We start from the raw sequence: 125464 nt of genomic DNA, 5'->3' as shown, positions 1-125464 counted from the left end.
GTGGTCTGGAGCTCGGACTGGGTTTCTTTGAGGGAGATGAGGACGGATCAGAAGAAGCCGTAGGCGTCGGCGAAGCGAAGAAAGTCGTCGAGGAGGCGGTCGGTCCAGGGGGTGGAGGAGCGGCGGCGGAGGGTGTCCTGGGCCTGGGGGAGCTGGTGGAGGTCGTCGAGGGAGGTGTGGAGGAGCTCAATCCGGGAGAGGCCGGCGCAGATCCAGTCCGGGGAGCCGGACTCCGGCTCCGGGCGGGACTGCCAAGACCGGAGGGCGCGGATCTCGTCCTCGAGCGAGGCGATAAGGCTTCGACGATCTACTTCACGGTCAGCGGGACGGCGCCCTGAGCCCCGCGAATCTGAGATTGAGAGCATGATCGAGAACAAGGATTCAGAGGTCGAGACATCGATATCGCGATCTCTACAGAGAGAGAGAGAGAGGCGATGTGTACCTTGGCGGGGGAGAAGGAGGAGGGATCGGGGGCCTAGGTGGCTCGAGAAGGCATGAAGCCGACGCCGTAGAAGAGGGAAGAAGCTCCATCGAACTGTCTATGAAGCATGGCCGCTCTCTCTCTTTCTCTCTCTCGCTTCTTGGAAGGGATCTGATCGAGAATTAGGAGGGGGTTAGAGATTTGTAAGGGAGGGGGTTTGAGGGATCGGGAGGGGGAGGGGATTTGTAGAGAGGAGGGGGGAGGGGGCGAGCGGCGGAGAGAGAAGGGGAGGGGGGCAGCTGGATGGGTTAGGGATCGGGAGAAATTTGAAGCGAGGAGGGGGGATAATAGCCTCTGATGACGCTTTAGAAAGCATCGTTGGGAGGAGAAAAAAAAAAAGGAAGATGGCTTCGGTTGGGGGAGTTGGCTTCCGCGTCGACCCAAGCTACACCTTTATCCACAACGGCTTCCGACGACGCTTATAAGCGTCGGCGGAACCTTATAATTTTCGCGAACTTACTGACGCTTTTTAAAAACATCGGCAAATTTTGGCGCTCAGCAAAAATTACCGACGCTTCTACTTAGCGTCGGCAGACAAAAGTCGGAAAAAGTAGTTTTTCCTGTAGTGAAGAAGTTGTCCTACGTGGGTTTAGGTTGCATTATTCGTAAGAAAAAAAAAAGAGAGTAGAACTACCTTCACGATATCAACTATTAGATCGCATCACGCATAGTTTTCAAAGCACTCTAAATTTTTGTTGCAGCTTCCTGATCTCGAAATAGCTATCGTGCGATCCGATAATTCAGGTCGCGAAGAAGGGGAAAAAAAAGAGGTGAATCATTATTTCGCGCGGAAGATACAACTCGAACGTCTCTCCCTCTCATTCCTTCTCTCTTCACTCCTTTTCTCGTGTTCCTTTCTCTTCCCCTGTTGATGAAATCCATTCAGCGCCTGCTAGTCTTTACTTCCCTTCTCTCTCTCGCCCCGCCCCCATCCCCCGTGTCATGTGCAAGACTTCCTAACTTCTCTTTCTCTCTTCCCTCTTTCATGTCGTGAAACCTTGAAGTCCTCTTTGATGGTAAGCTCCCCCACAATTCTCCCAACCTTTGGTTACATGAGGGAGATAAGTCTTTAGAACAGTCAAAGATATTCAATAGACTCTTCAAGGTTCAGCAGTGCATTATCTGTGGTCTTACCCAGCCACGTACAAATTACTGAGCAAGAAATTAGATGATCATAAATGTATATGCTTCAGGAAGCCAAGGTCATCTAGCTATTGCAGGGAGACACTACCTAGATCTTCTAATTTCCACTGAAAGGTGTATGCCCATTTGATCCATCTAAGGCACTACCATGGATTGAATGACAATATAGATCTGCATTTGGTTCAAGTTTCATTTATAAAGCTCATCCATAGTATTCCCATCACACACACACACAGACCACCTAGATCTTTAATTTCCACCGAAGGGTGTATGCCCATTTGATCCATGTAAGGCACTACCATGGATTTAATAACAATATAGATCTGTATTTGGTTGAAGTTTTAATTTATAAAGCTCATCCATAGTTTTCCCATCACACACACACACACACACACACACACACACACATATTTGTTTTAATTTCTAAGTTGCAAAAGCTGACCTTATGGAAGGTCCAAATGTTGTACTCTAGATGTTCTTTCTATTTGTGGTTTTTCTGTTATCAAGCATCGGCTAGTCACCACATTTTTGTTCAAAGTCCTTAAAGTTGGCTTTGTCTATTAAGCCTGCAACTTTTGGTTATCTTAGTTATGTTTCTGATCAGCTTGTATACCTTCTCATCCAGATTTATATTTTTTTTTTTTTTGGTATAAATGTAATCTATCTTATTGATCATTATCTACAAATATGCGGCTCTTATGGTAATGGATGGGGTTCTTAATGCTCCAAGAATTGTAGATATTCTTGGCTTGAAACTTAAATTCTTCTTCTTTGAGTATACGTGTATAATGTACTTTTTTCACATAAAAGGAATTTATACATTTTAAGTTCATTATTTTCACCGAAGATAACAAGTTTCATCTAGATAGTGAAAAGAGATTTGGGGTCAACATCTCTACTAAGAAATTCAAAGATCCTACTTGATCACAGTTACTTGAGAAAGCACTAAAAGTATGGTGAATGGACTCATCCTGAAAAATAGAAGACATGATACATCTTTCTGTGTCCAAAACCATCCGTTTGATTGATATACTGTTGTCTTCATTTATTCTTCACTTTCTATGTACAATGTTGACACATATTTAGTTTTACAAGTGTCATTTTGTTGATTTTTCTAATTGTGTTATCCAAGTGAGAACAGTGATGCCAACTAATTTTGTGATATATATGCAGACTTGATCTTGATTTGCAAGAGAAAATAATGGAAGTGAATTGGAACAAAAGCACCCAATGGATCCCGAAAGAGAAGTTGCCTAGTGATGTATTCGTATTCGTGTAGCCTGCCTCGCTCGTCTTAGAAAGAAAGAAAGAAAGAAAGGAAGAAAGAAAAGAAAAAAAAAAAACATAGACCTGAATATATGATCACGTAAGATTTAATAGTACACTTAAGGTTTTTTAAAAAATTACTTATCCCTTTTCACCTTCGGCTAAAACTCACATCTGATTATTTTATCTTCTTCTGTCTGTATTATGTTTCCTTTCGTAATAAACTTCAAATAGGTAGATTTGTTGGTATATGGTGCTTAAATGGCCACTTGGTTACACTCCCCACAACACCAAAAAAAAAAAAAAAAAAAACAAAGGAGGGAGGGACCGGGAGAGAACGAGTGCGAGAAATGGCCAATTTAACCCAATGATCACCCACATAAAGATAATTCAAACCAATGAATCCCTTGTGAAGACCATATAAGATGAGATTATTGGCATCATGTATATAGATGGTAATTTATGACTCGATTTGCCAATCTGACGTGCAAACAGTCCACCTTAAATAACTTTAGATTTGACGTAAATAGAATTAGATCGTAAATGGATCAATCCGTTTAAACCTATTTATTAAATGAATTGAGTTCAGATTTAAGTCTTTAATCCATTTAATCTATTCAAAAATTAAATATACTTGTAACTCTATTTAATCTATTCAAAATATGTTTAATTTATTTAAAACCTATTTAAGATATTTAATCGAACCTACTTAACCTATTTCATTTGTTTAAAATTCTTTAATCTACTAAAAATTTGTTTAACCTAATTTGATCGGTATAATAAATAGATTTTGTGGGCCAGAATGGTTTTATTTGTTTAATAAACACGTTGAATCAAGATCTAAAATCTCGATCTGTTTAATAAATAGAACAGATTTGGCTCGAAGAATTTTTAATCCGATCTCATGCAATTGCCGCCCCTGATCGTTGGTTGGTGGGGGCAATCACTTACTTATCCTTCTCTTCATATTTTTCGATCTTGCCGAAAATCAAATAGCAGCCTTACGTAAGGGAGCTGCTGCTACTCTGATCATTTGTGGTTTTGAAGTACAATCATGTGAAATGCTGAGATCCATGAAGTGGATGTTTGCTGCCCCCCTGAGGACCCACTCGATGCGTTTTGATGACTTTTAGTGCGTGCCAGGTGGATACTGTTTCATTTCTCCTAACGAGATAGTAGAGCCATTATTTAACCCAAAACAAGACCGTCATGGCTTGGACAAACTCCTAAAATTTATCTCTTTCATCTCAAGGTGGGACTAATAATAAAACTCGAGGAAATTCAAAATTTTGGTAGAAGGGAAAGGATAGAGATTGCTTCGATATTGACATTTTCATGACAAAATTGAATAAAAAAGATTTGCTAATCTCAACATATAGTTTTTTTTTTTCATTTTAAAATGCAAAGCATGAAGTGAGTCTTAATTGCACATTAATATAACAAGTGCATAAAATTCAATGGCATAAATCTAGGCTATGGAATTGTTAAGGCATTCTAAATAAAAATAAACTGGTAGTGATTAACATTCCTTTTACCGAAGAGTTGTTGATAGGCAATAAACATTTTAGTTTTTGGAGTAGATTTGAGCAGTATGAGGATAGAAAATTTAGTACTGAAATGATTGTCATAGTTTGGTGGATGGCCATTGAAAGTTATTTAACAATGTAAGGAAAATCATAAAATTATATCTGAAAAGCAAGTGATACATTAATTATCTCTCTCCTATTTTCCGGATATATGCTTCACAATTTTTGAAAATTTACGAGATTAAAAGGGAAATTTCTAAAAGAATTAAAGAAAATTAAACAATATATAATATGCACATTTTTTCTCTTTTTCTAAAAATAGTGGTGGGAGAACAACCAATCAAGTTCAAATCCAAATACTCTTTTTGGCTGGAGTAGTAAGGAGAAAGATGTCAAACTTTAGACTAAAATCTGACTATCTTAATACACCTACTTTTGATAACACCCAAAACCCTCTACGTAAGGTTGGACTTATATGTCGATGGGGGTGTGTGATCGGGTTAAATAAAAAGTGACTGCATTATATGTATTTCTGGAAAAATCTTACTTCGGGAACTCCGCTACCTCTTCTCTTATAAGCGATTTCATTTCTTTTTCATATCGCTCTTTTTGAAAATATCATTTTCTAATATTCCTCCACCTTTCTTTTCTTATGCCTTAAGTCTTTTCTATACCTTACCTTTTAATTTTTTCGATCTATTTTTTGTATAGTGTATTAAGTTACATCTCCAAAAATTAGAAAAGAAGAAGACAATATTTCCACAACAGAAGGTTTTGTCGCTACAAATTAGATCAAGAGTTATTCATGCAAAAGGTAGGTGGATGATCTCATCTTTCACTTTAATCAAAGCAATTCCATCTTGATCTCTAAAGAACATAGCGTAAATTGGGATCTTTTTGTACATTTTATCTTTCTTTTTTTTTTTGTTATCATGTAAAATTTTTTCCACTATAATTCAATCAACCGATGAGAATTTATGATTTTGAGGAATATAAATTAAACCTAATTCATTGATCAAAGAAGCATTTCGGGCTAGATACTTTATAAAATTATAGTTAATTTTAACAAGAGATTTACAAATAGGTTGTGCAAATTAAGAATCTGCCAAATATTTTTTCTTTTATCAAAACATTATCTATGATAATTAATATCATCCCCTCTAAATTTTAAAGCACATACAAGAAGGCAATTTTTTTCAACCTCCTTGGATCTACTTCTAAATATTATGTCCTACGATGCAAATTTTTTTATATATTTTTTAGATTACAGCATGATAATGAGAAATTAATCTTTATCCTTTTTTGCAAACAATACATTGTTTCTCTTTCTTCCCCTAAGAAGGAGAATTCTTTATTAAAAAGATGAACATTGATCGGTTGAAATATTAAAATGAGAATAAAAATTTAACCATTGACTAATTGACTAAGGTTTCCAAACAAAATATTGATGGAAACCTATTAAAGATTATATTTATTTTTCTTTTTTTTGGTCAACTTGTACAATTTCATTGTGCATATGTGTATGTATGTATGTGTATACAACTAAGATGTATAGATATTTACACAAAGGCAATAATATTATTTAAATACCTATTTCATTCATTTTAAAAGCAAATTCCATAATTTTTTAGTGTATTGGGTGCGTTAAAAAAATCATGCAGCATTGATAATAATGAAACATTTAATGCATTTTTAAAATTACGAAGACATCCCTCTTGAATTTAAATGCAAGAGATTCCAAATAGCTATATATAGCAATGCTTTAAAAACCAACAAAAGAAAGTCCCAAACAAACATCCCTATCTCTTGGAAATATGAAATCCAAAATAACTCAATATATAGATGCTCATTAATAAACCCCATGTGCAACCTTTCAATGCGCCATCTCGTACCATAATCCTATGCATGTCTATGTATGTTTCTATGTTATTTATTTTTATTCATATATATTTTATCACCTCTAGTTGCAAAAGCTTTGAGGCTAACCACATGTCACATGCTCGAATTGGACATTGCCTTCCACGATGGACCTACCTTGGTCCACTTAATAAATTTTCTTTCTTCGGGTTATCTTTTTAGTTTTTTTTTATCCTATGTAAAAAAATAGAAAAGCCCTCGCATACTTGAAAATGTGTATAGCTAGAACTAGTATGCACAATGTAACTTTTATGTGGTGATCTCCATGGAAAGCTTAATAAAGGGTAGAGGTCACATTTTTTTTTCTTTTTAAATAGACAGATCTGAACGGGACCAGCAACCTTGCCTAGATTCTTGTCATTGCCATCGTGTTATTATCTTAATCAGAGGATTATGATCTCAACAACTAGGATTAGGATAGCTGCAATTGGCCCGTATTTTGTCGCCCATAGGAGGGAATAGGGGCATATTGGGAATATGACCTCAAAAAGAAGGCGGGTTCGTTGGCCCGTAGGTTCCGTCAGGCCGCGCTCCCAGGTCCGGATGGGATGTCCGCACGCGCCGGAAAAGTAGTGGCCCTGGTCTGGCCCGAGAGAATATCTCGTCCTTTGTCTCCACGTGGCGCTAAACTATTGGCGGTAAATTTACGGGCGGGAGATCATGTCTTTTTTTCGTCTCATCCCCGAATGTATAGGGTGTTACCACTTTTACAAAATATCCCCGATCTTTGCATGTTATTACAATTACGCCATCATGACCGTCTATTTTGAGTGGACGCAAATCTTGATGCGGATTGTAGGAGGTGCTGTGGTGCGGGAGCCTCAACCTTGTACTAGGGGAACACCTACCTCGGCCTCTGGGATGCAAAGAGACATGGCCTGAATGTGTGAATTAAATCAATTGACTTTTAGCAAAAATAAATAAATAAATCAACTGACTCGCACCAAATCTAATTGAGCCCATTGGATTGGATGAGGAAGTGGAGTGCTTAAGATGGATGGCTGAATTAGCCCCGGTAGATGACTCAGCATGATTGTGGTCTTTAGACTTAGAAAAATTAAGTGGAAGATTTAGATGACTTAATAGCAAAAGCAAAAGCTATATAGGAGGCTTCAAATTAGGCTATCTTTATGAGAATGCAATCAAATAGTAAGAGGTTCACCGCACATCTTGCTGATAAATGCTTGTTGGCCACCTACTTTTTGTATCAGTCAACATCTAGAGGAAAGGATAAGGTGTGAACCTTACAATTCATATATGTTATCCAAGAAAAAGACCTACAATGATGCATAAACTTCCTATCAGAAGGTATATATCTATTAAATTTTGTTATAAAGAATTACAGATGGTTTCCTTTCTCAATCACATATCTCTTTCTTAATCACAGCCTATCTATATATCTCACAGGGGGAAAAAAAAGAAAGAGAGTTTCCTTAAAATTTCTGTTCATGAACAGGGAGAAAATATTGGGTGATGCATGACTTGCGAAGATGAAGACACCCTGGTATTAACCATAGAGAGACCCAATCTTGTGGGCTACGAATCAAGAAAAATAGAAGGGAGGATATTATTGAAGTTTTACAAGATATATAGCCTCAACCAAACAGTATTTAATTTAGACTCTCAATTATTGCTTGAAGCCTTGGAACACCATATAAATTAATCAATATCAATTAATCAATATCAATTATTACAGCAATACATTGTTATATAGCAAGGATTAATATATATAAGAATTCAGAAAAATCTAGACAGAGAGAGAGGTCCTAGTGTGACGGACAAATCTACTTATTCTCTCTCTCTCTCTCTCTCTCTCTCTCTCTCTCTTCATGTATATTTTTAGTTTCAGGAGGTCCTGTACCTTTCCTTCCGGATTCGATTAAATCGCCGATGCCCCTTCTCTCTCTCTCTCTCTTCCCCCCTCTCTCTCTGTTTGGCTTCTGAGAAATGTCCCAGACTTCCAAGGTAAGCCTAAGAGAAAGAAAACATTGTATAGATATATGGGTCTTATGTTTTTGTAAAAAATTATCTTGTTTTCCTGCTGAGATTTGTGGTGATGGAAAAGCCAACGTCCCAATCCGTTTTCTTTGATCCTTTTTTTTTAAATGAGCTTCAGTTATTTGCGGAGATTAGCAAAAATTTGGCATCAAAATTCGATCTTGCTTAGGATATACTTTGTTTTCTCTTCCTTTTTCCTTTGTCGGGGTCTTGCTTTATTCCCATTTCAGGAATTCTTTCTGCAAGATTTTTTTGTACGTTTGAGCATTTAGTCCGCACCAATTCTGTCCTCTTCTCCTCTTCCAAAAAGTCTCTTTTTTTCCCCCCGAAATTTTATTGTATTCTCTGTTCTTTTCTCCTTTCTTTTTCTCTTAAATTTGTCCTCCTCCATTGATTCGTTTTGATGGTACATTGGTTCTTTCTTTTTAGCTCCCTCGAGTTTTGATCTTGGTGGTGAATGGTGATATTCCCCTTTGGATGCGAGACTTCGGGTATGGGATTTTTCTAAAAGGCCAGGGGAAAACAGTTCTCTTTTATGGAGTTCGATCATCTTTTATATGCTTATTAAAAAGAAAAAGAAAACAATCTTTTTATCATCTGATTTCTTTGTGAAAAGAAGACACGGAAGCCATGATTTCCTCTCTGTCCGTGTCTCTCATGCCTCCTGGTGCCTTCTGATACAACTCCAATAGATTCCTCTCTCTCTCTCTCTCTCTCTCTCTCTCTCCCTCCCCTTCTTCTCTATCCTCCTTGGGTTCCTCACCGGGCTTTCTGTTTTGCTTCAAGAAGAGATGGGATGATGGGAAAACTTCCTTTTTACCTCAGTTGTATCAAACTTTGTCCCCTCCTTGATGTCTTCCTTCCTCACTTGGGTTTCTAGTTTTAAGAGCCTCTTTATGTGCTTTTTGAGGAGTTAAAGCTAGGTTCTACCCAGAGATCTCCTCTTTTTCTAACACCCTTCTCTTCATTGTGTTGTTTCTTTTTCTTTTTTTTTCCCTCTAATTGGCATGCAGGCCTGGTTTTGACTCCCAAGCGAGGAGGAGGAGGAGGAGGAGTGGATGGAGAGGGACACCTTCTCAGGCCTTGGCAATGGCACCCAGGTGGACAGCAAAGTTCTCCAGACTTTCCAGAAGAGCTTTGTCCAGGTCCAGAGCATCTTGGATCAGAATAGGCTGTTGATCAATGAGATCAACCAGAACCATGAGTCGAGGATCCCCGACAACCTCAGCCGGAACGTCGGCCTGATCCGAGAGCTCAACAACAACATCAGGAGGGTCGTCGAGCTCTACGCCGACCTCTCTAGCTCATTTGCCAAGTCCATGGAGTCCTCGGAGGGAGACTCAGCTGGCACTCTTAGGTCTTCTGATGGGAAGCCTGGCCAGAAGAGAATTAGGCCTGGGTAGACGCAAAGTCAGGCAGAGCCCCTTGTCTTCTTCCTTGGGAGGCACAGAGATAATGGTGGTAGGATTGGACCTTGATAGCTTCGCAGAGAAAGAGAGAGAGAGAGAGAGAGAGAGAGAGTAGAGTCCAATAATAGGTGATTTCTTGCATTGTTGTAATCCTATCTAACTCCGCTTCCTCTCTCTGCTCTCGTTGAAATGATTCTCTGCGCGCATTCTGAAGTAGTTTAATTTTCTTCTAGTGTTCTTGTATCCGTCCTATGGACATCCCATAATAATAGAGTGAGCATTGCAGCTTTTCTTATAGATTGTTGTCGATCCTTATTTGCTGGGTTTTTATTCTTGAAGCTAATTTTCTTTATTTAGATTGTTGTTGAATCTTATATGGGTTTTGTCCGAAGTTGTTTGCATGTATGATGGGCATGAATTGTTGTTTGTAGTCTAATAGAAAACATTTCCAGAAGCCTTATCAACCACAGTCGTTTGTTATTCTGATGTCTCAGCCTTTAGCCTTTTGCCCTCCACTTTCTCTTGTCTTGAAAAGTTCGAGAGCTGATCCGGGTTTTTATCGTTCTCTTGATTGATTGTTCTTCCGTGGTCACCACCATTAATCCCTGATGAAACCAATCCTAGCTCCTTTTTTAAGAGCCTTTGCCACAAACTATTTGTCCGTTTCTGCGATCTTTTGTAGAGGACTGTAGTGGTGGGTGCTGTTTCCCACTTCATAAACCTACAAAAGAGAGATGGAGAGGCCCCTGAAGCCCTTTCATCCCATGGAATCAAACCTTTTTCTGGTAGCTAAGAGACACTTTCCATCCTTTGTGTGGAAGGGGAACATGAATCTCCCTGTGAATGCCTGCAAAGTTAGTGGGCTTCTGAAGATGCTCTATAGGACATCAACAGGAAAGCAACTTTTAAACAATTTTTTTGGCTTCCAATCATATACCACAAGGCCAGAATCTCAGATAAGAGCAGATGAGCTTTTTGACCCTTGTCCTGTTCTAGCAAATGCCAATCTCATGCATGTTCTTTAGTTGGAGCTCTAAGAAAGCAAAATATTGGAGAATGGAAAGCAGCACAGATGGTCTCCAGCAAAGAACTAGAACACCACAGCAATCCACATAAGGTTTTACCCCAACAACAGGAAAAAGGTGCCCATAGGTTCCTTTTGAAGATTTCCATTGTCTGGATCTCCAGTACAATTTTATTTGTAAAGAGAATATTTTTCAAAATTTATTCAAAAAAAAACCCCATACTTGCTGTTGGAATGATTAATAAGAGATATGCTTGTTATTCCAATGATTAATATAGGTCGTATGAGATCTTAGGGATGATGGTTTCGAAACTTATGACCTCAAACAACCAAGACCAATCTTTTCATGGGGCATTTGCCATGACTAATTGAAGCTTGCTCCTTTTGCTCCAAAGGATTATAGGGAATCAAGTGGATCTGAAGTGTGGGTAGGTATCCAAACCATGGTTGAACTAACTTCTTCCTATATTTTGAAGCCACTTTTTTTTAAACTTGTCTATTTTCTTAGCTTAACACTACTAAGCTAAGAAAAGTCTCTAGATAGTTAAAAACTAGAAAGTATTATCTATTAACAATTCATAGTTCATACAAGTAATGGTAGATAGACCTGAGTGCTGACACTTAACCCCCTTCCTTCCCTTTTCAAACACATGAAAGTGCTTTTGGTTGAGTTTTTAACTAAGCTCTGCTTTGCATATGATATTTTTAATAGAAAGATGTCTTTGGGAAAGAATTGAGAGGTACCCAATTGATAGCTTTGCATGCCAGCTGACAATTCTTTAAATAACATAATCTGCAGTAATTTATAGTTTTTGAAACCTCAGGCTTCATGGTAGCAATCTTTGTTTTTAAATCTTGATTGTTGATTTAGAGTAGATATTTATCTGTTTTTCATGAGGAATGCTTGTATTAGCTTCATTAGCTTTATCTTCTTAACCAAGGTGCCTGGAGGTGCAAGAAAATAGCATGTACTCTGCAAAACTGGCAGTTGGGTGTATGCCTAAGCTCCTAGTTATCCCTCTAAGAGGTCATGGTTCATATTTGTTGCATGTAGTCTCATAGATGTACTAGAAAAAAATTTGGGACAATAACATGTAGAAAGATGAAAGATTCAAGATAAAGGTAGCTTCTCTCTGTTGTGTGGTAGATTCTTGTTAGACATTCATTATTGCTCATTTTATGTTGTCAAATTCTTTCATATATTTTTCACTCTTTGCGCCAAATGGACTAGGAATTGTCTGTTGGCACCCCTTGTTTTATGCACTGAGGAAGTAGTATTCCCATTATATTTTTTTTTTAAAAAAAAGGAAATTCGAATTCTTTGCCTTTTTTCTTGCCATTTTTATAGATGTGAGTTGCTGTTGGCCTTTCATTTAGGATATTCTCCAAAAAAAAACAAGAAAAAGGAAAAGGGGAAAAAAATAATCCAATGTATTTCTGCAATATTTTAGTTTTCCCACCAACCATGGTTAGAAAACTCGACTTTTCTAATTATTTTAGTTTCTAAGACTTTTTCCAAGAAACTAGTCCGAGGCTATATTTTATTGGTGTCCCATAATCCCGATTACATTCCAAATAATTTTCTCATGTTAAACTTGCTTAATGTTCATACTTTTTTTAAGAAAATTGAAAAAAAAAAATCCTAAGATCTTATTTGTTTATCTTTTACAATTGTTTTATCTCCTCATTCCCCTTTGTTAGTTGGTAGTTTGCACACCTATTTAAACTTTTTTAGGTATGTATTCATCTTCAAGGCAGAGAGAAAGAGAACTTTTTATTTTAATTGTATTATATGTTAACTCTTTTTTCTTTTTTTAAAACACCAAACAATTGTTTCCTAACCAATAATTCATATATTCAACTTAGTAAGATGAGCTTTCAAATATGAAACAACTTTTCTAGTTTTTTTTCCTCATATTCTATAATGTATTAGATAAGAGACTCGAACTTGGAATCTACCTTTACCAAGCAAAAGAAAATTCAGATATTTCAAAATCTTTAAATGTTCTTTCTTTTCTTCAGGAGTGAAAAAAAAAAATCCAATCCTCAAAATCCTAAATTCTAGGAAAATATATCTCTGCTCAGTGACTTTGAATTTCGCATCACTAGTCAATGTGCTATAATCAATTTTATATTAGCAGACATCTCAACTAACTGCATCAATATATCTACTTTTTTTACTTGTACAATTATGACATTAATCTAATAATCATTTGTCTTGATTCCTGTGACATAATTTGTTGTTAAATTCTCCTTGATTAATGTTATTATAAGCTAATAGATGGCCTAGTGCAGGAGTTCGATTTTATTTTGACAGAAGCACCCCTCTTACTTTTTCCATCAAGATTATCTCGAGAAAGATAAAGACAAGCTCCACAGCTGCTATCATAAAGGAGAAGTATATTTATCAATTTTCTAAAGGAAAGATCATTTGATAATGATGGACGCCAGCCAAAATGGTGGTCCGCATGTGTCATTTATGGGCCCATCCCGTGACGCAAGGAAAACAAAAAGGAGATCTACCAACATTAGCCGAAGTCCGAAGGCTAGCATTGGCCGAATGCCAACGCAATTCCCTCCTTGAAATAGGAGTTTCCTTTGAGCCACCACAACGTCATCTTATCAATAGCACATATTAATTGAAGTAGTTTAAGATATCATATATGCCCAAGTCATGGATTAGTATTACTAGACACAGCTTTACTCTCTTTCTTTTTTTCTTGGGGGGGGTCTGTGTCCCACCGCCATGTCTCCAAACAAATGACTTGTTTACCTTTGCTCATAGTTTAGGGATTGTGGGTTTGCAAATATAGGTTGGCTCCTCATTTGTTTATTTGTAAGTACTGGCGTTGTGAACGAGGTTTAGAGGAAGGGAGAAAAGATTCCAACCTATCTTCATGCTTATAAAAGCAACCTTAGATTAGTAGGACCTTTTTTTTAAAGATTCCAACCTATTGCTCGGAGATTTATAAAGTGGGATTCCGTTGAGCATGAGTTAGCACAACCGTTCCTAGAAGAAGAACAAGGCTTAATTTGGGATGGAGTGCGTTGAATTGTGCATATGGGTGCATGATTTGCCTTCCACGGTTCCCTATAAAAGATTATACAAAATAATACATGATGTATTAGATTCCTAGCTAATTTTTTTACACGGTATTTTAGAAACTAAGATTTCCATAGTTGATCGAGTGGAGCATGAGAATATTGTAACATGCTAATAGTTAGCTCATTGGTCGAAAATCTATTTATTTCTCATTTATTTGTCATCGGTCAACACTTATTGTAAAATATTTAATATCTTCGGATAAATTAGGTAAACCACTTGATTTAGGTAATTCCTTATGATGACTATTATAACTACACTCTATGCCTCTAGTGTGACCATTTTGTTATAGTTTTATTATGTGCTATTCCAATGCATTATTTTATTGGTTAAAATCCCAAAATATATGTGGTAATGTGTATATGTTTGTGTTTCTGTTTATATATCTATGTGTGCATCTGAAGTTCGGTCCAATGGTAATTAAGCTTAGAGGTGGAAAAAAGAAAAAATTTGACCATTAATGTAAACGACGGTTTTAGATATTATCGATGCTGATGTTCTACTATGATGGTGCTCCAATGATATATTTTGGACTATTATGGACTGGTTGGACATGTAGGAAAGTTCAGATTAGTTTTGGAGTAAAACCAGACTTACTTAACACTTAGCATGGAGTCTATTTTAAACATTCCAAGTGTTATCATCTAACTTTTTAATAGAACAACATTGTATATATTAGTTTCATCGTAATTTGAGCCTATTTTGTATTAATGATGCCCAACAAAACTCAAATTAAAAAAATATTTTACCTGGAAAATATGTGGTTGGAAGGTAATTCTACAACCATAGAATGATTAGCTTAGGTCTTTCAAGGCTACCCATACTCATCTAGAAGAAAACAATGCCGCTAGGTGGCGTGGTAACTAGGAGTTTAAAATTCATGCTAGAGATAAGTGGATTGGAGACTCCCCTATAAAGGCATACTTAGAGCTCAAGTCGATACAAATGGAACGCTGTACGAATGATTGTAAAAAAGAATATTTAGCAAGTTTGACATAGATATAATTATTAGTTGAGAAAAATTTAGAAATTCTCTAAGAGGAAAGAAAATGATATCATTAGCTAAATTTGGGCCAAATTAAGTTTTTGATTATATATTGTCATTCATCTTATTATCTTTTTTAACATCTGTGTTCTCTTTTGACTAAAAAGGGAAATTTGCCTTTAAGATAGAATGGTCAGACCTTACTAATTAAAAGAATAAAGGGAAACTATGGTCTCTAGAAGGCAAGGAAGAATTTTGCTTCAGGTTTCACCCCAAAAGTTTATTGACTTTCTATTAATTGTTGAAAGTGATAAAAATTGAAGAAAAACTTTCACTAAATCAAGAAGTTAGAATAGTAGGTTGGAAAAGATTTTGCACGATTTTAGCATTAAAATTCCAGCACTCAAAAAGATGAACAGTGACCACCTTTAATAAAGTTAGACTCCTTTATCTTTTTGTTTTTTCTCCTTAAACAAAGCTGATTGTTGCTTGAGAACATGTAAGGCTGCAAAAGAATGCTAATTTTTCCTATTGTGCTTGGTAGTGGCTAATTAATATTGTCGTTACCAAATGAATCTTATGCCATTTAACAAAAATGGCTTAACATGTCATTATAAAATGCTAAAGGGACAACCAAAAAATAATAAAATACAGAAAGGGATACATGGATAATGTATAACTTTCCCATTGGACCTTTTATAACACAGTTTATATTTGTTAAGAATGTGATTGGATAGGGAACAAGTGAGGAGATAACCTTATATTTTCTCTCTCATTCTACCAAACAACCTTTTGAGCTGATCAAATAGGACCACTCCATGCTTATGACACTGGAGGGAATATCCCTTTCACTTCCATCATAAGCCTATTCTATAAAAAGGGATGGAATGGGCTTCTCTCCCACAAATACCATATAGCCAATTACCACAAAACTCATCCACTTTTCTAAAAAAAACAGTGAAAGGGTGATTTTGCTGCTGTAAAAAATTTAGATCATATAGAATCTAATGCATGCTAATGCACTATATTCCATCCTAATATCCCTTCCCACTTATTTCTCCAGCCAAACACCAAGATATTCTTATCCTGCGGAATAAATCCGTGTCTTCTATATCACCCAGACCAACTTTTCCAGTTTTTTAGAATATGTCCTGTAATCAAATGCAGTCAAAGATATGTATAAAAAAGTTATACAACAACCATGTAACTTTTTTATACAAGATTTGTATGCTATCTTAATGTACTACTCTAAATCCTTGAATGCGTTTCTCAAACAAAATATTTGAACCCATGCCATAAAAAAAAAGACAAGAATGTCACGTTCACATGCCCTGTGGCAAATTACCATCCACAGGACAAGCCAAACTAGCCGTTGATTTTTGTGGGGGTAAAAGATTGCATGATCAAAAGAATACCAACGTGATTCACGAATGACACTTCCTCCAACCAGATTACATAACTACCCCTGACCTTCCTTATTTTTACGATGCCACCATGGTCCCAAACAACTAGTCCCCTTGTCGGTGAGAGGGATTGTCCCTGGGTGACAAATGGGTGTACAATCTTCTGCTTTTAGTTGTATTACTCTCGGGTACAAAATTAGTTAGTTTAAAGTGGCTATCGTGGACCATCATTGGCCGTACGCTCCGTGCGACCTTGGAGAGGAGTAGCGTCATCCGTCGCCACCCATCTCGAATTGGCGCGAATCTCCAGACAGATCCCGAATACGGTTCTTTTGATCGTTCGAAAATTTTGTACGGTGAGATATCGTCTATACAGAGTGTCAGGGTGTGCGAGCCAAACACCCAGCTTGGGTCGAACCTCCTCCGAAAAGAAATATGCGTCGGTTCTAAATTCTAATATAAAGTTTTCTTTTTTTTTAAAAAAAAAATGGGAGACTTAGAGCTCACATAGAAGTCGGTCAAGGCCCTGCCACGTTTACCTGAGGCCTAGTGTGGTGGCGGTGACACATGGTGCGTTTTGTGATTAATTCGCTGCCAGATGGATTATGCACAACGGACTACAGTGTGGTGGATGCTCACCGAAGAAAATGCGAGCCTAAAAGCGGGATGGAGGCACCTCCCGGGATCTCACCTCCCGAAGCTAGCATTAGCAAATTCTAAAGAGAGCAGCAGCAATGTCATGCACCAAGGATAAGAAAAAAAAATTATAACATTAAAATTATTAGATTGGTGCCGTATCATAATTGTAGATTAAAATAAAATATTGGCTAGAATCATGATCCATCAAATCCATATTCTATTTTGGATCCTTCACTGTTTATATCATGTACGTGCATCCAAAATAAGTATTAAAAATCTAGGCTCATGAAAGGTAGGGATGTCTTTCATCATATTTATTTAAAATAAATGTAAAATTGAATCAAAACTTTTGCATGATCCTTTGATTAAAATAGATAATCGAACGAGTTTCAAATTGATAAAACCAGCTTTATTATTTAAGTTTGCAATTCTTTTATGCATGAACATTATAAAAAAAATAAGCAGAAACATATCCCAAAGATTTACTATTTTTCACGGCTGCCCAATCATACATCATAGGTGCCCACTATAAATAAATAGGCGAGCTTTAATTTAAAACTCAAAATAAAATAAAATAAGCCAAGTTGCCAATGATTATTAATAATAGATTATCAGTTAAACTAAATATTAAAAAAATTTGTTCAAGAAATTGTCCAAATTTCTACTAATTACAATACTTCAGTCTCACGGAGAGATGCTTATTAACCTAGTTATAGCCATACTTTTCTTCTAGTTCACCTTCCAATAACTATAATATAAATATATAAATTAATATAATAGTTATAACTTGTTATAGCCATTGATGAAATATTTAATTATTATAGTATCCTAGATTTGATCCTGGACTTATACATATCTTGAATAGCTACAAATCATACGTACACGTCTAGTGTCCATTGAGGCAGTAGGAAGCGGTGAAAGACCGCCTAAGGTTAAGAGCGGTGAGTACACTCCCACTAACCATTAAAGAATGGAAAAGACCACTCCCCATCCGGCCCCATCATTTTTTTTTCTTTTTCCAGTTCGAGGACCCTCTATAGACTCCGGAGCCTTTCCTTCCGGATTCGTGCACATCGACGCTCATCTCGCGCTTTCTCACGCCTTCTCAGATTTCCTCTCCTTCTCCCCCCACCCCACCTTCCCCCTCTCTCTTATACGGCTCTGAATAAATGCTCCGGATTTTCAAGGTACGCCAACGAAGATTTATGTGCCGCCTTTCCTTTTCTTCTGGGATTTGTTGTTGATGGAGATTCCAATGTTTCCGACCCTGCTTTTGATCGTTTCTCGAAATAGATTTTTTTTTATTTTGCAGGATTGTCAACTATTTCGCATCAAAAGCCGAATCGTTATTGGTTTTTTCTTTTATTCTGGGTTTGTTATTGGTTGTCTTTTAGATACTCCCTTTCAGTTTTTCTCCGAATGGATTGTAGTTTTTCTCGAATATTATGAAGAATTCTGTATCAAAATCCGATCTTTACTGTTCCATCTTCTTCTTTTTTCTGTTCTCTTTTCTTCATGTTTATAATGTTTTAGACACCTCCTTTTTGTTTTTCTTCCGGATGGATTGTCGTTTTTCTTGAATATTATGAAGAATTTTGTATCGAAATTCGATCTTGGTTTCTCTCTCCTCTGTTTTCAGTTGTTGGTGTGGTAGTATTCTTTTTGTTTTTTTTTTTTATTCTCTGGTTTTTTGTTTATGTTCTTGTTTCAGGAATTCTTCTGCAAGATTTCTGTGTACGGTGAGCATTTGGACAACCAATTCTGTCCTCTTGATCCTGCTCCACACCAGAACGAAAAGGTCCTTTTCCTGTCTATTTTTCCCCCGTAAAATTAGACAATTTTTATCCTTTTGCTCCTCCTCCGTGAAATTTTTGCTCTGCCATCTCTTTTTCAGTACATTGGCTGTTTTCTTTTTTCTTTTAAAATCTCTCTTTATTTTGTGTGGTAGTTCTCACTTCTCAGTTGAATGTGAGGCCTCTGAAATGGTTTCTTTTTGTAAGGAAAAAAAAAAAGCAGCAGCTCTGGAAAGCTATGCTGCTTATGGAATTGGATCAGCTTTTCTATACTATAATATGGAAAACCCTGTTTGCCATCTGATCCCTTTGTGAAAAGTAGCCTCCAAGGCCATGATTTCTCTTCAGTCCTTGTCTCTCATGCCTCCTAAGGCCTGATTCCACTGCTCTAGATTCCTCTCTCTCCCTACCCCCCCCCTTCTGTTTTCCTATGCTCCAAATTTTTTTTTGTTTTTTTTTTCAAGCTTGCTTCTGAGGAGTTTAGGCTACTGGTACTCATTTATCTTTCCCATTTCCATCAAATTTGGTCTCTCCTTAGTGGCTTCCTCACTTGCTTTTCTTGCTTCCTCCTTAGTGATTCCTCTCTTTTTCTCCCCCTATCCTGATCTGATTTCTATCTGCAGGACTGGTTTTGAACCCACCTTAGAAGAGGAAAAGAAGTGGGGATGATGGAGGGGGACACCTTCTCAGGCCTTGACAATGGAACCCAAGCGGACAACAAGGTCCTCCAGGGCTTCAAGAAGAGCTTTGTCCAGGTCCAAAGCATCCTGGATCAGAACAGGCTGCTGATCAATGAGATCAACCAGAACCATGAGTCGAAGATCCCCGACAACCTCAGCCGGAATGTCGGCCTCATCCGTGAGCTCAACAACAACATCCGGCGAGTCGTCGACCTTTACGCCGATCTCTCCTTCTCCTTTACCAAATCCATGGAAGCGTCATCGGAGGGGGAGTCAGACGGGAAGCCCGGCCACAAGAGAACTAGGCCTGGCTAGAGAAGCATGACAAAAAGGCAACGCTTTTGCCCACGGCAGCATGGAACTTGATAGACTCGCGGAGACACAGAGAGAAGCCGTACTCTGCTCTTCTTCATAATAACAGGTGATTACTTGCCATGTTGTAATCCAGCGCAACTCTCATTGTCTTCTATCTCATTCATATGAAGCTCTCTGCCTACCTTGTAGACTATGTTGTTTAAGTGTACCTCTGTTTCTGGTTCTTATGAGCATAGCTTTGGTCATGGAATCAAGGTCTCTTTAGCTTAAAACTAGGAAAACCTTTTCATCATTTGTGTGAGATGGGTTGTCTGTAATAATGATTTAAGACAGCAGCAACAAAGCAACTATGGATAATTTTTTTTGTCTTCTAATCATATGCCACAATGAGAAAAATGTTTTATAATCTCAAATGGGGGGATGGGGCTTTGTATGATCTTTTTGGATCGGAGGTATAAATTTGGAGAATATGAGATAGGATTTATGAATGTGTGTTTAATTCTACATCAGTTGCTGAATTTTTTTTAATATTTATACAAAACTAAAAAAATTTAAAAGTATTTTTTGATTAAATTTTTTTGATGAGATACTGAGTCGTAGGACCGATATCTATAAACATTGATGCCCAAGATCATTTGGTTTTGGGGGAGCTCAATAATTGGGCGTGTGGGGGCTCTGCTCCTTCCTCGTATAATGGATTGTAGGAGCTTGAAAGGGAATTTGGCATGCAAGCTGAAACTACTGGAATAATATTTTATGGAGGAAAAAAACATTAGAATAATGCCTTGTGGAAGAAGACAGATATTCATATTTAGAGATGGAATATGACAAATATTGTCTATGGTTTCAAAGAATCTACTGGAAAGATACAACTTGATACATTTTCTAAAACACGACTTTTGGGCAACACGTACGTCATTAAATAGAGAACAAGATATCCAGGTTTGGACGTCTAACCTTCTTGAGTTCTTGTCCTTGTAACGTGTTTCTCGGTTTCTTACAAAAAAATAAAAACCTCTTTCATGCGAATAGGTGCAGGCAAATTGTACTTACAGGAGAAACCTCTTTCAAAGAGACATAATGAAGAAATTTTTATGCTGGTTAAAATTGTTTACACTTTACAGGAATAATTATTCCAAGAAAAAGCTCTCATAAGCTATTCTTTAGTAAAATTATACTAATTTTTTATTTTAAGATAAAAATCAGCATTTAGAATGTTAAAATAAAGGAACGAGATGAAATCTCTGTATCTTATATTCACCATTAATACAATATGTGCATCAATATATAGCCTGATGATATAGCTAGTAAAAAAAATGTATTAAAATTAATAAAAAATATTAATTATATTTAAACCAGAATAATAGCAAGATGGTAAATATGTTTAACGGAGAAGATATTTTAAGAGATTCTTTTAGCTATTTAATAGCAGAGCCAAATAATATTTAGCATAACTTTATTTTTTTTATATTCTCGAACCAAATGTAGCTACAAACTTTTGTGGAACCTTCCACCAGCTCCATGTTCCTCATTTTTCTTTTCTGCTCAACAAGTCCATTTCTTAGATAACATATGGATTGAGTAGTCAGTGGTCCAAATAGGTCCATTTCATCATTATGAGAATCATCAGAATGCTGTGCCATGTAAAAAACTATCCGGTCTGCAACGTTGTTCATCTCACGATATATACGAGTAGCTTAGAATTTAGTGCAGCTCAATGCTATCTTCTAAATATCTAGTAGTAAAAAGGGGTCCATTTACCTATTAAGCATGTCTTAAAATCTAACCTTTCACAATCATTGAATCACCCTCGAGATAAATATGATTAATTCTTAAGACAGATCTTACATAACTCATACCTTTTCATGTCGCGCTCAACTTTATTTCACGAATGAATATCATAAATTTGTCCATATAAATTTAGAGTTAGAGTCTCTAGCACCTTTTTTGTCATCTTCATCGACTATATTACCGTCGAAGTTTATCTTGATAAAGCTTTGCGTCGGGCTCCCAGCGAAAGAATCATCTAAGGTGTTGGCTGTTTCATATATAATAGCGATAATACATGGTCAAAGTGTTTCGAAGGTTCAGGCTGCCACGTGTTCTATTCCACAAAGTTTCATTGACTGAACAGCCGCGATATAATCTTTCTCGAACTTTGCTGCCGTATATTTTTATTATATTTTATTAATAATAATTTCAAATCACAATCATTATTCACTAAGGGGTTTCAAATTTCAATGGGGCTTTAGCGCTTACACGGAGGCGGAGAGGAAAGGAACGGAAAATCGGACGTAAAGGAGGAAAAAGAGAAAAAAATGTTGAGGAAGAAATACCTCACACAGATGAGATAGATAATTTGATAAAAAAATAATAAATAAAGAGATATGATTAGAAAAATAATACATATCAGTCTTTTTTCATAAACAATCTCTTTTAGTATGTGTAATTTCTTTTATAATTATAAAACTGAAACACTATGTTAATAAAAGAAGTTTCGCTCTTATTTAATTTTTGGATTTTTTCCGCCTCTTAATTTTTGCCTATTCTATCTTAAGCAGCAACCTGTTGATTCTCAAAGTGAATGCTTTGGATTTTCTGAATGCTCTTCTTTGCATGATTCAAAGTCTTGAAGGGACTTCTCCACTGATCTATACAAGTGTTGGACTTGTTCTTGAATCACCAAATATTGTCTAGCAAGATATTCTGGCTGTAAAGTAACCTCAGATACAGATATGAGCAAATCTTTTCCTAACAGTGTTAACAATATAAGATTGGACAATGTTTGCCTTGATCAAAATTGTGCCAGTTCTTTGCCAGGTTTCACACAGGTGCCACCATGCGAACTTGACTATAGACTTGGACCAACTTGACATATATGGTTTACCAAATTGTGAATTAGGTTTTCAAGCAAAAAAAAAAAAAAGGAGCCAATTGGAGCCTGGGGCAGCTACACTTTACCTCGAATCAAGCTCAGCCACATGCCTTCAAGTTTGGCTTATGAACAACGTGTATCTTTATAAGTAAGCTATGATTCCTCAAGCTTATCTGCAAGTTATAATTTATCTCAGGTTGTAATCCATTGGACCTTTAGCTATGGAATTTATCTTTTTAATTATATCATAGATACGAAGTGATTAAGTTTTATGACATGATAAAATAAACTTTCTAGTTCACCATAAAGATAGATTAAAAAAATATCCACCGCTATAGAATAACTGAGCCCTCTCATAATGATGACGATGGAAGCAAGCTATAAGTGTTTATCTTCAAGTGCCTTGCAACCTATCTTTCTATCAAAAGAGAAACAGCTTGCCAACTAATAAAAAATATCTTAAAATAAATAAAATAAGGTTAGGCATTTGGATAAGAAAACCAGGGAATCAATCCTAGGTCCTTAGGTGTGTATTAAGAACTAAGAAAAGTGGCGGGAAGATCATTAAGGCATTCCTCATTATTTTAATCCTTGATGCTTTGTTTTAAGGAAACAATCGAACCCAAGCTTGGTTGAATTAAATATCTAAGCAAGTCAAGCTTGGCTTACCCATAAGTCTTCCCCCTCATAGGAGAATCTGATGCTCCACAGCCTGCACTTCTTTTTTTTTTCTATATATGTGTGACAGTAAGATTGTCTCATTGTAACTTTGAATTGCTTGAAATTTAGAAACAGCATCTTGTATACGGGTGTAAGGCTGCATACATCTAATCTTTTTCAGAACTTCTAGTGATGGGAGGCGTGTGTACGGGGATGTCCTTTTTTCTTACCTCTTTATGAGGGCAAAGTTTTGATCTACTTTCCGATTATCCTATTTTCATCACCCCTGCTCCAAAAGGAACACTCAATTTTATCTAGTTTCCAACAAACTATTTCAACTTTTTACGCTACTATGATACTTATCTGAACTACCTAATATAAAGGCTTTGATTAATATTAATCACATGCAATCAATTCCAAGGGATTTGAAGTTGTACTCACCTAAAAATCAAGCTGATTAACAACTATGATCAGTATGAATTTTTTTTTTATTTTTTTCTACTCAAATAAAAATGAAAGTGTTCATGAATTCGATTGTTGGACATAGAATAAGACTCAACTTTGTTGACACTTAAAATTTAAACATATCAAAAGGGTTTTCCACAAATTGATTACTTCACAGCCTTCATCATTTGTTGTGGATCCCACTAAAAATCAAGTTGGTGAACAAAAAGGATAAGAAGAAAATGCCTAACATACTCCTTTCTTGTGTCAAGAGAAGTGGGTCTAAATGGATGCACACAAAAAGCGCTTATCCATCACAGATGGACCACTTGGTGTCATCCATGGCCCCAGCCCATAAAAGCAGCAGACAAGATGGAAAAAATCTATCAATCATCATATGTGGGCTTATATTATCACTGTACCATCTTATCAAAAGCCTGCTATTAAAGCTGTCTAATATGAGTTCAAGCCTTGTAATAGCATCATTAGGCTTTTATCACTTCAGGCAACTTGTGTGTGTCCCTCCACCAAACTTCCCAAACAATTAATAGGGTTGTCTACTTCAGAAGTTTTCTCCTCTTCAGCACCAGATATATCTTTTGTTTACATCAGCTCTCATTGTGACAGACTTTGATGTTATATTGAATTGGAGTGGGACCCCTTTAACCTGCCAGATTTAGATTTTTTTGGCAGGCAATCTCATGGCCTCTCTCACTTTGGTTGCAACAATGCTGGGGTCTTGGCCAGACTCAGACAATTTGGTCACTATCTGGCCCGTACTTGAAAACCTACCTGACAGATCGACAATCTGACTTGACCAAGATGCAGTCTAACCTGGAAATTTGTGCTTGCATCCAACCCTGAATTCTTAATTAACCCATTATGCATTCATTTTAGTTTAGGTAATACCAGGTGAAATTAGTCGGATTTGGGAAGACATAAGACTTTATTACTTTCTTAAAACGCATTAGACAAGTGTTCAAAATAACATTGATGTACTCCTATATGTATTGCCTAGGCCAACCACAGCCCATGCCTAACTAAAACCAATAGAGACCTATAATTTGAATTCATGGCAACAGTTTTCATTTTATTGATTTAATTATATTTTTATTTAATCCAATTACTATTATATATCAGAAAAATTGAAAAAAAATCATAATGTCTCCTAGAGATTTATTTTTATTTTTATTTTGATGGCAAAAGATTTATTTCCTAGCTAAGATGGTTCATACTTTTCGGAGGTATAGAAATAAGCGAAGCCATAGTCATTGGTCAAGGCTCCCTCAAATAGGAACAACCATACGAGTCAGGTCAAACTAGGTTAGGTCAGCTGGCTCTGTTGCTACAAGGTTTTGCCCTAGAACGTTCATACCTTCGTACGATGTCTCACCAACTGATGTAGAGATTGGCTGCCTTCTCGAGAGAGCAGGTTGTCTCCAATTCACGCAAGGAGTCTATGGTTTTCCATATGTAATACACCTAATAATGGCCACTTAAAATATGACAATTGATAATCAAATAAAAATTCCATCTTTTAAAAATAAAAATATTAATTTAAGCATGTATTTTCATTCAAAAAGCTTTTTGTGATTTGGTAGGAGATAATAACCATTATTAAGATACAAGCATCAAGACCATGATTTGAAATAATATGCATCAGTATTTTGGAGAATAGTGTAAATAAAAATTCAGTGAAAAATAATTAATGCTTAAATATAATTAATTTAAACTAGATGGTTGGAGATAAGGGCCAGTAAAAGGGATTAATTTGAGAAGTTATTCAGGGAATTAGAAAAAGGAATATTATATGATTTGAGTTTTTGAGTTAGGCTATTTTGGGTTTGGCTTGTTTTTTTTTCTTTACCATAATTAGACTTAGTGGTACATTATTTGGTTTGGGTTAGAAATTACAAAATTCAAACCGGACTCAACTTTTAAATCAGAAGTAGTTTTGGACTTGATTTGATTCATGGGTCTTTGCAAAAGGATCGGTCAAGTGTACTTAGATTGAGACCAAGTTGGGTCATGGGCCGAATTGAACCCTTTGCAGTCCTAGGTTGGGTAGAATATGTTGTTTGATTTTCTTTTCCTAAAAAATAAATAAAGAAAAAACTTATAAAATAGCTCGTTAGGAAAGGTAAGGTCAACATGGACGATAATGGGGTTAGGGCACGAAAATAACTTTCACTAGTCAAAGCCTCAAAGGATTAGATTAAGATATCTTTGGAAATAGAAATTGATCATGGGCTTGACAGCCGAAATTTAATGGGCTTGGATACTAAAAATAGGCTTATGGGACATACATTGGTGCAACAAAAAAAAGGTCCAATCTAAAAACTGAGCCAGGCGTAATCTGAATATTAGCATGATTCAACCCAAGATAATTATATGTATTTAATATATATTACATATTAATTTATATTTACAATTATATGTTATATGTTAATAAATAAATCAATATCAGGTTTGTTTGGTAGAGGTATTACCCTTTCAGGATCGAGCAAGGCCTAGACAAAAGTAAAGGTCCAATATCTAGGCCAGACCGAGCTTAGGTATAAATATTGGGCCTAATTTTGCTATAAAGCCTATCCAACCTGGCCCAACCCGACCAATCCAATATTTAGTTAGCACGATTCGAAATTAGTTATCATAAATTTTAGGGACCTTGTATTAATATTCCCGATACAGTTACGAGGTAATTCAAATATAATCCAAAAACTAGGGGCCTATGACAAATTATGTCCTGGAGCTGGGAAAAATTACAAATAGCCTGCATATATAACATATTTACATCCCGATCACTAGCAATTTGTCCACTATAAATATTGAGGGCCAACCAGTTCTTTTATCGCAAAGAGAATCGTTTCCTTGGTTTTCCACCGACCTTTCCCCGCTCCTTTTAGTTCCTCCTCTCGCTTTCGATCTCCTTCGGACGCCATCTCAGGTTCAACCGGTTCTTTTATCTCAAAGGGATCCCGTTTCCTAGGTTTTCCACCAGCCTTTCCTCGCCCTTCTTTTTAGTTCTTCCTTTCGCAGCTAGTTCTTCCTTTCGCAAAGGGAATCCCGTTTCCTAGGTTTCCCACCGACCTTTCCTCGCTCCCTTCTTTTTAGTTCTTCCCTTCGCTTTCGATCTCCTTCGAACGCCCTCTCGATTTCGATCTCCCGTCTCCGCCATGGCCGTGCGCTTCAGGTTTCGGAGCTCCGCCGCCTTCGAGTCGGTGGACCTCGGTGGCCGCCCCTCCATCTCCGTCAGCGACCTCCGTTCCAGGATCCTCCACCTCGCCAACCTCCCGATCTGCCGCGACTTCGACCTCCTCATCTCCGACGCCCTCTCGGGCCACCGTACCCCCATCCCCCTCTCTTTCTTTATTCTTTTGTCGTATTTTCTGCCTTTCTGGTGATTTTTGGTGTTATTTCTGGTAATCGCAGCGTTCGAGGACGAAGAGTTCCAAATCCCGGCGGGTTCAAGCGTTATCGTCAAGAGAGTACCAGCCGGCCGATTCGCGCCTTCGGATCCGTGAGTTCTCTGTCCGTTTCTTTAAGCTTCGTTACTTCTTTTGTTTTCTTGAATTGAATTCGGTAGTCAGTCGTGGATTTTTCCTTTTCTCGATAGGGTAGGGGGGAACTCTGCAATCAAGAACCGCGGGTTCGCAAATGCCCTTGTTTCTTCACCTTCGGAGGTGAGATTTGAGCTTTTGTTGTAATGGGTTTTAATGGATGGGTTTAACTGGGAGTTGTATTAACTTCTAAGCGTTGTGGTCTGCATATTGGTGTGAATGCATGTATTTGATTACTTTGATTTGACGCCATAAATATGATGCTCTGAAAGTTATTTTATATGACGAATGAATAGGAGTTGTATTTCTGTGTAATGCGGTCAAGGTGTAAAAATGGTGGGCTTAACAAGGAATTTATGTAAGAAAATGATTGAGAAAAAAGAAAAGAGGGGGAAAATAAGTGCTTTGATAACATTTCTTATCAAGAATTGGTATTTATCCTGAGAATGGAAATTCAATGTGTGATACAGGAAAAGTGACTGATGAAAAAAGTTCCTGGTGACTAGTATATGCTAGGAAGACATCTATTTCCGTGCCTACGTGGAATATTTCGAATCTATAATTGTCTGTAACTGCCATGATGATGTTTCTATTTTGGGTAATGTAGCACGCGACAAAAGTTTGAACCAATGCTGTGTCTAATAAGTTTAGTAGCTTCAAAACAGAAAATCCTAGACGATAACATAGTTGATGGACAGTTATTGGAAAATATGGGTGATGAGATAACTTCCTATACACAGAATGTGCACAACAAAAATTGTTATTCACCCTTTTAAGTGCATCAATTCAGATCGATGTACTTTTATGCAATAAACGTCTGGGTCGTGGCTGTGCATATTGTAGCGAACCAACAACTAGGAGAGAATAATATCAATAATCAATGTTACGTAGACACGTGACTGAGGCGTCAAGTCCATGTTTTCAAAAGAGACACAAGAATCCTAAAAGTTGGATATTGGCACATGTCCATATTATATATGTATTTTTCTAAAATATGTAGAAATGCATTAATAATGAATAACCTATTGGAATTTCTTAATCTGAGAGAATTCATAGAACCTTGCTTGAAAAGACGATCGGGAAACTTACTAGATATAACACATTGCCAAAATTGTTATTTACTCCTTTTGAGTGCCCGAGTTCAAAAGCAACTTATTTGAATGCAATAAACTAGTGGGCTCATCCCTTTCCATATCGTTGTGAATCAACAACAAAAAGACATCAAATCCAAGAATTTCTTTGCATATTTGGGAGGGAAGCAAAAAGAGCTTAAGGCTCATTTATAGAAACATGTGCTTAAGGCACCAGAGAACCTGAGGGTAAATTAAAGAATAGCATATCTTACACACAACTTACATGAAGGGAAGTATTTTTATTCACGCTTTTTATATGTTTTCCTCTTTGGTTCCAATCAAGGTACGCCGTCTCGATACGGGACCTCGTACTGGTGCCACACTATCACTGTGTTAGTAATGTTGATTCAGCGTACCGAGTGTTAGTGCGCCTCCCAACTCCCCACCGTGTACCGGCATCAAACTGGTACGGTAAGGCACGCCCCGTACTATCTACTTCGGTACGGTACAACAAACCTTGGTTCCAATATTATAAAACATGCAGAAGGAGCCATTTGCACTTTGTCATTTGATGCGATGAGGGTTGAAGATTGGTGAGGGCAGAAGGAGACATTTGCACTTTGTCACATGAGGGCAGAAAAGGGCAGTGCAAAACCCTTATATAAGATGGTGAACAGTTAGGAGAAAGGAAAAGGCAGCCTAGTTGGTGCTGTTTTGGGCTGCAGTTGAGCATTTTTGGACATCCCAAGTACAGATCTGACCTTTTGGGTCTGAACCTGGTCCATGTCACCATATTGCAGCTGAAAATCTGGCCAGGTTGATCTTGTAAACTGTTTTAGGTGTTATATCATTCTAGTCAGTCGAAGAATTTTAGGGGGCATTGTAGGAAGTTAGTTGGGATTTGGGGAGATTTGAGGGTGCAACTTCTGGTTGGCTCAAGTATGGGCTGGTTGCGCATATGAGTTGGAGTCAGCTGGCATAAGGATTTTTAACATGAAAAAGAAGAAAGAGGGCCAAGTGGGCCTACCTTTCTTCCCTTTTTTTGTCGATGTAACTTAATTCTCTTCTTTTTCAGTTATCTCCACTTTTTCTCTAGTACTCCTTGCAGACAATATCAGTTTAGATTTGATTTAGAACCAGGTTTAAACCATTAATGGTAATTTTATCAGCTAATTAGCTGATCTAGATCTCTAGTTTCATTTCAAAACTTCCTCCTGGATCCCTATAATATTTTAAATCTTCTTCCTCTTCCTTGTTTGTTCAAAAACCTCCGAAATCCTATGCTAGATCAGTTATCGGTCCATTATCCAGAAGATTTATTATATGGCTTCTGTCCCTTCAAACCCCTTCTAGGTCAATAGAACCTACACTTTACACCCTTATAGTAACTCTAACCTCTGTACAATTTGGGGAACCTCTGCGATCCAGTTTCTTTCCCTAAATATTTTGGATATCTTACTTAAAACACTACCAACTATCCTCTTAAGCTAGTGGGAAAAAGGATAATTCTGAAGCTCTTGGACGTTATTTTGGATAGCTGGCCTAAAACACTTCCAATTCACCTCTTTATGCTAGTGATCCTTTGAACTTGCAGGTAGCCTTTGCCACCTAGGTTTAGTTAACCTAGACCAGCGAAGTTTCATGCCATTAAACACAATCTACAATATTTAATATGTTTTAGTGATTTGCTGCTGCGGCCTCAAATGGTTACAGAATGGATATTTTTTTTGTCCTTTCTTTTTGATGCTACAATACACTTTGATGCTTGTAAACATGGATCATGAATTACTATGGCCTCCTGTGCGTTTAGCGAACTAGATCTATTGTTGTGTCCTCTTGGTATCCCATTTGAGGCAGAAGATGTTTCTGCCAGATTTTTTTTCTAATTTAAGGCTTATTTAATGTTAAAAGTATGTTCGTCACTCTGAACTTTTAGGTCTGGATGGTCCAACACGGATTTTGCACATAGGTGTTGGCTCAAATCCTATAGTTATGCTTTTATCTCAAAATGTGTAAGGGGGTATTCAAGTTGATTATTGGGTTCTATATGAGTATAATTCATGTGGGACAAAGTCAAGTGGTATGGATACTTTTTCATTGAAAAACAAGGAAAACATTTCCCTTTTTTTGAAAATGTTCGGTTACTGATCACTTGACACATAGGTAAAAAATCTCTAAAGCATTTGAAATTTATTTTTACACATGTTGAATGCTGTAGATAATCAAATTGATGCTAAGGATCAACAGATTAAAAAGTGGATGGTAGGCATGTAGCGGCCATAGGGTTTCATAGCGGAAAATAGATAGCGGGCATTGTGAACCCAAAGCAGCCTGTTGAAACATATCAATATTTTTTTGTACTAAGTATCAAAAATTAATACTTTATATCAACTTTAGTAAAAGAAAAATCAAGGACAAAGCTTTTAAACATCACCGACCAAACATTATAAGTTATGTACATAGTAAGTTATACCTTCATATGTTTAATTCAATGATTAAAACATGCATAATTTCTAAATAGACTATTCATATGGCATGACCTGAAGATATATCACTATCATTTAACGCATTAGTAAGCTTGGGCCATGACCTTTGTCTAACAGCCATCTCCCTTCCAAATGATCTAGTAGCTCTTGTATATAAGGGAATCTCCACTGAATTTCATCTTAAATTTTCCCGTTAGGATAAAATTTCAAAATGCACTCAATCAGCCATCCATAATTTGCGCATTGTTTTCAATTTTATTATTTTTGGCATAGAAGAAGTAGGAGTTCAAGAAGTAGCCCTTGTTTTGCGATGAGCCTTGTGGTTTTGCATCCCATCTTGAAGCAATAATTGTCCAAATTAAAGGTACTTATTCTCATCTTCTTTCAAATGTAAGGCTATTTCCTTCTTCATCTAGTCACCCAATATATTACTTGTGGCCATGCCTAAGCACTTGTTCGAAGGGCTCCCACAATTTCAAAGCAAATCCAAAATTTGGAGCTCAAAACTATGACTTGGATCTTCCTTCCTTGATCTTTGTTGTACCATTCAGAATTCTCTCAATTACTAACTCTGCCTTCTTACTTATCATACTTTGCAAGCTCAAACAATAAGTAAGAAACCAAGTCTTTCTTGGTCTCACCAAATTCTTTTTTGGTGAACTTTCTTATCACGCTAAGGTTAAGGTATGCCCATATAAACTTGTTTTGGCATATACCATTCACTATAACCAAAAGTGTAGTGGTCGTTTTAGTAGTTTTACATGCTATATCGGGCATTATGGGCCCAATGCTATAAAAGGCTGCTGTAGCACATATCATAGTGGTTTAGGTCCAAGCTGCTATAGCAGCTGCTATGGTCGATTTTTTAAAACAATGCTAAGGATACCCATAAAAGTCCATCTATTACTTGGCAAGATATTCACCTTTTCTATTTAAAGCTTACTAAATGTCCTCTAGAAATGTGAAGGCAACATTATGCCGGATTAGAAAGCTTTTTTGAGTTTCCAAGCTGTTTGCTTTAAAAGGATTGGCAAGAGTTGATCAGAACGAGAGCTGATCATGGGACGGGCCTTGGGTCTAAACTCTATTCATTTTTAATCGGGCTTCAGACCGGGCCTATGTAAAATTTTATATTTTGTATGCCCAAGCCTGGTCCATGATCAGCTTTAATCATAACATATCATGAAGTTTGAATGTATTCCCTTAAAAAGAACTAGATTGATAGCAGTTGCCAACATGGAAGTAAAGTTTTCTTGTGGGCTTCGTATTGCACCTTATGGTCCTTATCATTATAAATTCCATGTTAGCTTGTTTTAGAAACCTTTTCATAATTGTAGATTGCATTTGGGCCAATAATGCTGCCTTCACGTGTCTCTATGGAATTTAGTAAGCTTTAAATGATTGCAAGCAAGATACGCCGTCTCGGTGCTAGGCCTTGTACCGATGCTATGCTATCACCGTGTTGGTACGGTATGGTATAGGGTTCGTTCGACATACTAAGTGTCGGTACACTCCTTATACGATACCGAACCGGTACAGTATGGTACGTTCCATACCTTCTGTACCGCTCATTTGGTGCGGTACGGCATGACATACCATGGTTAAAAGTGACTACTTTGATGCATGCAGATGGATTTTTATGGACACCCTCAGCATTTTGATTCTAAATATTCTATAACAAAAATGAATTAGGATGCTGGGTTTGATAGCTATAGTATCAAACCCATATCTAAGATGAATGTGCTTCTGCATCTACCACTGTCTAGTTGCTTCTCTTAGGACTTATTTTTCTGTTGTCATTCCGTTTGGGTAAATATGTGGGAGGCATGTAAACTGCATACGGTTCAATAGAGCAATGATGGTTTTGCTTGCAATCTACTCTATTTTCCTCTCTAGCTTTGTCAGCTTTCTTCTACAACAAATACTTCTGTTGCATAATTTGTATTTGGTTGTTAAAATGATGTCTTGAAGGAATACTAAAGAGGGACTTGTATCATCTATTACCAAAAGCTTTTATGCTATATATAATTGTATGATATTTGCTTATCGTTAATGGGTTTTTAGCTTCATCCCTATTTGATGTCTTGTTTGAGTTCAACTATTCTTATGTCCTACTTGGTAACCCTCTTACATATGTGATCATGAATAGGATAAATCGTGCTTTTTTTCTTGGGATATATCATGTGCTTTCTCACTTGCATATTCCAGGAAAATTTATACATCATCACATTTTACAAATGTCTCTTTGTTTGCAGAATGTTGAAATGGATGGCTTTGATGACTTTGGTAATGATTTGTATCCTGCTCTTGAAGCACCTTTACCAGAGTCGGATGCCAATATTGCCAACATAAATATATTTGATAAACAAGATGATATTTCAAGGTGCAATATTTTGATGATTTCTTATTTTTTGATCTATGTATCTCATAGAATTTTATGTTGTGATTTTTATCATTTTTTGCTTACCCAATTGTGTTTTCCTTAGTTTGGATTGCATCTTTATCTTTTAGTTATATATTTGGTCATGTTACTTTTTTTCTGTAACTTCTTCATTTTTGTTCTTATAACTTCAGTTATTGACATGGTGGGCCAGATGGCTTTGCAAGTGGTTACTGTAGGTTAGTTCTTGGAAGATTTCTCTAGAGTCTATTTACTAAGGGTATGCATGGACATGGGTAAATGTATGGGTCATGAGAAGGATTTGGCTAGAAAGAAAAACTTATTACTTCAATTATCAAGTACATGTGGAGAATAATGTTAAATGGTCAGGATTCATAAGTTACAGGGTTAGTTGTTCATAGTTCGTTATAAATTCGCAATCTCGGTACTAGACCATATACTAGTACTATGTTGGTACAATGTTGGTATTGCTTGATATGGTGGTCAGTTCAACGTATTGACACTTGATATACTTGGTACAGGGTGGTAAGCACTGGTATTGTGAACCTTGATTTGGACTATTCTGCAATTATTTATTTAGTAGAATTAGTTATATGGTTTTACTTATTGCTTATTCTAGTCTTCTTAGGAATATTCAATGGAGTGGTAATTTGATATCTAAATAAAAACCAAAGTATGAGCAGGAGTTGAATAGTACGAGGCATAAGAAAGTCTTCAAGTAAGAAATTTTCCATTTTTTTTGCATCATTGCTCTGGCATAATCATGATGGGAAATGCTTCTGTGCATCAAATTTTCAATTAATAAGAAATATTCTGATCAAATTTGCCATCGGTTCGAATGGTGGATTTTGATGGCTGTCAACCTTTTTAAATGTGCTTTTGTATAGGAAAAAGGGGAAATAACTTGACTTGATATTCTTTGCTTGAAAAGAATAGCATGAACAACAAATTTCAAACCCCAACTCATGAACGATGAAGATAGAGGTTTACAATCGTGAAAAGCTGGATGGAGAAATCTAATGTAGAGTTGGCGAGTGGTATAACCTAATATATGAAATGTAGCTTTCTTGTGGGAATAAATATGCAATGGGGGCTGAAGTTGAATTGGTGGCCAGTAGTTACCTCATTATAGTGATTATTTAGTTTGATATTCATGCCAAATAATGGAAGGGTAGATGGAGGAATATAATAGAATTGGCTTTGCAGATTATGTTGAGGATTGCCCCAAAAGTTGTTGGTCACTTCTTTGTATATGCCTTGGATTTGCAAAGGAAAACTTTGTAAGAAAAATGAAATTCTTATGTTTCATGAATTATGATGTTGGGGATTATGAAGTGCCCATCTACATAAAATGTGCATCATAGAGATGGAGATGTTGAGTTAAATCATTGATGTTAAGTTGGCTATTAGGTGTATTGCATGAAATTATAAGTGCCGCCTTAGTCATGGTTTTCATTTCGAATGAGGTCTTGGTCAAGATATTGGTTTGTATTGATATGGAGCACCCATCGATATGATATAACTGATATCTTAGCCCTTATTATGTTGGCTGACATATCTTGATATATTCCAATATATTAGTTGATACAATATATTACACAGGCCAATTTTTTCTAATCATTGTGTTACATATTTGAATTAAGTTTTTAAGTATTAAATAATCAAATTAGGCCTTGTTTGTTTTTTCCTTTTTTAAATAGAAACATGGAATCCAATGCAGAAAAGTCTTGTTTTTGTTTTTGTTTCAAAACAACTTTCATTATTTCTGAAAAAAGTGGAAGTGAAAAATTCTCACTTTCACTTTTTTTAATAGTGTGTTTTCACCTCTCTCATCTCGATTTCTCTTCTTCTGCTCGATCTTGCCCTCAACCCTGTCGCCTTTGCCTAACCATGTCGGCTCCCCAGGCCTCGTTGGTCACCTCTTCACCCGATACCAAGCTACTCCTCGTCCTCGATTGCGTCGCTAGTCCCTTCCCCACTCCCACTCCCTCAGTTGCCTCTCCACCCGACGTCGAGCTCTCCCATGTCTCCAGCTGCATCGCCGGCCCCATCCCCCCTCTCCCTCGTCGCCTGCCACGTTGCGAGCCCTCATTGTCAACAAAAAGAGCGAACTAAACATGTTTTTAGTCTTCTAATGTGGTAATTAACTTTAGTTTACCATTATGGCTGAGACTTTAATATCTCAATTCCTATAATATAAGCTGAAAAATTGGGGAATCTAAGGATATGCCGGATCTTTCCAATTTTTCTAGGTTTCCTTCTAGGCCAAGATAACTGAGATTGCAGTCATCTTGGTATAAGCTGCCCACTGATGGCCAAGATTACTGGCTTTAAAAACCTTGACCTTAATTTGTCGAAGTGCCAGACACTTAACTGAGATGTTATTAGCTTGCATGGACATCAAAGATGTTTCAGTAAGGACAAGGATTAAAGTTGTGTCTACTGGTTAGAAAAGGGGAGAGCAAGAGCTAAGTTACTTTGACCGAAGTTGTGCAAAATGACATTGAAAAGCTTGCTTTGAAGAGGTCGTTCATGTGGAAAGGAAAGAGCATTCAGTCAATTTAGATGTTTGATCTTACTCTTCTGAGGGTCACAAGGTTTTCTTTTGATTTTTGGGCCAGGTTAGCCGTGGTCCATTGAACTCAATGAATTTATAGTCATTTTTGTTTAGTGGTTGTCTTTGTTCCTGTAGTGAGATTCTTCACAGGATGCTGTGGGTGGTGATATCTTTTTTTCCAGTCTATCTAGAAATTGTCAGCATGTAGTGTTTAGACACCTCACTTTCAGTGGGTTAGCAGGCAGGGTATTCATTGTGGTCTGGGTTGCCGGCAACTAAGTAATGTAAGAAATATTAGCCACCCTTCGCCGCTGGTCTGCAAGTTGAAGGTGGCATAAAATTTTCCCACCCTATCATAAAATGATCAAGTGGCTGATCTGCCCTACATTTCCTTTAAGCAGTTCGGGATAATCTGAGTGGGTTCTGATCAAGGGCATTGTATTCCAAAGCCAATAAATGTGTGCTCCAATACAAATCTCCAGTTCAAGTGTATCGTGTTCAAGTTTTTCCAGTGGCATTGCTTCAAGTTCTACTCAAAAGGTTGCTTGACCAAATTCTATTGTTCTCATTGTTGGTTCTGAATGCTTTTTCAGACATGCCTAGGGATAATGCAGAATTTCTCTCTCGATAGTAACTATATATGAATTTGGTTCATTGTTTCCTATGATGGGTTATAAATTTTTGGCATTACTGTAAGTTTTTAAGATACTATTTGCTTATTCCTAAGGTCTTAAACTTGATTACTTGTACCTTCTTTGGCTTCATATTGTTCTTGATGAACCAGATTGTAATTTGTGTCTGATGACCTAGATCCTTGGAGACTCCCATCTCAAGATGTCAGAACATTGAAGGAAGTGATCTTAGTGAAGCTATGTCAAAGGGTAAATATTTTTTCTGCTTTAATATTATTCTTTTGGAATGATCTAAAGATACTTGAGTCTCATTATTTTTAGTTCCTTCTTTCACATATGGGAAATAGCAGAAATCATCAGGGACAACTATAGTATTGAATGTGATATTGACAATAACAAGAAGCAAACAAAGCTGAAGTCTAAGAGACAAGAGCAAAATAAGTTTGATGAGTAAGACCTTTTCTTCTCATTCATTTCTTTTTCCATTTGTGCACAATATTATAATTATTCAAATGATTGCTTGGTTTCTTTTTTTTGTCATTGTATGCCCCCTTGATCATTCCAGAGGTGTTGGTTTGTGCTCCCCAACAATGTTGAATGCTGATCTGCCACCAGAATTGAGATGCTTTCTTTGTAACACAATCTTTAAAGAGGCTGTGATGATACCATGCTGCCAACATAGTTTTTGTGACAAGTGTAAGTTATATAAGAAGAGCCTTTAGGAATTTTTACTGTTTAATATAACAATTTTACACTTTGCAGTTAATATGATTCTTAAACTTTTAATTTGAAATTTGCTTTGGGTTTCAAAGCACTATCCTTTTCGTATGGTGTAAAAATTGCTCTGAGAATTGCTTAATCTTATGCTAACGGTGAAAGCTTGCTTGTTCCTTTGAAATCTATTGAACTATGTTGCTTGGCTGATTGCACACTTCTTAGCAGGCAAAATCTAGGGTGCGCCACTTGCTGCACTCTTTTGTTCTTACAGCTGCGTCTTGTGATTCATCTAACTGAATTTGGTCAACTGTCTCACTTTGCTTCCATGTAATGTTATCAACTGCTCTGTATTTCCCAAGATACAAACTCCAATTTAATGAATTCTTGCTTTGCATTATTCATAATTACCTTTTGATTAGATGTTTCCTAGGCACGTCTAGTTTTTAAACTTTTGTGGGACTTGCTTCCAATCGAGGCTACTTAGGATCAACTTGAACATCAGTATGCCAACTACTCTATGCCTTAACGTCCTTCTATTTTATGTACATATGTTTATGTATGTCTGTGTGTGTGGTTTTGAGGTAGCTATCTATCAGTTGGGTTTAACCTCAAATCTTGTGAATGCAAAATATATGATAGATCTTTTAGGTTAGAATTTATGCCATTAGTCATGATATGCAATATTAAAAATGCAAGGAACTTGAGTCAGATTTTTTTAAAGTTCTCTACTTATCCGTTGAGCGCTCAAAAAATGTACAGCTTGTAATGGCAAGATTTGTTGATTTGCTCTGTTTATAGTCTAAAAGCACTAAACCAGTGTCATTTGGTCCCCATAAGATGTATAGATCATAGCCTATGGAAGTGGTACTATCTCGAACTGCCCGGTTCGGGGCGTACCGAGCCAAACCAGAGGTGGATCAGCTGTCTGCCGACTTCATTTTAAAAAAAAAAATCAAAAAATGGGGCTAGAGACCTGCTTTGGTTTCGAAACATGGACTTTGGCCCTGTTACGCCACAGCCAAAGGAGAGGGGGCCCGAAAGGCCTCTCCCTCTCCCTCCTCTCTTCCGCTTTTTTCCCTCTCCCTCCTCTCTTCCGCCTTTTTCCCTCTCCCTTGCCCTCCCTTCCTCTCTCTCTTCCTCTCTTTCGTTATGTTGCGGTGTCAGAGGAGAGGGGGCTTGAAAGCCTTCTCCCTCTCCCTCTCTTGGCCTCTCTATCTCCCCCCTCCCTCTTTCCCTCCCTTCCTCACTCCCTCTCTCCCTCCCCCTGCTGCTGCTCTCTCTCTCTCTTTTCCTCTCTTTCCTTCTCTCTCTTCCCTTCTCTCGCCGCCCCCTTTGTTGGTGCGCTGCGAGTTGGTACGACATGATATCATACCATATCGTACTTTCGTAGGGCAATCGGTATGGGTCCCAATACTAGTCTCGTTGACCTTGTCATAGCCAATGGTATGAATTCTCATACAAAATGGTTTGCCCCTAGGTCTACTGTTCTCACCTATTCTTTGTCCGTAGGATGCATAAGTTGTAATGACTAAGAACCTCCCTCAGAAAGGACTAGTCAAAAGGTTCTATCTAGTGCATAGCTGATACGGAATTAAACAAACTCCTGCATGGGTCTTCACATTTAGTTCCACATTGGTTGTATGTTGGGTTGTTAAAATGGTATCAAAGCCAAGGATTCCAATTAATAACTTATGTCTAGCATTTTAGGTGAGATCCTGGGTTGTTAAAATGGTATTAGAGCAGAATCGGTCTATGCTCTGTTTGGATTAGGGAATACTGGAACACAATCCCATTTGTGGTTGATCATGAGCCGATCGTGGTGTTTTTTATTTTGATTGTACTTTTTTTATTTGGATGTCAGGGCTTAAATGGGGAGATTGTGCAAGGACCCATATTGGCTTGTGTTTAGTCCCACGCTAGTTGTGTGTTGGGAAGGTTTTGGATACACAAGCAAGGCCACGGACTCAAATAAAACGTTTTGGCTGGACCTTTTTAGGTGAGGTCTTGGGTCATTATGTAGCTCACGAACTTCCAAAACATTTGATTTTTGGTTTTAGGCAGTATAATGTTTTACATAGCAACCAATGAAGATACATCATACGTGATATGTCACCTCTTGATAATTTCTGATGATTGTCACTCATTTTAGAAAGGACTTATGTGCCCACAAGATTGAAAAGAAGACATGATTCTTTGTAGGAGTGAATGGATTGAACTGTGCTTCCTTAGAAAGGTTCTATCATTCCGCTCCCACCAAACTCCCCAACAAATAGCAGTCCTGCCCTTACTTCCAAAGATTTCCGATTTTTACTCTCAAATAATTTAACGGCAACTAGATGGCCACCTGGGAGTTTTTTAAAAACATACCCAAAGCCTCCTTTACCTAATTTTTCTTTAAAGTGGCATGTGATTGCAGTAACACCGGTGAGGCATACCTCGTTGGTGCTAGGGTTCTATGATTTCGAAGAAACTTGTCCAGAGTTTATTGGCATCCATATTCTCCAAAATATGACCAGTATTGCCAGCGCTGCAAATATAAGTTATCTAAAGATCTTTGATGTAAGTTGTTATTTATAAAGATAAGTAAGCAAAATAGTTTGAGCCGCGGGTCTCAAAATCATTTGGGATTTTACCTATATAGAACTGTACAATGACAATCCATATTGTCACGCCAAGTGTGATCCAGTAAACAAAAGTGTAACTTGCCTTGTAATTATAACATTTTACAAAACTAATCTCACTTAGTTTTATTAAGGAGACCAAAGATAGAATCTGTTTGCTCTTAAAATGATCGAAAAACTTACTGCATGTCATGTGAAGGAAACAAATGAGGAGATGAATACAATTATACATGTTTCTTAAAAAAAATGAAAGAGAAAAAAGAAAGCAAAGATGATCTGTGGGCTATTATCCAGCAGCTCAAGTTTAGACAATGCATTTGGAAAATAGATGCACATAAATGATGGCCGTGCACCTCCATACTTCTCTGAGACAGGAGTGGATGATATGAAGACTTGTGAATCTGCTAGGCTTTTTCCACAAAATAGTGCACCCCTTCAATGAGAGTTTGAAAATATTTTTGTTGAATTCATGACAGGAGCATCAGTGGCCATGAAGACTATAGCTAAAAGTCTGCAGTAGGTTTCACGATACCTCACTTCATATGCCCCTCTATCTTCTATAACATAGACTAATTTGTTATTCCGGTTCAGGCATGTAACAGGCCAATACATTTCAATTGTGTATTGCTCGAGTACAGTGTACAAAACTAGCCCATGCCCATACAAGATAGAAGTATAAATTATGGGAGGTCTCATTTGGTGACCAGGACTCAAGGGGAAGGTGACAACTACCATTTGCCAAGCATGTATTGACGATATTAATTGCCTTAAATTCATATGAGATTTTGGTGACCTAGTGCTTACCTAAGTGATAGTCAAAGGTAGTTTTGTTACTATCACAGATAAGTTGATATTTTGGATTCGCACATTCAATCTGATCCTCTTTTAAATTGTAAGCGTATCTGATATCTTGGAGCTGTTCACAAGATGATGGAGAACAGCTACTTGCTTCCAAAGGCCTCTAGCTAATCCAATAGTGGAGATGAGATATTAGAGTAGAGAATAGAGAGGAAGTTGCTGCATCACAATGCTGCTGGTTGATTCCAGAATGGAATGAAACATAAGCATGCCGAAACATGATTGAGCACGGAGGATTAGTTATATAAGACACCTCTGGAAATTTCCCATCTCAAACTTGTCTGAGAAAAATAGTCGACTCTGACCTAATTGGAGTCTATCTGGCATTTTGAACCAGAAATTTTGAATCAGTAGTCACACAATGATGGTCTCTTTTAATATGATTATGGAGCAGTTGGGACTAAAATTTTAAATCAGTATTAACACAAAGATGACCAAAAGGTCCGGTCCAATCTGGCTGTGCTTGATTTTTGCGTCAAACCTTGAAATGTTGGGGGGAAATGATTACTCCTTCAAAACTACCTAAGCCACAGTGATCACCTGTTATTCAATTATTTGGGATTTACTTCGTAAGTTCTTCTCAGATTTGTAGCTGAAGTTCTGGTAAAAATCAATTGAGCTAGCTCAAGCTCATATTGATTGAAAATTTGAAACATAAACCAAGCTTGAGCATAGCGTGTCTTGCTTGAGTTCAGCGCACTCTCCCAACAGTTGAAATAGATTTTTTTTAATGCAAAAAGGAGGAAGCGAAAAGCTTCCCCTCATATTATTGAGACGGTAGATGCCCTTTTCATCTAAAAGTTGATCTAGCTGAAGGTAGGGATTTAAAGTGTCAACTAGTTTGTGATAGCAACAAAACAGTCTTGGACTATCACTCAGGCAAGTATTATGTCATCGAAATCTCATTAGTATAAGATGATCAATATTGTAGGTAGAAGCTTGGCAAGTGGTAATTGTCACCTTCGCTCAAGTCCTGGTCAGCAAACAGGAGCTCTAATGATTTATACTTCCATCTTGTATAGGCATGATTTTTCTCAACTTGTCTGAGAAAAATAGTTGACTCTGATCTGAGTCTATAGGCAATTTTAACCAGAAATTTTGAATCAGCAGTCATGCAATGATGATCTGGTTTAGTATGTCCATAGGTCAACATAAAAATCCCCAAAAGGTCTGGTCGAATCTGGTTGTGCTTGACTTATGCATCAAGACTTGAAATGTTGGGGGGAAAATGATTACTCCTTCAAAGCTACCTAAGCTGCAATGATCACCTGTTATTCAACTGTTTGAGATTTTGCTTCGTAAATCCATCTCAGCATTTGTAGATGAAGTCAGGTAAAAATCAATTGAGCTGGCTCAAGCTAATATCGATTGTAATATTAGCCAAGCTACTTGCTCGAGTTCAGCTCTCTCGCGACAGAAGGATGTAAATGTGTAACATGGTCTCTCTTTGCTCAAATAAAAGGTAATCTGATCTCTCTGTTGTACGAATGATAACAATGATTATGGATGTTAGGAAACTCAATTTCGGAGAAAAATGTGAAAACATAATTGAACTTATTGTTTTTCCAATGAATTAAAATAGATTTTTTTATGCAAAGAGGAGGAAGCAAAGAGCTTTCTCTCATTTTATTGAGCTCAGAATAATTTACAAAGAGTGAACAGAAACAAAAAAAAAAAAAAAAATAGAGTGGGAAGGGGCTGGTGAGAAACAGGGGAAGGTGAGTTAAAAACAGAAGAGAAGACATAGCAAGTTGAGGAAGCATACATTGAACTATGCTTCCTTAGAAAGGTTCAATCATTCTGCTTCCTTCAAACTTCTCAACAAATAGCAGCCAACAGTTGATCTCCTGCTCTTCCTTCCAAAGATTTCGAATTCTTGTTCCCCAACAGAGACTCTTTCCAAAGACTTCCAAAGACTCTATTTATTAATTCAGGATTTTTCTTTAAATTAGACCAGTTGATTTTAGCATTAAAACCCCTTTAGGTGATTGATACGTACCTGACATTGGTATCTTAACCAAGAGAATCATGGGTAACATAGTGTATGGATGGCTTTCTACTATTATGGTGGGGACACCTGATAAGATCACAAAATGGAAGAAAGCGAAAACACTTCCACTTATTATTTATTACCTGTTATTCAAAATTTTGGTTAGGCTTGGCTAGTTCAAACAGATTCCATGGATTTCTGTGTCTTATGCATGATGTATTAAACTTGCTGTAGGTATTCGTTCAGCATTGGTTGAGAGGGCAAGATGTCCCATGTGTTCTTCCACCAGGTGCACTGTTAAAGACCTATTGCCTAATTTGTCACTTCGGCAGGCTATTGAACATTTCCTTGAGGCACAAGTGGCAGTTAATGACTTAGATAAGAACACTCCTAAATATGCTCCAGGTGAAATAAATTTATAATCCTGACTATAATAATTGCCTGATTATTTGTTTCAGATCTATATGTTATTGCATTCTTGAATTGTATGAATTCAGATGGGGAATCAGGAATTCAAGCAAAAGAATTGTCTTGTGCTGTGTCTGTTCGTCAACAAGAACCACAATTTCCAAACTCTCCTTCTGCAACAGGGAAGGGATCCAATCAGATTATGATTGAATCAGCATATGAGAATAAAAGAAGTGCTGGTATTAATATTCTTTTAGACACAGCTAAGTCTGTGAAATCAGCTCCATCATCGCATAAGGTCAACCAGATAAAAGGTGATGAAAATAGCTCTGCAGAAGCTTTGAAGCAGATGCATGAGTTGCAAGAATGTGGTAGTTCCTCAAAGTTGCCTCAGAGTCTTCCATTGAACAAAGAAGGTATGGTGCTTGCCGAATTTGCGTTGTCTATGATATGCTAGTGGTGCATCAAATTTCTAAAATTGGAAGCAACAAACATTTATCTTTAAAAATAGCAATTGGGGACCACCACAATACTGCATCCAAGTATCCAACTTGCATTAGCACTTTTTAGTAAATATTAGGCAGCTTAGATCTTTTGAAATAGTTTTTTGGCAGTATCTATATGTGCACCACTTAGAAATATCATTTTGAACTTTTGAACCTGAGAACAGCACTGCCACATATCATACAGAATAACAGAATAATCTTATGGTAGTATAATCTTTGAGGCTAATCATATAATGTAAGGTATATCTTGATTCTGACAGTATTACTTTAGAAAGAGACAAGCAACATGTCAGCACTCTAGTTTAGAATTGGTCTTGGCTGCAACTTTGGTTGGTTTCCAGCTTACATATGACTGTCAAATTTAACTTTGCATGAACTTGCATGAACTTGCTGGCTAGTTTGAATTTATTACCAACTTCTCTTATGTACGATGGTTCCCATTATTCCAGTTAATTTGACTATCCAGAGAAAGAAGGGGTCTGCCTTTAACACTCCAGGTAATATTAGTTGTTGCAAATGCTAATTCATTCCTTGGTTTGTAAAACGCCATTGCATATTTTCACTTTATTGTTGCACATGCTTCACATTTTGCAGATGGAAGCGGGGCTTTAATGCCACCGAGTAAGAACAGAAAGGTGATTTCATCTTAGTTTCTCTTTGTTGGTAGCATCTTGGTTTCCTTGAGCATGGACTTCATAGATATCCACGGAATTTATAATGCAAAGCTGGTCAACTTACGATAGAAGGTTGTATTGTTAACTACCTGCAACAAGTGGCTGCATGACCAGTAATTTTGGAATTTGGTGGAAACCTATTATTTGCTGGTCAAAAGGTGTGGCTTATCATAAGAGGGTGGTGGCATTATGCATTATCACATAATAAATTAGGATTGTTTCGTTTTAAGCTAATTGTGGAGGGAGACGGGGAATAGGCTGATACTATCACTGGTGTTTGCAACTTATATCTGGTTCTCTAGTTCGTGGTGATCCAAATGCTTCATAGTTGTCATCATTTAAATCTTTTGAATGCTATTATGCAAGGTTTTGCCAAGTGTTTTATTTTGGGAGTGCTTTTATGTTGGAATTCTGATCTAGTTTGTCAAAGTAACAGGGCACCCGAAATTGTTACATGTGTGGCTCCCCTAACCATTTGGTTCGTGATTGTCCAGCAGCTTCCAATCCATACCCAGGTAATTAGATTATTAAGGTGCACTTATCTCAGAAGTAAGTAAACATAAAAATGTTACGGTCCTTATGAGGTGTTCTTTTGCCATGAGTTTTCAGGAGATGCTGCATTCCCTGGGGGCATCTCAGCTTATGGACATCCTTTCTGGCATGGGGCTTCATTACCCCATTTTAGGCCTTATGCAAATATATATGGTGCCCCTGGTGTGATGCCCTTTGATCCAACTGTTCTCCAAGTTTCACCTTTCGGGATGCCTTCATATATGCCATCATTATATGCTGGCATGGCAGGACCCTAGTAAGCTACCCTTTATGTCTTCACACTTATCTTATTTCTACCCCCACCTTAAGGGCTTAAATTTTACTGAACTCACTTAATGATTTATAAACTGTTGTATTAGATGTCAGAATCATGTTTTTAATTAATTTTTCACCAGTTTGATGAGGATGGGAGGTGTACCACCTCCCTTGATGGCTGGAGCAGAACATCCTCTTTCTCATGCTGAATTTATGAATCTTCAGGATGGTGAACGGAAGCCCAAGCTTTTGAATGAATGTCGAGAGAGGTAATAATATTAAGTTCCATCTGAAACTTCAGCCTCATTCTCATCTGGTTTATACATTCAAAGGTTCTGCCTTATAAAATATTTGTAAGTGTTGCCTGCTGAATTATTGACTGTGTGATAGAGCGAACTTCTCATGGCCTTGAATGCATAGGTTGTACACCTTAGTCTGGACCATGTTACTAGTTTACCCTTTTTCAGATGCATTGTTGGTCAAAAGTTGCACCACTTTCATCTCAACTGCATATCCGATCTCTTATGTTTGATAGCTCTTTGTATTTCTTCTAATTGTCACTATTTGAAGGTCAAATGGTCAAGTCAGTGTTATAAATATTAGTAATGGGGCTTTTTGTCGCCCTTGCTTGAGTTTGACTATTAATTTCATTTTCCAATGTTTTGCTGCTGGCAGTGGTGGCTATCACAAATCTTTCAGGTTATGGTCAATAAATAAAGGCCTTCTGTTGGTCTGCTGTACAGGTGTCCTCTATATTCTTGTTGTGGATTTTCACCAAAACCTATAAATTTGGCTCATTCAAAAAGAAAAAGAAAAAGAGGAAGGACTAGACACAAAGTTATTGCTAATAATAACTAAGAGAAATGTACTTACATACTTTTGATCTTAGTTGGTTTGATATTTTAAAATCTCTGTTTATTTGCATATTTCGAGATCTATTTCTTTTAAAAAAAGAAAATTCTGCTTAGAATTTATATAATCTAATTCCTTTTGAGGCATCTAGCAACCTATATTTAGTTCTAAATAATTATATATGACTAGTGTCTGGAATGTGCTTTGCTTGTGACTTAAATGAAAGAAAAGAAGGTAGTGGCCTCATAGAAGAGGGGGAAGACTGTTACCCAGTTTTGGTCCTGGTAATCTGAGGTCCTAGTAGGGGCAGATTGGGGACTGACCTAACCTTTGCCATATTTTGTACGAAGTGGCTGGCCCATACTAGGCCATGTTAGTCCAACTGCTGGATGTGGTATTGGTAAATCAAGTGTATCTAAATTATATACAGAAGGAAGAAGAGACAAGATAAGAACTGCTTCTTAGTCACGTAGGTGTGGACTACATAACAACAAAGTTATGGTTAAGTAGTCACTGACTTTTTAGGTGTGGGCCCCTCTTTTGTCCAAAAGTTAGTTTGATAGGATTTTGGCAGAATGCAGGATTGTTATGAGGTTGAGAAGTTCATGGAACTTCCGCAGTTCCTTGAGCTTGAATCTGACATGTTAGATAAGCTTGTTGGTCAACATGATAGAAAATAAGGGAAACTGAAAAACCTAAATTTTTCTTTTTCTAAATAAATTTATTATATCAGAAGGGATAACAACATGGATAAACCTATACAAGGAGATAATGACTCTTTCAAAGATTTCTTGCAGTCATGTGCCTGAAGAGAATATGAATGATTAGTTTGCAGTCTGAATACCGTTTGTTTATTATAAGATGTGCCTTTTATTTTTCTGCATCCTCTTGAGGCCTGCACCTTGACATCACCTTTTCTTGTAGTACACCTTTTGAGGGCTCTCAGATAGTCGTTATTTGTTATGTTGGTTACTTCCCAAGTGTGTAACAAGTTTGTGTGATGTTAACCTTATGAAGATAAATGCATTAGTTTTCTATGAAAAAAGAAGTGCTTTTGGTTTTATGTAGGATGTAAGTGGGATAAGATTTCAGTGCTTATTTAGGGCACAGGAATACATTCCTCAAAGATGTTTATGTTTTCAGCAATATGAGTTGATGTACCTCGACATGGAGTCTGATGGTTGCTTCCTTCCTAGGGCTGCAATCCATATGATTAGCATTGACAGAATTTTTCTTTTTTCTTCCTGGTGTATATGCTGTTAATATTTGAATATAGAAGTTGGGCCAAACAGAATTGTGTATCTACAAATATTCTTGTCCGGCTGTGCTTCCACTTGAAAGTGCAACTTTTAGTCTTATTGCAAAGAATATAATGATTCACCTTTTCCTGAATTATGCTATTAACTTTTTTAATTATCTGGGCTTCTCAGAGAACTTGATTATGATGCTATATCTGAAGATAATCGCTATAATGAAGCAAGAAGAAGATCGCATGAACGGAAACATTACTTAGATAAGGAGCCCATTAGAAGCTGCTCTGACAGTGACAGCCAGAGGATACACAAGAAAGACCCACTTGAGAAACATCATAGCCCATCCCATCGAAGGCCAGGATTCAATTCAGATGAAGAAATTTACTCAGCTGATCTGAAACACAAGGAGTCATATGCATCAGTTTCTAGAAGAAATCAAAGGTCGCATTACTCTGAGAAATCAAAATCTGAAAGGCAGGATGCATCTAACAGCTCCAACTGGCATAGTAGAGACAGGAGAAAACATAAGCATAGAAGTTCTAAAAAACACAGTGAAAAAAGAGGTCAATGTAGCAGTGATTATGGCCGAAGAAGTCATCATCGGAATCAGAAAGAGGTACCTGATGATCTTGAGAAGGATTTGAAAGATCCTCACAGACACAGTTGCAAGCATCATAATCACTCAGAAAACGGTTTGGAACCAGATCTCTCGAGTGGCCGGAGACAACTCATCAAGGAGAAAGAATCCAGTCATAGTTCCAGGCACTCCAAGTCAAAGGTAAATTTGAGAGATGACCAGTTGGAGGTTGACAGATGGGAGATGGTTGATAGTTCAGATGAGGATTACAGAGGAGAGAATTATCACCATAAGCGGAAGAGAACCCACTAAATCTTGGGAATTTTCTGTTATTTTATGGGCACATCTTACTAACACCATCAAGGGAGTGGCTTGTATCATACAGCTGGAGATGTGCAGTATCACAGCCACAACAAACATATCATCGAAGGTAAATGTATATATTGGAACCTGATTTTTTTCTGTTTATTGTGACAATTGATCTAGTACCTACCATTTTCCTTTAATTTTAACTCGAGATATTTGTACAAAGTTATATGTTATTTTCTTTTGCTAAAATACAGGATATAGTTGATGTCCAATGATTTGGGAAGATCAAGATCTGATGTGATTTGAAATGTTGATTTTGTTGATACAGATTGGGAAAGACCTGATGGGCATTTGACAATAACATTTATTAATATCTGCGATTCTAACAATTTCTTTATGTTGATTTTAAGGGATCGTGGTCTTTTTAGAAAAATGTTTTACCCCTTGTAAAAGGTTGAAGCTTTCGATGAGTAGTGAGCATAGCCCAGTACTATCAGGGGATTGAAGTTGGCTAAGGTATGCACTCAATAACTTAGAGACCAGTTTGTATTCAGTTGCATCTTCTTTACCTAGATGGGGAAGACCCCAGCAATGCCAATCATGTGGTTTTATATCATGAGGAGGTTTTAAGAATATCAAGGTTTTTAAAAACATCTTCAAAAGTCATATAACCTGCATCTTTAAAACTACATAAAATAATCACGGTTCTCCTGTGCAATGCAAGAATTACTCAAACCAGCTCGGATCAGCCAAAATAACACCCAGAATTGTGGCAGATAAGACTGGCCTAAATCTATCAGGTTTCTTCCTGAATCAACTGACTTTTTAAAGGTTTAATCAATTGGTTGAGTTTTTAAAGATTGACCAACCCAATTATGTTGATTACAAAACCTACATCTTCTATGAATTAGGTATGTGCTTTTATGGCAGCTTTTCAATCAAAAATCCCATTTTTTAAAAAATGTAGATTTTTTATAGGCACTATTTGTAAATGTATACCCTAGGTCAGTTTCCTCTATAATTTTTTATATTTAAATGCTTTCCTGATGTTAGCATTTGCTTCTCGGCGGTCTCTTTTAACAAACAAATTATGTATATATTAAGGAAATTAAAAAACACTGTGGTTGTTTTCTTGAGACTAGTTTATATACCTTTATTTTTGTTGGTTTCATTTAGATAATAATATCCACAAACCAGTTCTGCTATTGAACTTAATGCTATACCAGAATCCACAGATCGTTATATCTTTTTTCTGGAATGATGATCTGCTGATGGAATCTTAATTTGTTGTTTATGGTCTGATTCGACTTTTATCCTAATGATTAATTTGTCCTAATTTGTTGTTTTGGTCCTGATTCTACATGTTATTTTTGTTCCAAGTTTTGAATCTTGAAAATAATATATGAATGATCTGTTTTTTTTTCTTTTCTTGTGGAAGCAGCTCTCGACAAGTAAATCCAGAGATAATTGCTATGCTACTTGTAAACCCATCTGCACATATAATTTGTTTAAGATAATAAAGGAGGAGATTGGAAGAACAAGTGATTTTTAAGAGCAAAACTTATGTATGCAAGCTTAATGAGTGTTGTTGGATTGAAAGTAAATATTGTTGTGTGAAGGTTCTGCGAAAACAAGTCTGAAAGATTGCCTTCCTGCTAGTTAAATTGCAGGAACCTCTAACTCGAAAACAGTTTTGTCCAAGGTTTTAAAATCAAGATACTAGCTAACACTCGTTGTGTGTGCGCAGGCATGTTGTGCGCGCGCGCTGTGCCGTGTGCGTGCGCGCGCGCGCTGTGCCGTGCCGTGTGCGTGTGCATGCGTGTGTTGTGTGTGCGCATGCCTGCGTCCGCATGCGTGTGCGTGTCCTTGCACACGCACATGCTTGTTGAAATCTTTTATGGTCATAACAAATGAAATTGATTTATTTCCATGAACGTGCATGTGCGTGTTGAAATCTTTTTATGGATGTAACAAATGAAATTGATTTATTTCCATGAATTTCATCAACTTATTGATTTGTTAAATGAATTTAATTGCTAAATAATGTTTTTTCTTTTTTATTTTAGCTGCTATTCTTAATCATCCTTGTCTCTCCCATGTTTGCTATTTCTGCCTAAATTTGCTTGCTCTTATTTTTATGACTTCTTTGCATTACATGGTAATTATAGTTTCTGTTTCACAAAATCATTCCTGAATACCAAATCTATCATTTTTATCCTTGTTTTTCTCTACTTTTAGTAGTAGAGTGTCGTTAAAGACATTGTTCAATTCTCTTTGGACTCCCATAATGATAGGATGAGAACCATCAGCAAAGTGAATTGCCCGGGTATTGCAGGGATTTTTGCTAGGGTAAGCCAGGGAATAGATGTAGGAGAGAGGGGAGAGGACATGTGAGGTTTTTGTTATCTTGCTGAGCACTCAATGGTGACATTCTCAACAATTTCTGGCCTCAAAAGGTGTATGCTATTTGGTGACTTGGTCTTGACACTACACCTTTAGGGCATGTTTGATTGGGGGAAGTTGGACTCTAAAATGGAAATAGAAATGAGTCTCTCATTCTAGCTGTTAATTAGAGGAGTCTAATTCCTATTCCGATTTTATGGAGTAATGGAGGATAGCCCTAATCCTCCAAAACTTAATCTGTACTCTCTCTTAGAATTTAAATCTCATTCTGATTCCAATTCTGGTCACGAACTGAATGCATTGAAGGATGTGGCTGTTCTGATTTTCATTCCGATTCCGTTTCCAGTAGCATACCAAATGTATCCTAAAAGCCCATGGACTGTCAGCAACATTTTCGTGGCCATAGAGAATAATATCAGCTGGCTTTTGCTGATTTTACTATCTAGATAGCAACACCAGGTGGTTGTATCTGCTGTCCATTCTTGGGGACCACAAGAGAAGAGGGGGAGGGTTGTCTTCAATTTTCTATGTTAAAAATGGAAATTTGATCCAGAGGAAATGCATTGCGGTAGCTGTGGGAAGAGCAGCAGCATCAGGTATATTGAGGATAGCTATACAAATCTTACAGCTGTTTCTATTTAATGCATGCTTCAACTGAAACAAGAGGTATTTATATCTGAATTTATATATCGGTTTGTTCTCGTATCGTGGCCTATTTATATGATGTGCTTGATCTTGAAATATCTGCTGATTCATCTTTGGTCATCTTTGGTCAATATGCGGTCCGTTTAAGAATGGGCACTTAATATTCTGAATATCTGATGATATTTTTAAAGTGAAACTAATAAATGCCTTTTGTATTGATCATAATATATTGACTAAATGAAAAATCTCCCAATGATACAATAAGCGGGTTTAAAAGTCTGAGTTCAAACATTGATATCACATAATTCAACATTTTGGTATATTCATTTCTACTGGCTAAGATATATTTAGCTGGTATCAGTATGAACTGCACTGTTGATTGCTTGATGCGCCATAAACTTAGGACGAAAATCATGGAAAGTGCGAATAAACTCTATCAGGTACCTGCAGCTACCGAGAGCTGCAGTTCTGATGTCCAAAGATTACTTGCTGGGCAATGTGGTGTTTTAGCCCAATGTGGTGTTGCATCAAACTCTGGTTGTGATTGATCTATATAGGTAAAATACATCATAGAAACTAGTGATTTTCCATGATTGTTGGACTAATGGAATGTGAATGACCGGGGAAGCAACTCTCGTTCAAGCTTTAAATTAATGTCAGGACATGGAGATCTTTGTTTGGATGATATGCCAATTTCTTGGTCACCAACACCCCTGTAAGAAAACTTCGGCACTAGAACCGTATGACCATTGACCAGGGGAACTTTTACCTACCATGTTCGCTAGTCTCGAGCTTCACTCAATCAGCTCTCATATTTCGTCAGTGAGATATCACCTAATCATGGTGTTCATTAGTGAGGCTACTCAGCGGGGTGGCAGTGGTTTCATAAAACATGACTTTTTTATAAGATAGAATTACAACAAGGTTTGCTAGCTGCTGGAAACTCAAAGGTGGCCTTTGCGGTGGTTTTAAGCCATGGTGTTATGACCCTCTATTATTGAGGTAAATAATAAAAAAAATAAGATTTTTTTTTGTATGTATATGCTTCTAAATATATGAAATTGTATGAATATCTTCGTAAAATTATTATTTGCATATATGTGTATATATATATATATATATGTATATATATATATATATATATATATATATATATATGTATATTCATACGTATCCGTACTATCTAACATCATTAAAAAAAAAATAAACGGCTTAAAATTAAAATGACTGAAATACTTTTATGGATAGATATGGAAAAAAAAATATAAGGGTATACATGTAAATAAAAACTTTACAAGGATATTTATATAATTTTTTATATTTAAAAGAGTATATATTTATAAAATTTATTTAAAAAATGGCGGAAATTTGCTAAGTTTTTTATAATTCAGTTGGAACAACAAGTCAAAAAAATATTGAGCTATATTATTATTTTTTTTTAAAATTATAACTTGATCAAGTTGGAATATTGGATGATCATTTTGGTAATACTATTCTCCATTTAATTTTGATATAATTATCATTATTTAATATATGGCACTTATATATTTTTTATTTTTTTAAAAGATTAAAGCATATCAAATTTAAATTAACTATAGATGTTTGGATTAGTAAAATATTTTTTAGTGATTTGTAAATATTGAGTTGTTATTTGTTTTTGAGGCAAGAATTTCGTAAAAAACACATGATTCATTCTTTAAGAGTTGATATTAACATGAAACTATGTGATATAATAATATTATTATTTTTATTTTTTATTAAGAACAACAAAATTATCTTTAGTAAATTTTGATTATTTTTTTGGATTTTTTTAAGTATATACTTTTCTAAATATGTGTAATTGCATGAATACTCTTGTAAAGTTGTTATTTGCATATATATTCTTATAAAGTTTTTTTTGCCCGTCTACCTGTAAGGATATTTCGATCATTTCAAGTTTAAATTGTTTATTTTTAACGTTGTTAAATGGTATGCGTACATATATAAAAAAGAAAAAAAAAGGAAAGGTATCCATGTAAAATAAATATTTTATGAGGGTATACATGGAAATAGTAATTTTTTATGTGGGTATTAATATAATTTTGTATATTTTAAAAGATATACATGCAAAAAAATAAAAATATAATAGTTGTTACTTTTTTTTATTATTATAATGAATAACATAGAGACCTTCACTTTCGCTCATACTTTTTTTTAAATAAAATAATATTTGTTTCAAATCTCAAATTTTTTTTTCCTTTAAAATGACAGAGAGACTGTCATAGTTTTAAATAATAGTCCAAAAGTATGTATAATTTTATCTAAAAAAGCAAAGGAAAAGATAATACTGTTATTTTCATTATTGCCTGTTATTTTTCGTTGTAGCGCCATTTATAATAGCAATTATTTCAATGATTTTTTCATATTAAAATATTGAAAATTTATTTTCTGAGATAAATATTAGTCACCAATAACGGGTAACAACAATTTCAGGCAGAGCATCATAACATGATAATGTATTATTTAAAACTATGGTGAAAGCTTAAGTCATTTCATTCTTGAGTGTAATTCAGACAATTTAGTAGAAACTTTGACTTGCTGCTTATTTGTCTTGTGGGAATTGATAAATGACTCCCATGTCCTAATTTTCTTTGCAATCTTGCAGGAACTAATAAATAACTCTTAACTTTGTTTTTGACTTGTATGATATGTGATTCCAATGAATGTCTATCAAGAAGCAAATGGTGCGGTTGGTTGAGTCGTGGCTTATATAACTAATCCTATAGAAACTATATCATGGAACTCTAGTTTTACAGCTATAACCCATCTTTTAAATATTTTGTACGCCTACTCTCATGGTTGTATTTACTCTAGGATTGGATAATGCATCCTGCTTACCAAAAAAAATATGAAAAACATTTCGAACATCAAAGCATGGCATATGCTTGAGCAAGCATGATGCAAATGAAAACTTATTATCGACTCAACCAACGTCCTCGTTTTGATTGAACTTCGAAGCCTGATGATTTTTGGCTGATTTGTCCACACACGAGCATGATATGAACAATTGGGAAGACATACAGCAGCAGCATGATGCAAACCTTTTGGAACTTATTCTTGGAGGACAGAAGAATCGATTCAAAACCGAAAAAAAAAGGTATTCCTTATCTGGTTGGTCCCATGTAAACATTTTAAAAAAGATGCAACCATTTGAGGATGGCTCAACTGAGCCATCCGTCGAGCTTAAGCAACATGCTCTAGATTACAAGTTTCAATTCATCAAATATGAGACAAGATAAAATATCAAGTACTTATATTTATCGTGCAATATGAGGAAGTGTCTCATCGGTTTAAGGTTACGGATAATACAAAAGACAGTACCAACCAAGCTAGGAAAAAATATCCCACAAGCTTTGTTGGCCCCTCATCTTCCGGTTCCTGAATTAATGAATCAAACATACTAAGAGAGTTAAGAAGAATAAGGCAGATTGAAAACGGTTAGTGTTAGTCAAAATAAATTATTCAATATATTCTGCAACTTCATAAATAACATGTATTCGACGGCAATAGGAATCTTTTTACGGGCTTTTGATAATAATGGCAATAGACAGGGGCAAGTATAAAAGTTAATCTTTGGTTGTGAGGGGAAAGCTTCATAGTTCTCCAGCATAAGATCATATTTTTAAGCTGTAAGGCAAAAATAGAAGTGAAAGATACTAGGATAGAGGTTTCTTCTTCTATACCCATTCTTATATGAATGACTATAAGCTTACTCCCAGTTTCAACTTCCAAGCTTATGTCAACATCCCCCATTATCAGTCAACACGTCAAGGTATATAATAAGAAGACGGTGAATGCTCTGGGAGCTAAACTATTGCCACTTACAGGCAAGTCAGTAACTTGATTCCAAGTTTCATATGGTTGATCATAAAGGCATGAGCGTCCTAACAATTTATCTTTCCCCGTACGCATCCAAGACCAAATACTTCGAATCATATAATGTGATGAGAAGAGAGTTCACGTTATGTTATAATTCTTCTAAACATTCATAACAAATTTGTTCCAGATGACAGTTACAGAATAAGTGGATCTTATGTAACAAGAACATTGTTTATGTCTTTTGAATATGTGATAGCCAGGTCATAATGGAGTAACCTTATTATTACATTAACGCCCGTAAAAGAATAAGTGGTAGAAGATGAAATGAAAAAAATAAAAAAGCAAAAAAAGAAAAAAGAAAAAGTAAGGAAATGAGATCTCTGGATGTTCAAAGTGCAATTAAAGAATATTACCTAGATGAAGCAAGCAATGTGGTTAAATAGAAGTGGTCAATGAGATTTGTTGTTGCCGCTCTACACATTACTCTAAAACAAATTTCTTCATCATACTATATTAATCTGCAATCTGCATATCTAATTATCAGAAGGCCTAAGAGTAACTTACTAGCTATTGCCTAATTAAACTTGATGCGAACTTCCGGATGTTTTGTCGGATCCTTGCAAGTTTTCCACACCAAACATCTCTTAAATCTTAATTCCTTCCACCACCACCACCACCAAAGACTTACTTCAATGGAAATTCCCCTCCAACCAGTTAAAGTCTTCTTTGTTCCATTTCCCTTGCAATACACCATGTCAATTATCATCCATGCTATGACTCTGCCATCGTATTGCAATGCACCAAGTGAAGCCTTTTCATAAACTACTTTCTTATATTTCTGGAAAAATTGGATAAAATTTGCAAGCTATTCACTTTGCCTAAAACAAAAGTAGGTTTGTAAGAGGCCCCCAGCTTGTTAGTCATGAATTGAGAGAATGGTGGAGCTGTGGAGAAATCTTGGCAAAAGCCTAGATGAAGAATTCGAGAGTAATAGAAATAGCAAAGGAGATTGAGTACCATAGACACCAGGATAGGAGAGAATGACGAGAGAAAGTATCCACTCCCTAGAAGCTTTGATGGAGAAGCAACGAAAAATTGGCAGAGATGGAAAAGGAAATCCAAGGAGTGGTCAGACCCAGATGGCGGGGGTCTTCAAACCCATATGCACCGGCACCTGGTGTGCCCTAATGCCTGCCCATTAAACCCATGTCAAGCTAATCTGTCACCAACCAAATAAAAAGGTAGAAGAGAAATTTCAGGATCCTTTTTAATGGACTAGATCTATTGAGTCGATATCATCGGAAGTTTCATCACCACCTTTTACTAGCAAATAGCTAAACACAAAAAAAGGAAAAAAGAAGAAGAAAAAAAACTCGTGTTTAGATATGTCACGCTTGATGCTTCATACTTCATGAGATTGATGAGAGCCATTGTTTAGTAGGAGAGGCTAGAAGCGAGATGGAATTAACCCATTGACCAACCTTTTTTATAGTAGGTGAAACAATCATATGATACGTTTATATCATGTAAGCTGCAAATTTAGTTCATGTTAGATTTCTCAAGCACCTTCTTTTGTGTTTTGTGGCAGAACTAACGAAATGCAGCAGTGCCTAATCCCAAACTGTTAGGTGTTAATTGATAGGTCTTTGTTTCCTCTTCAGGCTGCTTTAAATCTGCCATCGTTAACCACAGCATAATTTTACCGCAAAATTATAGTTGTGCTATGATCTCTCCAATTCAAAACCTCCCAGCAAGTAAAACGCCTGATAACGATCACAAAGAACAAATTTCCACCACCCCCACCCCCCAACACACACACACACATTCCAACAAAAAAAAGAGAGGATAAAGGCTAAAGCTAACACTCCATATTAGATAATATATATTCTTCAGAATTTCTCCAACTAAACCTACTTGATTGCATGGGGATTATGAAGTGTAACAAAGAGAAAAACCGCTACATACCTGTGGTGGAGGAGAAGGCCATTTTGGAGTTTGCGTTATGTCAGCCTCAAAAGGCCAAACATATCTATCTGGGTTCTCAATTCTAGCCAGACTCCAGTCATATAATCTTCTCTCATCCTCGGATGAGAGTATTCCATAAGATTCCTATGGGTGAGAAAATTAGGTGAGAGGAGATCCAAATCACAATTTATAGTACAACAATACTCACTAGACATGTGAACAATTAAAGATATTTCTATAAAAATAAAGCAACAAACCTTCAAGAGTTCTAGCTCTTTGCTGACTTCTTCTTCATCCAATCCTTTATTTCTCAGTTCTTCACACTTCTTTTCGTAGGCGACCTGAACCTGGTATACAAGTTACTTTCATACATTAAAAAGCTCTCGGAGTTATTTTGAGGAGAAAATGAGAAGGAGAAGAAACATGCTAAAGAACATATCTCAATATGAATGCACATAAGGAACATGTTTTCCATGTTCTCTGGCAGCCAGTGGTTGAATAAGATAAACTACGTACATGATCAGATTCTGTGCAGCTAACATTCAGCTACGCCGTGCTTGTGTGTGCACTCACATTTGTCCAAACTGCTTGAGTATTAAAACAAATATCAGTTATCGAGATCAGTAAAAGAAAGCAGATTATTTGAGCCTCAGAAGAGTAATATAGAGATACAGATATGCACAATATTTAGATGCCACCATGACTGGAATTTTATCTAAGAACCGTGATGGTCCAACTCATGAGCATCTAATTGAATATTCAGAATATAGGCTTAATAAAGAGTAATGGAAGCATAAAGCAACATCCAGGGATGCATCAACTTCCAACCCACTATGTTTTGAAAAATAAAGACAGATTTGGATTCCAAGAAAGAAATTATACACACACACACACACACACACACACATAAACATGTATGGATACATGCATGCATGCATTTTTAAGTATTTATAGATGTAAATATCCATCGTTCTGAGAAGGACCGACAATGCTTCTGCAAAGCCACGTGGGATAGGTTGATGAAAATCATTTTGATTCCAAGATATCAGAACAAAGACTGTGTGCATTTTCGCTTCTATTGAAAGAATAGAGGCCAAGGAAATGTTAAATATGCAACGAAAAAGTTATGGTCATCAAAGTATTAATTTTTGGAAATATTAGTCATGCGTATGTCTTTCAGATATTTTCAGACAAGATTAAAGAAAATATCCAACATATCCAACATAATCCACTATTCTACATAATCAGTTGAGAGCAGTCAAGGCAGATGCAATGATAAAACACAAACACAGATTTTACCAATACATATCCATACTTTGCCCACAAGACAAGAATTTGTATGAGTAATATATTTCTTATCAACAACTCACAAATCTCTTCTTCCTATTTGTCTCTCCAAACCAACCAAACTATTTTTAACATACAGCATGATAATTTATTAAGTCATGCACATCTCAGGTGCTTATGCATATCAATACACTCATTCAGACCCTTCTTTTACTAAAAACAGAGCAGCTTTTGATCACAACTGCTCAGGAAAATGCAGACTTTTTTCTCTTTGACCAACTGTCAATCTAAAGTCAACCATCTAAAAATTTTGTGCCAACTCTTTGGCTGAGCCAACTTTAGGCAAAGACTGGCTTCCATGACACTCCAAAGCACAAAAAATTCAAGATAATTGCTTGGGATTCATATCCTTTAAGACCTATTTGTTGAGGCTTATTATAAGTACCCACCTCAAACTTCTTGTCGCCATTGTAGTATAACCAACCCTGGCATCTGTCATTCATTTTAATTGACGTGTGTTGGGATTAAGAAATCGATCCAAATTCATCAATTTACGGGCTTATTGACAAAGAATTATCTGATGAAGTAAGTAGCCAACTTTTGGTTCACAAACTTATATTTTTCATTAAATACAGAACGATCTAAACCGCAATTTATTGCTTTGAGGAAAAAACAAATAAAATGGATACTGATTAATTGGAATCAATCATCAAAAATTTGTATCTAGTAAATATTCAATCAATAGATTTTTAAAATATTTACATATAAAAAAAAGCACCTTCTTTGATACATACAAAACAAAGAGAAATCCAAACCACAATTTTTAATTTTAAGAAAAAATAACAAGCCGGAGACCTATGAATTTGAGCCATTCAACGAAAACTAGTGTCCAATATCTACTCCATAACTAGATTGTATTTCCTTTTAGAAAAAGCCAGCATAAAAATGACTTACAAAAAAAAAAATCTTTTTATCTCCTCAGCAACAACAGAATAGTCGATTTCTTGCTCAAAATCGCAGATCTTCCAGTCAAGTCAAAACAAAAATATTCCTCATTTGATGCACAAACGAAAATAAGAACAATAGCAACAAATAATTTATCAAGAACCTCATCGTAGGAAGTGCCTCTCGCGACCCCCAGCCTCCCGTAATGATCGGCATTCGTAATCGCTGCCATCCAAAATTAGAAAAAAGAAACAAAGAAAACAAGAAAACATCATTGATAAAAAAAAAAAAAAATCAAGAACAAGAAGAAGGATTATTCAAGGGGCTTGGAGGGCGACTCACGGATGCCTCGAAGGGCCTTCTCGACGTTGGAAGAGGAGATGAGGGACGAGAAGGGCTTGGGGGCCGGGGGAGGAGACGAGGTGGCCGAGGCGGTATCCTCCTCCTCGGCGGTGCCCGGAGCCGCCTCGGCGGAGCACTGGACGCGGATGGTGAGATTCCTCGGCCCCCGGCGTCCACAGTGGGAGGCGAAGGGCCGGGGCGTGGAGAGCTTCGCCGCCGGTGACGGGAATCCGACGGTTGCCATTTTAGCTTGGTATTTTAAATTTGGGGAGAGGAGACGGATAAGGCGGGCTAGGAAATTAAAGATGGGGGGCTGGCCGAGTCGGATCACTCGCCGGTAGGCAACAACAATTGATCCTCCTCTCTTGCCCCGTTAGAATGTTAGGTATCATAGGCATGGTGGCTAAAATCAACTTTCAAAATATACGTTTTTTTTTTTTTTTTGGCGAACAACTTTTTTTAATGAAGATAGAAATGAATCATGATTTGAAAATCAAGACATTCAAACACAGTCCCGATGAAAACACAATAATTAAGATTTTTTTTTTTTGTATTAGTAATTGCTTTGTTACTTAAGTACATATTTATGCTCAACGAGCTTAGTCTAAGATGGCCAGAAGATGGCAACCCCATCATATTTTCTTCAAAAAATATAATATTTATAATTGTCATCTTTCTCTCTCTTCTTGTACTTTTTATTTTATCTTCTTAGAGAGTGGTAACTCAAGCTAATTACTTTCCTCCAAAGATAGCTTAGTCGTATGTCATTTGTTATGCAAAAAATTGAGCTCCTTATCGTTCTCTCTTTGGCCTTCATATTCTTAATTACTTTTTGACCTTTGATTGGAGAGATGAGCTATGGAAAAAAACGAATACATCAATTTTTATAATTATTTATAATTTATTAGGAAGAGAAAAATAATCTTTTTCTTTTTGGTATGCTTAAACATTAGATAGGAACAAAATTATAATTAGAAGGGACAAGTTCCCCTATCCCATAGAATAATTCTATTGTCTCATTTTAGTATAATAAAATTATTCAAAAAACAAATAAGACTATCATGTTGCCCTTTGAGGGTGTTTGGTACTATAATCACCACTCAGAGGATAGACATCAACTTATCCCATCTACTATGCACCTTAAGAATAGACTTGGAAAACAGTACAAAAATTTAAATTAGGCATCTAAAAATTTTCAATTGAAAAAGGATGTGAGATGCCGTTCATATCACCAATCTATTCTCAAAATTATTATTATAAAATACCGAAACTTGCTTTCTAAAGTTGAACGACCAAAAAGGAACTAAAGTAAACTATTTGGAAGTTATTAAGCTTCCAATTCAAAATACTTACACATCTTACTCCTCTTTCTTTTATATTACCGGGGTAAATTAGATAAGTTCTATAGGAACTGATCTTAGAACATGCCAATAGTTCTATTTCGAACAAAAAAACTCCAACAACTAAGAAGCATTAGTCTATTTAGCTTACACCTCTCATCTCGTAGGGAAAAAAAAAAGGCTTAAACAAAAAGTTTTCATCACAATTTTCTTCAAATTTATCTTGTATTTTTTTTCTGGACTGTATGGATTTACAACATGCTTTCATCTATAATAGTCATATTTCTTTGTCTATAGCCATTACAAATAATATAATAATGTTTAAAAATCCATTCAAGATCATTAAGTTAGATGATTTTATTTTTTTTATTTGTATATATTATTCATGGTAAAAAAAGTTAGAGTCCAACCATACATAATTTATCCTCAAACCCAAAAGTTTTGCGCTCTTGCCTTCCCTGCTGAAAAGGAGGAAAAGAGAAATAAATTTATTCCTCCCTTTTCTTATATGCGGCACGGCAACAACGAAAAACAAAAATATAATAAATTAAAAATAATAGAAAAAGATGGTGCGAGAAAAACGCACGATGAATTACATATTTAAAAGAGCGATAGAACCGGACGAGTGAACCGGTTTCGTTTTTTGTTGCCGACTCTCCGGTTCATCCGGTTACGACGGTCCGATTTATAGACGGTGAGCCGGTGACTCAATCTGCTGCACCCGACAACTCTATTTCCTTCCCCCCAGACTCGCGGCGACCTGCCAAAGAGGTCACAAAACGCGAGGTGGGGAGACAATGAGGACGGCGCCCAGCGAAGGTGGCGCCGGCGGCGAGGCCGGCCCCAGCTCCCAGCCACCGGCTCCGGCGGCGGAAAGGCGGTTCCCTGCGGCGGCGCAGCCGGAGATCATGAGGGCTGCAGAGAAGGACGATCACTACGCCGCCTTTGTCCATGACGCCTGCCGTGACGCCTTCCGACACCTTTTTGGTCAGTTTATCCCACCCCAAAGTTTCCAATTTTATGTCTTCTTTCCTATAAATTGAGTTACTGATGCTTAACCATCTCGTTGGTTTCTTATATAGGTACCAGGATTGCTGTTGCTTACCAGAGCGAGGTTAGTTTCTTCGAGTATACCCTCTTGTTGTCTTTTTTACAAATTGGATTCGATAGTTTTACTAATTAATTGCATATAAGAGGAGAAGGCAAGATAAATACAGGATCGAGTAAACGCTGCAAAATCCCTTAGAGGAACATTGTAAAAGATCATTTTTTTCTCCATCGTATTTTTTCGTTTTCTTTTAATTAGATAATTTTAGATTTTTTTTTTTGCACTAATATGGCATTTTTACTGGCAAAAAGGATTTTTTTTGGTTAGCTGGACCATTCAATGTTGATTTAAACCATTTGGAAGGGTTGGGATCTTTTGTGACTTTCTCCAAGCAGTTGAATTGCAGACAGAAGCTCCATACTAGGTAGCAAACCGATATCAGGTTTGAGTTTGTGAATTTAAACAAGATAAAATAATTTCCTAGCAATAAGAAGTATTATATGTTGAATGTCCTGGAAATCATCTTTGAATGGCTTTATCAGAATTGTCTTTTAAAAAAATTGATCTCCCAAAGCATGTTGGGATCTGCAGGAGTAGTTGCATTGTCGTGAATGCCTATATTGGCAACTCATCTGGAGGTCTAACAGGATGATGAGGCTGAGCAGGCTTATCATCTTCTTTAATGTTAACATACCTCTATGCAATTGGTTGATTGCTACTTGTTCCAAGTGATTTATCAGGAGATCCTTTTGGGTGCCTGAACAATGTCCTAATCAACTGTTAATTTCAGTTCGGCTGCTCCCTTATAGCTGCAGCGACAGCCATCCACAACGTCCATCCTCATTCTCCAAGTTGTACACTTACTCAGAGATTCCTGAGTAATAATAATGGCTATCTCACTTAAGATAACAGTGGTCTTTCTACTTTGGCATATGGTCTTCTAACTCATAGGTAAATTTGCCGACTTAATGCCATGGAGCTTATGCATCAGTTTGTGCTGGCTTTGCTAGCTAGGTTCGATCAAGCTTCGATCCCATGCCATGTTTGCAAAGGTTTGCTTAGGTGTTGAGCGACTCTTGGTCCATGTTGTTGATATTAGGCCTAGATTGCCTTTTCACCACCATTGTGACAATTGAGTGGATGTTTCTTGTACTTCTCCAATGCTTTTCCAATGAAGTTTTAGCTATTTACCTTGAGATTTCATGATCACATATGAGGGTCCATTCTTCTTATTATCAGCTCTTTATCCTATGTTGAACCTCTTGACACATCAATGAAAAGAATAATGTAGAGTTATGCTATTCTAGGGGAGTCACTAGATAACAAAGCTCCACAATACTCTAGTTCTTGTTTGTTCCACCTGCCTAATACTTCATAGAGTTTCACAATCTTTCAGAATTCTATAGAGTGCTCTAGCAAGTTTTTGATCTTTCTTGGCCTTCCCAGGGTTTTCATCTCTCTCATACCTTACATAAAGCTTCATGTCTTTGATTTTGTTTAGTTGCATTTATGCAAGTCTTGCACTCAGCCAAGCTACAGCACTTGAAAAGTTATTGAATTGCTTTTAAGCTCTTAATATGGTAACTTGTCTAGCTTGTGGTGAAAGAAAAATGTCCCCATATTAGTACCTATGAATGTCTTCCATCTTGTACTGGCTTGGTGCTTACTTTTGTAAACTTCTTTCAACCAATGAAAGTTAATTTCTTGAAGTGTGTAGATTTTTTTTGGCTTATCATGATATTTTCTTTATTTTTTCATTGCTTTTCCTGGTTTTATCAATCTTCTGTTTTCCCCTTGTCATTCTTATATTTTGTTATAATCTTTTTACATGATGCTAATATTAGTCATTACTTAATGTATTGCAGATAAAGCTGTTAGGCCAGACACTTTATTATCTACTAACAACAGGTGCAGGGCAGCAAACTCTAGGAGAAGAATATTGTGATATATCTCAGGTTTATGACCTGCTTCCTGCTATCTATAATCATTGTACCCTTTTTTTAGCTACATTATGACAAGGAAATTGGACAAATTACTTCTAGTTCTAATTCCACTTGGTTGATTAAAATTTTTAAAATTGGGATTCTTTTAAATTCAACTATATGATTGGTCTCCTTTTTTCTTTTAGTAGTATCATTGTAAAAGAAACACTCTAAACTTGAAGGCTTTGGTGAATCTCTGTGTCTGTCTGTCTGTCTGTTTTTAGTAGTCTATCAATTTCATAGTCATCTAAGTTTACCTTTAATTGATAATAGAAAGGGCAACTGGACTCAGCGAACTTGATGATGCAGGACAGGAGCAAATATTCTTATTGGGGTTCTAGAATTCTGCTACTTTGAGTATAGCTAAGGTTCTTTATTTCTTGGATTAGAGTTAATTTTATTAGAATTATTTCATGGAATTTTTATGGTTCAAAGGTATCAACCAAAGTCATATTTTGACATTTAATTTCAGCTAAGCCTAAGATGTGTAAGAAGTTCTAGACATTGTTGCATTTTCTTTTAAACGGTAGGTTCAGGAGTTTCCCAATTCATTGTAATGACATATATTGACTGAGTTTGATAGAATTATTGCACAGGACTAAGAACTACTCTTTTTCTTTTCTTAAAAAAACGAACTTTATTATTGTGGTTTGTTGGGTGGTTGAGTTTCTTTCTTTCTTTCTTTTTTAAACTGTTGGTTTTACTTGTTGTAAGGGTTATAACTCTTCATAAAACTCAACAAAAGCATGATTTGCACGTTAAATAGATAATATTGAAAGATTTGTCAAGTTTACAGGTCAGACTTCATTTGTTTGGTTAGTGTTGCTCTGGCCATATTCTCAGTTTCATCAAGACATTATTAAAAGAATGGCGCAACTCTAATTCTTGTATAGGAAGGGAGATGCGAAACCTTTATTTGTTTTTTCTGTCAATTTAGTATTCAACATCAGAGAAAAATATGATCCAATCTTGGGAAAAAATTCTCTATAGCTATCATGATGAACAGATGAGTATCATATCAAATTGTCTAAATTTAAGATTGGACTGCAATAATCCATGATAATAGTTCCTCAAATTTGAAAAAAGCCTTTTTCATTAAGTTATCTCTTGAATTTTTTTGAAGTTATCCATGCTGAATGGAAATGACTTCAGTCCTTTGTGCAGAAAAAAGCATCAATGTCTAAGACCATGAAGGTGCAAAATAAGATAAGTAAGATGGATATCATTAAGAGACTCCAAAGCTTATTTTATGTTTTTTTTTTCTGATTCTTGTTTGATTATAATTAGGATTATTTAGGTACTGGATCAGACTTAAGGTGTATGTAAAGGGTTTCAATAATTTAAGATAAAAATTTAGTTTTCTTTTTGTCAAATCATTTTTTTGTTTTCATTATACCTAGGTTAGAAAGGTTTGTTCTTGCACTTTATTATACATATACCAAACAGAGCTCATTGTAATATTGTAAAATATTTACCATTTACTCAACACAAAAGTAGGTGCGGAAAAAAATATTAGCTGTTGCTTTAACAAAAGGATCCCTCTGTGGATTATGTTTTTGATGTTATTTATATTCTGAAATAATTGGGTCTTTCAGATTGCAAGTTCTCATGGGCTTCCACCAACACCTGCAAGACGTGCCCTTTTCATTGTATATGAGACCATAATTCCTTATGTTGCAGAAAGAATCAGGTTTGCTGTTCTCCTCTTATGTAGTTTTAAATGTCCATTGTACTTTACTATGATGAGTATGGTGTCCTTGATGCTGTCAAGCTTTCTGGATTGTACTTTACTCTGAGTATGGTGTCCTTGGTGCTGTCAAGCTTTCTGGCAAATATGTTTTTCCACTAATGCATTACTATTTAGCAGTTCAAGGATGGCTGCTCGCGGTATTATCCTTGCTGACTCTCAGTTTGGGGAGCTGTATGGAAGTGACCACCCTAGAAGGAACCAAGTCCAATCTTCTGATGCTGCTGAGAGCTCAACTTCCACAAGTGTACCTATATCTGCTTTGTCAAAGTTCAGAGAGAGGCTCCATGGTTTGTGGTTGCAGGCTGTTCAGAAATGGCCTACGGTATTTGAGTTTTTTCTCTGAATATTCTGCTGATATTCATATGCCATCTGCATCTTTAGCGCAAAATCCACTTGGTCTTCCATTAGACTAAATTTCATTTTTTAACTTTATTTGTGTAGCTTTCTGTTTAACTATGGCTGTAGATTCACTTAAGTATTCTACCATAAACTTAGTTCTCGTGCTTTGGTGTTATCCAGGTTCTTCCATATGCTCGTGAGATTTTACAATTGGCTCTCCGCACCAACCTTATGTTCTTTTACTTTGAAGGTGATATACAACTACTCTGCCTAATCAAATTCAGTTTTTTATGAACATAAAGTTTTTTCAATATAATAGCACTGGATGTATTTATCTGATTTTAAGTCTAATATCTGCGCTTATCATATGTTTAATGTAGAACAATTTTCACATGGTTGATTATATAAGTGCATTTTATTGCAGGGTTGTATTATCATATATCAAAACGTGCAGCAGGCATCCGTTATGTATTTATTGGAAAGCCGTTAAATCAAAGGCCTCGGTATTAAGACATAATTTTCTGCATCATATCTTTTATTATACAAGAAATGTTGGCAATCTGGAATGAGTTTGTGAGCTTAAGATTCTAGTTGGCCTTTGATGGGCATTAGAAGTCGTTGCTTGGTTTTTTTATTTGTTATCTACCGTGTCTAGTTTGAAGTAGGCAAATCATTTCTTTTCCTTGTGAATTTCCTTATAACACAGCTGGAATTTTTGAATAATGCCACTGGTTAAGTTGTATTTATCACATTATTTCTCACCTTGCCTCTGCAGATACCAAATTTTGGGTATGTTCCTTTTGATCCAGCTTTGTATACTTGGTGCTGAAGGACTGCGCAGAAGTAATTTATCTTCAATAACTAGTTCTGTTCATCAGACATCACCTGGGAGCCACCAGTCTTCTACAGGTTCTACACTTGTGGACACTATTTACATATTTGGCTCAAGTGTCTCAATTTGTGAGTATAATAAATTGAAAGGGGACCCAGCCTGGTGTGTTGAGGATTTACATCAATTTAATGAAATTGATGTTTAGAAGATAATGCAACATAATGCCTAAAAAATGTGTTTTCATCAGTGCATCAAGGGATAGAGAATGTACTTGGTGCCAATAATGGTAAGTACTGGGGAGAATGTGGTCATGTGGATCTGAATATTGCTGAAGAAAACATCATTTAATTAATATTGTCCAGCAGAAACATGGAAAGAGATTTAGAGGCTTTCTAAAGCATGTTAGGTTTATTGAGTGTCTGATGCAACAGCTGGGAAATTTGGGGGATTGAGGGCTAGAACTGGAATAGGCTAAAGCCATTTTCATTTTTTTCTGCAATGGTGAAGTAAGCATATCCCAGAGTTTGGGTTCACTTGTAGCTTCTGTTAAACTATATTGTTTCTGTAAGAAATCTATGAATTTTTCTTTGGGTTATTAAGCCCTCAATAACTGCTTATTCTTCATTTCTTCAAAACTATTGAGTGCTTATTTCTCCTGTAATGAGAACTTCATTCTTTATGCTCTATGGGATATCAAAAGCCTAGTATTATAACAATGTTGGTTGAATGATACTAAAACTATGAATAAACAAAATAAATTAGCAAGTTGAAGCTCATTACTTTTTTATCCTGTTGATTTTATGTGGTAGCTTATTGCTGCCTTTTCTTCATATTCATGGTCTGCAGGTCCAGGCTTGCCTGTTTTAAATGAAGATGGCAACCCAGTTACTAATTATAGCCCTGATAAAGGCAGTTGGGCCGCTGATTCCTTGGCTGCACCAGAGGTAGTGTTTTCTCCAGCCAACTTTATTGCATCTTTTTTTTTTGTGTGTGTTTCTTTTTGGTAGCCATTTCTTGCAGACTGGAACTCAGAATAACAAAAATTTAAGCATCTAGCTGCCCCCATAAGTGTCATCTTTTGAGCCATAACCCAGAGGATCGTCTACGTATGTTTTGACTTGTGGTTTAGATCTTCTAAATACTGCAAAATTTTGTCAATAATTTTTCTTTTCAACATAATTTATGCATATGATGGTGTAAAAAGGCATTAAATAGAAAACAAAGCCAATGACTGCAATTCCTGATTTTCTGGTTTCAGCCCCAAGGTTCGGGTGGCATGAGCAAATGTACCCTCTGTCTCAGTACTCGCCAGCATCCTACAGCCACACCATGCGGTCATGTCTTCTGCTGGTATAGCCTACTGTACATAAAGATAATTAACATGAGACGCACAAGCACGTCTTTTATATATTTTCTTCGCTACTAGTTATATACATAATTACAATAATGTCCATACATTTCTTTACTAACACATAAATCTACACATCCTTTTAGTTGATTATTGTTTTTATGATCATGCATAATCATCAGGAATTACTTTGTATGGAGACCACTTGACCTGATACAGCTATAATCCTATTTTCCGATGTTAGCTATACAATTAGTGTGATCTTGTGAAGCATTTTGATACACGTTAGATGGTTGGTACTCGGTGTGTCCGCTGATTTGTATTTTATGATCAACCTGCAGGAACTGCATTATGGAATGGTGCAATGAAAAGCCTGAATGTCCTCTCTGCCGTAATCCCATAACTCATTCGAGTTTGGTTTGTATATATCATGCTGATTTCTAGCATTCTGGTTTGATCCTTTATACGGCAACAGTGGCGGAAGAAACGAATCTGCACCGTGACAGTTGGTAAAGAAGCTCATGACCTCTTCAAACTACATATTTCTAGAAGAAAATGCCATAAAGCCTTCTTCCATGTGAACCGGTTCAAGAAAACATGTAGAGAAGTCTCTTTTGATGTAGTTCATTAACTGATGAAGAAGAATGAGTTTCGTTCAAGTTTGAATCGAAATAGCGAAGCAGCATGCATGGAGAGTGACATCTTGTATTGTTTATAATCTATTTATTTTGTTTGTATAATTGGAATCGCTGTTGGTAATTTTCTGACAGTGAAGTGCCCAAAGCAATTTTCCATGTTATTGCACATCTAAAACATCTCAGAATTGCATACCGATGAACTCGCTGCGGCACAAACCTAATAGTTAAGAAGCTTAACATCATAAGGCAATTCTGAGGCACCAACAATTCTTACAATAATTACTAGATAATCATTTGTAACCCCTTGATTTTCCAGTTGGTTCAGAAAGGAGGCAAGGGTATTTTCGCCCTCCTGAGAAGCAATTTCAGAAGTGGTTGGATGTCAGTAGTCAATTTACTCGACAAGTTTAAATAGATGCTGTTTAGTCTTCTAACTTCCATCTTGTGTGAGAGAAATCATCATTCATTCAAAGCAACATTCCTCAAATTTGGGTGGGCAAAGGTCTATCAGCTTATCCCAAGGAATACTAAAAAAAAAAAACTAAAAATGCACCTACCAAGCACAGCGTGCCAAGGCATTATTTACTCAATAGTAAAGTCCATAAAAACGAAACCAATCATGAACACGATCTCCCAGATTCAGTATTTTTTTGATCATCAAGTATCCAGTTGCATTGCTCAAGTCATATTATTTATTATAAGTAGAGGTAGTGTACGGTTGACCTCATATTTGCAAGGAACCTTATTTAATACTGTTACGTGGTTTTAAGACGTAAGAAAGTAAAAACCAAAAACACATTTGGAAGAATGGGTATGAACTATCATCTAACTGTAATGGGATTTGATGAACGATCAATTGACCTTCAAAAGCACCTGTCAAAGGTTCTGCTTTCATTCCTATCACAAATAAAACGGATAGTCATAACACTTATTTACATCAGAATGATCAATTCCAAAGAAATATTCAACCTTAAACCGATCAACTAGTGTAGACGTGATCTCAAAGATGAGAAGTCCTGAATTATACAGAGAGAAAATTTGGCAAGAAAAATGTTGATACCCATGGTTCCTAAGAAGAACAAGCAATGTATTTGTCATCTTCCAGCTTCTTTTCGCATGGGTTCCATCTGTAAAGAATATGTTTTCTTGAAGCATAAATTTCACAAGTGTTACAAAATTATTCTAGCAATATTACCATTTTCTTTCTTGATTTTCAGCGTTATCATACAATGGCCTCATAAAGCAAACTGACATCACTTCTTAAACAAACAAATCGCACTTGGCTGAGAACCTGCAAGTACCAAGGGCTGAGAAAGAATGCCTTATGGATTCATTTGGGTTGTCATTGTAACTCTTCGGTGCTCTTAATCAGTGCTGCAAACCATTCTTTCCAGTCTGGAACCTTCTCATCCCCATTTACCACCTATACACGAAAACAGTATATGCATTAATTGAGAATTAGCCTTGTATTTTATGTGCATGTCCATGTTTTGACTTTTTTGACAGTTCCATTTAGTATTTTTACAGGAAATGCTTGTGTAGTCTAATCCAGCGGACCTCAAAAACTAGCCCTCTCTGAGGAACTGCATCAAGTGCCTCCACGCAAATAACCGCTGCATCCTCTTTACTAAGTTTTCCCTTTGCTGCCACACCCTGCATATTATAAAAAACAAAAGAAAAATATTTAAATATCAAAAAAAGAAATGATTGATTCCTATGAGAAATCAAACTGCAGTTACCTGCCTCGTTAATCCACTTTGTCAAAATGAAATCAGAAGTATCATGTAGTGATGACTTTTCTTCTTTTTTTTTTTTTATGTAGGGGTGCGGAAGGGACATGCATTGGGTGAAAATAACCGAAAATAATTAAGCATGTTGACAATGTATTATCTATTTCATAGTAGCATAACTTTGCCACGAAGGCAATCATATGTTTAACACACTGTTCAAGTGCTGTCAATTTTGCACCAATAATAAAACAAATACACTTTTCTATCTTCTTGATTTCCTTAAACTGTTCTAGTTATGCATGCAGTTGTCTTAAATTTCTTGTACCTCTCCAAAGCTGAAACCTTGCATGCCACCTGGAGTATTTTGCAGCAAGCCAGCTCTTATTATAGTGTATGGGATGCCTAATGCAATCAATATTTCTTCATCCTTCTCCGCCAACTTCTTGAGCTTGCTATTCATGACAGCTTGAAGTCCACTACTACGTCTATATACAGCCAACTGCAACCTAACAAAAACTCATATAGCAAGATGGATATCACCGCCAACCATGCATAGGCCAATCTTTCTCAAGGAACACATAAAAGCATGGGAAAAGTAAGCACCTGAGATAGAAGAACAACGTGCTGCACACCCTTCATTTGCCCTATGTCAGAAAAGAAGCCATCCTGTGTAAACATAAACAGAATATAGTTGGAGACTTCACAAATTTTAGCGGTATTTCTAGAAATGCATCAAGTGTATGTTTTAGTGATATTTTTCTCAAGATCACAGACACCATTAAATTACCCCGTATACCACAAGCACATTTTATGTTTGATAAGATAGAATAGATTTTCCAAAGAAGTCAGAGAAATTTTTTACACAAAACCCCGATTAAGATCTTATTAAGAATAATGATGGCTGAATTAAGCAATCTGCAAATGTATTAGCAACTAAGAGTGAATATAGTGTTAAAAGAAATGCATGGCAGTTAAGGTCCGGAGAACTGCTGAACCGGCCAATTCGAAGTGTATCAAACTAGACCAATCGGTTACCGGCATGATTCATTCCATTGATTCGATATTAAACCCTACCATGGCATTCGAAGCTCCTTCGGCCGTATCTCTACCCTCTTGATGTGTTCAAGGCTCTGTTCCATGCTCCCTCTCCCTCTCTACCGGATCTAAAGCTCGAAGTCCTCTCTCTCCCTCTCTTGCCACTTTCTTTGGCCCCTTCAAACCGTTGTTCAACGCTCTGTCCTCGTTCGAAGCCCTAGGTCCCCGTCGTGGGGGTGGTGGAAGATCCAGGTGAGTCTCTCTCTCTCCCCCTTTCTCTCGGCCCCTATCGCTGGATCTCTAGTTCTCAAAGCTTCCCAGAGGTCTTGATCTCTCTCTTCCTCCCTCTCCTTCCTCTCCCTCTTCCCCTCACTCTCTTTTCTCCTTTCCTTCCTCTCCTTCTTCCTCTCTCTATTTCAGTACACCCAGACGGACCCATACTGTACCGAATCGGTCACCACCCGTTACGAACCCCGATACCGGTTTGATGGACCTTGATGGCAGCAATGTCTAAGAAAGTGAATAAATTACAATATTAATCATGTGAGAAGAACAATGCAAGATAAATACAATATGGAGTTGAACATACATACATTTGAAGGGCAAATTATTGCACGAACACCTCTCAAAGCCTTTGTAAGAAAGGACCGATCATTTATATCCCCAACCATTGGCTACACATACAAAGCAGAATAAAGTTTGAAGACCGAAGTTAGATAACATTAAACACATTGAACAACGACAGAACAAGCTTGTAACACAAGTGACATTGGACAATTTTCATACAATATATTCAGGTATCACAAGGGAGGGGCTGCTCACCTTAACATAAGCTCCGAATGCATCTGTTGCAGCTTGCTTATCCTTGACTAATGCTTTTATCGGAGCCCGCTTAAGAATAAGTGATAATATTACCATCTGAATGAGGCATATGGTAAGTTTAAGGTTTCATCATTTATTAGTAGGAAGACAAAATGCTAGATATTCATAATATAATACATACCCAATGGTTCTGAAATTTGATAAGGTTAAACTACACAGTTTAAACAGCAATCAAATTAAATAATCAACAGTAATCAAATTAAATAATCACCAAGGAAAAAACTGATGCACTCATCAAATTTCAACTGTTTTAATCTTTAAGTTGGAAGAAGGATTTGTTATGAGATTCATGAAATCGCCAAGAACTAAATATGTAATCGAGGTGTGGATTAGTTGTATTGAAGATGGTGGTCATATGAAATTTATCAATGGGAGAGAGATCTAAATGCTTCTTTTGACAAAAGAGATGCTAATATAAAGATACTAACTTTTAAAAGTGCTATCCTAGGTATTACCATCACTCCAATGTTTGACATGCTTCCCTACAGTAGTTAGATGGTGATGTGAACTGTAAAGTAATTTGACATACTGTCAAAGAGCAAGCTTAGTAGTCTAAGGATTTCTAGAAGAAAGCTAATCAAGATCAAAAACTACTTCAGATTTGTTTCCTTTTCAGTGAGAGTGAGAAGCATCTCTTAAGTCCTAAGGATAGTGAGATGTATCATCATTGCGATGCAGAGACAAACTTTCAGTTTAAAGTCAACTTACCCACCTGGCCAATTTCGCTTTCTCCATCAGTCACCAAAACTGCATCTCGGACTTCTTCAATTTCTGTTCTTCAGCAAGGGAAAAATCAAAAAGGAATCATCAGAGCTCTTTGAATACAAAGGGGTATGCTTGATACCCATGACTGTGGTATTACCTGAAGATTCATCCTCAACTTCGAGACCTCCATCTTCTGGAAGTAGATCAGGTGCTCCATACCATTTCCTCAATTTAGGCCCACCTACATATTAAGGTCCCGAATTTAGTATAATCTTTTGAGATTATAGGCACTTATGTCTCATCTAGTGACGAAAACTAAAAATTAAACACCAAAAGCGAAGTTAGTGAATAATTAAAGCAGTCGGTTGTATATTAGAGAAATGACCAAATCTATTGTTTTTGCAATGCGAACCTTAATAAAGCACATGAATGAACGAGTAGAGCTATATAGATTAAAGTAAGCTTTAAAGAATTGCAATGTCTTTGGGGCCAAAATGGGCATTGTGGTAGAATTTAAGCCATGATAATAACTAAAATCTACCATCATGGATCAGAAACGCAAAATGTACCCTTCTATTTCCTTAATGACATGGTTAATGGTCCTTCCCATCTTTTACAACCCAAAAGAAACAAAATTGCATACACTCAAAATGATCAAAAGATGGCCCGCTTGCCATTTTAGCACACCAACCAATACAACTGATGGTGATAGCATGCACAAACTTTTGGATGCATTCATCTAGTAAGCAATCATCTTCTAAATATTGTTTACCTAGTTTATTAAGGGCTTGGCTGGCATCGTTTTGTTTTTATTTTTTAATTTCTCTACAAACTAGTGAAATATCACCTGGAGATTGATATTTAAGATAGCATTTGTAAACACTTCTGCTATCCATTCACTTTGCCGACATTTAGCAAAAAAGAGATTTAATAGCAAAAGCTGTCATTTTGGAGATCACTATGTAACTCCACAATGTTGTTAATCTTATTACCCTAAAATACGGTTAAACAACGATACGCCTACTTAAAAAAAAAACAAAGATTTGAATCAGAAGCGGAGCTGTTTGATTACCTTCAATGTAGTCGAGGATTTGATCCGTGAAGCTGGTCTCCTTCTTCTTGGAGGAGTAACAGCGGACGAAAGGCCTCCTGGGAATGGAGAAGAAGAGGCGCCCGGCCTCTAAGCGAGACGGAGATAGAGAAGGAGGAGGAGAGAGGGCGGAGAGAGGAGCCGAAGAGAGGCGAAGAGCCATCGGAGCTGGTGGAGAACAGAGAGAGCGCGGTGGAATAGGATTAGATTGGGTTCTCGGGGATATGGTGGGGACGTGGAGAGAGAAACGTTTAACTAGTGTTCCTAAATGCCCCTATGATCCGGTCTAGGCCGCTTCGGATAACCCGGCTCAGAACCGGAGAGGACTTGAAGAGTTGAAGGGGTCCGCACTTCGCCTCTTTATTAGGCGGAGCGGGCTCGGCGGCGTCGAGGTTTGTTAGGGTTTAGATGCAGTGAGCGAGAGGTCGGAGCGAAACCCTTGACGATTCCGGCTCCTTTCTCTCTGAAATCACCATGAGTAGATCTGGCCAGCCTCCGGATCTCAAGAAGTGAGTCTATCACTCTCTTTGGGTTTTCCCTTCCCTCTCTCTTTGATCTGTTTCTCCTTGTATCAGTTTTGATGGACTTCTTCATTTTTTTTTTTTGATTCTTGAACGGGATGACAGGTATATGGACAAGAAGCTTCAGAGTAAGTTATTTAATGCATTAATGCTTCTTTTTAGAGTTTTTTCAGCTTCTAATGCGTGATTACTTATTCTTTCTTTTTGCTGCCTATGTTTCTTTTTTTTTATGGGCCTTCAACTAGCATGGATTTGTTTGAAAAAAAAAAGAAAATAGGTGATGTAGCTTAAATCTCCACAACTTGTATATTTGTGGAAGAAATTGTTTTTCTTTTAGAGACAAATAGCTTTCGTATTCTCATTTTCACTTGCGTGTGATTGCATTCTTGTATGTTTAACTTCTGACATGTTTTTTTTTTTTTTTTTTTTTGACCCGCATGGAAGTGTAGAAAAGAGGGGAGAGGGGGGGGATTGGAACTTGAATTTCCATATGCACTGAAAGAGGTTGATATGCACTGGATTTTCTGCGTAAGAATGTGCTTAAGAGAAAGTGCATCTGTATTTATGGTAAAGAATACCAGCATGCAAGATGGGTTCTTTGTCTGAGTTTGTGGTGAATGCCCATTGCAAGAAGTGGTGATTGGTCAACCCATTTTTGACTATTTAAGTGCTTTTGGTTTATGGACCAACAACACTGACCGTGCCTATGATCAGTTGATCTTAATTGTTTTATCTCTTAATTGTGTTAATTAAGAGAAGAAGGAAATGCCAGTTACCAGAACCTTGGCAGCTGGTTGTATGTTAGCAAGTTGACGATTATATCAACAAGCTCATGATTTTGTGAGTTAATTGCACATGCTTTGTGTAATATTGTTGTTTAATTTTCTATTTTTTTTAAAAAAACAGCTATTGGGAAATTGTGGCCCTAAATGAGGAATACCTCTTTAAATCTATGGATTGATATCCAAATGAATTTTTAGTCATAGTTGCTCTGATAGGGCTTTTCCGTTGCTCTGTTTTGTGATGTTAAATGTAGTATGTTTATATCTAGATGAACTTCGAAAATTTCTGAATAAATATTGTGACATGCAAATGCTTTTGCCTCTGGAGTATGGTTCAGTGGGCTATAAAGTTGCTTAGTGGTAATTAATTTTTGTTTTTTAAAGTGCTCATGATTCTATTTTTAGTTTTGCTCTTTCCTTTTCGTGTTCCATTTTGACCGTTGAAAACAGTGGCCCTAAATGAGGAATCTTCTTAAGAGCTATGGATTTATGTCCAAATGAAGCTCTCGTCATAGTTACTCTGATAGGGCTTTTTTCTCTGTTTTTTTTATGTTAACAGTGGGATGTTCATTTCTATATAAACTAAAATGTAATTTCTAACGGATATTAGTTCATTTAAGAATTTTTGCCTCTGGAATATGGTTGTGTGCGCTAGAGATGTTCATTGGTAATTGATTCGCAATGTGGTCATGGTTCTATAGTTGATGTCCACTCGATACTATGTCTTTCATTGTTTATTTTTTTTCCTTTTTTTGAAGTTAAATATTGGAAATAGTGTCCCTAAATGAGGAATACCTCTTGACTGCCATGAATTTATTTCCAAATGAAGCTTTTGTCATAGTTACTCTGAAAGGGTTTTTTTGGATCTTCATTTAATGCTAAAAGTAATTTCTAAAATTTCTCTGTGGTTTTTATTCCATACAAAAATCTCTGCCACTGGAGTAGTATAATTGAATGATCTAAGAGTTTTTTATTGATAATTAGTTTTAAATTGCCATGTTTTTTTCTGCGGCCCCTTCTGACATGTGGTTGAAGAAAGCTAGGGATTAGTATATTTCTGTCTCAAATAAGAGCAGGATCTAGAAGTAATGAAACAATAATGGGGAGAGTAGGTGGAAGTTGGGAAGTGCTTGTTGTTTATGCCTATGTTGCTTCACCTGCAAGCCTTAAAAATTGATGGAAGGATTTCCTATCATTATGGGTGATTGCTACTTGGAAATGATTGATGCTATTACTGTCTGTGCATCTGTGCATTTGCATCTTGTTTCTGGTTTTTTTTCCCACATTGAAATCCACAAAAAACTAGCTTAGGTACTTGTTGGTAATGACCCAGTGTGATTGCTTTTATGCCTTTGCCATTTGGTTTTGATTCCTCCTTTTACTATATTAGTTGGCTTCCAATTTGGTGGTGGATAAGATTATCGACCTCAGGAAATTGCAAGCCCTTATAAGGAAAAGATAAAATTAGTTGATTGTGTGGTGTCTTTCACTTTATCAAATGTTGCTTAAGGTATGATGGATGCAATTTAAAAGCATCAGACCTCTAGAAAGATTTATGTTTTTATTGGTTGTAGTGGAAGCAAGTGAAGGTAAATGAGGGAGGGGCTGGATGGATAGCTTTCAGCCTATGTATCAACTTCGCATGTTCCACCCTCTTTGTCATTTTGTCATTTCCAGGTTTCCTTGGATTTGCAGTATCCAGATAGCGCATTACCAACTATCTGATGTTTGATTTCATGGAAGCATGCAGATGTGTATCTACATGTTATCTATTGTACTTCATCAGGTCTGTGATAGTTTTAAAACTGATTTGTGTTTCTTAGATTCTCTAACTCTCTGAACACATCTGCAGGTCTAGTTTTCGATGTGCTTTGCCAGAATACTCTCTTGCTTTTTTTTCTTTTCATTTTTTTGTTATTTAAGTGTAAAAATCATAATTATAGTTGTTCCTTGGTTCAAGCTAATAGTTGGATTTGCTGGAGGTAGTGTCACTAAATATTTTTTTCTTTTCCCTCTTTACTAGTCTCTTCATCTATGTGGCCTTGTGTGGTATTTGCATGCAGTGGTGTGGTACAAGATGATGCATCTCTCTGATTGTTCTTATAACTAGAACTTCTGAGTATTCTGAAAAATTGAACTGAACATGGACCGCGAATTTGCACAGTTAGCCATCGCTCCCTACTTTGTCTGCCAAAATTTATTTTAACATATATTTGTCGAAACCATTTTTGCAGTCAAGCTGAATGCAAACCGGGTTATTGTTGGCACTCTCCGTGGATTTGACCAATTCATGAATCTGGTGATTGACAATACTGTGGAGGTTAATGGCAGTGAGAAGAATGATATTGGGATGGTGGTAAGTTTCTTTTGCAGAATTCAATAGTATTCTCCCTTGTTCTCATGGTCTCTTGAGGATGCCTCCATGGGAAGGCATGCGACTTAACCTCAAAGGGGCACATGATGAATTCAGACTTATCGTTCTTTCGGAAAAAAAAAAAACAAAGGATTCAAGGTAATGTGTCCCTGTCGAAGTTAAGTAGCTTGCCTCTGCTGTGAGGTTTTTCAAACTCTTAACCTGGTAAAGTGGTTTGTTGATATGAACTTTCTCAAATTATCTACAGGTTATCAGGGGGAATAGTGTGGTTATGATTGAAGCATTGGAGCCAGTCAGCAAAACATAATAACTATGTATTGCTCATAGTTTCATGTTTTGAAACAAATGGCCGAGAAATATATGGTTTATGTACTTTAATGACTTGATGACCGTTGTCTTGTCTCTTTCTGTTCTGTATTTTTATGCTAAAATGATGTAAATTTTACTCATTGGTATGGAAAGATGGAATCGCTCCCAGTGACTAGATGCTTGTGAATGTTAGATCAGAGTTTTTGAAAACTGAATGAATGGATGGTTCTGTAAATATAGAGGTGCTTTGGAAGGTTGTCTCAGGTAAAAGGTGGACAGTTTGATCATGGGTGGCAAAATAAAACAGAAATCAGCAAAAGGTTAATTTACTTTGCCGACGGCACATGATTTTAGACTTATGTGGGACTACCATACATTTCAAATGCCATTATGGGGTTATTTGCTTTTACCACTGGCACCATGACCATGTTACAGCATCAAGGCAGGTGTACATGAAACTATTTTATCTAATATATGAAAGGCAATATTATTTTCATAGAAGGCAGTTAGTCCAAAGCCTACGATTTTTCTATTGTGTCTATGTTGCAGCGAAGCTACCCATGATTTCCTCTTATCGATCATGATAGACTTTGCAATGTGCATTTCATTAGTAGCATCTTTTTTATGTCATGTGGGGATGTTTTTTCAACATTTGTTTGAATAGAGGTGTAAATTTATATCCTGTTAGAGTTTTAATTACCTTATGATTTTCAGGTGTTTTGTTAATTGATTTTACAAACAATAAGGTTGTGCTTGGTTTGGTTGTGGAATCAATTTTGGAAGAATCGGGGAAAGTTATTTGGGCAAGTTAGGAGTAACAAGGCTATTTTGTGGAAGGTGAATTTAGGTAATTTAGCAAAGTTGCTGCATTGTGTTATTGTGTTCTGTGGGGTTATGGTTCCAAATACTAAAACTATTATCTTTTTTATTATCGTCGGAAGATCATGGTTTTAAAATATGAAAACTATTTCTTCACATGCAAAGGCAAGATTGCATGGCTCTAATTTTTCTCAGACCTGAGGAAATAAGTCATGAATTTTTGTTGTATTGGCAAAATTGTCTTGCACTTAGTGATTAATTGAAGTTCTTTTAAGAAAACTATCATCGAAAATGGAACACAAATATAACGGTAAAGAAAAGAGTCTAACAAACAATGAGGTTGTGCTTGGTTGTGAAATCAATTTTGGAAGCATAGGAGAAAGTTATTTGGGCAAGTTTAGGAGTAAAGAGGCTATTTTGTGAAAGGTGAATTTAGGTGAAATAGTAAAGTTGCTCCTTTGTGTCTCTCGAAGATTATGGATTCAAAATATTAAAACTCTCTCTTCCATTGTGATCGAAAATTTAGAGTTTCAAAATATAAAAACTATTTTTTCACATGCAAGGGTAAGATTGCACGGCCCTCCTTCTTTCGGCTAACGTATGCACCATCCGGTTTGTCAAAAAAAAAAAAGAATATGAATATTGTTAAACAACTATTTGATTATTCGATCCATATTCGAATATCCGATTTTATTTGTAACTCTATTTAATTTTATATAAATTTATTAATTTTTTTAAAAATAAATAATTATATTACTATGTTGTTAATTTGATTTATTATCTATGTAGTAATACTTTTGATTTCATGATTATACAGTTTAATTATCCCATTTGTATTCGTTGAAAATAAATATTGATATAATTTTTTGTTTCTATCTAATTTTAGGACTCCAGAGTACTTAGCATAAGCAACTTTTAATAGGCGTAGATAAAAATTCCAGGGTTATGAGCTAAGCTAGGGCTTCAGAAGAAAGGAAAGAAGCAGCCGCCGATCTTAACCCCCGCCCTGTCTGTCTCCCCCCCGTGATAGGAGATCATGGCGACTCAGATAAGCAAGAAGCGAAAAGTTCCGCCTTACTCTGATCGAATTCTTTTTTCTCGTTTTCGCAATCTCGAATTCCTGACAATTTTTCGATTTTTTTTTTTTTTGATTCTTCTCGTTGTAGTTCGTGGCCGATGGAGTCTTCTTCGCGGAGTTGAACGAGGTGCTCACCAGAGAGCTTGCGGAGGATGGCTACTCCGGCGTCGAGGTTAGGGTTACCCCCATGAGAACCGAGATCATCATCAGGGCTACTCGGACCCAGAATGTACTCGGTGATCTCCTTTGCTGCTCGTTTTCCATTGTTTTAGATTCTTTGGAGCACGAATCTAGGGTTTGCAGTTGGTAATTAGGATTTTGGTTTGGGGTTTAGGTGAGAAGGGGAGAAGGATTAGGGAATTGACTTCAGTGGTCCAGAAAAGATTCAATTTTCCGGAGAACAGCGTCGAGCTGTATGCTGAGAAGGTTAACAATAGGGGACTCTGGGCTATTGCGCAGGCCGAGTCGCTTCGGTACAAACTCCTTGGAGGCCTCGCTGTTCGGAGGTCTGTGGGTCTTTTAACTTTAAAATGTCCATTCTGTTACGCTTGTTTTTCGTTCTTGATTTAGAAAATACGTGGGTTTTCCTGTTGGTTTGTATTTCTTTGATTCTTTGAGTTGTCTTGCAATGCTTGCGGATTTATTGGATTTTGCTTGAAGTTGAAAATTTGTTATTTTTTGTCATTTTTGCGGCAGATTGGTTCCTCGTACCGATGTTGTGTCCGAGGATGACTACATTTTTTTGTTGCCCTTCCTAGTAATCTCGTGTAATAAATATACTCTTGTTATTCTACTGCTTTGGCTTTGAAGGGAAATTGCTCCAAAGGTGCAATGATATGCTATTGTGGGCATGTTTTAATGAAAGCCTATATTATCTGTGGAAAGAGACCTAAGGAAATAATGTGATTGTCTTATTATTATCACAAATCAAAATTAGTTCTCAGTCTTGGTTAATTTTTCAAGGACGGGAACCATTAGTTTTGGCATTATTGTTATTGTTGGAAGCAAGGTTCGCCGTCTTGGTACTGGACCCCATACCGGTGCCACACTAGTACAGTGCTGGTACGGTATGAATTTTTTGGCATACTGATTGTCGGTATGACATCCATATCGGATTCTGGTACCGAACTGGTACGGTACAATAGTTCCGTACCATCCGATTCTGGCTGGTATGACGAACCATGATTTGGAAGTCTGAAATATGGCTTTAAGTTTCGAGCACTAATTAGCACTAGGTGTCCGAAACTTATAATGAAGTGTGCATTCATAATCTTGATGTTATTGAAAATTTAAATTTCAAATTTGCACGTAAAGATATGAAAAAAAGCACGCGTTTTGTTTTTACTGTCCACATCTCCCCTGAGAAATTAATACTCTTAGGGCCTGTTTGGGTAATCCAACAGAATTGGGCCGAATTTCTCCAAAAAAAAGCCAGAAAGTTGTAGGAAGAAAAAAAACTTCTTATGGACCAACAGGTGTATCGGCTGGAATTTACGTTGGGATGTCAGCGGGCTCTTCAAAAATGTGGGTAGGATGGGCCAATATGTTTGATTCATGCAAGAATGTCCAAGCATGCTTTTGTTGCGAGGCTGTTTGGAAAATCTATTTTGCTTTTATTTCGTTACCAAACTAGTATGATGATATCAGAGATCTATTTCAGCACAAGAGATCGTTTGTTTGTGAAAGTACAGTTTTCTTGCATGTTCGTAAGTATGTCCATGTGACTGATGCTGTAGAATTCCTTAAAGAGTCTAGTTTCCTTTTTCTTGTTGTTTTATTTTTACTTATATAGGTTAGCTTGTACAAATTAGCTTGTGGATATAGGGGAGTTTGCTGGAAGTTGAAAGGTTCTTTAAAGATTATTTAAAGATGTTTTAAAGATTCTATTTTCTTTTTTGTGATCTTTACAGCAGATCGATTCCTTGTACCAGTACTGTGTCTGAGGATGACTATTTTTTTGTTGCCTTCCGAGTAATTTTGTGCAATAAATAAATTCTTGTTATTCTATTGCCTTATGCTTTGAAGGGTAATTTCTCCAAAGGTGCAATGATACGCTGTTGTGGGGATATTTTAATGAAAACCTATGTTATCTGTGGAAAGAAAGACCTAATCAAATGATTTTAAGTTTGTACTGCAGAAAATAGTTGTCATGCTAGTGGATGGATTGTCTTGTTACTAGAAGTCAAATTAGTTCTTAGTCTTGGCTATTTTTTTTTGAGGACTGGAACCAATAATGTTGGCATTTTTGTTATTATTTGTAAGTTTGAAACCTGGACGTGCACTAACATTAGGACCAGGTGCCAGGAACTTACCATAATGAAGTATGGACTCATATTCTTGATATTGTTGAAAAATATAAGTTCAAATATGCGCAAAAAGAAATGAAAGAAAAGGGCACACCTTTTGTTATTGCTGTCCAACTTCCTGGAGAATTTAAAATGCGTCTGACTCTATTGGGGAAATCAATTTTGCTTCTATTCTGTTGCCAATCTAGCATGGTGATGTCAGTGATCTATTTCGTCACAAGAGTTAATTTGTTTGTAAAAGTCTAAATACATTTTTCTTTCATGTTCATAAGTTTGTCTATGTGACTGATATTGTAGAATTCTTCAAACATTCTAGTTGCCTTTTCTTTTTGTTTTTTGAACTCATATAGGTTAGCTTGCACAATATTAGCCCGTGGATTTATTGGAGTTTGCTTGAAGTTGATTTTTTTTTTGTCATGTTGACAGCAGATTGGTTCTTCGTACTGGTGTTGTGTCTGCGGATGGCTACATTTTTTTTTGTGGTGCTTTGAAGTAATTTTGTGCAATAAATATATTCTTGTCATTCTATTGCTTTGTGCCTTGAAGGAAAATTTCTCCAAAGGTGCAATGATATGCTATTGTGGTGATGTTTTATTGACAAACCCTACATTATCTGTAGAAAGAGAGACCTAATGAAGATGTGAAGTTTATACTATAGAAAAACTGCTGCTATGTTAGTTTATGGCTTGTCTTATTATCAGAAGTCGAAATTAGCTGTCAGTCTTGGTTAATTTTTCGAAGACTGAAACCATTAATTTTGGCATTATTGTTATTGTTAGACGTTCGAAACCTGGCTTTTAGTTTGAGCACTAACATTAAGACCAGGTATCTGGAACTTAACGATAACAATGAAGTGTTTACTCGCAGTCTTGATATTACTGAAAATTTAAAGTTTATCTGTGTACAAAAAGAAATGGAAAAAAAAAGCACACTTTTTGTTATTGCTGTTCACATCTCACCAAAGAATTTAAAAATCTGAGTTTGACGCTATTTGGAAAATCTATTTTGCTTCTATTATGTTCCCAAACTAGTATGGTGATGTCAGAGATCTATTTCATCATAAGAGATCATTTGTTTGTGAAAGTGTAGAATTCTTTAAAGATCCTAGTCGCCTTTTTCTGGTTGTTGTTTTTTTTTTTGACTTATATAGCTTACCTTGTACAATATTTCTTCTGGTTTTATCAGAGTTTGCTTGGACTTGAAATTTGCCATTTTTTTGTCATCTTTACAGCAGATCGGTTCCTTGTACCGATATTGTGTCTGAGGATGACTACATTTTTTTGTTTCCCTTCCAAGTAATTTTGTGCAATAAATATATTCTTGATATTCTATTGCTTTGTGCTTTGAAGGGAAAATTTCTCAAGAGGTGCAATGATATGCTGTTGTGCCGACATTTTAATGAAAACCTGCATTTTCTGTAGAAAGAGAGACCAAATGAAATGATGTGAAGTTTATACCAAAAAAAACTGCTGCTACTAGTGCATGGATTGTCGTATTATCAGAAGTCAAAATTAGTTCCCTGTCTTAATTTTTCAACAGCTGGAACTATTAGTGTTGCCATTATTGTTATCATTGGAAGTTGGGAACCTGGCTTTTAGTTTGTGCACTAGCATTAGGACCAGGTGTTGGGAACTTAACCTTAATAATGGCTGTCATTGCTGTCCACAGTCCCAGAGAATTTGATAATCTAGTCTGACTCATTTGGGAAAATATATTTTGCTTCTATTCTGTTGCCAAACTAGCATGATGATGTCAGAGATCTATTTCATTACAAGGGATGATTTGTTTGTGAAACTTTAAGTACAATTTTCTTGCATGTTTGTAAGTATATCTATGAGACTGATACTGTAGAATTATTTAAAGATTCTAGTTGCCTTTTTCTTTTTTTTCTTTTTATAAAAAATTATATAGGTTTCCTGTACAATATTAGCCTGCTGGTTTATTGGAGTTTGCTTCTAATTGTAGCTTGTTATTTTTTTGTCATCTTTACAGCAGATTGGTTCCTCATACCAATGTTGTGTCTGAGGATGACTACATTTTTTTGTTGCCCTTCCTAGTAATTTGGTGCAATAAATATATTCTTGTTATTCTATTGCTTTGTGCTTTGGGGAGAAATTTCTTGAAAGGTGTGATCATATGCTGTTGTGGGATTATTTTAGTGAAAACCTACATTATCTGTGGAAAGAATTCTAATGAAATTATGTGAAGCTTATACTACAGAAAAACTGTTGCTGTGCTAGTACAAGGATTGCCTTATTATCAGAAGTCAAAATTAGTTTGCAGTCTTGGTTAATTTTTCAAGGACTGGAACCAATATTGTTTGGCATTATTGTTACTGTGGGAGGTTTGAAAACTTGCTTTAACTTTCGAGAAGTAACATTAACTCCAGATTTTTGGAACTTAACCATAATAATGAAGCGTGTACTAAAATTTAAAGATCAAAAATGTAATAAAAGAAATGAAAGAAATGCACAATTTTTGTTATTGCTGTCCGCACTCCCCAGAGAATTAAATCTCTTACTCTTAGTCTGACTCTATTGGGAAAATCTATTTTATTTCTATTCTGTTACCAACCTAGCATGGTGATGTCAGAGATCTATTTCGTCCCAAGAGAGAGTTTGTTTGGGAAAGTTATAAGTGCAATTTTCTTGCATGTTAGTAGTTACGTCTGTGAGACTGATAGTGTAGAATTCTTCAAAGATTCTACTTGCCTTTTCTTGTTGCTTTGTGTTTTTTTCTTGAACTTATATAGGTTAGCTTGTACAGTATTGGCATGTGTTTTTTTCCCAAAAAACAAGTTCTATGCATATATATTTATGTTTGCAGTGGAATTAGCTTTAAATTTATATGACCATGTATATCATGCCTTGTTATTTATTTTGTATGATGTCCCATATTCCTCATTTTTGGAACTTCTTGTGTTCCATTTTACAATTACTGTTTGAGGTATTTTTGTCCCAACAATGTATTTAATTTATTCATCTTCATGTATTTCTGCCCTAAACATTTCATTATATTTACTGGTTCACTTTCATGTGTCAGTTCCTCTAGGTTTATCATCCATCTGGTTGTTTGAGGGTTTGTCATCTATCAAGCAAATAGGTCATTGAATACCAACTTTGTGTGGGAAGACGACTATATCAACATTGCCATGTATACGAACAAGGCTAGCTTCATGGAATTAAACTAGCTAGCTTTCATGTAATAAGTCTGTTTTGGCAACATGCTCACTGGTTTATCCAATTCTCCGCTTTCTTAAAACATGTCCTATTTCTCGTAGATTTTTACTCTGCATTTTTTTCATCTTGTTTTTTCCATATTCCTACCATGGGTTAGTTGTCTCAGTTGGATCTAAGTCCAAATCCTATCACAGAAACTACATGATGGACTAGTTGAGAATGCTAACTGTTAGTCAACCTGCAACTTAAAGTGGCTGAAAAATCAGAGACATGTTTTGGAATCTCTTATTGATGCATCAAGTGGTTAAAAAATGATATGCTTATAATTTGAAACGTGGTAACATGATGTGGTTTGATGTAATTAACTGAACATCATAATAAATTTTTTTCTATCTTGATCATGCAATCTCTGTTGACTCTGATGCTTTAAATGGTCTTAATAATTTAGCAATAGAGTTAGACTATTTTGTTTCTGATCTCCATTTTGGTTTCAGGGCATGCTATGGTGTTCTGAGGTTTATCATGGAAAGTGGTGCCAAGGGATGTGAGGTATGTTATTATTCATGCAAATGATTTCATTTATATCATGAAGGTCTATGTATTAATACCTATGATTTTTGTAGGTGATTGTAAGTGGAAAGCTTAGGTTACAACGTGCTAAATCCATGAAGTTCAAGGATGGATACATGATTTCTTCTGGCCGGCCTGTTAATGAGTATATCGACTCAGCAGTGAGACATGTTCTTCTGAGACAGGTTAGCCCCTCATCTGCAAACTGTTTTCAGCCCTTTAGCTATTGGTTAAGATTTCTTTTTACTAGTTGCCCTTTATCCAAACTCAGTAGTTCTCTGGGTTCTTTGATTGAAGTTACCTAACATTGGATGATTGGAGTTGGCATGCTATAAATTAATATTTACTCCTGGCTTGTATCGCCTGCACCTGAAAAATATTGAAGCCAGTTGTGATATTCCCATCTGGCAATATATCTAAGATTGTCATATAGATATTGGGGTTCTGTTGATGTTTAGTTTAACTCGACTTAAACTTTTCTGAACCCTTTTTATAATTAATCTCTTAAATATGGTAGATTTAGGTGGTTTTGTTGTGAAGGTGGCTATAGGCTCATAACATTTTGATATTGCCAGCATGCTATGATCATCGTGCACCATATCTCATTCTAATAATGATCATGGGTTGTTACCTTTCATTTTTTTCTTCTGATATTAATAATTACTAACATTAATAATACCAAAATGCGCTCACCCATCTGCAGCTTTCTGCTATATCAAGCACATTTTAACACATATAAAAAGAAAAAAAAACAATTTTCTCTAACAGTATTTGATTTTGAGACTCTTAGGTTGGTCCCATGCCTATATTTGTGTTCATAAGGCTGCCGATTCACATAAGAGTTCTTTTTCAATGTATTTACATGTTTGCTTTGTTTATGCCTTCCTGTGCCTAGTTTTCTACTCTTATAGCATCTGGTGATTGTTTCTTCGCTGCCTCTTTTGCTTTATGGCTTATGATCTCTCACTCAATTTATACTTCCTTTATGTCAAAGCAATAATTTGGTAAATTACAATTGTATTAAAATTAAGAGGGAAGTTTCATCTAAGGTCTTTACGTTTGTATCCAACCTATGAGATTCATTAATTTTCTTTTATTAGGGTGTTCTTGGGATCAAGGTCAAGATTATGCTGGATTGGGATCCAAAGGGCAAGCAAGGCCCTACAACACCTCTGCCAGATTTGGTCACTATTCACACGCCAAAGGATGAGGATGAGTATTTGAGGCCACCTGTAATGATGGCCACGGAGATAGATATCCCGGTGGCTTAAATTAGCTGAGTCCTTTATAGGAGATCATCGGGTGTTTAACTAGTCTATAAATGCTGTCTTCCTTTTTCAAAGAAGAGTTTGCATGTCCTGTTAAATGTTGAGGTATAATTTCTTCCATATGTAGGAAAGGATTTGCTTGTTTTATCTGAACTTGTCAAAATCTCTTGTTCCTCATTTTTCGTAATCTTTAGTTCAACTTGAATAGCTTTTGTGGAACATTTTTTTCTTTAGGATTATCAGAAGATTGATCACTGGCATCTGTTTCCAGTTCGGATTCCTTGCTTAATATTATGTTTATCCTATGGGATCAGACATAGTCAGAAAGATAGAAATGAAGTTAATATTGGTGTGTATCCTATTTTTCTCTCTGTTTCTTTCGGTGGTTTTGGGACATTAATTGGACCTGGATGGATCCTCTTCATCAGCGAAAGTGCAGGATAGTGTATATCGGTGTTATGCTCTTCTACTATGCATTTCTAGCCGAAAGTGTTTCCTGCTACATTAAATTTGGAGAAAATGGGCAGTTGGACCCCAATCTTTTCATTGGGTATCTCAACAATCATTTTCCCCATATTCTATCTCGGCGTCCATATTATGAACTGACCAGTGCAGAAGGAGCTTGATGAAATAACCATTGTGGAGATGGATTAGATTGCTTTCATGAATGTATCTCCATCCTCTTGCTCTTTCCTCTTCATCTATGATTAATTACCGGTCTTTGATAGGCCGTTCTTAATCGGATATTCCTGACAATTTAATTCCTTGCTGATTTCTTGCCGAAAGTGTTTCCTGCTACAGTCATTTCGGGGAAAATGGGCAGTTGGGTTAAACCCTAATTCTTTTGGGTATCTCAACAATCATTTTCCCCATATTTTCTTCACTGGAAAAGGCTTGAAGATAAATTTTTACCTCTCTTATTACATTATAGATTAACTTATATATATAATATATTTATACATATATGTGCTTTTGGTAGTTATTTAAATGGAGTTTTATCGGATTCCTTGCTTAATATTATGTTTATCCTATGGGATCAGACAGTCAGAAAGATAGAAATGAAGTTAATATTGGTGTGTATCCTATTTTTCTCTCTGTTTCTTTCTGTGGTTTTGGGACATTAATTGGACCTGGATGGATCCTCTTCATCAGCGAAAGTGCAGGATAGTGTGTATCGGTGTTATGCTCTTCTACTATGCATTTCTAGCCGAAAGTGTTTCCTGCTACATTAAGTTTGGAGAAAATGGGCAGTTGGACCCCAATCTTTTCATTGGGTATCTCAACAATCATTTTCCCCATATTCTATCTTGGCGTCCATATTATTAACTGACCAGTGCAGAAGGAGCTTGATGAAATAACCATTGTGGAGATGGATTAGATTGTTTTCATGAATGTATGTCCATCCTCTTGCTCTTTCCTCTTCATCTATGATTAATTACCGGTCTTTGATAGGCCGTTCTTAATCGGATATTCCTGACAATTTAATTCCTTGCTGAAATTCTGCAAACTGCAAGATTGTATATAGGAATGCCTCTTTCTACTAATAAGCTGTTAGAGTTATCCATTGAGTTTTCTGCTACATTTTTTGGAAAGATGGGCAGCATGTTTCACTTAGAGTACTTAATAGTTATTTTTCTTTTTTTATTTTTTCAGGAAGCCTTGATTGTATATACTGATTTGTATACAGTATAGTTAAGATAGCAGTTGTAGTTAAGTCTTTATTGGGTGTAGCAGGTTTTCTGTGTATTTGGGCTTAATTTGTTTGCTAGATGTGGGTTTTGTTGATTCAATGTTGGTCGAAGTGATGGCGTACAAAGTGAATTTGGGGCATGTTTGGTTGAGGGGATTTATGGGCTCTGGAATAAGAATAGGCATAAGTGACTTCCATTCTGGTTGTTTGTTTGGGAGAATCCCATTCCTATTCTAATTTCAGAGAATAGGAATGCCTCTATCCTCCAAAACTCAATGCCGACTCTCATTTAGTATTCAAATGTCATTCTGATTTCAGTCACCAACTAAATGAGAATATGATCATTCTGATTCTCATTCTGAAAATCAAATGCACCATTGTTTGCATCATGTGATCTTATTTAGAGACCTTTTTATGGGTGCATTACTTGCAGTTTGATGAGATAAAAAGTAGAGAACTTCATTGGTGTATCACTGGACCTGTATCAGCATCTTACTCATAATTTGGATTTGTTGCCGAGCGTTCCGTTCCCTACGGTGATGATACTAGAGGAACATAGGCATTTGATTCCGCTACTATTTTGGTTGGAATCTGGACAACTATTTTTCTCATATTTTGATTAGACTCCATTGTCTCCTGGTAGAAGACCCTTTCCACATGAGCCCTAGGCTGCGGACCACTCCCGAAGACGGGTGTCTCAGCCTCCGAGGCCATCTTTCTATGAATTTGATCACCTGATTAACCTCTACGTTCCTGTGGATCTCTAGGGCTTTTAGGGTTTCCCTGCTGTTGTTATAGGTCTCATAAAGTGCTCAAAAGGGAAAAAAATCTTCCAATCTGATTATAGGTATGGATATTCTTCCTGGTGGTCAAGGATATTGCTGGTTATAGGTATGGTAGGAATGGAGCTGTCCTACTGTGTAATTGTGCGAGCTGATTCCCCTGCTATCATACGTCATATTTATGTTTTAACAATCTCGTTTAAATTTTACTGGTTATTTTATTGTGTCTCCTCTTTGAGATCGCTGCTTGATTTGAACCCGAGGCGACAGATTCTTCGAATGCATTTATCTCCTGTTTCTGTTCCGATTTTTTTTTAAAAAAAAATCTCGATTTTTTTCCCTCATGAGTAGAACTCCAGCAATCTATTACCGTTGAGGGCGTACGGATCTTTCTTTTCCGTTCCCAATCGAATCAGAATGTTTCTGTATTTCGGATTTTGGTCTTTTCTCATGAATCTTGGAAAAGAAAAGCTTTTTTTTATTTTTAAAAAATCCCCCATTCACTTCCATTCGAATCAGAAATCAGAAAGCCAATGAGAAAGCCTTTGGTTATTGCAGGATAGTGTGTATCGGCGTTATGCCCTCCTACGATGGATTTCTTGCCGAAAGTGTTTTCTGCTACAGTCATTTCGGGGAAAATGGGCAGTTGGGTTAAACCCTAATTCTTTTGGGTATCTCAACAATCATTTTTCCCATATTTTCTTCACTGAAAAAGGCTTGAAGATAAATTTTTACCTCTCTTATTACATTATAGATTAACTTATATATATAATATATTTATACATATATGTGCTTTTGGTAGTTATTTAAATGGAGTTTTTTCGGATTCCTTGCTTAATATTATGTTTATCCTATGGGATCAAACATAGTCAGAAAGATAGAAATGAAGTTAATATTGGTGTGTATCCTATTTTTCTCTCTGTTTCTTTCGGTGGTTTTGGGACATTAATTGGACCTGGATGGATCCTCTTCATCAGCGAAAGTGCAGGATAGTGTGTATCGGTGTTATGCTCTTCTACTATGCATTTCTAGCCGAAAGTGTTTCCTGCTACATTAAGTTTGGAGAAAATGGGCAGTTGGACCCCAATCTTTTCATTGGGTATCTCAACAATCATTTTCCCCATATTCTATCTCGGCGTCCATATTATGAACTGACCAGTGCAGAAGGAGCTTGATGAAATAACCATTGTGGAGATGGATTAGATTGTTTTCATGAATGTATGTCCATCCTCTTGCTCTTTCCTCTTCATCTATGATTAATTACCGGTCTTTGATAGGCCGTTCTTAATCGGATATTCCTAACAATTTAATTCCTTGCTGAAATTCTGCAAACTGCAAGATTGTATATAGGAATGCCTCTCTCTACTAATAAGCTGTTAGAGTTATCCATTGAGTTTTCTGCTACATTTTTTGGAAAGATGGGCAGCATGTTTCACTTAGAGTACTTAATAGTTATTTTTCTTTTTTTATTTTTTCAGGAAGCCTTGATTGTATATACTGATTTGTATACAGTATAGTTAAGATAGCGGTTGTAGTTAAGTCTTTATTGGGTGTAGCAGGTTTTCTGTGTATTTGGGCTTAATTTGTTTGCTAGATGTGGGTTTTGTTGATTCAATGTTGGTCGAAGTGATGGCGTACAAAGTGAATTTGGGGCATGTTTGGTTGAGGGGATTTATGGGCTCTGGAATAAGAATAGGCATAAGTGACTTCCATTCTGGTTGTTTGTTTGGGAGAATCCCATTCATATTCTAATTTCAGAGAATAGGAATGCCTCTATCCTCCAAAACTCAATGCCGACTCTCATTTAGTATTCAAATGTCATTCTGATTTCAGTCACCAACTAAATGAGAATATGATCATTCTGATTCTCATTCTGAAAATCAAATGCACCATTGTTTGCATGCATCATGTGATCTTAGTTAGAGACCTTTTTATGGGTGCATTACTTGCAGTTTGATGAGATAAAAAGTAGAGAACTTCATTGGTGTATCACTGGACCTGTATCAGCATCTTACTCATAATTTGGATTTGTTGCCGAGCGTTCCGTTCCCTACGGTGATGATACTAGAGGAACATAGGCATTTGATTTCCGCTACTATTTTGGTTGGAATCTGGACAACTATTTTTCTCATATTTTGATTAGACTCCATTGTCTCCTGGTAGAAGACTCTTTCCACATGAGCCCTAGGCTGCGGACCACTCCCGAAGACGGGTGTCTCAGCCTCCGAGGCCATCTTTCTATGAATTCAATCACCTGATTAACCTCTACGTTCCTGTGGATCTCTAGGGCTTTTAGGGTTTCCTGCTGTTGTTATAGGTGTCATAAAGTGCTCAAAAGGGAAAAAAATCTTCCAATCTGATTATAGGTATGGATATTCTTCCTGGTGGTCAAGGATATTGCTGGTTATAGGTATGGTAGGAATGGAGTTGTCCTACTGTGTAATTGTGCGAGCTGATTCCCCTGCTATCATACGTCATATTTATGTTTTAACAATCTCGTTTAAATTTTGCTGGTTATTTTAGTGTGTCTCCTCTCTGAGATCGCTGCTTGATTTGAACCCTAGTGACTACATAATAGTGTGTGTTGTCGCCCTGCTGGGAAAGGTTGTTGCTAGGTTGAACTGTAGTTTTGTGTTGTTGATATGAGAAGGTCTTTATGCCATTCATTCTTTTCTTTTTTCCATGCTTTCAAATTTGATCTACCTTGTCGTAGATTTTTACTCTGCATTTTTTTCATCTTGTTTTTTCCATATTCCTACCATGGGTTAGTTGTCTCAGTTGGATCTAAGTCCAAATCCTATCACAGAAGCTACATGATGGACTAGTTGAGAATGCTAACTGTTAGTCAACCTGCAACTTAAAGTGGCTGAAAAATCAGAGACATGTTTTGGAATCTCTTATTGATGCATCAAGTGGTTAAAAAATGATATGCTTATACTTTGAAGCGTGGTAACATGATGTGGTTTGATGTAATTAACTGAACATCATAATAAATTTTTTTCTATCTTGATCATGCAATCTCTGTTGACTCTGATGCTTTAAATGGTCTTAATAATTTAGCAATAGAGTTAGACTATTTTGTTTCTGATCTCCTTTTTGGTTTCAGGGCATGCTATTGTGTTCTGAGGTTTATCATGGAAAGTGGTGCCAAGGGATGTGAGGTATGTTATTATTCATGCAAATGATTTCATTTCTATCATGAAGGTCTATGTATTAATACCTATGATTTTTGTAGGTGATTGTAAGTGGAAAGCTTAGGGCACAACGTGCTAAATCCATGAAGTTCAAGGATGGATACATGATTTCTTCTGGCCAGCCTGTTAATGAGTATATCGACTCAGCAGTGAGACATGTTCTTCTGAGACAGGTTAGCCCCTCATCTGCAAACTGTTTTCAGCCCTTTAGCTATTGGTTAAGATTTCTTTTTACTAGTTGCTCTTTATCCAAACTCAGTAGTTCTCTGGGTTCTTTGATTGAAGTTACCTAACATTGGATGATTGGAGTTGGCATGCTATAAATTAATATTTACTCCTGGCTTGTATCGCCTGCACCTGAAAAATATTGAAGCCAGTTGTGATATTCCCATCTGGCAATATATCTAAGATTGTCATATAGATATTGGGGTTCTGTTGATGTTTAGTTTAACTCGACTTAAACTTTTCTGAACCCTTTTTATAATTAATCTCTTAAATATGGTAGATTTAGGTGGTTTTGTTGTGAAGGTGGCTATAGGCTCATAACATTTTGATGTTGCCAGCATGCTATGATCATCGTGCACCATATCTCATTCTAATAATGATCATGGGTTGTTACCTTTCATTTTTTTCTTCTGATATTAATAATTACTAACATTAATAATACCAAAATGCGCTCACCCATCTGCAGCTTTCTGCTATATCAAGCACATTTTAACACATATAAAAAGAAAAAAAAAACAATTTTCTCTAACAGTATTTGATTTTGAGACTCTTAGGTTTGTCCCATGCCTATATTTGTGTTCATAAGGCTGCCGATTCACATAAGGGTTCTTTTTCAATGTATTTACATGTTTGCTTTGTTTATGCCTTCCTGTGCCTAGTTTTCTACTCTTATAGCATCTGGTGATTGTTTCTTCGCTGCCTCTTTTGCTTTATGGCTTATGATCTCTCACTCAATTTATGCTTCCTTTAAGTCAAAGCAATAATTTGGTAAATTACAATTGTATTAAAATTAAGAGGGAAGTTTCATCTAAGGTCTTTACATTTGTATCTAACCTATGAGATTCATTAGTTTTCTTTTATTAGGGTGTTCTTGGGATCAAGGTCAAGATTAGGCTGGATTGGGATCCAAAGGGCAAGCAAGGCCCTACAACACCTCTGCCAGATTTGGTCACTATTCACACGCCAAAGGATGAGGATGAGTATTTGAGGCCACCTGTAATGATGGCCACGGAGATAGATATCCCGGTGGCTTAAATTAGCTGAGTCCTTTATAGGAGATCATCGGGTGTTTAACTAGTCTATAAATGCTGTCTTCCTTTTTCAAAGAAGAGTTTGCCTGTCCTGTTAAATGTTGAGGTATAATTTCTTCCATGTGTAGTAAAGGATTTGCTTGTTTTATCTGAACTTGATCAAAATCTCTTGTTCCTCATTTTTCTTAATCTTTAGTTCAACTAGAATAGCTTTTGTGGAACATTTTTTTCTTTAGGATTATCAGAAGATTGATCACTGGCATCTGTTTCCAGTTCGTAGTTTATCCCTTGTCGCGTTCATCTCGGTTTCCCTACCATATTTTTCTGACGCTTCAGTGTCTGTGTTTGATAATGAGCACTTTGCCATCAGCTGAAATATTGGTGGATTGATTCAATAATCATGATTCTGCAGTCAAATAAGGAATGATTAATGGGAAGGTTATAAAGTTCAACTATTCATAAGGTTGAACCTTCCTTACGTGGTCTGATTCGTGTTTTAGAGATTTGTTTGCCGTATCTTATGCTTTGTGCTTTGTGTTCGTATTTTTAGCCCATGTCCGGTGTTTGCCACCTCTAGTGCTTCGGATCAAAACTTTGTGCTAGAAATGAAGGTATAGGCTGGATTTCTATTCCTAGACTCGATTAGGATTTGGCTGAGCCTTTTTGTATTTGAACCTCTTAATGCGATATCTATTTGAGAACTAATACCAGGACTTCAGGAGTATATTCCTCTTTGCTTTGTACGTTGAATTTTAGCTTCTCCAGTCGTATCCTTTATGCAGCTTAAAAAGGTCATAGACATTATTCTGTATTACTCCCTACTTTGCAAGTTCCTCCAAATTTTGTAGATTTCCCTCTCTTTTGACGTGTAGATCAATCTCCGTGATCTTGCAATTACCACCAGGGCGTCTGTGTCATGCATACTGTAGTTGTATCTAGTTGTATCTTTCAAGAAGTAACGAGCAAATAGAAGCTACAAATATACAACATTACTGTTTATATGAGGATTTTTATGGACGTATGTTTAGTTTTATATTGGTACTTATATATTCAAATAATACTTGTGGTTAGTTTCATGTGCCGGTGAGATTTTGGGTTGTGACAAATTGTTTTAAGCACTTTTTGCCAACTTATTGTTCAATCATGGTGTGTTAGTGAACAACTCACCTATTATTCGATAACCATGTGTTTGATAACAACTAAACTTAATTGTTTGGTCGTCAATGTGTTTGTGAACAACTGGGTGTAGAGAATTTTTCGTGGGCAAGAAACGGGCTCCCTTAGCATTACTTCAAAAAACAGAGATAAGATAAATTACCTCTCTTGAAAAATTTATCAACAAAAAAATGCAAAAGAAATAATTCGGAAACAAAGAAATCCCGCACAAAATAGTTGCCCAGCTAACATACAACGTTCCCAGTGATGGAAAACTATGAAAAGAGTTCATGGATTTATTTTTTTTTTTTTACGAAGTTCATGGACTTTTATTAAAAAAGAAAAGAGAGGATGGTTTGAATTCACCCGATGCCGTTCCTTCTCTAAAGCCGGTCCAGACTCCGGACACCAGTGAATTCTGATCCGGTCCGGTTCCTTAACGGCTTGGGACATGCCGGTTCGATCAGGGGAGTCGGCCCCTTCTCCTAGCTACGGCTCTATATATCGTCCCCAAAGGACCGCTAAAGAACTAGGGTTTTCGATTGAAACCTCTTTTCCTCTTAGGTTCTCGGTGGACGGCGGCTGAAACCTAGAATCGATGTAACGGCTGTAATCGAGTCGATTCGTCGTTTATGATTGGATTTCGAGGTGATAGATTCTTTGAATGCATTTATTCCCTGTTTTTGTTCCGATTTTTTTTTTAAAAAAAATCTCGATTTTTTTCCCTCACGAATAGAACTCCAGCAATTTATTACCGTTGAGGGCGTACGGATCTTTCTTTTCCGTTCCCAATCGAATCAGAATGTTTCTGTATTTCGGGTTTTCGTCTTTTCTCATGAATCTTGGAAAAGAAAAGCTTTTTTTATTTTAAAAAAAAAAACCCATTCACTTCCATTCGAATCAGAAATCAGAAAGCCAATGAGAAAGCCTTTGGTTATTGCAGGATAGTGTGTATCGGCGTTATGCCCTCCTACGATGGATTTCTTGCCGAAAGTGTTTCCTGCTACAGTCATTTCGGGGAAAATGGGCAGTTGTGTTAAACCCTAATTCTTTTGGGTATCTCAACAATCATTTTCCCCATATTTTCTTCACTGAAAAAGGCTTGAAGATAAATTTTTACTCTCTTATTACATGATAGATTAACTTATATATATAATATATTTATACATTTATGTGCTTTTGGTAGTTATTTAAATGGAGTTTTTTCGGATTCCTTGCTTAATATTATATTTATCCTATGGGATCAGACATAGTCAGAAAGATAGAAATGAAGTTAATATTGGTGTGTATCCTATTTTTCTCTGTTTCTTTCAGTGGTTTTAGGACATTAATTGGACCTGGATGGATCCTCTTCATCAGCGAAAGTGCAGGATAGTGTGTATCGGTGTTATGCTCTTCTACTATGCATTTCTAGCCGAAAGTGTTTTCTGCTACATTAAGTTTGGAGAAAATGGGCAGTTGGACCCCAATCTTTTCATTGGGTATGTCAACAATCATTTTTCCGATATTCTATCTCGGCGTCCATATTATGAGCTGACCAGTGCAGAAGGATCTTGATGAAATAACCATTGTGGAGATGGATTAGATTGTTTTCATGAATGTATCTCCATCCTCTTGCTCTTTCCTCTTCATCTATGATTAATTACCCGTCTTTGATAGGCCGTTCTTAATCGGATATTCCTGACAATTTAATTCCTTGCTGAAATTCTGCAAACTGCAAGATTGTATATAGGAATGCCTCTCTCTACTAATAAGCTGTTAGAGTTATCCATTGAGTTTTCTTCTACATTTTTTGAAAAGATGGGCAGCATGTTTCACTTAGAGTACTTAATAGTTATTTTTCTTTTTTTATTTTTTCAGAAAGCCTTGATTGTATATACTGATTTGTATACAGTATAGTTAAGATAGCGGTTGTAGTTAAGTCTTTATTGGGTGTAGCAGGTTTTCTGTGTATTTGGGCTTAATCTGTTTGCTAGATGTGGGTTTTGTTGATTCAATGTTGGTCGAAGTGATGGCATACAAAGTGAATTTGGGGCATGTTTGGTTGAGGGGATTTATGGGCTCTAGAATAAGAATAGGCATAAGGGACTTCCATTCTGGTTGTTTGTTTGGGAGAATCCCATTCCTATTCTAATTTCAGAGAATAGGAATGCCTCTATCCTCCAAAACTCAATGCTGACTCTCATTTAGTATTCAAATGTCATTCTGATTTCAGTCACCAACTAAATGAGAATATGATCATTCTGATTCTCATTCTGAAAATCAAATGCACCATTGTTTGCATCATGTGATCTTAGTTAGAGACCTTTTTATGGATGCATTACTTGCAGTTTGATGAGATAAAAAGTAGAGAACTTCATTATTGTATCACTGGACCTGTATCAGCATCTTACTCATTTGGATTTGTTGCCGAGCGTTCCGTTCCCTGCTACGGTGATGATACTAGAGGAACATAGGCATTTGATTTCCGTTGCTATTTTGGTTGGAATCTGGATAACTATTTTTCTCATATTTTGATTAGACTCCACCGTCTCCTGGTAGAAGACCCTTTCCACATGAGCCCTAGGCTGCGGACCACTCCCGGAGACGGGTGTCTCAGCCTCCGAGGCCATCTTTCTATGAATTCGATCATCTGATTAACCTCTACTTTCCTGTGGATCTCTCGGGCTTTTAGGGTTTCCCTGCTATTGTTATAGGTCTCATAAAGTGCTCAAAAGGGAAAAAAATCTTCCAATCTGTTTATAGGTATAGATATTCTTCCTGGTGGTCAAGGATATTGCTGGTTATAGGTATGGTAGGAATGGAGCTATCCTACTGTGTAATTGTGCAAGCTGATTCCCTTGCTATCATACGTCATATTTATGTTTTAACAATCTCGTTTAAATTTTACTAGTTATTTTATTGTGTCTCCTCTTTGAGATCGCTGCTTGATTTGAATCCTAGTGACTACATAATAGTGTGTGTTGTCGCCCTGCTGGGAAAGGTTGTTGCTAGGTTGAACTGTTGTTTTGTGTTGTTGATATGAGAAGGTCTTTATGCCATTCATTCTTTTCTTTTTTAAAAAAAAAAAATTCTTGAAGTATGCTAAATTCTCCATATCCGGTGATTTTTGCAAGCTTGATGTTGTTATCAAGCATGGTAGTACGACCAGATCAGGCGAGTAATGAGTTTGGCTTTCTACCTTTATTCTCCAGGATGGAAGCGTGTGAGGTTGAATGAGGTTTTAAGGCTATGATTGTGGGTTTCGGGTTAAGACAATACTTGCTCTATAAAGTTGTTCGGTCTTCTGTTCTTGCAGTAACATTTCTTTTGTTAATGAATTCACGTGGTTCTGTTCTCACAATAAGCCAAAAATGATCTAGGTAACCAAATGTGGAGGCACAAGAAACCACTGCCACTTTGGCCTCCATGGATGAAGAAGTTAATGTTGCACCTGCTATGATCGATGGAATCTTATCAAAATGAGCAATGATCGATTACTAGGTTCATTTGATTTTGATGGGCTGTTAAGGGAAAAAAGGATGGTTAAGCTTTACTCCTGCCGACATTTCATATAATCTACGCACTGTAGATGGACGAGCAGAGATCGTTGTTAAAAGTATCATGAATAATTTGCATGGACGCCGGCAAATTTTTACATTTGCATCAGCCATATTTTTCGTGGATCAAGGGATGCGCATTCCATTTGGTTGGGGGCGGAGGGGTGGTGGCCCCTGTTAAGATTCTATGATCTTTCTCTAAGATTGCGAAATACTAATTTCATTCTAAGAACACTTAATGTAGATTACCCTCCCATTACTAGATAAGAAAAAAACGAAAACAAAACTAATACCAAATACGCTTGTGCGCATCAAGAGAGATAGCTGAGAATTTCAAGGGACAGAAAAAAAAAATCAGAGAGAATCCAAGAGCTGAGAAACACGGCATTCAAATGTTCACTTTGGCAGGAAGAGCAAACAGGTAACCGTTAAGGTACATACGATTATAATATAAATCATATCATCGCACGGGGCCTTTTTTTTTTTTTTTGGTTGTTGTTGTTCATTTCAGCTCCGCTTCACGGGGTCAAAGTTGGCGACGCCGATGACAGCTCTGACGAGGACGCCGAGCACAACTCCACCAGCCACAATGCTGAGCAGGAAGTTATTTAGTGATGGTGAGATCCCTGGCTGGGCTGCCTCTGCCACGTCCGGTATCACCGTGGCAGCCGCCGCCACCGCTGCTGTCAGACCAGCGATTGCCTTTTCCTTCACTGACGATGCCCGGATGCTCGCTCGTGTCTTGGAAACTGCAGCCCGGGCAGGGAGCCTCTTAAGTGGGTGGAAGAAGGTGTCGGAGCCGATAAACGGCTTCCGGTGGCCTGCTGATGTTTGCGGCATCGCCATGGTGGCGGCGGAAACTGATGCCATCAGGAAGAGATTACCACCGCCTTTGTGTTATGGAAGGATGGTGAAGGAATTGTGCTGCCGACGGAGAGAAAAGAGAACGGAGAATAGGAGGGAAGATATGTAGGTGGGGCTCGAGAAACGAGGTCAGCACTGCATCCCTCGTGGAGGCATATGGTTGTGGCTGCGGACATAAGGTTATCTTTATCTTGGGGAAGGGACAGAGCCAGCAAGCTTTGGTCGGTCAAAAGAAGCTCTCTCGTGAAGAGTGTATCCCGTTAGTGAGAGAAAGTCTGGCGTAGTGAGAGAAAGCACAACGGCTAGTTTCAGAGGCGGTGCCTGAGGGCTTTTGGCCTGGTTTTTGGTGCTCCGGTTGGTCGGCGTGACACTCACGGCAGCCGGGGCTGCGAGAAAGCACTGGTGCTCACCCTCTGAGTGTCCTCAACTCTGCCGGTTTTAAACCGGGGAGCCTGGGACGGCAGCGGGGGTCGGCAGCGGTATCGGCCTTCGGAGAGGGAGTTTCGAGGGAGGTTGTCTGAGCCTGGGGCGATAGGGCCTGCGGCAGCCTCCGGCAAAGCTTCCGGACGAGGGCGCAGATCCCAGCGGCTGAACCTGCCGGCGAGGGGCAGTCTGGTACACCCTGTTTCTGTTTTTCTGCTAACTTGTTCCTTCCAGGTCAGCGGCTGCGACACCATGGACTGGAGAGGGAAGCAGCCGGCGGCAAAGGCGGCGGAGGGAGCGGCGAGAGGCCAAGGTAAGGCACCTGGACCTGGACGTGGGGAGCGCCCTGCGGCGTGGTCGAGGCCGGGGCCATGGGTCACTCAATGGCCCACGGCCGTGGAAGTGGAGCGCCTAAGCCGCCGCTTCCCGAATGTCCTTCGACTTCCGGAGGAACCAATAGAAGCGGCTCGGCAGCAGTGGGAGGGGCGGGCGGTGGTCGCTCGCAGTTTTGGCCGCCGGATACCGGCGGAATGGGTGGCCAAGGATGTGGCCGCCCGTGCGAAGTTGCAGGACGTGGTGGCCGTTCCGCTCGCGAACGACCACCTCGCTCTGAGGTTCCGGTCGACGGAGGACCGGGACCGGGCTCTCGGTGAGGGCCCGTGGGTGGTGGCGGGGCAGCTCCTCGCCATGAGCCCGTGGGTTCCGGATTTTGAGCCGGGGGACGACTCGGTGAAGATGGCGATGGTGTGGCTTCGTTTGCCTCGCTTGCCGCCGGAGTACTGGTCGACGTCGACTATCCTCCACATCGCGGCTCGGGCGGGCCAGCCGGTGGGGGTGGACGGGGTCACTGAGCAGCAGCAAGCGATGGGCTTTGCTCGGGTGAAAGTGGTGATCGACACCACCCAACCTCTTCGGCCGGGAATCCTGATACAGGGGAAGACGAAGGTGCGGTGGCAGCCCTTCGTCTTCGAAAGCATCCCTGTCCTCTGCCCCCGCTGTGGGCGGATGGGGCATTTGGAAGCGGCATGTCGTCTCCCGACGGCTGCTCGCAACGATGGGGACCGGCCTCCGGTGGTAGAGGAAACCGGGGATGTGGCTAATCCATCGCCCCCGAGCGTCGGGGAGGAGGTCCAAGGGCCTGTCTATGGCCCTTGGATGGTGGCGACGCGGCAGAAACCACCACCACGGGAGGGGCGGCCACCGTGGCCGAGGGAGACGACTGGACCCGACCTCGGATCAGGGTCGTCCTCGACTCGGCCACCACCCCCAAAGGCTCAGCCGACCTCACCGGTGTCCCCGGCGGACACGGACGGCTGGCAAAAGCCAGCAAAAGTCGCGCGCCGCCGGTCGCCGCTGGGGGTGAGGGGGATGGGCAGCACGCAGTGCCCCCTTTTGGACCTCTCCTGACTGACTCAGCCGGCGAGCTTGGAGATGGCCTGGCCGAGTCAGTGGACCCGGGGCCGAGCCGGGGGATCGCCCCTCCGCGGGCTGACTCGGGGCCGAGTCAAGGACTCGGCCCTATACGGGCTGACCCGGGGCCCAGTAGCGTGTCCTCGGCCCAGGCCCAAAAACAGAAAAGGCCCAGGCCGCCCGCGGGCCCCGGCCCGAAAGGGGGCCCATGGGATGTGGCCCAGCCGGCCCGTGCGCTCGTCGTGGTGGGCCAGCGGGCCGGCACTGAGCCAGCCCAACGGGCCGGCACTGAGCCAGCCCAACGGGCCTGCGCCCAGAAGTCTGGGCGCCGGGGCCGCGGGCAGGCGGGGCGGGCCCACGCCGCGTCCCGCGCCGCAGACGCGCCCCGCGCGCGGTCTGCACCTGGTCTACGGACCTCCCCCACGTTGGGGGAGCGGGACCTGGATGCTTTGGGCCAGGGAGGTTTGGCCGCGGGATCTGAGGATGGCCCGCGGGCCAAGGGCCCCCAGGCCCAGCATCCAGGGGGGCCACATGTGGTTTCTGGTGGGGTCTTGCAGGGCCCGCGGCTGTGGGACGCCTCTGAGGGCTCAGGGCGTAGCTCGGATGGGGTCTTCCGGTTTGGTCCCTCCCCTTCAGGTGGGTACGAGGCGGGGGATCACCCTGCTCCGCACCTGGAGGCCGAGACACTGTTGGTAGGAGGGGGCACAGACCCACCTACTGTCGTGCAGCGTGTCAGGGCGGCAGTTATGAGTCATGTTATCACTGTATGCGGTGGGGAGGAGGAGCGAGGTAGTCAGGGCGTTGTGCCTGAGGCGGCCCCCGCGACCCTAGGGGAGGATGGTTCTGAGGCCGACTATGTGGACTGTGATCCATGATGATTCTAGCTTGGAATTGTAGGGGGCGGCTAAGCCGTCCTTCATGTCCTCTTTTAAGCGGTTAGTGCAGGTCCACTGTCCGAAGATCTGTTTCCTCTGTGAGACTCGACTATCTGGAGAGGGGCTTGGACGACTGAGGCGACGCTTGGAGCGGGATTGGGAGACCTACGCAGTTGAGTCCCGGGGGTTGTCGGGAGGTATTGTGGTCCTGTGGAGGCGAGGTGTGGTGACAGTCGATGTCTTCCACAACTGCCCCCAACAGGTAGTCATGGTTGTGTCAGAGCCTGATGCCGCTCCGTGGGTCCTGTGTGGTGTGTACGCGAGCACTGATCACAGGGTCAGGAGAGTCCTCTGGCAGGAGATCACCAACCTTATCGCCCAGGGTATACCGACGGTGATGGTAGGTGACTTCAATTGTATTCAGGAGGAGAGTGAGAAACGGGGTGGTGCTGCCTTCACGGATAGGGTGGATAGGAGGGAGTTTCGCGATTTTGCATCGCAGAACGGCCTGGTAGACCTAGGGTTCTCCTGACCACAGTTCACCTGGTGCAATAATCAGCAAGGTAGTGCTAGGGTTTGGGAGCGACTAGATAGGGCTTTTGGGACTCCAGATTGGATTCTCCGATTTCCTACCTGCCGGGTCAGTCATCTGCCCCGGATTGCCTCAGACCACTGTCCTTTGCTTCTTTCCACCTCTTCGGGTCCCGTCCATCATAGCCCCTTCCGCTTTGAGCGGGTCTGGCTATCATACCCCCAGTCGTGGGATATCGTTCGTGATGCGTGGCGCATCCCGGTGCGTGGGGATGCCATGCAGCGGGTCTCACGTAGTCTTGAGTTGACCAAGAGGCTGCTTCGTCGTTGGAACCGTGAGGTGGTGGGTAACATTTTTCGGCGTTTGGAGGGGGTAGAGTCCTCGATCGCCGAGTTGCAAAGGAAGGAAGACTCAGAAGGGGTGCTTTCGGAGGATGATATGGCTGACCTTCGGGGGCTTCTAGCGACTCACCATTCGCTGCTACGGCAGCATGAGATTTTCTGGCGTCAGAAATCCCGTGTGCAATGGGTGAGTGAGGGCGATCGTAATACCAGTTTTTTCCATCGGTCGACGGTCATTCGAAGGCAGCGGAGTATGATCCACTCTCTGCGAGATGGGCCCGGCCATCAGGTGGTGGGCGAGCCTGCTATCCGACAGACTTTACTTGACTTCTTCCGCGCCAGATGGACGGAGGATGAGGTGGCTAGTGATGGAGATCCCCCACTGAGGGTGGAGGTGGGCATTGATGACGCTGAGAGGGAATCCCTGATCCGACCGGTGTTGGTACAGGAGGTCCAAGAGGCAGTCTGGGCCTTGGCAGCGGACAAGGCCCCGGGACCTGACGGTTTCCCTCCCTTCTTCTTCCGGCAGTATTGGGGTATTATTCGGCGAGCGGTGGTGGCGGCTATCCAGTGTTTCTTTACCCGAGCAGCGATGCCTGAGGACTGGAAGGCCACTTTCATCACGCTTATACCTAAGCGTCAGGATGCTGCTGAGCCGAGTCATTTCAGGCCCATTAGCTTGTGTACAACCTTATATAAGGTTGTGGCAAGAATAATGGTGGGCCGGATGAAGCCCCTATTGCCTGGCATCATTAGTCATGAGCAAGGGGCTTTTGTAGCTGGTAGAAATATCTCACACAATGTTTTGTTGGCCCAAGAAATGATGTGGGATCTTCAAAGAGCACCGAAGCGGCGAGGCCTGATGGCAGTCAAGCTGGATATGGAGAGGGCTTACGACAGGATCAGGTGGAGCTTTCTCCAGCGGGTATTGGAGGCGTACGGCTTTCACAGGCGATGGATTGGTTGGGTCATGGGGTGTGTCCGGGAGCCAAAATTCTCTATTTTGGTCAACGGCACACCATCATCTTTTTTCGAGTCTACTATGGGGTTGCGGCAGGGATGTCCCTTATCCCCATATTTGTTCATTATCTGTGCTGATATTTTGTCACGTGCTTTGCAGCGTGTCTACGCCAGCCGGGAGATGGAGGCCTTCACTCCAACACCGGGGGCCCGACCGCTCTCCCACTTATTTTTTGCTGATGATTGTCTTCTCCTGACCAAGGCACGAGTTGCTGAGGCACGGGTTCTTCGCAGGGTGGTGGCGGACTATTGCACGACGTCCGGCCAGAGAGTGAACCTCATGAAGTCAGCTATCACTTTCAGCCCCAGCACGGAGACCAGAGTCCGGCAGGAGATCCGGGAGATACTGCAGATACCAGAGCAGGAGGGGATGTTGACCTACTTGGGAGTTCCCATCCCTGGCCGGAGGCTACGAGTGGCAGAGTGTTCGGGCCTAGTACAGCGGGTCCAGAGTAGGTTGGAGGAATGGAGGGCGTCTTCCCTATCCATGATGGGGAGATTGACTCTGATCAGATCAGTGTTGGGGTCCATGCCGATGTATCTCATGGCCAACTCTGTGGTGCCGAAGACGACTTTGTTGAGGATTGAGCGTCTTCTTCGGAGCTTCTTATGGGGATCCCACAGTGGGGGCCACGGAGTGCATCTGGTGGCTTGGGAGCAGATCTGCCATCCGACCAGTGAGGGTGGTTTGGGGGTGCAGTCCCTCCTGGAGAGGCGCGAGGCTTTCATTGCTCGGCACGCGGTTCAGTTTATGCTTGAGCCGCACAGCCTCTGGAGTCAGGTGATGGCAGCTAGATATAGCCCAGGGGTCCTACAGGTGGCCCGGAGGGGGCGCCGGGTTTCTTTCATGTGGTGCGAGATTGGGAGGTACATGCCGATCGCATCGGCAAACACCAGGTGGTTGATAGGGGACGGCAGGAGCATTGATGTGACCAACGATCCGTGGGTAGACACCCTTCCTCTGCGGTGTTGGCCGACTATGGTAGACACAGAGGCAGTAGAGGGACTGCGGGTATGTGATCTCCTAGTTGCAGATGGAGCAGAGTGGGATGAGACCAGACTTCGACGGCTGTTCGGGGCGCACCTAGCTGCGAGGATTCGATCCCTTCCGTTACCAGGATGTGCAGGGCCGGATGTTACGGTTTGGGGTACCTCGAGCCGGGCCAGGGTTAGGCTGGGAGACCTTTCCCGTGTTATCCAGCCAGAGCATGAGCGGGGGCCGGATTGCACTTGGATCTGGAGGTCCGGACTCCACCCGCGTGCAGCCCTTTTCTTATGAAAGGTATTTTGGGACCGCCTTCCGACGAGAGCAGTGCTGAGCAGGCGTGGTTGGGGGATCCCCGCAGAGTGTGGGACGTGTGGAGCTGAGGAGTCGGTGGACCATGTGCTTTTTCAGTGCACTTGGGCGAGGTCGACATGGCAGTGGGCCGAGGTCTCGCAGGAGGCTCGGAGCGCGAGGCTACAGTTTCTCCAGGTGATTCGGCAGGGGCTTGCCAGTTCGAGTACCCGGCTGGAGGCCTTTAGAGCGACTTGCACAGCACATCAGATTTGGCTGGCCAGGAACGCTCGTACTCTCGGAGAGCGCAGGGTGTCACCGAGGTTTGTTGCGGAGCTTGCCCGAGCACAGGCCATGGAGATCAGGCCCACCCCTTTGGATATATCTTTGATAGCTCGGGACACCTGGGGTTCCCCCTCTGCTACGGCAGCTCCTCAGATGGTGTTTTTCACCTGGGAGCCCCCACCCCCGAGTTTCCTCAAGGTCAATTTTGACGGGTCGGTGTTGGATGGCGGTGCGCGGGGCGGTGCAGGCTTTGTCATACGGGGCCCGCATTCCAAGGTGGTGGCAGCAGGTGGCTGCCAGCTGTTCGACACATTGGTACCAGGGGCAGAGCTGCGAGCTGCCTGGGCGGGTCTGCGTCATGCGCGAGTGGTGCTGCAGGCTAGTTCGATTATTCTGGAGGGCGACTCGGCCACGGTTATTCGATGGATTCAGATGGGGCCACGGGGAGACGGCACAGACCACCCCTTGGTCCGTGACATTGAGATGATGATGAGAGATGGGGGGTCCTTCGGGCCAAGCATGTATTCAGAGAGGCCAATGGGGCAGCTGACTGGGTGGCGGCCTACGCGGCCCACCACTCAGAGTACACCCTTTGGTCATGAGAGGGAGAGCTACCACCAGCACTCCGTGAGTTGTTGTATTTTGATTTTCTTGGGTGTATTCGTACACGTATTGTATGAAATACCCGTTTCAAGCAAAAAAAAAAAAAAAAAAAGGGACAGAGCCAGTAAGACACGTTTGTGGTTCCTTTCTTTGAATGAATTCGATATTATTTTTTTTACCTACTCCATGTTTGTATTGTTTACTAACGAGACTTCAAGAACAAAACTGGAATTGTCATTACTTTTCGGAGGTTATGTTTCTTTTTAGATATTTGGATGTGTGGCAACTGGCAACCACCGCACGAGGCTCCTTGGGATTTTTAGTTTTGTTCTGCTGGAGTGTTTAAAGGAATCAATTGGGATATAGCCTCACTAATTTGTCATACTGAATTGCATAACAGCAATCAGCAGCAATGAGATGAAAGTGATCCTTGTTGGCAGGCAGCACAGAAGCAAGCACTACCGTATCCGATGTTCTTCACCCCCAAAATAGCTGGCCGATACCAAGAAATCACATATATGCATCAGAATGCATTATCACAACTCATCCTTTTGAACATTCTTGCAATTACATAAATCTGGTTCTTATACAAATAATGGTCCTCTCAAATGCATCATGTGTATGCCTCTTGCACCTAGAATAAAGGCAAAGATACACCACGGTCCTATGATAAGAAATTGATGGAACAGCAAGAAGAAACCCCACCAAGTCAGGAACCAATTCGTCTTTCAAGGGTCTGGAACATTCAGGTTCTCGAAGAGCTCAGGGAGATGGGCGTTGGTCAGCTTGGTCCTTCGGCTAATCTCGCGTCTCTTCTTAGGTTTGGGCTTCGAGGTGATGCCATGGACTTGGGCCATGGCCCGTCTCTTGGCTGTGTTGGTCGCGGGCTTCATGCCATTCTTCTGCAGCTCCTTCTCAATATCAACCATGTCCCGTGGTAGTTCGATCCCACGAAACAGCTGCTTCAGATCATCATCCACCTTTATCATCACCTTGGGGTCATTGGGGTATACAATGTCCTCCTGCGAGTCCATGTTGGACAAAAGCCAAACTTGACCCGCAGACTTCAACGCCTGTAGATATCTAAATCTTAGTTATTCTTTGAAGTTCAAAAATCATCAGAACATACATACAAATATATTTTTCAGTATATTGTGAGAAATTTAAACCAATCCTGCTCAGAGGCGCTGGTATAATTCAAAGAGGTGCAGCAAGAGTCCTCGGTTGAAAGCCTTTAACTTCCAAACTACAAGGGGGCAGAAAAGTGTATCCCACTTTATAGTTTTCTTTTGGTAATGTTATCTCGTTTAGTTGCTAATCATAGAGGACCAAGTGTAACGAGGCTGGACATTTCTTCTATTTATCTTTATGGTGAATTTTGTATAAATTTCTGATAGCACTCAGGTTGTCAAACATCAAAATAACCAGGTTCACTAATTTGTATACCTGAAGAAATATAGAACTTAGAGAAAGAAAACATAAGCATAATATCTGTTTCGGATGACAAAAGAAAGAAAACTCTATAAAATAAAACCAAACAAGCAGAGCAAAACTGGAACAGAATTGGGATCAAGGTAACAGCAGGTTGCACTATCTTCTCAATCTTTCCATACAGCTTCCTTATCTAGGAGTTCTGCTCCATAGCCAACCCATATTTGATGAAAATGCTTGGATGACAATGATGACAAAGGACTCATCCTTCTTTAGATCATCCAAATAAATGAGGGCACGTACCAAAGCAAAACAATCAAACCTATAGATCATTTGTTGCTTTTGTTGTCCTCACATTTATGCCACATTTATGTGGCATATCTGAAATAATTTGTTAGTGTTCAGTATTTACAAGGAAAGGCCACCGAGCATAAGATTTGAGATGCCTGACACAACAGTATGTTCACCTTGAATTCACATAAAGAAAATAGAATGCTGCACTTATTAGGGGCACATGCATCGATATCATATAGAAGCAGCAGGGTTTTCAAAAATTACCTGCAGGTCCTCCATCACAGATGTGTATGAATCCTTGACATCCACAACAGGAAGGCCTTCAGGAAACTTCCTTATCAGAGAAAGCAATTGCTCTTTTCCTTTCAGATCATGTTTAGACTGTATAAGATAAACAAAAGAAATTATATCAGTTCTTGGAAGCTCCACAAGTTTATTAATAATGAATTTACGCAACAAGAACACAAAGGGAACAACCAATCTCCATGCACATTGCATTTTGTTAGTTCCAGAATGTAATATATTCTACAACTGAAGTTCTCCCTTTAAAGCTAAAAAAAAAAAGTTCTCCCACAGGATCCTCGAATGCAACAGTAGGTAGAGGTAGGCATAATATAGCATACACTTACTGCACAAATGAAAGTATATTCTGGTGGTCCGACACTGGTATGTCACCAGTATATGATATCAAGCCATTTAAGAGTTTAGACAGTTATTATGCGAAGCATAAGATCAAGCCACCTGAACAATTCTTCTAAGCCATTACCAGTTCATTTTTAAGCATTTTAATATAAATGAAATAACTATATATTTATAAGATTAGCTACTCATAAGAGAATCACTTAGCAATTTGACATGGCCTGTCAATGAGGTTGTAATCTATTGGATAGTCCATATAACTGGACCATGGCACGATCAAAGTCCATGATGGAAAACTAAGTTTAAATGCAGCACTATTCTCAAACTCATGGATGTGAGCATGCAATACGCAAAAGAAAAAAGAAAAGAAAAGAAAGAAAAGAGAAGAGAAGGGGTGGGGAATTCATTGATGAAAGAGGTCTTGAGAAAACAATAAGAATTTATTCATACACACACAGATTGGCATTCTAGTGCAAGAGGACCCTTACCTTGTAAGAAAAACGCTTCCCATCATAATTCACTTTATGATTATTCTTCAAACTGTCAAAGACTGCCTTATTTGCATTTATGTCAACATAGCATGCTTCATTTATCTCTTCTGGTGTGAGGGCTTGTCTTGTCTGCAAAAGTCGAAAGAGAATATATATATATATATATATATTAGTATGCGAGAGAGAGAGAGAGAGAGAGAGAGAGAGAGAGAGAGAGAAAATCAAGAGTTGATACAACAAATGTTTTAACAACAGCCCCTACAAGAAAAGATGATATCAATGTCACTGGTGTTTCATGGTTCCAGCTACTGCTACAATCAGAAGCAAGAAATCTTCCAAGTTGGCTCAACTGAAGCTTTAAAGCAGAAGCAGGCAGCCCATTTCATGTTTCCTAAATGAAATCTAATTTGCTAGTTTTTCTTTATTCAACTTTAAAACATTTAATACATCATAGATTTACAAAAATAAGACTTTACTATGCTTTAACTCCCTTGCAAGATATATGCTGTAATCTATTCCAGAATTGTTGCAGGCAGCCACCTCGATGCTTAGGTAAGAAATACGCTGCCTAAGAATTGACCACCTGATTAGACTAAGCGGCCCTTTGGATGTTCAAAATGAATAAATTTGGGAAGATTTAGAATTATAATTATAAAATTGACTATTAACTAAGACATAAGTTGAGTTTTTAACTGCGTGTCAGCATAGCTTATGTATTGAACCATGACTAATGCACTTGACTATAATAATGGATGCATACTTGCATAGGTATATGTGCGATTAATATTATATGTTTGAGACTTTGAGTAATACCAATATCTAACAACAATATGATATACAATAGGGTTCGTCTTTCTACTCTTCTACCACTTCTTCCTGTGAAATTTCAGTAGTTGCATTTTTTTGCCTCTCCTTTTCTTTTCTTCTTCAGCACCTTCTACTTTCCTCTTGCTTTTTTCATTTCTTCTCTTCTCAGTTTCTTTTTTGCCTCTTATGTTCCTCTTCATCATTCCTTTTTCTTTCTTTGTTTCTTTCTTCTCTACAATTAGAACAAAGGTTCACTTTCTCCCATTTGGGCTTTTTCTAATTGTTTTATACTTCTATCTCTTCCCCCTCTCCTTCGTCCTACAAATTTTTCTTTTCAAATTTCCCCTTCACTTTGCTCTTCAATTTCTTCTCCTTTCGTCCCTACATCATGTTCTTCTTCCATGTTTTGCTTCTAGCCCTTCTCCCTCTCCTACTTTATCTCTTGTTCCACATGATGATTATGTTTGTTTTACATAAACTCAATAAATGTGTAATTTTCACCTTCATCAATGTGAGTTACTGTAGTTAACAAAATTCAATTATCAAAAAAAAAATCAAATTTAATGACAATACAGATTTTATGCAGCTATTTGCCCTTGTTAAGATTTAGGAGGTTTAGAATAAACTTTTCGTAGGAAATCAATTAATAAACACCATTTATAAAAAATCAATGTATGGGGTATTGTGTATTATCGTTCCATAATCATGATATCTAATTGTTGAATGAGAATTAGCAATAATTAACTTCTTAAAAAGTCATAAATGTTAGTTCTCTCTGGAGTTTCTTGGTGGACCATGTGGTCATAGTTAATACAAGCAAGCCAAGCTGCCTAAGCTGCTCAGCACAGCTCATTGTATTAAAACGGGCAACTCATTATATGAATGGGCCAAAGTCATTGTACGAAAGATGTATCCAGGCTCAGCCCAAGCTTGACAGTAGATGTTCGAGCCTGGTTGTTAAAATGAGCTCAAATGAGCTTGTCATCCATCCCAGCCCAAGTGAACATTTATTTTGCAAGCTCAAAGTGTTCAGGCTTGGGTCATTTATAAGTTTCGATGAAGTTCAAGCTCAGGTTGTTTCCAAATTCAACAAGCTCGATCAAGACTATTACCAAGCCAAGCTCAAGCTGTTCGTGAACAGCTAGATACAGCTGCAGCCCTGGTACTCAAAGTATTCTATCTTCCACAACAATGTATAAAAAGAAGACATTTTGTGTTGACATATAAGCATATTATTTCAACTTTATGTTGTAGAAATATCTTCCTGATGGAAGTTGATACAGTTTAATGATCAAGATATACATTTACTTAGTTTTTGTTTTATTCAATCATGTACACAAAAGCTTGATTCACTAAGCACTCTATAGAGGTGCCTATGCTTCAAAGGTCCCTTGGCTTAGTGACCCTATAAGCAATTAAACCATGATTTCTTTACATCAAATTGTGTGGGCAGCCCAGTGCACGAGGCTCTCACCATTCTAGGTCTGAGGAGAGTCGGATGAATGCAGCTTTACCCTAGCATATGGAGAGGCTATTTCTATGTTTCACAGCCTCTAGATTACAATGGAGCAACTTTACCATTGTGCCAAAGTTCATCCTCATCTCAAACTATTTTCTGCATTATCTTTGTCATCGAAGTTTCTTATTCAACCCAGTCCGCATCTCAATCACCTTATGCACTGATTTTATCAGCTATATTCCTTTTTGTTAAAAATAAACTTTGGGATACTTAAAGTCACCATAGTTTCATGATACTGCTGTTGAACCACTAATAAGTTCATGCATGGATGCATTGATAAAAAGCAAGCAAAATTTTCAAGAGATATCTATGACTTTCAAAAGTATGCTTCTTATAGAACCAGCAGGCAAATGGATAAAACTGAATAGCTGACCAGGTTACAGTATGTATCTGCATGTCAAGATAGTGTCAGGCACATACCTCTAAAAGTAGATCAATAACACGTTTAATTTGTGCACCAACAGGTGACTTTCTAATTGCGTTGATGTGCTGTAGCCTTTCTGTGTCATTCGAAAATTTAATTGCGGTAGGTGCTTTTGAAGGAGCTGAAGAACTTGAAGGTGCTGTTTTCTGTGGTTGGGGGGCATGTGGGGGTTTTGAAGATTGTGCTCGGGCAGCTATGCTGGTGAGGGTCGACTGACATTTCTCTTGCTGTTGCTTAAATTTATTCAAGCTTTCCTGCAACGACATCTGGGAAATCGGCAAACACACAATCAGTTGACAGGAAACTATGGGGAAAAAATTATAAGCATCTTAACTCAGAACGAAGATTTTCATTTTCCAATTCTTTGTTTCCAAACAAATAACTACATTATTATCCATTACAACAACAAATTCGGCAGAAACAATGCACAAATCATCTTGATTTTCTTGTCAAAAGCAAGTTAGAAGATGCTTTGCATGACCTAGGACAGCCATAGCATGATGAACCACCAGATCCATCAATCCTTGATAATATCAGATAGCTGAACTTATTTTAGTTGAATTCAACTCAACGAAACCTTAATCCCAAACTAGTTGGGGTCACCTACATGAATCCTTTTCCTCCATTCCGCTCAGTTTAGGGCCACATTTTCTGAAAGATGTAAATGTATTATATCCTTCCTTACTACTTCATCCCATGTGATTTTCAGCTGAACTTGTTTCAGTTACATCATATGAATCTAAACAGCTCCATAGCATAAAATAGTATCATCTTTTCTTCAATTTTGACATAAGCCCCACGAGATTCAAGAACCTGGGTTCCATTGTCCCATGAATTTCCCCTCATTTCCCATATTTAGTTGATTCAGAACATTGGAAAAGCACTATCAAGAGATAAGTGCAACCACTTTAGCATCATCCCCCAAATCTCATGCATAGAAGCTAAACAGTAGGATTAAATTCCAAAAGAATAGCACTTCTTGGACAACTAGGAGTGGAATTCTGGGATAAGGGATCAATGGAGGCCAAAGATCTCCTGCAATTCAAAGAAAACAAAACCACATCCCTCTCTGCCTCTTCTCCTCCCCCTCCTGTGATTCTCCACACCCCGCCCATTCTCATCCACAGAGGTAGGGATGGACGGTGGGGGTGCTGTTCGGGCGGCGGCGGAGAGGAGAGAGAAGGGAAAGCGAGGGGATGAGAGGTCCCATGCCCCCGAGAGAGAGAGAGAGAGAGAGAGAGAGACGGATTACCGGTGTTAGAGAGAAGAGGAGGCCGAGCGGTGGCCGGCGGTGGCGGGGAGGAGGGAGGGCGGAGAGGGGCGGCGAGGGGAGGCGGAGATGAGAGAGGTTCTCTCCCGTGCCCTAGTAGAGGAAATACGAGGGGAAAAAGAGGGGGGGGGGAGCAAAGAAGAGATATCGGGCCGATATCGGCAACTACATATAAAAGAAAATAGGAGTTTCTAAATCATAATCAGATCACGCCACCAAGCGGCGATCTTATTGTAACAAATGGACGGCTCTCACTTTTTTACTTTATTGATAATAATAATTAAAATTTAATAATAAATCTCGCTATAATTTATCAATTACATAAAGGGTCAAATTTCTTTTTTTTTTTCCTTTTTTTTATGGTTTATGGTAGCCAATGGTTTGGAGGATTGACCAACTCTATGATTGAGACGCTGATAAGATAAGGATTTTATGTGTCACACGAGGCATGAAGCAGTATTTTATATGACATGTATAAATTAATATTAGAAATTATATATATATGAAGGCAGAGATCTATAAATGATTTGTATGATGACATTTAATGTAGTTGAGTTAGACTCCTGCAAATAGATTTAAACTAACCAGTCTCACTGCAGCTTTGTGGATTACATATTTACTTATGCCCTTGACTTCAAAGTTCTTTTTCTTTTTTTTTATGAAGAAAATTCACATACAATGGTTCATGATTGTCCTCCTCCAAATGCCTTTGACTCTCAAAATTTTTGAAGGCAGGATTTAGAAACTCCTATATAATTATCTAACTTTACTAGCTTGGTAAGAAACTGTTAACGCCAAATGGGTTAGATGTTCTCAAAATCCAACTCGACACCCAATCTAATAAACTCAACCCAAAAAATATCTTAAATCAACTTTTGGTTATAATTGGATCTTTTCCGCCACAACACCCCAGTATGAAGATTGTGATGGAGTTTTATAAAAAAATAATATATAAAAATTCTATGTTTGAAATTTATTCTGATTTGTATGACATGCTCCTATGAAGTTCAATATGACAAGCATGATTTTGAACCATAACTTAGAATATGCGAGATTTTATGGAGCCAACACGTTCGAGAGATTAGTATTGCATTCATTGGGGAATTTCTGAATGTAAATAAGAAAATAGAATGTATCTTTGCAATCCAAGATAATTTCAAACTTCCTACCTGCTATATTCTTCCTTTAATTTTCTTAGAAGGTAGCCTCTATTCCTTTTTGAGTCATGTCTATCACGAAGTAAAGTTTTTATTTTGAAAATGAGCGCAAATCTTCCTGTTGGATTAGGAAGATTTCTATAATCAATTACAATAATCCAAATTCACTAAGGAAGGTTAGAGAATTCTGGTAATAATAAATTGATAGTTAAAACATCAAAATTGAGGATAAAACATGCTTATTTTTTAAAAAAAATCCAACTAAAGAAAATAGGAAGATAAGTGAATTATAATAAATCAAATAATACGTTCTTGAAAATCAGAAAAGAAAGATGAGAGAAACAAATTATAAGAAATCAAATAATGATAAAAAATGTTTTTAAAAAAAATTGCGACCTACCAGATTTAAAATAATATCTTAGATGAAAACAGCAACCCAAGGGTATTAGTTTACATTAGACAACTACAGTCTGATTTACTGAGTAAGGTAAAATCGGCTTTAAAAAAAAAATAATTATTATATATAATCTATCCTCTCAATGGATAAAAGACTTGTTTTCATTATCAGTTGGCCAGAAAATATGACTCGAAATCCATAAAAAAATTCCTGTGATCAAGCATGCATGCATGCATGCACCTGTTGGGGCTTAATACTGCAATAGACCCTTGAGGTTGATTTTTTATGGAGATCTCAGAAGAATTAACTTGCAACCAGTTTAGGTTGTAAAGAATGACCCCTGGCCCTGAGGGGTGTTTTTGTTTTTCGGGTCAGCCCAAATGCATGTGGGCTCAATAGATTTACATCGTCTGAGCCCATGGTGATCAGGCCCTTTAGTTTTCATGGCTTTTTCCACAAATTTGCAAATGTGTTGAAGATACCAAGAAAATAACGAGACATGGAGGTATCTCACCATGGAAGATAAAATGTAAGAAAAAGAGAATTGACTTTGCCAATAGAAACTCGTGATCGAGGTTTATTACTACGTAGACAGGGGGAGAAAAAGTCGATCAATATGTCGGGAAAAGACTCATACAAGATCAATGGAATGATATGGAATTATCTTATCGTACTGGATACATTGAAGCAGGGAAGTGGGCAGGTGATTGGTTCCACTAAGATCCAACTTGAGCTCTCAAGTGGAATGAGGGTCCAAGTAAATCATCTCCATGGTTGATTCCATCAGACAGAGAGCACTGAGATCAAATGCTTTTCTGGCTTTTGAGCTGTTTCATATGGTGGAGGTGTTACTTGAGAGGCAGCCTTTGGTTTCATGGCTTAGCACGTTTCGATGGTCGAAATGGGGGGCATTATCACTGCCTCCGATCAGTTCCTGGTCTATCCCAATAGTTTGATTTGAAATGACTCTGTAACGATCAAGTATCGTAGCAGAAATGGCCACTGGAATTGAGTGGTGCAATACCTAATTGCCACTTCAGTTATCATCTGAAGGATGGGTAGTTTAGGTGCTAATTTATGTGATTTATAATTTAGACCATCCATTTTAATCTGGCCATCATCACATAACCTTTTTAGTGCGTGTGAGTGTGTGGTTTCCCCACAAAAAAAAAAAGGGAAATACATGAAGCATCCTCACGTCGTCCTTCCCGTAGGTCTTCTTTCTCACAAAACTTTCTATTCGTGAGGCCATCCATCCCATAGTTGTTCTTCCTCATGAAGTCATTTGTCCTTCTTTATATGTTCGTCCATGAGACCTTCCTCCTCATCCCCAAATCCTTTTCTCATCCTCCATTCTAGATGACTCATTTGTGAAGTGTATATCACGTGGTCATAGATTATGTACTAGTAAATACCATATTATAGAAACTATGTATCAATTTACCTAGCGGTATACGTTGGATCATTGAATAATTAATTTGCCAAGTATATATCATATGGCTATGAACTATATATTAGTGAACACAATATTCTAAAAAATGTCTATCGATTTGGTGATATATATTGTTCACTGAATGACTAATTTACAAAGTATATATGATATAATCATAGACTGAATGCTGATGAATATCTTATTTTGAAAAATGTATATCAGTGTGCATAGAGGTATGTACTAAATCAGTGGATAATTTATTTGCCAACTGTATAACACAAGGCCATAGAGTGTGTACTGGTGAAAAGAGGAGGAGGAAGAACTCACGAGAGAGATAAACAGCTTGATAAGGAAGAAGAGCTATGGGATAGAAGGAAGGTATGAAGATACCTCAAGTACTTTCTTTTTTTTTTTTATTAAGGAAGTTATGGGACGAAGGTATTCCATTAGTAGGAAGAGTTCTATCCTGCCTTGCCTCTTTGGTTTTCACTTTAAGATTAGTGTCATAGGGTATATGACAGGAAAAAGAAAGCAATCCTTAGACGATCTTATTGTGCACGCACTAGAGGGTTTTTGTTCGAGATATATAGAAAAGAAAGCTCAAGAGGACTCACAAAAATATCCATTGGTGAGGAAAGCTTGATGGGAATCATGAACAGAGTGGAGCGTGGGAAGATTCTGGTCCCACATTGTTAGGTGATTGTCGTCGAGGTCCATGTTGGCCCAATGAATCACACAGCCCAAGGACTGAAAGTGTTCAAAAGTGTGAAAAACAATTGCACAGTGCGATACTATTGGTACTGCCCTGCTATGGTGCTATCTGTCTAGTGTAAAAGGTAACAATAATCACCTCTTTTTCTCTCAAGTATTTCCACTGCAATGTCCTAGTCGTTGTCAAGATTGCAGATAACCGGACCGAGCAATTTCTTCCATTGTCATGGATCTTTTTTTGCTATGCTAGATGTTACTGTGCTGACAAAAAAATGATTCATTACAACATGGTTCGGTTTCTCGAAACCCTCGACCTCTTACCCGAGCGACGGCCGACGAGAGATGGTACTATCTGAACTAAAGTTCGGTGGCATAGCTCATACATGATGGCATTTTAGTTTCTAGAATATATGGATCTCGGGGCTATAAGGTGGCTATACAAAGGAATTAGTATTCTCTTTGTGGACAGTGAGTGTTATAATGTATACATCATCAGCAAGCTTCTAGGAAAATTTGGGTGTCACTTAACCATAGTGTCTTTTAGATAATATACCGATGCTTGGAGATGTATTCAAAGGGAAACACCAATTCCACCTGCTACTCCTTGACATGCAAATTTTGAAATAAGACAGACATGAAACTTTCTGCTTGCATCAAAAGAAGAAAAAAAATGCACAGAAAACTGGCTTTGTTCCCCCCTTCCTTCAAGTGGTATGTGGTTTAAATAGGGGGGCCGGATTAGAAAGAAGAATGTTGCTACTTATTAGGGGAGACTGGATGAAAAAAAGATAATAGGAAAGAAATATGGAGATGCGGGGTATCGATCCCCGTACCTCTCGCATGCTAAGCGAGCGCTCTACCATCTGAGCTACATCCCCAGTGACAGGAAGGTTTTGTTTTCGAGGCACAAGTCCGTATGTGAACTGCTACTTTGCAGACCACCAAACGCCATATCCAAACATAAATTAAACGGTATTTGCTTTTATGTTGCCCCAACTTGTTCACTTTTTCCTAGTAAGTTGGTTTATTTATTCCCATTTTTACTTGGAAAGCATGTTGAAAAGATTGTTAATTGTGATGGATGAAGTACAGTAATCTTCCAAAGCAAACGACGACAACGGCAACAATGACAAGGAGAATGATAACCTTGATATTATGAATCTCAAAACAACAACGGACCAACCTCTTGTTCAAAGATAAATGCTAAAAACGGATTTGAAAAAGTGATAATAATGGATTTTTTTTTTGAAAGAATTAAATTCATAGTGTAAAAGTTGGTTTTATATAGACTTGAGCAGGAATAAGCAGAGCTCCATTAAAGATGAATGGGGAGGATTACTATAGCTAGGATAAATTGGTCAACAAAATATACATGATCGTTTTTCCTTTTTTCCCTCATGAGAAGCCATCAAGATGTAATTTAGCTGCTAGAAGAGAAAGTTTCATCTAAATATCTGTATTTGTCTCTAGCCATATGCCAAGTGATTGGACCCTAAATTTGCTAGCTAAAGATGCCTTGGGCGTCCCATAGATTAATAATGAGAAGAGAGTCTTCGCTTCTCAAGTCTAGCATCCGAAACATTGTGGCCTTTAAGCTGACATGATGCTTGACCAAACAAGGAAAAAAAATCCTGCAATTTTGTAGATAACCTAGCAACAATATCATGACTGCGTTTATTCAGCAAATTAGCATTGCTTGCAGGAAGATAAGTTGCTCGGATGCCATCATTCTCATGGGCAGGACCCATGCAGTACGTTCGTGGCCCGGCTAATTAGAACGGCATAGCATGGCTTCTCCTTGGACGGGTTTTAGCGCGTGTCAAGGCTCGCTGGTTGGTAGGAGTGCCAAAGCCACATCAGATGTGTCGCATCAAGTAGAACTTTAGAGTACATAGCCCACCTGATACAGTTTCATGCTTTAAATGCAATGATTTCTATTGTAGTGTAAAGTCATTTTCTATTTTTTTTTTTTTTTTTTTTTTCCTTGGAGGGAGGGAGGGGGGTTAGGGTGCATCGCAACTTGATGCAGATGCAAGGCACCTAAAAAAAAAATAAACTTTTTTTTCTGGTTTGCAAATAATTTAAATATCGATTCATATGATTCCTTCTCTATTTATTTTCAGATGCTTCGCCATTGAATTTCATCTTTAAAATGTGCATCAAAATTTATTCAATTTGAACTTACGAAACTTTATGTATTGTAACTGATCATCAATTGATCCCAAAAATTTAAGATAATAGATAAAGAACCAATGATGTATATTAAGCTCAATAATTTTATGTGCTTTTAGATATTCTAAATTTTATTTTTTTAAGACACCGGAAATGCTACGCATATCTTAAAAAAAAAGGCACAACATTCAAAAACATAATATTACTTAGACTTTTTTTTTTGCATATATACCTCCATAAAAATATCAATACATATTTATTTCCATAAAATTGTTATTGCACATTATCTATACATATATATGTGCAAAAATTTCTACTATTTATATATAACATATTTATAAAGTACGAATTTAAATAAGAGTCTATTATTAGCTAGCCATGGTTACAGGGCATCGCAAATAGGTTTAACTTGCAATAAGCTACCTTTGTGTTTAATTGGAGAATAATTTCAAGAAAGCCAGGATCATTATAAGTGATCATAGTCGAAGCTATGTATTGTGAGGATCCATGCGGACGTGTATTTAGTTTCACATCGGTTATTCACTGGATACTTATACAAGATAAAGAAACTCAAATAATATTTTCCGGCTAGCCATTTTAGATGAAGTCTTGGGTTATTACATGTATCGCGAAGTTTGCAGGATCCACACAGGCAAACTTAAGAATGCCGCCTGATTACGGTATGAAATTGAGAAGAAAATTAAACCTTGCTCCAAAGCAACATAAAATGATGAAGAAGTCATTGGTGAAAGAATCATGCACCATTAGGATTCTAAATTCTATAGATCCAAATTAATGACGGAAATGCTAAACTAATCAATTAACTAAAGCATGCAAGGAGAGATACTAAAGGGAAGGGAGATGCACGTGGGCTAAGTTCACGCGTGGCAGGCAGTGTCAGACATGGCAAAGTTAAATGCAAATAATAATAATAATAATAATACGTTCACAATGGGATGGAATGGAAAATATATGAGTACTAACGTACACCACCTGGTTGGTTGGCGTCTCGGATCCATTTCCCGTCCATTTCCTTGTCTACTACTTGTTATGCTTTCGGAGCTATGAGAACAGAACAAAAGTAAAGAAGAAGGATAAAAGAAGTGAGAGGCCAGGGTGGGGTGGGGGGGGGGGGGGGGGAGGGAACTCTTTTTCCAGCTTTGCCTCTCATTATTCCTCGGGATCGCCCATCTGTTCCTCTGTCTGCCTCTCCTGCTTCTTTGTCACCCCTCCTCTTTCTTTCTCTTTCCCTTTCTCTGCTCCCAAAACAGTACGCTTTAGTTTAAGGAAAGAAAGCCAGAGAGAGCCGAGAAAGAGAGAGAGAGGTGTCCTTTTCTATCGCTTCTTTATCCGCATCTCTTTCTTCTGCCACTAAAGCTGGCTAGAAGAGATGGGTCCGGTCGGATTGAGAGCACCCACTGGCCAGAAATACTGACCTAAGACCAAGGGGTTGGGCCTGGTTGTACCACACGTGTGTCCAATGGATCCACATGGCACGTGGCAGCAGAGTGGGTCGCACCATGCATGCATGGAGGGGTGCGTCGAGGCCTTCAGGGAGGATCCTGATTCCTGGGGTACATGATCGATCTTCCTTTTGTCCATTCGCTGGAGCATCCAGATTCGCGCAAAAGATGACTGGGTATCTGCATCAATATCTTGGTGCATGCTTTGGTACTTGGGGTGTCAGCACATTTATTAAAGAACTCAACATATACACAATAAGAATTATAAGTTGATTAGTTCTGATCATTATTTCGACACCCATTGTTTAAAAAGTTTGGGCTGCAAACGAGCCGAGGTTAACCGAGCTCTTTATTTTAATTTGAGGGGTGCATTCAAACTTGTGTCAAGCTTCATTGCACACATTCAAGAGTGATATGTCTCTTGAGCCTGAACGCCTATATTCGAGCTGAGCCTGAGTTGTTAGATCACTATATGAACAATATCATGACTATATAGCTATACAGCACGAAAATATTATATTGGATATAGTCACATCTTTGAAACTATTTTGGATCATTATAAAACTATTAGACACGATTATGTGGATTTTCTTTGAGGTAGACATTTAAGTTATTCTGTCATTGTGTTCGTAATGGTTCGTAATATATCATCGTGGGAATACAAAGATAGGATTAACAACATGAACAACATTAATGACCGTTTTAGATTTCAATAAACTTTATATAATATAACATTAATATTTCTTGTTGTACAAATAGTAGCCTAGCTACTAAAAATTAAGATTTCAATATAACTACTGAAAAGTAATGAAATAGCTCAAACTACACCAATGTTTCGTACTAGCTATCGTCGTGTTACGCTGTGGCATGACATAGTTATATTCATTTTCTTTTATTTTAGAATGAGGCTCTCCCCTCCCTTCCTTCACCCATGCACCGACACGCACTCGTGCATGCATAAAAATAAATATGCTGATGAATTAAACCTAGTTTTGCCAACCTAACTCACTTTGATTCGGGGGACAATGTGCTTCCATCTGATCAATTATAAAAGCTTGCATCCATGCATGGCCTACTAAGAAAGAGAATGCATGAAGGAATTGGCTCTATCCTAGGCTTTAGCCATAAGGTCTAGCTAGCCAGTCGTTTCAAGCCTCCATTGACAAGATGAATGTCGTATATGTATGCTCTACCAAAAGTGGCAACCTAGTGTTCGGTTTAGATGGTCCAAGAGAGGAATGTGATAACTTAGGGTTATGTTAAAAAGAGTTATCGGTTTCACCACATAAGAAATGGGGAACCTAGCTAGGGGGAGTAGAATTTTGGTATGATTTTGGTTTCGTAGTAAAAATATAAACCAATCGTTATCAAATAAGCCCCACGACATATACATCTGCCCATCTAGTAATATAATTAAAATTTAAGATTTGGTCTCATGGTTAGATTAGATAAATGAAGAGACATACAATAAAAAAAACCACATAAAAAAAAAGGCAACCACATACCAAATGTATGTTGTAGTGTTGTGGGTGTATTGAATTTTGTGGTCCATCCAAATTGTCGAGGGTTGTTAGCTTCCTGAGCTTGACCATCCTACTTCCAATTCCAACCACCAGTTCACCTTTTCTTTTGATTTGAGAGCTTGTGCACTTTGAAAAGGAGGAGAGGAATTTGTAAACCTTGATTCTCTTTTATTCTAGACCACATTCATCTTCGCCTATCAGATTGTTGCTGATTACTGGCTGTATATATACTGAAGGATTAGCGGTCCAAAACACACTATCGGCTGTTGCATCCTAGCCTACACCAATTTCCTAGTGGCTGTCAATGAACCAGCCATTTGCACATTTGCACAAACCAAACCTGACCTCAACTTGGTGATCTTCTTTTTCTTCCCCTCTTTTTTCAGCTTTTTCCGGTTAATAATCATCATTACCTACTGCATGATTTGACAAATTATGAAGAGAATGATTCAGATTCAGATTAAAGGATTGCTAATGCTTCTCTAGCATCTTTTTATTTTCTTCCTTATAAGTATCTGAACTTTAACTTTAGTCATATCTTAAATGCTATATAGCACCTATGTGTTCTTTTGCTCAGAAAGCCTGTGTATTCTTGGTAAACATAAATTATCCGACCCTACATATTTTTACTGCAATCTTGTAAATCATGAGTCAATCCAAACCAAATCAAACTATGAAATTTTGGAATTTTTTCAATTTATCTTCTTTTTTTTTTTCACACAAATGTCTTACTTTGCTAAATGTCAGCGATAGGTGTACAGGATTCCATCTTATAAGGTGGCTAGATTCTCGTGGCTTAAAACTTCAAAATCCACTTGACGTGCACGGCCGCCCCACTACATGAAGCAAGGGGAACTTAATTGCTGCGTTCCTACCCACCACTTACTTCCACTGTCGTCAAAATGATAGAGATCTTCGAAAGATTCTAGGTGGGCCTTTTGGGATAAGTTAGAGGAGCATGCATAGTGGTGATAAGTCGAAATGACTAATGAAATCACCTCAGGCTTCATCCCTTCTTTTCAAGGCAATGTGGAACCCTACCTCAAGAAAAACACCTTACTTTACTATTTGTACTTATTTACATTAGTAAAGCTCACTGGCCAATCAAGACAGCAATTTCATAAATCAAAAATGACCAAGAACATCTCATGCAAGATGCTAAAGGAGGCAATAGTTGACCATGCATGAATCCATTCCATGGATTGTGTTGTTTTCAGTATGATCAGTTTATATATTTGGAGAAGATGGCAAACCAAATAATATTCTTAAAAAAGTTTCAAGTGCTTCGGATCCACTATTATGTCGATCGGAGCACTAAAAACATGTTTGGTTGGAAAGAGATGGGCTATGGAATATATGAATAAATGGCTTCCATTTCGACTGTTTGGTTGGAGAGAATCCTATTCCCATTCAGATTCTAGAAGGAATGGGAACATCCCAGTCCCCTAAAATCCAAACCCGACTCTTCTTTAGCATTCAAGTCTGATTTGGATTCCGATTCTGATTTCAATCACGAATCAAACACGTCATGGGATATGTCCATTCCGATTTTCATCCTGATTCCGATTTCAGGCACGAACCAAACATAGCCCAAGTGCTGGAGGGATGGGTTTTATGACTGTGAAGTGAGCTAAACAATCTGCCACCAAATTTAGCATACACACACACCAACCTTTGAACCTCTCCCTTATTGTTTGACAAGTTCTATGCCCTCTTATAATCATCTCAAAATCGATTTTGGAACTTCCTTCGTCCCACTTGTCATCTTCATGAACTGAACTAGAATTTGAACACAAAACAAAATGATCCACTTCGTTTTTAAAGAAATATTGCCTGCTTAATACCGTAACCAAACCAGAAGGTCTCTCATGTCTCCCCAAATGTATCAGAGCACATGTCAATGACATGACCTTTATTATCAACCTCCATAGGCTCTTTCTTCATCGCAAGAAGCACCATATCTACAATTGGATTTCTAATTCTTCTTCATTACACCGATTTATTTCTTCACAAGGAGCAGGATATGTGACCTCCAATGAAGAGATTGCTGCAGCAAGAGAGACGCTATGGAATTCTAAACTCATCAAATTGCTGTACGAAAGAACCTTTTCTTATAAATCATATTTATCTTTTTGAGCAATAAAAATCACATCCATCAAAAGCCCTGGTCCTGGATAGAAACTGCTCTCCTTTTAAAAAATGCTTCAAAGGAATAACAGGCCAACCATTACCACGCTTTTATGGACAAGAATTTGAAGTAACTTGGCGGTGAGAACAGAAGGGGAGCAGTACCTACTGGCTCTGCTTTTCTTTTCCATGGCTTTCTTTTTTCTGTTGCTTTAATCTCACACATTCCGCTCCCATGTCTTATTGTTTATTAAATCCAGTGAGGACGGAGCATGCTTCCTAGGCTTCAGAAACTTCCTTGCCTCCAATTTAAAATCTCAGAGGACCACCCTACTCTCCAAAAGCCTAGAAAGAGGAGCCACGAGGGCAAATGATTAGTGCATCTCCTACCATATTTCTCTGACCCGTCTAAGGCCACGTCACCTTTTTGCCCCCATCTGTGTTCCCTTAAACTAGCCACACGCAAGCAAAAGCTTCCCGCTTAATCGGCAACCCAACAAGCCATGCTTTGCTTAACAGTTGCAAGCAACCAATTGGACACCTCCAAAACCAGATAATAATAAAGATTAAACAACTAATCTTTTGCGGCTCACCATGCTGGAGGATTCGTCTCGATGGACGATGCATCATTGTTAGAGGCCCTAGGCAGTCTTTTGTTTTCTGATTTTATTGGCCGCATTCATACCCGCCGTCATTGTACCAAAAAAAAAAAAACTAATAATTTCTAAGTGAAATAACTGTTTAACTAATTCAGCCACATGATCTAGAACTAGTCCTCATATCACCGGGAAATACCTACATATCCTTTTTTTTAAAAAAAAAAAGAAGAAGAAGAAAATAGGATGAATACAATGTGTCATTTCTATGTAAGTAATTCATCATCATTCATAAGCTTTTATCTTAGTATCTTCAGTCATTGAGTAATATAAGTTGTTCAGACAACATGAGCCGACTTATAGGTAATAATTTGCTGTGCAAGAGCTTACTTATATTCTTTATTGATCTGATCGGTCATCCTTCGTCTCTCCTTCAAGACTTTTGATAATTGTT

The 125464-nt window shown here is 38.1% G+C and overlaps 9 protein-coding genes, 7 non-coding genes and 1 pseudogene across 30 annotated transcripts; 13 read left to right on the top strand and 4 right to left on the bottom strand.

Annotated features, from left to right (window-relative positions):
• Window positions 1–9344: 9344 nt before the first annotated feature.
• Window positions 9345–10037, top strand: LOC103712670 (protein ELF4-LIKE 4-like). Its single transcript, XM_008799257.4, has one exon. The coding sequence runs from the start codon at window positions 9390–9392 to the stop codon at window positions 9732–9734; it is 345 nt and encodes a 114-aa protein (XP_008797479.1). The 5' UTR covers window positions 9345–9389; the 3' UTR covers window positions 9735–10037.
• Window positions 10038–17899: 7862 nt separating this feature from the next.
• LOC103712679 (protein ELF4-LIKE 3-like) lies at window positions 17900–20056 on the top strand. Its single transcript, XM_008799275.4, has 3 exons — window positions 17900–18081; window positions 18606–18692; window positions 19311–20056. The coding sequence occupies exon 3, from the start codon at window positions 19353–19355 to the stop codon at window positions 19680–19682; it is 330 nt and encodes a 109-aa protein (XP_008797497.1). The 5' UTR covers window positions 17900–18081; window positions 18606–18692; window positions 19311–19352; the 3' UTR covers window positions 19683–20056.
• Window positions 20057–26498: 6442 nt separating this feature from the next.
• LOC103712693 (E3 ubiquitin ligase PQT3-like) lies at window positions 26499–51050 on the top strand. Of its 7 annotated transcripts, none has more exons than XR_005512115.1 (17): window positions 26499–27006; window positions 27094–27181; window positions 27278–27344; window positions 33036–33163; window positions 36549–36619; window positions 36718–36820; window positions 36936–37066; window positions 42791–42961; window positions 43054–43380; window positions 43920–43967; window positions 44065–44105; window positions 44581–44659; window positions 44754–44952; window positions 45092–45220; window positions 47234–48063; window positions 48353–48458; window positions 49384–51050. XR_005512115.1 is itself a non-coding variant. In XM_008799290.4 (15 exons), the coding sequence occupies exons 1-15, from the start codon at window positions 26838–26840 to the stop codon at window positions 47943–47945; spliced, it is 2463 nt and encodes an 820-aa protein (XP_008797512.2). In that variant the 5' UTR covers window positions 26499–26837; the 3' UTR covers window positions 47946–49870. The 7 variants fall into 7 exon arrangements, 2 of the variants coding, with proteins under 2 accessions (XP_008797512.2, XP_017699851.2); XR_005512114.1 differs by having other exon boundaries at window positions 48197–48458; XR_003386827.2 differs by having other exon boundaries at window positions 48353–51050.
• A 3066-nt stretch (window positions 51051–54116) lies between these two features.
• LOC103712714 (NAD(P)H-quinone oxidoreductase subunit U, chloroplastic) lies at window positions 54117–59704 on the bottom strand. Its single transcript, XM_008799314.3, has 5 exons — window positions 59388–59704; window positions 59209–59270; window positions 57071–57160; window positions 56814–56957; window positions 54117–54407 (listed from the first exon to the last, which is right to left on the bottom strand). Exons 1-5 carry the CDS (start codon window positions 59629–59631, stop codon window positions 54312–54314), a joined length of 636 nt encoding a protein of 211 aa, XP_008797536.1. The 5' UTR covers window positions 59632–59704; the 3' UTR covers window positions 54117–54311.
• A 1732-nt stretch (window positions 59705–61436) lies between these two features.
• Window positions 61437–68829, top strand: LOC103712719 (peroxisome biogenesis factor 10). Its single transcript, XM_008799335.4, has 11 exons — window positions 61437–61714; window positions 61810–61841; window positions 63641–63730; window positions 65353–65447; window positions 65625–65829; window positions 66027–66096; window positions 66271–66349; window positions 66622–66755; window positions 67525–67622; window positions 67937–68028; window positions 68368–68829. Exons 1-11 carry the CDS (start codon window positions 61525–61527, stop codon window positions 68468–68470), a joined length of 1188 nt encoding a protein of 395 aa, XP_008797557.2. The 5' UTR covers window positions 61437–61524; the 3' UTR covers window positions 68471–68829.
• Window positions 68830–69653: 824 nt separating this feature from the next.
• LOC103713629 (uncharacterized protein At2g37660, chloroplastic) lies at window positions 69654–74324 on the bottom strand. The gene is made up of 9 exons (XM_008800634.3): window positions 74089–74324; window positions 73174–73257; window positions 73024–73082; window positions 72252–72347; window positions 72023–72103; window positions 70998–71060; window positions 70720–70893; window positions 70222–70317; window positions 69654–70087 (listed from the first exon to the last, which is right to left on the bottom strand). The coding sequence occupies exons 1-9, from the start codon at window positions 74267–74269 to the stop codon at window positions 70007–70009; spliced, it is 915 nt and encodes a 304-aa protein (XP_008798856.1). The 5' UTR covers window positions 74270–74324; the 3' UTR covers window positions 69654–70006.
• A 113-nt stretch (window positions 74325–74437) lies between these two features.
• LOC103712741 (probable small nuclear ribonucleoprotein G) lies at window positions 74438–78284 on the top strand. The gene is made up of 4 exons (XM_008799353.3): window positions 74438–74615; window positions 74733–74755; window positions 77644–77765; window positions 78031–78284. Exons 1-4 carry the CDS (start codon window positions 74581–74583, stop codon window positions 78088–78090), a joined length of 240 nt encoding a protein of 79 aa, XP_008797575.1. The 5' UTR covers window positions 74438–74580; the 3' UTR covers window positions 78091–78284.
• Window positions 78285–79823: 1539 nt separating this feature from the next.
• LOC103712746 (40S ribosomal protein S3-1) lies at window positions 79824–106669 on the top strand. Of its 9 annotated transcripts, XR_005512113.1 has the most exons (8): window positions 79825–79977; window positions 80078–80225; window positions 80324–80495; window positions 85969–86023; window positions 86098–86229; window positions 92891–92945; window positions 93020–93151; window positions 94054–94752. XR_005512113.1 is itself a non-coding variant. In XM_039127139.1 (6 exons), the coding sequence occupies exons 1-6, from the start codon at window positions 79948–79950 to the stop codon at window positions 104469–104471; spliced, it is 729 nt and encodes a 242-aa protein (XP_038983067.1). In that variant the 5' UTR covers window positions 79824–79947; the 3' UTR covers window positions 104472–106669. The 9 variants fall into 9 exon arrangements, 7 of the variants coding, with proteins under 7 accessions (XP_038983067.1, XP_038983070.1, XP_038983071.1 ...); XR_005512112.1 differs by lacking the exons at window positions 93020–93151; window positions 94054–94752 and adding an exon at window positions 87145–87417 and having other exon boundaries at window positions 79824–79977; XM_039127139.1 differs by lacking the exons at window positions 86098–86229; window positions 92891–92945; window positions 94054–94752 and adding an exon at window positions 104280–106669 and having other exon boundaries at window positions 79824–79977.
• LOC113461683 lies at window positions 87745–87891 on the top strand. The gene has a single exon (XR_003383974.2). It is a non-coding gene; the product is annotated as a small nucleolar RNA snoR135 (small nucleolar RNA).
• LOC120111256 lies at window positions 88077–88189 on the top strand (annotated as a pseudogene).
• Window positions 88469–88615, top strand: LOC120111254. Its single transcript, XR_005512330.1, has one exon. It is a non-coding gene; the product is annotated as a small nucleolar RNA snoR135 (small nucleolar RNA).
• Window positions 90336–90484, top strand: LOC120111255. The gene has a single exon (XR_005512331.1). It is a non-coding gene; the product is annotated as a small nucleolar RNA snoR135 (small nucleolar RNA).
• On the top strand, window positions 90766–90912 carry LOC113463180. Its single transcript, XR_003386936.2, has one exon. It is a non-coding gene; the product is annotated as a small nucleolar RNA snoR135 (small nucleolar RNA).
• On the top strand, window positions 96326–96474 carry LOC113461315. Its single transcript, XR_003383530.1, has one exon. It is a non-coding gene; the product is annotated as a small nucleolar RNA snoR135 (small nucleolar RNA).
• LOC113461316 lies at window positions 96753–96899 on the top strand. Its single transcript, XR_003383531.1, has one exon. It is a non-coding gene; the product is annotated as a small nucleolar RNA snoR135 (small nucleolar RNA).
• A 388-nt stretch (window positions 106670–107057) lies between the features above and the next one.
• LOC103712778 (transcription initiation factor IIE subunit beta) lies at window positions 107058–113580 on the bottom strand. The gene is made up of 5 exons (XM_008799402.4): window positions 113415–113580; window positions 112159–112428; window positions 109410–109541; window positions 108547–108663; window positions 107058–107630 (listed from the first exon to the last, which is right to left on the bottom strand). Exons 2-5 carry the CDS (start codon window positions 112426–112428, stop codon window positions 107286–107288), a joined length of 864 nt encoding a protein of 287 aa, XP_008797624.1. The 5' UTR covers window positions 113415–113580; the 3' UTR covers window positions 107058–107285.
• A 4354-nt stretch (window positions 113581–117934) lies between these two features.
• On the bottom strand, window positions 117935–118007 carry TRNAA-AGC. Its single transcript has one exon. It is a non-coding gene; the product is annotated as a tRNA-Ala (tRNA).
• Window positions 118008–125464: the final 7457 nt, after the last annotated feature.

The sequence above is a fragment of the Phoenix dactylifera genome, chromosome 6 (genome assembly GCF_009389715.1).
Source record: "Phoenix dactylifera cultivar Barhee BC4 chromosome 6, palm_55x_up_171113_PBpolish2nd_filt_p, whole genome shotgun sequence".
Taxonomy (NCBI): domain Eukaryota; kingdom Viridiplantae; phylum Streptophyta; class Magnoliopsida; order Arecales; family Arecaceae; genus Phoenix; species Phoenix dactylifera.
The sequence above is the reverse complement of the archived record's forward strand: the minus strand, read 5'-3'. Positions and strand labels throughout refer to the sequence as shown.

Bases quoted from the DNA above. Each gene is read 5' to 3' on its own strand.
- LOC103712670 (XM_008799257.4), top strand. From the start codon at position 9,390: ATGGAGAGGGACACCTTCTCAGGCCTTGGCAATGGCACCCAGGTGGAC.
- LOC103712679 (XM_008799275.4), top strand. From the start codon at position 19,353: ATGATGGAGGGGGACACCTTCTCAGGCCTTGACAATGGAACCCAAGCG.
- LOC103712693 (XM_008799290.4), top strand. From the start codon at position 26,838: ATGGCCGTGCGCTTCAGGTTTCGGAGCTCCGCCGCCTTCGAGTCGGTG. The intron at 27,182-27,277 runs GTGAGTTCTCTG...TTTTCTCGATAG, and splicing joins CGATTCGCGCCTTCGGATCC to GGTAGGGGGGAACTCTGCAA. The intron at 45,221-47,233 runs GTAATAATATTA...TGGGCTTCTCAG, and splicing joins TTGAATGAATGTCGAGAGAG to AGAACTTGATTATGATGCTA.
- LOC103712714 (XM_008799314.3), bottom strand. From the start codon at position 59,631: ATGGCAACCGTCGGATTCCCGTCACCGGCGGCGAAGCTCTCCACGCCC. The intron at 56,958-57,070 runs GTTTGTTGCTTT...TCTCACCCATAG, and splicing joins AAGAGCTAGAACTCTTGAAG to GAATCTTATGGAATACTCTC. The intron at 54,408-56,813 runs GTATGTAGCGGT...TCATTAATTCAG, and splicing joins GGCCTTCTCCTCCACCACAG to GAACCGGAAGATGAGGGGCC.
- LOC103712719 (XM_008799335.4), top strand. From the start codon at position 61,525: ATGAGGACGGCGCCCAGCGAAGGTGGCGCCGGCGGCGAGGCCGGCCCC. The intron at 63,731-65,352 runs GTTTATGACCTG...TGGGTCTTTCAG, and splicing joins AATATTGTGATATATCTCAG to ATTGCAAGTTCTCATGGGCT. The intron at 68,029-68,367 runs GTATAGCCTACT...ATCAACCTGCAG, and splicing joins TGCGGTCATGTCTTCTGCTG to GAACTGCATTATGGAATGGT.
- LOC103713629 (XM_008800634.3), bottom strand. From the start codon at position 74,269: ATGGCTCTTCGCCTCTCTTCGGCTCCTCTCTCCGCCCTCTCTCCTCCT. The intron at 73,258-74,088 runs GTAATCAAACAG...CTTAATATGTAG, and splicing joins AATCCTCGACTACATTGAAG to GTGGGCCTAAATTGAGGAAA. The intron at 70,318-70,719 runs GTACAAGAAATT...TATAATATGCAG, and splicing joins AAGGTTTCAGCTTTGGAGAG to GGTGTGGCAGCAAAGGGAAA.
- LOC103712741 (XM_008799353.3), top strand. From the start codon at position 74,581: ATGAGTAGATCTGGCCAGCCTCCGGATCTCAAGAA. The intron at 74,756-77,643 runs GTAAGTTATTTA...CCATTTTTGCAG, and splicing joins TATGGACAAGAAGCTTCAGA to TCAAGCTGAATGCAAACCGG. The intron at 77,766-78,030 runs GTAAGTTTCTTT...AATTATCTACAG, and splicing joins AGAATGATATTGGGATGGTG to GTTATCAGGGGGAATAGTGT.
- LOC103712746 (XM_039127138.1), top strand. From the start codon at position 79,948: ATGGCGACTCAGATAAGCAAGAAGCGAAAA. The intron at 80,226-80,323 runs GTGATCTCCTTT...TTTGGGGTTTAG, and splicing joins TCGGACCCAGAATGTACTCG to GTGAGAAGGGGAGAAGGATT. The intron at 80,496-85,968 runs GTCTGTGGGTCT...TTTTGGTTTCAG, and splicing joins GGAGGCCTCGCTGTTCGGAG to GGCATGCTATGGTGTTCTGA.
- LOC103712778 (XM_008799402.4), bottom strand. From the start codon at position 112,428: ATGTCGTTGCAGGAAAGCTTGAATAAATTTAAGCAACAGCAAGAGAAA. The intron at 109,542-112,158 runs GTATGTGCCTGA...CGACTTTTGCAG, and splicing joins TTATTGATCTACTTTTAGAG to ACAAGACAAGCCCTCACACC. The intron at 108,664-109,409 runs GTAAGGGTCCTC...TATCTTATACAG, and splicing joins GGAAGCGTTTTTCTTACAAG to TCTAAACATGATCTGAAAGG.